Source organism: Astatotilapia calliptera, chromosome 11, assembly GCF_900246225.1.
Source record: "Astatotilapia calliptera chromosome 11, fAstCal1.2, whole genome shotgun sequence".
Classification (NCBI taxonomy): domain Eukaryota; kingdom Metazoa; phylum Chordata; class Actinopteri; order Cichliformes; family Cichlidae; genus Astatotilapia; species Astatotilapia calliptera.
The window spans coordinates 28,282,288-28,425,798 of NC_039312.1; the positions used below are offsets into that span (position 1 = coordinate 28,282,288).

At 38.4% G+C, this 143,511-nt stretch overlaps 10 protein-coding genes across 13 annotated transcripts in view; 5 read left to right on the forward strand and 5 right to left on the reverse strand.

The window, feature by feature from the left end:
* The window catches only part of LOC113032690 (CD83 antigen), a 3,738-nt gene extending 560 nt beyond the window's left edge, over positions 1-3,178 (reverse strand). The window contains exons 1-5 of the mRNA XM_026185723.1: positions 3,087-3,178; positions 2,787-2,923; positions 1,769-1,997; positions 1,040-1,143; positions 1-821 (exon numbers count right to left, since the gene is read on the reverse strand). The exon at positions 1-821 is cut by the window's left edge and continues 560 nt beyond it. Coding sequence (XP_026041508.1) covers positions 660-821; positions 1,040-1,143; positions 1,769-1,997; positions 2,787-2,923; positions 3,087-3,132 — 678 coding nt within the window. The 5' untranslated portion in view covers positions 3,133-3,178 and the 3' untranslated portion in view covers positions 1-659. The remainder of the gene's footprint in view (positions 822-1,039; positions 1,144-1,768; positions 1,998-2,786; positions 2,924-3,086) is intronic.
* Positions 3,179-12,496: 9,318 nt separating this feature from the next.
* LOC113031335 (collagen alpha-1(XI) chain) lies at positions 12,497-44,839 on the reverse strand. The gene is made up of 26 exons (XM_026183315.1): positions 44,578-44,839; positions 41,121-41,205; positions 40,365-40,433; positions 40,046-40,218; positions 37,776-37,904; positions 37,561-37,614; positions 37,379-37,432; positions 36,674-36,727; positions 36,392-36,445; positions 35,592-35,645; positions 33,125-33,178; positions 32,576-32,629; positions 32,266-32,319; positions 31,302-31,346; positions 25,748-25,801; positions 25,612-25,665; positions 22,975-23,028; positions 19,350-19,421; positions 18,755-18,790; positions 16,452-16,496; positions 16,289-16,321; positions 15,064-15,210; positions 13,995-14,171; positions 13,753-13,843; positions 13,365-13,442; positions 12,497-13,083 (listed from the first exon to the last, which is right to left on the reverse strand). The coding sequence occupies exons 1-26, from the start codon at positions 44,596-44,598 to the stop codon at positions 12,887-12,889; spliced, it is 1,992 nt and encodes a 663-aa protein (XP_026039100.1). The 5' UTR covers positions 44,599-44,839; the 3' UTR covers positions 12,497-12,886.
* A 961-nt stretch (positions 44,840-45,800) lies between these two features.
* snrnp48 (small nuclear ribonucleoprotein 48 (U11/U12)) lies at positions 45,801-54,271 on the reverse strand. Its single transcript, XM_026185638.1, has 9 exons — positions 54,015-54,271; positions 52,746-52,859; positions 52,469-52,529; positions 51,860-51,940; positions 49,967-50,146; positions 49,728-49,849; positions 48,424-48,527; positions 48,188-48,310; positions 45,801-46,030 (listed from the first exon to the last, which is right to left on the reverse strand). Exons 1-9 carry the CDS (start codon positions 54,159-54,161, stop codon positions 45,934-45,936), a joined length of 1,029 nt encoding a protein of 342 aa, XP_026041423.1. The 5' UTR covers positions 54,162-54,271; the 3' UTR covers positions 45,801-45,933.
* Positions 54,272-58,431: 4,160 nt separating this feature from the next.
* LOC113032369 (sorcin-like) lies at positions 58,432-67,893 on the forward strand. The gene is made up of 9 exons (XM_026185269.1): positions 58,432-58,543; positions 58,704-58,758; positions 63,897-63,941; positions 64,106-64,175; positions 64,842-64,885; positions 65,049-65,196; positions 65,667-65,780; positions 66,077-66,135; positions 67,530-67,893. The coding sequence occupies exons 2-9, from the start codon at positions 58,711-58,713 to the stop codon at positions 67,554-67,556; spliced, it is 555 nt and encodes a 184-aa protein (XP_026041054.1). The 5' UTR covers positions 58,432-58,543; positions 58,704-58,710; the 3' UTR covers positions 67,557-67,893.
* Positions 59,694-62,437, forward strand: LOC113032368 (zinc finger BED domain-containing protein 1-like). Its single transcript, XM_026185268.1, has 3 exons — positions 59,694-61,091; positions 61,389-61,539; positions 61,645-62,437. Exons 1-3 carry the CDS (start codon positions 59,821-59,823, stop codon positions 62,089-62,091), a joined length of 1,869 nt encoding a protein of 622 aa, XP_026041053.1. The 5' UTR covers positions 59,694-59,820; the 3' UTR covers positions 62,092-62,437.
* Positions 67,894-88,180: 20,287 nt separating the features above from the next.
* Positions 88,181-106,062, forward strand: LOC113031908 (NACHT, LRR and PYD domains-containing protein 3-like). Its single transcript, XM_026184434.1, has 12 exons — positions 88,181-88,271; positions 89,698-89,788; positions 91,182-91,289; positions 92,919-93,026; positions 93,653-93,716; positions 94,662-94,890; positions 95,373-97,170; positions 97,260-97,433; positions 97,784-97,957; positions 99,698-99,871; positions 100,063-100,109; positions 104,580-106,062. Exons 2-12 carry the CDS (start codon positions 89,712-89,714, stop codon positions 105,104-105,106), a joined length of 3,480 nt encoding a protein of 1,159 aa, XP_026040219.1. The 5' UTR covers positions 88,181-88,271; positions 89,698-89,711; the 3' UTR covers positions 105,107-106,062.
* Positions 106,058-113,424, reverse strand: LOC113031909 (atrial natriuretic peptide-converting enzyme-like). The gene is made up of 11 exons (XM_026184435.1): positions 112,915-113,424; positions 111,891-112,250; positions 110,710-111,066; positions 109,501-109,854; positions 109,355-109,372; positions 108,323-108,386; positions 108,189-108,232; positions 107,704-107,854; positions 107,255-107,368; positions 106,892-106,959; positions 106,058-106,209 (listed from the first exon to the last, which is right to left on the reverse strand). Exons 1-11 carry the CDS (start codon positions 113,302-113,304, stop codon positions 106,186-106,188), a joined length of 1,944 nt encoding a protein of 647 aa, XP_026040220.1. The 5' UTR covers positions 113,305-113,424; the 3' UTR covers positions 106,058-106,185.
* An 8,081-nt stretch (positions 113,425-121,505) lies between these two features.
* s100a1 (S100 calcium binding protein A1) lies at positions 121,506-122,681 on the forward strand. Of its 2 annotated transcripts, none has more exons than XM_026185414.1 (3): positions 121,506-121,585; positions 122,080-122,233; positions 122,342-122,681. In XM_026185414.1, exons 2-3 carry the CDS (start codon positions 122,093-122,095, stop codon positions 122,441-122,443), a joined length of 243 nt encoding a protein of 80 aa, XP_026041199.1. In that variant the 5' UTR covers positions 121,506-121,585; positions 122,080-122,092; the 3' UTR covers positions 122,444-122,681. The 2 variants fall into 2 exon arrangements, with proteins under 2 accessions (XP_026041199.1, XP_026041200.1); XM_026185415.1 differs by having other exon boundaries at positions 121,523-121,585; positions 122,083-122,233.
* Positions 122,682-132,283: 9,602 nt separating this feature from the next.
* mettl25b (methyltransferase like 25B) lies at positions 132,284-138,089 on the reverse strand. The gene is made up of 8 exons (XM_026184872.1): positions 137,766-138,089; positions 136,480-136,598; positions 135,979-136,195; positions 135,832-135,894; positions 135,480-135,617; positions 133,780-134,594; positions 132,734-132,918; positions 132,284-132,646 (listed from the first exon to the last, which is right to left on the reverse strand). Exons 1-8 carry the CDS (start codon positions 137,865-137,867, stop codon positions 132,558-132,560), a joined length of 1,728 nt encoding a protein of 575 aa, XP_026040657.1. The 5' UTR covers positions 137,868-138,089; the 3' UTR covers positions 132,284-132,557.
* isg20l2 (interferon stimulated exonuclease gene 20-like 2) overlaps positions 137,831-143,511 on the forward strand; it is a 7,365-nt gene continuing 1,684 nt past the window's right edge. Inside the window, exons 1-4 of one of the 3 annotated variants that reach the window (XM_026184876.1) lie at positions 137,831-137,882; positions 139,753-140,480; positions 142,865-143,065; positions 143,467-143,511. The exon at positions 143,467-143,511 is cut by the window's right edge and continues 1,684 nt beyond it. In XM_026184876.1, coding sequence (XP_026040661.1) covers positions 139,875-140,480; positions 142,865-143,065; positions 143,467-143,511 — 852 coding nt within the window. In that variant the 5' untranslated portion in view covers positions 137,831-137,882; positions 139,753-139,874. The other 2 variants (XM_026184873.1, XM_026184874.1) reach the window with 2 other exon arrangements.

Here is a 143,511-nt window from a genome sequence, read left to right on the forward strand (position 1 = left end):
CAGTGTGGACACTTTAAACTTGTAGGAATGCATCCATCCTCTGTGTAAACATTAGAATTCTTGACAAACACATAAAAATACAGATCCTCTTACTACGGTGGGACATTTCAGTCTCATGAATAACATCAGTGCCTTTTACTCCTGATACTCACACATCTTCCACTACATGACTACATGTGCACAAACAACGCAACTGTGAACCTTCTTGGCTCCATCCTGCACAGTCACTGTTTGCCTGACTTGACAGTACAGTTTTTATATGTTTGTGTTTGTCTGCCTGCAGAAAAACGTCATTTTCTTAATAAAACTTTTAGCTATGGGGCGCAATTAAAGTAATATCACCTGAAAAATTCAGGTTTTTACAAAATAAATGTGAATCTTTGACTGACTGCTCATGCAAACTCACTGTCTTTCTGTCTTAACCAGTGGCTCTTTTATATTTAACCCACAGACTGACCAACCGACGTCTGATTACTGGACCTGCTCTTTGAACCAGATCACCAGTTTCTCCAGCATCTTGGCATCTGTGGAGATCCAGCTCTATATCTGACTTTTCTGATGATTTTTGAAAGGTTGTCGCATAATCTTCCGATTTCCATCAGTTTCCACATGTCAGGGCAGAGTGTACTTATTCTATTGGCCAACGTTAGTCCTCATCTTTACACACAGAGTATAGTTTTTGTGGATGGTTTTGGACCCAAAGTGTAGATCAACTTCAAGTCTTTTGGTTCCACTGGTTTGTTCAGGAAAAAATCTTCTTTTGTTATTTGTTCTTGCTGTTGTTGTTTGTTTCTTTCTCTCAATCCATTCGTCAAACAAACCTGTGGTGGAGATATGGGAAATACATTTAGATTAAGAATGACCAGCATATGCATATTGTTTGAGTATGTTTAAAGATGATCATTACAATCTTTTGGTAGTACAACAAAATGATTATTAGGTAAGTTGGGTTCTAAGTGGATGCACATAATAGAAATCTCTTGTGGAAAATCTGTTTAAATATTAGTGTGTTTATATATAATTATCCTCCATTACTTACGTAGCTTATGAAAGACAGCAGAAGTGCTATCATTATCACTACGGAGGCGAAAAGAATCAAGTAATCATCTCTCTCCAGACTTTCTGTGGGAGCAGCTGGACAATCTGAAAATGAAAACACAAATTAAAGTTACTCAAGTTTGAACTCACTTGAACTGTACCACACTGTGCTAGCTCAGGTTGTGAACCTAGTCAGGCTATTCTGCATACAGGAAACTCCTGTGTGGCTGGATTTTGTACATTTTTCAAACTTTCATATCAGAAAACTCGAGGTGCACTTTGCTGTAGATATCTAAGGAAACATTCCCTCTTGTTTGGTATCCCAATAAATCTGCTCAGACTTTACCAATGAGTTTTTCTTTGTCTTTCTTTGCTAAAATATAGAACATGGTAAAAGCTGAACATCAGCATTAGCCACCGTAAAAGCCTTTAAAAGCTTTTCCAAAATAAGCTTCTTCTGAACCAGCTTTTGATGGAAATCTAATGCTCTTGATGTTTTCCAAATCATGTGCTTGACAGATGATTCCCACACTCTATGCCTTGGGCCAAAGAGTGATAGTTTTGAAAAGCTGATGCTCAAAATATAACAGTTGATTCAAGTTTGGAAGTTCTCCCTGAGTCAAATTTCAGTCATGGATGCCTCAGGGAACTTGGGAAAGTTTGGGAAACCTGTATGTTGAATTTGCATGAGCACCTAAAGAACCCAGAGACAACTGGGACAAACGTTTACCTGCCAGCACCAGGTGAACGTAGCCGTCCTGGTTTTGCTCTCCCACAGGTGCTGCCAGGTGACACATGTACACGCCGGCGTCACTGCACGTTGTGTCGGCCAGGAGGATGTCGTGGGTCTCGTTGACCAGCGCCACATCTCTCTCCACGCCATCGTACCATCTCGTCGTACCATCTGGGAGGTCTCTGGTCAAAAGGCCATTACGAGCAGACGATGGGCTCTCTGAAACCTGAAAAAGCATCAGTCCAGTGTTAGAGTCATGTGCCTGATGAATGACCAAACAGGATCTGAGACTAGACAGCCAAACCAAACACGCCTGATGTCAGTGTCATTATCACTTCTGTTAATGGAAAAAAATGCCACTACTATAAATAGCACTTCTTCTTTTTAACTTTTAACCCATTAACCACAGTTACTGCACACCCCATATTTGAGTTGAACCTTGTAGTTTTAAGCAAAAGCCTAAATATTTAACCAGTTCATAAAAACAAGGATTAAAATAATCACCAGACATGTTTATACTGCCATTCTGACCTTTATACACCACGGCTGAGCAGTGTCTTGTGACCAGCAATAATCTTTATGACAGTATAAGAAATAAATGAATAAACCTTTACTGTTACTTTCACTGCTGCTTTTTACTTTACCCCTACTACTTTTAACATTACTGAAATAGAAGAAAAAGTACATTTTGAGTCGCAGGTAATTCTACTTTAACATTCCTAATTAGACTTTATAGACTAAAGAATTAAGTTGTAAGTATGGCTGCTCTTGTTATTACTGCAGCATACTCATAATGTTACCCAGTTGTAGTGCTGTACTTTGTGTTTTCATTGTTATAACCTTTTCATTATGTGATTGACTACAAATATTTTGACTTTCGAAAGAAACGAAAGTGATATTACTTTGCAGTAATCTGCCAAGGAGAGCCTGACATGTTTTTTTCTTCTTAAATGTGCAGCATGACAATAAAAATAAATTGTATTTGTATTTATTTGGTTATTTAATTGATTTTTACCTTGTACCATCTCACTGCAAGGTACTGGACTCCGGGCTTGAATTTCGCTTTGCACGGAAGGATAGAGTCTTCACCCGAAAGGACCACGACTTCTGGTGTGTCCTCCTTGACAGCTGCACCCACAGCGAGGCACACGCCTGAGGAATACAAGAATAAGATGTTTCTCAGTACACGTATTTATTTTTCTTTCAATACATATAAACATGCAGCTCTTGGTTACAAACTATACCATACAGCTATTCGAATGTACAAACTCTAATAATATAACGTTCGACTAAAGTAAACTGAAAAGACACTCACCCTGCGAGAAGAGCAGAAGACAGCCAAGGAAATCTGCAGATATCATCTTGTTGACTGAATGTTTAGAAATCGAGAGTGAGGAGAACTGTGCCCTCAGCCTTAAATGGGGTTGTAGTGAGAAGGAAGTGGGGAAGGGAAGGGGCGGGGCGGATGAGCGCGAGGTCTCATTCAACTGCTACTCTCACTTAGTGTAAAGCTAAAAACAATGAACGCTGTTCTTATCGTCCTGCTATGTAAGTATATTAGAAATGGTCTTGTAATGCATTTTACTGTACGTTTAAGCCAACCCAAGCTCTCAGTACGTTGCGGTGAGGTACCGGTATGTAATATCATTTTTTTAATAAAGCGACTTTTTATTCAGATGATTTTGCAACATCGGCATAACAACAACTTCGATTTCGATTAGCATAACCAAGTAAACAACATCCTATGTCTCCAAATCTTATGTTTCGCTTCACCGGAGAAAAAGTAGAGAAAGTTTGTGAAAGTCATTTTAGCATCAGCAGACTTAAAGACCCTAAAGATCGAACACACGTTTGTCTTTCGTGTAAAATGGCAGCGATAAATCAATCGATGGGAGTTTGAATCGAGTTTTGTATTATTTTCTGAGAGTTGGCAAAATTGAAGTGTTTTTTGTTCATAACTTATGGTTTGAAATGTTTTGTAGTGTAAATACTGCATGAAGAAATAGCACAACACTTGCCCTGAAAGCTTATTCAACGTTATGCATTACCGTTTATATGCCTTGTTTGCGAGAATAGCCCGTTAGGCTATAGCTGACACGTATTTTTGTAATTGTATTCTGCAAGAAAGTTCTTACCATTTTGAATACGTAATGTTGTTTTTTTAATCATCTGATTAATTTTTCGGTCACTGCAACGAAAGCGCAAGCATCCAGGGATTCCCCTTCCTTTCCCCTGAGGTGCTTTCCAGTGCGTATGGCGAAATAAAGAGTATGTCATTGAAGTAGGAAATTCCCATCTTTGAGTCACGTAATTTCTTTTTACTACCACTATTACACGTGGAAGTATCAGAAACAAAACAAGAGACACGTCCCATATAACAGGTTGTTCTTTGATGTGCGCTGGATTTTATGTCGTGTACATGCGAAGCTAATGTTTTTATTTGTGCTTTGGGGTTCATTACTATTGTCAGAATGTTTAAATAAAAATAAAGATACAAACATATTGTATATCCTAGAGATTAATAATGGGTGAAATGGAGAGAGATTAACAATCACTGTCCAGGTCTTTGATTAATGATAAGAAGATGAAACCAAAACCGGTGAATCACAAAAGTGTTCATAGTCTAATGCATTTCTTTTCTTCTTTTTTTTATTAAGTTGCTGCTGTGGGGTCGGCCATAAGCAGCTCAGAGGTGATGCAGAAAAACATTCCTTACTCCTGCTGCCAAAGTAAAGCACTGGAGTTTGACCAAAACTGTGAGAACACCTGGAGTGTTAATGGCAAGGTATAAATATTCCTGCAAGTTCACACAAAAATCTGTGTTACAAAAATCTAATAAAGTGTCAACTCCTGGTTCTGTTCTTTCACACATCAGCTGAAGTCGGCTAGTAATTAAAAAGGCATGGTTAGAGATACTTCAATTGTTGAAAGCAGTTTTTCAACTATGACAAGAATGTACAGTCAACAAGCTTATTTCAGAGGATCAATGAGTCCAATATAAAAGAAATAAGAACTCTTTTGAACATTAAGCCATGTAAAGCCACTTTAGAGCCCAAGAATACAATTCTAAAGCGAGCAACTGGTATAAAACCCCCAAAACAACCTACTAACTCTGCTTTTGGGTTTGTTCCTTTCTGCAGACCTTTGCCCACTCCAAACGTGTGAAAAAAAGCTGTGTACATCCATGCCAGAAAATTGAAGGTGGAACAATTGTCATGGATGAATGCGTGGATCTAAATGTTACCACAGTTTGTCATATGGTACGTTATCCACTCGCCTCTGTCAGTGCGCCCCAGGGTGGCTGTGGCTACACTGTAGCTTGCCATCACCAGTGTGTGAATGTGTGTGTGAATGGGTGGATGACTGGATATGTAAAGCGCTTTGGGGTCCTTAGGGACTAGTAAAAAGCGCTATATAAATACAGGCCATTTACCATTTACCATATTTGTTTTAACTTAGGCCCTTTCTAGAGGGAAAAACATTATGTAAAGTCATGTATGATGCAGTTAAAACCCCTAAAAAGGGGTTTGTTTGAAAGCATGGTTTCTTGGAGTCATTTCTAACTAAGTACAGACTCCATAAGTCAATTCAGACAACTGTACATAATTACAAGTTATTGGGATGTATCATGACTTTGCCAAGGTCTGGAAGAATACCCAAACAGTCATGCTCAAATAGGAGGAAATTGATTAAGATGTTCAAGGTTCTTTCTTGGTGCCAACCAAGAGAAGTGTGTGCTCCAAAATTAGCACCTTCAGGCTCAACTAAAACTTGTATCTGTCTACATGGACAACCAAAATGACTTCTGCCTTCACTTTGTGGGTGTACAAGAACCACTGGCAGCAAAGCAGTACCATGAAAACATGATGCTACCACCATCATGCTTTACAGTTGTTACAGAGCTCTTAGGTTTGGAAGCCTCACCTTTACCTCTACAAGCATACCTTTTGTCACTGTGGCCATCATCTGACCATAAATCTTTAAGGAAATGAACTGAGGAGGGAGCCTAATAGTACATCTTTCACCATTTTGCATTATTGTGATTGCAGCCATTCCTTAGCTCTCTATGACTGGTGCTTATGGCCACTGAGAAGTAGTCATGGCAGTTTACATATTAACAATCATGAAACTCTGGTTTGGCCATTATGCAAATGTACTGTTAGGGAAAACTGCAGTTAGATGAGACTTAGATGAGAAACATCTCTCAGGTCTCTTCTGAAAACACTATGTCCAGATAAACAGATTGCTGATGGCTACCAACAGCATCTGCTTGAGGTGCCATTTGAGAGATGTTTAGAGATGTTTAAACAAATTTTAGTGGGGCTGTATGTATAACTTTGACCCTGTAATGATTAGAGGAAAGCAACGCTGAGAGGAGATACATATCCAGTGCTGGTCCCATGCACAGGTACATGGGAGCATAGGAGGTGAATCTGGTGTCAAATCTGTGCCAGATATAAATATATAGATCTCTGTGCTGTGGTGACCCAAAGGCATGGCAGTCAAAAGTATCCATTTAAAGTCATGTCAACACAATAAAGAAAGAACTCTTCAGGTTTATTTTCACTTTATCTGTTACAGCGCTTTGGTATTGTTAAAGAGGAGTGCATCCACTACCAGAGCCAGCCCTGCTCCCAGACTGTTCCTAAGGATTTTAATGGGTCGTGTAGGCATCAGAGTAAGTCTTGTTTTATACAATGACAGACAAATTTTTGACTGTGTTTTTAAACTCCATTTTTGAGATACATAAACATAGACCTAGATTCCACTCTCCAAACAATGTTTAAGCTTATTTTTATTTCTCTCTTCAAGAAGATGATACAATTTTGAATTGGTGTAGTCAAAGTAGGCCATGATTTTTTTCAGTGAACAAAAACAGGATTAAAAAAAACCACTCCCGTGCATGACATGAATCACAGTCTCACAGTCTTCTGAGTGACAGTAAAATTATTTGTTTTCTGCAATGTTTTGATGTTATTGATGTTAAAACACAAGCAATATCAAAACATCAGCAGCTGTTGAAGATGTTGAACAGCACATGTTCAATACAGGACTAAAGTAGATGGTCTAGTAGAATGAGGCAGTCTTAAAATACTCTTTAAACTCTCCATCATGTGTCTAACATGACACATATTTACATAGGAGTGCAATGCTACTAACCAGACACGAATGTCCCAGGTAACAATCTTGTTATAAGGGTGGAAATGTTCCCGTTTGCTTGCAAACAGTGCTCAGCTTATTAGCACACAGTACAAGTCATTTAATCAAATCAATGGAGAATCCAAAACTTTGTGTTATGGCATCTATTCAGTAAGCTGAAAAATATTTAATTCCACAATAGAGACAAAGGATGCACACATTAAAACTAGTGAATGCTATATTAGCACCTATCTGAATAGTGGTTTATTATAAGCATGAAAATCTAACCTGCTAACCAATTTTCTTTCTGCTGCAGGCACCATTGGATTGGCACTACTGACAGCCGGATGGATTGTGAAGCAGATGATCTCCTGAGTCGTCTGCTTTTGCCAGAAAGAAAAGATGCTTTTAATATCAGGGGTGGAAGGTATTTCTGCTAAGGGAACAGCTATGCTTTTGCTTCCTGTCAGCTTGAATCAGTTTGCACTGTCTCGCCATGCAGTGCCGTGCAGACAGTGTTTACCATGAAGGCAATTTTATACTTTCATACTTTATACAGCTATAAGCTCAAAAATATTATATTTACACTTCTTCTTACAGCACTGAAACACTTTATCATTCTTCAGGCACATCGGTTTCCATCCTTTACTGTTAAATGACAAAATGAAAGTGATTTAGAGAGCATTGGAATATATCCTACAACCTAAAAACCTCACTTTTTTTTTTTTTTTTTGAGTCGTGTTTCTCTCAGGGGTGTATTTACCAAGAAAGACCCTTTTAAAAATTTCATGGATTTCTTCCACAAGCCAAAATAATAATGATCACCAGTCAATTTTTTCGCTTTTGTCTCCTTGCCCCTTTTGGTAAGATTTTTAAGTTTAGTGTTAAATGATGACAAAATATTTAAAAAGTGTAACATTTTCCTTATTAATGAGACAATTTGCTGCTACCATTTATTTATTGACACTGAATGTGTATGGACATGACCTGCTGCTATTTAAATGACAAATTTATTGATGAAGATAAACATTCAATTTATTTGAAACACACTAAACTACAGTACAGAGGTGTACTTAGCTGCTACACTTGGTAAATACAACTCCCAGAGTTCACTGAACAAAGCTGCTCACAGAAACCTTTCAGAAATTGTGACTAGTGTATTATGAAGGGAAGAAGGTTTCTGTTGTGTCATAGGACTGGAAGAGGTTTAAAAAATGTGTACATGCCAATTTGATGTTTACAAACCAGTGATGGTAAAAATCCAGGTACTAATTTTAACAAACTGAAAGTATAAACAGGTCCCACTTGTCACTTTACTGTTATAATCTCAGGAAACAAAAATACAGTGAAGTGCTGACAAATTTATTATTTATTTATTTAAAAGAATACCCTGAATGCACTTGAAAGAAGGTCAGAGATTGTCGAAGCAGAAAAGAGCATCTTATGTTTGTTTGGTTTACTTGAATTGCACCAGCGACCTCAAAGCTGTATTTTACTACTGTAGGACTAAACCAAGCACAGAACACAGCTTGTTTTAGTGTTTCATACATTTTCAAGCATCTCTAAACAAACTGCTCAAAACTAACTAAACTAATCTAAACTGGTCAAAACAATTACCACTGACACTATCCAAAGTAACAAAGCAAATATTCAGGTAATATCTGTTTTGAAACCACTTACTGACATTAACTGAGCTGCTAATAAATAAGCTACTTTCTTTGAACAATTTTATTTTTGAATAAATATGCTCCATATAAACATTTCAAGTTATGACAAAATAAGCTATTTAAACTATGTGATTGGTGCCTTGGGAAACTGAGATTAGGCGTTTTTAAAAACTTTTATTTTTAATTTCATAATGGGAAATTGACATTTCTTTTTTTACAAAAAAATATCTGCTGCTTTTATTCATTTTAAGTGGCTAACAATAAGGTATTTACAGCTTTTTTGACAGGCTAAAGTAAACTCTTTTTAGCTGAGATTTAATAAAGAATCAGTCAATATTCAAGACAATACTCATAGATTATAGAATTTTATTTATGTTGTGATCCATTCTTATTCTGCAAAATGCCAAATTTATGTGTGGCTCATCTTATTAAAAGATGACATAAATACAGTTATGTGGCACATAGTTAAATAGCTGAAGGACAACACCAGCAGTGGAAGGAGTAACATTCCCTAAACACACAGTTCTCATGTACAGCTCTTCCTCCAGAACTCTTAGTGCAATGGCAGCTATGAATGTTTACAATATGTATTTGAATAGTAACTGTAACGGTTTTACTACATTTAAATGACAGCTACAACTAGTAAAGCAGAATCAAAGCCATTCTCTGTATAGATGGAGTGGAAATGAGATAAACTGCCAGTATTTCTTTACCAATGTTTTCCACTCCATTTCTCTCCTCCCTACAATAACTGTTTCGCCCAAATGTGGCCCATATCTGCAGTTTTCTCTACAGGCACTTTGGCCTTGACTAATGGTACTGTACTGGTACTGGTGGAGTAAGTTTAATACCAGGCTACATCTGACCCAACACTAGCTGTGACCAACGTTAGGACCACTCTGTGCCTTTTATCCATGTTTGGCAGATGCACCATTTGCCAGTTGCCATAAAATAGCCAGATTAAACCCAGATGTGTCTTCTTTCTGGAATACATTATTTTCTTTTTTGTTTTTTTTATTGACCTCTCATGTGTTTTACAAATATTCGACACTTCCACTCCAACTAGGGAAACTATTTTACATTTTATTACCAACTTAAAGTGTAAAGTATTAAAAAATAAAATATTAACAGTGTTTTCATTTGGACCAGATGAATATGTAATAAATTGTCCTACACATCTGCTACATTATATATAAGGCATTAACTTTAAACTCTTTCTGCCCATTAAAAAATGCATTAAAAAAATGTGAAAAAACACACAAACTTTAGATTTTCTCTAATTTTTTTTATCATCAAGACAGTCCATGTACTTTCAATACAACGTGTTTTAATTGTGATTTTTTTAATCAGTTTCTTAATCATATCATTAGCTTTTGATTAAATAAAATAAAATCAATACATTTGTTTTAATTAACAAACAATTATGCTCTTTTTTGCTTCCCGATTATCTCTTATCTTTTGAAAATGATTATTTCATTAAAATTGGGCATTAAGTTAATAATAGAAACATTCCAATAAAAGCACTAAAAAGCTGTCCCACTGAAATACAAAAAGGACATATCAAACGTAACAGCTGAGTATTTAAAAACTATGCAGCCAATTAAGTGGTGCTTTTGTTTGTTTGTTGTGTGTGTTTGTGTGTCTGTGTGTGAGAGAGAGATATGGGGTGGGGGACTTTTAGTATTATTGTTTTTATTAGAGACTTCATTAGAGACTGGAAAAAAATGTGAAATAATCAAAAACAAAAAACAAAAACTGAGCCAAATAGAATTACCGGTAATAAAAAAAAAATAAAAAAAATTGCTGTGTTTGAAAATCCTACTGCCGAATAGGTGTTTATTTATTTGTTTGTTTGTTTGTTTGTTTGTTTGTTTTAACCACACTGTTGTAATATGATCTATTGAAGCACCAAACATTAGAATGTAAAATTCCATATTTTTACAGTCATGTGTCATTTCATGCAGTAGGGTGTAGGGTACTTATGTGCTTTCCTTCTTGTGTTGCTGCTATCATATGTTAATCAATGCATCAGTGCTGTCCATGCTGGTAGTATAATATTATTGCACAGCTATGAAATAAAACAAAACAAAACACAATTATCGTGTGTGCTGAGTGCTTTCTTAATGAAGAGGTAACAGATGTAGTTTTATACAAAAAGTCCATGTCACTGATAATCATAGTTTTTAAGTTGGGTTTTTGTTGTGCACAAAATTGTCCTGTACTACTCATTCTGCCATTTTATTTTGTTGAAATGTTAGTTTGAAACTATAACATTGCTTAGGTCACACAGCGGACATGTCTCAGCCTCCACCACTCTCAGCACTGGAGCCCCCCAGGGGTGTGTTCTGAGCCCCCTGCTGTACTCTTTGTACACATATGACTGTGTGGCCACTACCAGCTCCACCACCATCATCAAGTTTGCTGACGACACCGTCGTGGTGGGCCTGATCTCTGATAACAACGAGACGGCCTACCTGAAGGAGATTAGGAATCTGGAGAACTGGTGCCAGAGGAACAACCTCCTTCTAAACGTCAGTAAGACAAAGGAGCTGATAGTGGACTTCAGCACTAAGCAGGAGAGGAACTACCAGACCCCCGTCATCAACGAGTGCCCAGTGGAGAGAGTGGACAGCTTCAAATACCTCTGAGTTCACATCACGCAGGACCTGTCATGGGCCTGTCACATCAACACCGTGGTGAAAAAGGCCCGACAGCGTCTCTACCACCTCAGACACTTGAGAGACTTCCAACTGCCCTCCAAGGTGCTCAGGAACTTTTACTCGTGCACCATAGAGAGCATCCTGACGGGAAACATCTTAACCTGGTTCGGGAACAGCACCATGCAGGACAGACGAGCTCTACAGAGGGTTGTGCGGTCAGCTGAGCGCACCATCCGCTCCGAGCTCCCTGACCTGCACTCAATCTACAGCAGGCGGTGCTGGACCAAGGCCAGGAAGATCGTGAAGGACCTCAGCCATCCCAACAACAGACTGTTCTCTCTGCTGAGGTCAGGAAAGCGATTCCGCTCCCTGAAGACCAACACAGAGAGACTGAGGAGGAGCTTCTTCCCGCAGGCGATACGGTCTCTCAATCACACCACCACACAGTACTGACCCACACATATGGTTCTTACACACACACTGGACTTTCTGGACTTTGGTTTTGCACAACACTGGTCACTATATTCTTCATTTCCGGTTAATACTTGTACAGCTGCTGTTATTGTGTATATATTTATTTATATTTAGATTTCTTCATACATTCTTATATAGTTCTATATTGTGTATTGTGTATTTTGTTGTACAGTTATTTTATTTTCAACTTTAATTTATATATTTATCTTTATCTTATTCTTCCCAGTTAAATTTACCCTTCATTCTAATTTGTGTTGTACAGTTATTTCATTTTTAACCGTAATTTATATTTTATTCCTTCCTAGTTAAATTTACCCTTTTTAATTTTTCATATTTATTTCCTATCTCATTCATAGCCTTTTCCTTTTTTGTTTTCTTTAGGTCACGAGCAGTTGTCCAAGCATTTCACTGCATATCGTACTGTGTATGACTGTGTACGTGACAAATAAAATTCGAATTTGAATTTGAATTTAGTAAATGTGTATTTTTAAGCCACACATTACCATAAGTGTACTTTTCATATACTTGAAAGAAATCCAGTGAAAAAAACCTGATAATAAGAGTGTAATATGCTATTTTTCTTTTTCATTTTTTTTTGAATCACTGAAAAAAAGATGTTTATGACGTCGTGGAAGATCCAGGAAATTGAAACCAGGCCATTTCTGGGGTCATTGACTGCAAAAACTTTGCAAAAAGTAAAATAAAATAAAAATGCACCCAGTCAGAAAAACTGAAGACTCAGACTGACTAAAGAACACATCTGTTTATTTGTTTCAGAGCGCAGCACATGTACTTTAGAGTCTTTACAAAATATTTACATAGATTTATCTATTTATTCTTTGGGTACCAGAGAAATTAAAAAACTAAAATGAAGAAATAAGGAATCAGCTTGGGATAATTTATCATTTTCTAAAATCACAACATACACAGCAGTAAAAACTGCTGCAGAGTTTGAACATGTATGAAATATAATCCCTGTGTGGTATCAGATGTTGACTAGAGGCATGAGATTTCTGCACAAGTCAAGTGCATCATGACACTACACTTTATCCACTGACATTTATATCACAGCTTTTGACAGACTATTGTCACAATATTGTATGTAAAATATTTCAATGTTAACACCAAGTTATTCCTATAAGCACCATAATATCTGATGTTAAGTTTCAGATTTTTTAACTCACTGGCCCTTTCACCAGACCCTGCTCTTTGCGCATCACTGGTGCATAAATGCTGCAGTCTCGTGCCTCGCAAAATCCCGGTACACCTGCAAATCCAACCATGCCGGGTGGACCCACGGGACCAGGGAAGCCACGAGCCCCACGGGGACCCTCCATGCCATCTTTTGGTTCTGCCGGGTTACCTGGTGAACCTGTAAAAAGCAAAATTTGAAAAAAGAAAACATGGTGCAAACATTCATTACGCTATATCAAGACAGTACTGAGTTTTTGGATAATTACGGACTAAATAAATAAATTAGTATGTTTTTTATTTTTTATTTTAAAAAAAATTCAGGCTTTACTACTTGTTTATTACAGATACACTGTTATCTTTCACTGTTATCTAATTCAAGATAAAAAACAAAAAAAAAAAAACAGTCCTGAAGTAATGTTTACAGGATGTTTGACAGTGTGGATGCGACCAGTGTCCGACCTCTGAGTCCCTGTGGTCCGTTGAGTCCTGGCAGCCCTATACCCGGATCTCCTACAACGCCTTTGGGTCCCTTTCGACCTTTTAAAAAAGATAAAAGATGCAACTCACAAAGCTGCACAACTATGTTTTCAAACGTTTTTTTCCCTTTTGATGAAATACTGACACTGTGAGTAAAAACCATGGCAAGAATACTATTCTAAATGATTTTAAATTGTTTAATTTACACTAGTGCCGTTCTTTAGCTATCCAACTTTTTCCCCACTATGTGCCCTTATATGTCCATCTTAACCTTTCAACAGTTCTTAAACTCTAAAACCTTCAATAAAAAGCATAAATATAAAAAAATAACATAGGTATTTAATTGGTCAAGGGAGTAGGAAACTCTTGCCTCTGTCGCCGGGTGTTCCCTTTTGTCCCTCCAGTCCTCTGTCACCTTGAACACCTCTGGCTCCTTTTGCTCCGGGTTTTCCTACTTTACCCTGGTAGATGAAGGCAGAAATTATATTAATATACTAATAGGTATAAGGGCAGGACATCCAAGAGTTTATATCACATCCCTAGTTTATCTCACAGCAGCTATTAAAATGACAAATAAATAATAAATAATAAAAAGACTGAAGAGGGACTTGCAGCTTTGCCTGGTGGCCCTGGTGGCCCTTGAGCTCCTAGGGGCCCAATGAGTGTCCGGTTGTTGATGGGACAGCCCTGAGAGCACTTGGCTCTGATGGAGGAAGCATACTGAGAGATCTGAGCTGTAACAACACCTCTGCAGAGCTGCAAGACCTGCTCATCAGTAAGCCCAGGACCCTGCAGGACAACAAACAATTCAAATTCTCTGCATCAATGCTGCAAAACTCCAGCGTTACAGTAAGAAGCTATCATCTTACTCTTTAAGTGTGAACGAAATAATAAACTGGTCAGGTTCAGACAAAATCAGACATCTGATGCTGATCACTAGAGGTGTTGGAAGTTTCTCTGACGTCTAAGATACAAAATGAATGATAAGTTAGTCACGAAAATATTGTGCACATTAATTAATAATGGGAATTCATTCTAATTATTAATGATTTTAGTAGACTGAGGCCCAGCTCTTAAGAAGACACGTTATTGTGATTTATCCAACAGTAATTTTTTCTGTGATATTATCAGCCTTCTGTTTGTGAGATGTATAAAAGCTAAAATAATATAAGCCAATAATATTTTCATATAACATTTGGACTTTTCAAAATGACTAACTGAAGTGAAAATAATGGAACCAGGAAGGAAATGACGTCAGGGAAATAAGTTTCAGCGATACTTTTAGTTCCTCTTTTAAATAAGGCAGTAGATATTATTTAGAACACACTGAGTGTGTTTCAAGTTTAACTTAAGTTGAAAACAGGGATTTTTCAGTTTAATCAGAATCAGAATACTTTATTGATCCCTGGGGGAAATTATTTTTTTGTTACAGTGCTCCATTATAAACAACATTAACAAGACAGACCAGCATGTCATGGAGTGGGTGGGAGGTGTTATCCAACATTGTCTTTATTTTGGACAATTTATTTTATTTATTTAGTGGTGAAAAACAGCAAACATGAACCTTCAAGTATTAACACTGATGAACTGGTGTTCACAATGGTTCCAAATGAATATTGTTTCAATGTTCAATTTGGTTAATTCAAAAATCCATGCATTCTCCCATGCAGATGTTACTCACAGATGGACCTTGCACTCCTTTAGGTCCAGCTCGACCCTTAAGACCTGGGTCCCCGGCTGGACCACGTTGTCCTCTGACCCCTGGGATGCCAGGAGGTCCAACCGGGCCTGGAGCCCCAATGGGACCAACAGCTCCCTTAGGCCCACGCTGTCAAAAGAAGATGTTTCAAATGAAGAAGAAAGAGGCATGTGAGTACTTTTACACTACAACAGATTACTGTTTATACCCCAAAAAGCGTAATTAGTATGACTAATTTTTAGTTAGTTGTCTGAGTTTTTGCAAATTATATGTTTACACAGATTACAGCATGGGCAACGGGGAAGTGAAGTGAAGGGATTTTGAAAATGTGTGATGATGATAAAAAAATTTGAATGTTTTGTCTTGAAATCCCATCATAATAACATAAGCTTCGGGTCAACTGTCAGCAGTTAACCTGGCAGACAATGTGGAGAAATCATAAACAGTTCTGCCAGCTACGAAGAACAGATGCTAATGTAGATACCTCTGCTTTGAGACAAGTGATAAAGCTGCAGCATCAGAATGTCTTTTGAAACAATGTTACACTGGATGCCTGTTTGTATGTTTATTCTGAAAGTTGTTGTTTCATAGTTTAGAACAAACTTCATGCTGCACTGAAGCAAAGGACAATACTGGAGCAGGGCTGGACTGTCAGTTTTCCCAAAGGGCCATGTGACTAACTGGGGCTGTTGTGGATGACTGAACCAACAAACTTAACTCAGTTGTACTCAGTATTAACTTTATCTCCTTCTAAGCTTATTGGTGCAGTACTCCACACCAGTCCCTGTATAACTTTGCCTTTTTCAGCTTTAACATGACAATACCCTTGTGTATAAAGCCTGTTCCCTAAAAAGTGGGTTTTCTGATGTTAGTGTGGGAAAGAAATGACTGGCCTGACCTGAGTTCAATGACATGCAACTCCTTTAGGATGACCTTAAAACTCTGAAGGCTATCCAGACCGATTAGCCCTGTTTAATGTTCATGGTTTTAAATTATTTATATATTTCTTTTACATATGGAGTAATGTGTTCTGATTTTTGCCTGATATATGTAGGATATTCTACTAAAACCGATAACAACTTGGAATCAGTATAATAAGGAAAGGCATGAAATGGTTTTTTTATGGATTCAGAAACTCACGCTGCATCATGTGCATGTATTTCTATGACATTAGAGTAAAAACAAGAAATGTAAATCAAGTATGCACCTGTCCTCTGTCTCCACGGTCTCCTACGCTTCCCTGAAAGGTAAAACGAAAAAGGAACAAACTCAGTGAGTAAATCCCAGCGGGGGTGGAAAGAGGAAATGAAATGGAGAGTACGGTTTGTAGGAAGATGTTTCTTTATCTAACTGTAAACAGGTAAAATCACCTTCTGTCCTTTCTCGCCTTTCATGCCCTTCTTCCCTGCTGCACCCTGCAGGGGAAAGTAATTATGATGAAAGAGGAAGTTGTTATGATTGGCAGAGGATATAAAATATAACCAGCAGCAGGTGCTTTATTTCTTGAGTCACCGATAACAGAACTAACAGGACAAGCAGGAATAACAAAACACCACTCAATGGTGGGTAATTCCCTTCTGCGTTTAATCAGGTCAGGAGACATTTTCAGAAACAATGTCTTTACCCACATCCTACTGACAGGGGTCCTCGCAGACTCCTGCAGAATAACTTTTTTCCTGTTGTTCCCATTTTTTTAAGACTTCAGTCAATTTGTTCCAAATGATGTGACACCATTATTTTCTATTTTGAGTAGTACTTTCTAAAAATACTAATGTTTTAGAGACCCAGTTCAGTGGTGTCAGGATATCATCTCTGCTTTCTGCAGGTGGTAACCTTCAGCTTGCACTGGGGTGGTTTGCATCTGACTATAAAACATTGAGAATTATCATCTCCAAGTCTGAGGCCATGGTTCTCCACAAGAAAAGTGTGGAGTGAAATTTGTCTGGGTTTAAGGATAAGTTGCTGCCCAAAGAGTTTATGTATCTGCTTCATGAGTGAGGGAAGAAAAGAGCAAGAGACTGGGAGACTGATTGGTGAGGCATCTGCTGTAACACAGATACTGCACTGTTCTGCTGTGGTGAAGAGAGAGCTGGGGTTGAAAGTGAAGCTTTCAGTTTATGGCTCATTCTACATCTCCACCCTCATCTGAGCCACCACCTCAGTGTAGTAACTGAAAGAATAAGACTGCAGCACAACTTTGTCCAAAGCATGTTTATGCTCATGCTCAGAGTGAGGGTTCTGAGCTTGGCCATTCGGGAGGAACTCAAAGTACAGCTGGTATTCCTTCACATCAAAAGAAGCCAGCTGAAGTGGTTAGGGCAGGAAGCCTACTGGATGTCTCCGAAGGCATGTCCTGGAGGAGGTCTCAGGACAGATCTTGGACATCAAGGTTCAAGGTTACTTTATTTATACCTGTAGGTAAATTTGCTTTACAGAAAAATGATAGCATTAGTTTGCTATTATTTTTGCTTCTTGCAGTAAATTACTCTTTAGTCTGTATTCTGTTTATGTTTAATATGCTGGTAACATGAAGGATAAAAATGATTAAGATGGACTGATAGGCCCCATGCTGATACGTCTGTGCCCCCCTTCCCCGACCTTCTTTATGCTGCTGCCAACTTAATACCAAATATTAAATAAAGAAATAAAAAGTGCCAACTAAGAAATTTTGATCATGTTTCTACAACCATCACAAGATGTCAGCAGTTAAGCAGAGAAGCCCAGACCTCCCTCTCCCCAGCCACCTCCTCTAGCTTATCTGAGGGAACACCAAGGCGTTCCCAGGCCAGCCGAGAGATATAATCTCTCCAGTGTGTCCTTGGTCTGCCTCGGGGCATCCTCCCGGTGGGACATGCCCAGAAGACCTCACCCAGGAGGCATCCTAGTCAGATGCCCGAACCACCTCAACTGGCTCCTTTTAATCTGGAGGAGCAGCAGCTCTACTCTGAGGACATCATGGTGGTGCTATAGTTGCTGCCTCATAGGAAGAGGGTGTTAATCTGGTGGGGGACTGAGTAGTTTGCAGATGTGTTGAAAAGGAAAAGTATTTTTAACTTTCAGCCAAATTTACGAGTGGAGCGACAACCTTCCAACTTTCATTTTGAATTAGATCTCAACAATATTAAGACATGTGGTTTTACTGCTATGGTAGTTTTTTCCTCCGTTTATTCTACTCCAACATAAATGAGAGACCGCTACACCCATGAGATAAAAGAAAGCCTTAAGCCTTAAGCACACACACAAACACTAGCAGCCCCTGAGCCTTGACACTAAATAATACCCAACAAAGTTCATGTCAAACACAACAAAACTCTGACAACACAGACAAGGGAACTCCCCAACTTAGCTATTCAAACCGCACCTCCGTCCACACACAGACACATGAAAGCGATTGTAAATAGGAAAGTATTTAACTAGCTACTTATTCTGACCATACAACTGACAAAAGATTGTTTGTCTGTTTTCACTGACTCAGAGTTTTCATCAAAGCCTGAACTGAATTTGAATTTTGAGTCAGCACTCTCTGGTAGCTAATGTGTTATTTTTTGTTTTGTTTACAAGTGAAAGTGTGTCTGGTCTTTTAGGCATACAAAAGGTCACAAGTTACAGTCGCTATACCTTTATTTTATTTTACTTTTGTAATGCAGTTTGACTGTATAGTTAAAGAACTCACCTTCTCCCCATCAGGTCCCGTCTCACCTTTTGGCCCCTGTTAAAAAAAGATCAATTAAACACACAACTAAATAATATATCTTGATATTAAAGGTCTGTTGGTCAGTTCTGAAAATTATCAAAATGTGTGGAAGACATTTGGAAGAATGACTAAACACTAAACTAACACAAATAGAATGATTAGCACAATACTTAAGTTAATATTTAAACTATAACTGCTTTTATTAGTTTATTACAAGTTGCTAATACAGTAATCCTGACTGCAAAACCGCCTGGTAACCACCCATTGTTTTGGTCACTAGGAGACTGCGTGGAAGACACAGAACTGTCTGCAAAAACTCACTATTTGCTGACTTTTGGTGGCACTTTTTTCAAGTTTCACTACTGCTCTTTTGAGTAGTTGGCAAGTGTTTGCAGACAGGTTGGTGTCTTCAAAACAAACTACTGGCAACTGTGGTAATTTGCTGACAAAATCAAGTGTAAGGAGGTTTTTGGTGCAGCAAAAACAATGCAATGTTTAATATTTCTTAAAAGACTGAAAGATAGAAGAGAGAAATCCTTGAAGATGTTGAACACAGAGTATTGCGTGCACACACTTTTGGGCCTTGGAGGCCCTTTGCTCCTGGTTTTCCTGGTATTCCAGCATCTCCTTGTTCTCCTTGGGCTCCCTGTTGAACAAATAAAAAAAGCAACTGAAAATTAAATAGGCTTGCGCTGAGCAAATATTTTATCTTTCATTTCTGCTGTTTTTACAATTATATTAAAAACAGCTAAAGAAATCTTAAGCTATTGCCTATACGGTAACTTTGAATAGACGATGATGAGATATGAAAATCAAACAATTGGTCACTTAACGATATTATTTACATTACAATAATCAGTCAAAAGACTTTCATCAGAATAATCAACAGTCTTACTGAAACTGACTCAGTCATTTTGAAATCACATTCATGTCAAGACTAAAACAAGTAATGGGGGAAAAAATCTGCATTTCTCTGAATAAATATCTTGTGGAGTGCCACAAGGGTCTATGCTGGGGTTACTTGTTGTTTTCTCTGAATTTGAAGGAAATCCATCAACCACTTACATTTCTATATGCCAAAGTATATATCAGGTATGCTGCGCTTAAAGCAATGTTTGGTTTTGAAAAGTTCTCTGAACACCAACTTTGAAATAATTACTCAGGATTTAACTGATAGAATCCACTGTAATGAAAAAATGTAAAAGCACTGTATGGTCAGTCACCAGTTTACTGAGCTTCTCATCTCTCTGTCAACCTCTTCTCCAGATGTTCCAGATATGTAACTCTGGATTAAAGTATATTAGAGACACATAAAAATACATTAAGTTTGCCTGTTGGATCTATTAGCTATAATCCAAACTAACAGTGTGTTTGTTATTTGTTTTTTTTTACTATTAGCGATATCCTCTTTTCATAGTTTCACTGTTAAGGTCACATGGGTTTCATTGACTGGATTCATGCCAAAATAATCTGCTGATTTGAGCTTTGGGAAAATTCTTTACTTATTCAGTAGAACAGCTGCTAAAAGTTGTACAGTGTTATGTTTTAATGAAAACCGCTATCTTCACTTCCACTTCTGGATTTTCCCTGACTTGCAATTCACTGATCTATGGACAGTTTCCATAACTTAGATCAGCTGAACTGAGAAAGAATTAAAAAAAAAAAAAAAAAAAAAAAATCAGTCCACTGCTAAGTATCTATTCTGTGCATCCAGTAAATAGCTTGAATGTACTCAGATTCAATATATTTTTGTAAATAATTTGTTAGGTTTGATATTTCCCAGGATTATAAATAATCTCACCGCATTCATCTGTAACTGTTTGACGTTTTCTGCTTTCAATTTCTATTTCTTAAATAAAATGCAGCCCTATTATTCATATTATCTTCATGGATAAAAACAGATATGAATTTGTTTATGTCTAGCAATATGTTTCACTTCCCTTTGGTATCTCCCAGAAAATTAAAAAGAAAAAAAAAAACACTGGCATATAAAGGCTAAATGCAACTGCTAAAGTTCCCCTAAGCCTACAGAGACCATAGATTTCACACAACATTAGTTTGACATTTACATGGGACTGGCCAAAGAGTGGTAAGACAATGAATAACAACGAAGCAGCAGATGTCGCGATAACCAAAGGGTCTGTCCCTATTACTCAATTTAAACCCATGTGTAACTTTTTGGCTTCTCAGACCAGATAACCCAGGTGGTCATAGGGTTCTTTCTCAGTAATTTGTTTCTGTTATTGGGAAAACTACTTTTACAAACTGGCTATGAAGATTTGTGTTTTGTTTTTGATGAAAGGTTATATGTATTTAGTTTACTGATTGTCAGTGTAGGTTCTTAGTCATCCAGGACATGGTAGTCTCGAGTGCCTAAAAAGAAACCAAGTGGACTTTTTTAGGTTTGTGAAGATGTTTCTCCTCTCATCCAAGAGGCTGTTTTAAAGTTCCAGGGATTTATGCTGCATTCCAGATTCCAGATATCTTGGAAGTCGGGAGTGGCATCACTCCAGAGTTAGAGCGCTCCAAGAAAAACAGAATTTCTTTTGACTGTCAGCAAGCTAGAGCCATTCAGGTATCACTAGAAATAAAGCATAATATTTATTCTTTATGCTTAAAAAAACACATTTGTGGATAGAACCTGATCACTGCTCTGCATAGGACTTATTTAATGAGTGAAAAATACACAAGAGTTGGAGTACAGAATAAAAGTTTGCAGTTTTACTATTGTTTACATTCAGTGCTGCCATGTTGGTATGCTCCATCTTTTCAATTGGGAACTTTGTTCCACAATTCTAACCCGACTTCCAAGTTATTCAGGAGCGGGTTAGAATTAACACAGTATGCAGTATTAACCTCCAGTGGGAACTGGAAGTGGTCTTCAGGGTTGTTGACACATTAATAATCATCTGAGATGTCACATGAGTCAAGGAGTGAAAAAAGCATTGGGTCATTCGGTCACTGAGTTGTGTGAAAGTGTGAAATCTTTGTAAGATGTTGCCCAACTCCATCATCGAGCTCAAGAGCTCATAGTTTGAGCTCTTGAGGTCACCCAGACAAGGTACGAGTTGCGGTTGATACACCTGGGGAGGGATCTCGAGACTGGACTGTAGGTGAATGACAGCTGGTGTCGTAAGTCATCACCTCTGTTAAGTGATTGTCACCCACCTTCCCAAATGAAAACTTTGGCACTGGCAACATGACATTCTAAAAATAATAAGTTGTTCTTAAGACAATGTTGCCAATGTTCTTATAATTCTTACCTGTTGTATTTCACTAACATTACATGGACAAAAGCACTGGGGCAGCTGCATAATAGATGTACAGGAACTGCTTGGCCATCGAAGTCCGTATCATGAAGCTCAGTTTTTGTGCTACTGTTTAAGCCAGAGGGGGTTTGGAACTCTTACTTTAATTTATCGCACAATGCACCTCAGTATTCAGAAACCCTGCTCTGTAATTTGAACAGTGATCTTCCACTCCATGTCTGAATTGCTGCCGTTCTTAAGCAATAACAACACTTAAAATTTATCACTGAATATCAAGAAGGTAAGATTTTCGCAAAATGGCTTCTTTTTTAACCATTACTGCATGGCTTGGTGCTACATTTTGTGCACCCTGTGGAAATGGGGCTAAAAATACCTGAATTCAGAGGTGGTCTTTTTTGTCCATATAGCGTACATTTTGGATCCTTTTTTACATTTAATGATTGATAAAAAATTGTGGGGCATTGGGAATAAACTGTATTTCAGCTCCTGCAGCGGGGCATTCCAGAAAAAGTCTGAGAACCACTTGTGACAGGCAGGGACCTGAGATCACTGGACTAGAAAGACTGGACTGGCCTGTAAGTAAAACACATGTGCAAAAGTAACTCTTTTGCTCATGGGAAAATCCTCCAGTTTAAGGGAACAAAAGAAGAACTGGAATGGGCGTGATTTATTGTGGGAATTGTCACAAGAGCTGTTGTATGTTTGTAAATAAGGAAAAGAACCAAACACGGAAATGGACTGTGGGAGAAAAAAGGAAAAACTGAAAGTGAGTTTTTGAGTTAATTGACTGGGCTTTCCTAAGTGTGATCAACTGAAAATTTATGTGTTTTTCATGATTGGTGTTTCAAGACATTTAAGTGGTTATGGGTATCTAAATTTTGCAATTTGTCTTTCCCACATTGTATTATAACTGTGACGCCACTCACTCACCCCAGCGCCCACTCTGCCTTGAGGTCCTCTGATGCCACCATCGCCTTTACTCCCCTGCCAAGGAAGAGCAGGTAATAACAGGTTAAAGGAAGAAAACACAAAATAGACACTAGAGCCCAGTTTGTGTCTGGATGACAATAACCTATAAAGTTTTATGACTGTAACTTCCACAGTTCACATTTCAGTATCATGTTAACAACAACCTGTCCTGACATTTAAGCACCATTCAGTGTATAGAAACCACCTTTGGGGCTAATTCCTGGTACAGTAGGTGGCTTTAGGATCTATTTTTCCAATGACTTTTACAAAAGGAGTCATATGGTGAAAGAAACATTGGTGGTCCAGGGTATATGCTACAGCTGTGTGTTGCTGTTAAGGCCACAGTATTGCAGAACTACAGTAAAAAAAAAGAAGAAAAAAAAAGAAGGTTTTCACTGGAATTTTACAGTCCTTTGAAAAAAGGTACACATTTACTGCTTCCATAGGAATTAACTACGGAAATCCAAATCAAATCCACTTGATTAGCTGATCATCAGCAAGTGTGAACATTTATAAAAAGCATAAATTTTTTCTGGAGCATTTAGGTGTGCATTAACACAATACCATGCAGTGCTCAAAGAAACTGCAAAAAACCCAAGAGCTACATCTGAGATCCTAAAGTCCTCAGCAAACTGTCAAAGTTGACGACAGTCCAATAAGAAAAAAAAAAGGGGTGATGATTTGAGCTTGTTTTCGAGCCTGGGCACTTCAAAATTATTGAATTGAACATGATTTCCTGTGTATGCCAAAGTATTCTAGAGTCAGAACCAGAATACATTAGTTATTGTTCTTATAAAATAAACTAAATAAATAATACCATATATGAAAGTCGTAAAATACAACAAAATGACTCTAATAGATATAAATAGCCCTAATTATAAATATTCCAGTATATTACACAAATTAAACATATATGGTTGACATTTAGGTGCCCATCTTATCACACTGTACTTTGTTTTGTTTTTTGTAGAGAATGTACAATGGGTGTACAATTATTGCAGTGTGTACTTGTGCTTTACATGGATGAGTTGTACAGAGATGCACAGGCAGGAATGATTTCCTGCGTCGTTCAGTAGTGCATTGGGGTAATCTCCGTGTCTCTCTTGTTACTGGCCAAGATTTCATGGAGTGTATGGGCGGTACTGTCCAGCATTGTCCTTGTCTTGTACAGCCGCCTCTCTGAAACCACCTCAAGAGAGTCCATCCCCACAACGGTACTTGCCCTGTGGACCAGTTTATCCGGTCTTTAAGTCTGACGTCATTAGCCGTGTCTGTGCCCAAACTCTGCCGCAGGTCCCTAAGTCAAACGATCACTGCGGCATCACTGAGAGTTGAAAAACTGTCTAAATTCTTTCATCTGTAATAATATGATCCGTGTGGCTGCTTTACCAGGTGTAACAATGAAGTTTAACATCCAGGCATCCATGAAAACAGAATTTATTAAATTCAACAGCGTTAGAAGTTAGCTTGCTAGTTTCCGTCTAAATATAATATACCATGTTCTGACTTAGAGATTTCTGAAAAAAAAATTAAGACGTACACCTCTGCTATCACGTCCAACATAAATGAAGACAAAATACTAAACAGCAGTGATGTTTGTAGGGTTGCTGAAGTTGGGCTAGCTGGTATATAATGATGTGCTATGACACTAGCGACACAGCTATGTTAGCATAATATAAACACAGTGAAGCTGGAGGATGAACGCTAACTTTTTTCCACTCAATAGTGAGGGATCCTGATTGTTAGGGACAAATGCAATTGCATGGCAGGATGATGTAAACGGACCAAACTTCAGTCAAGAGAAAAACTGAGATAATCCATCCATAATGCGAGGTTAGTCATTAATTTATTGCTCTGCAGGTGGGGGAGAGACATAAGAGAGGTAGAGAATAAACTTAACCTGGGTGTCTGTTGTCTTGTGTAGTCTGGGAGACCCTCAATCCCAACCATGTGAGACCATCTGTCTGGCAGCTAAAGCTTGGTCAAATGTCAATCATGAAACAGGACAATGCTGCCTAGCACAGCAGTAACTCTACAACACAATGAACGAAAAAGAAAAGAATTGAGGTGCTGCAATGGTGCAGTCAAAGTCCGGACTTGAAACTGACTGAAATGATGTGGACCTTAAGAATGCTGTACATAAACACAACGATATGAGAGACTTCTAGTCATACAGAAAACCATTAATTCTGGTTATTTGTGCTAAAGGTAGCTCTAAAATCTGTTGACATGTGTTTAGTTTTTCACGAAATTGCGTAGTACTTCATCAGGAAAATGAGTCATGTCATGAGTCATTTTGAGGAATAATCAGAGACCCTGCAACATGTTTTGTAAGTTATACAACACTGAATAGTCCAGACTCGTTTTATGACTCACAAAAAATTCTGCTATTTATGCAATTAGTATAAAACAAAGAGACACTGACTCAGAAAATACCAGGAAGTAAAGACTAACTTATAACTATGATGTCTACTCCAAACAGTGGGGCACAGACAAAATGAGAAGTGTTTTGAAATGAAATTACTACTGAGATTCATGCAATTTCTTAGAAACATGAACTGGATGTTTACAACAAAGCCTTGTTCTGCCTGTGGTTACCTTGGCACCAAATGGCCCCGGTTCTCCCATAAACCCTGGGACTCCTATAGGACCCTGTGAAAACAAAAGGTAGGAGTCAATGGTTGTAGACATAGAAACAGGTGCACAGTTTTTCTTTTACTTCTAATCTACTCACATCTTCTCCAGGGTCACCACCTCGTCCTGGCAAGCCACTGTAACCTTTAGTCCCCTGAAAGAGACCGAAGGAGAGAAGGATATAATCAGACAAAAAGCAAAGATTGTCTATAACTTTTTTGAATATATTGCAAAACGTCATCCAAAATGAAAAGTTTTAATGACTGCTAAAACTACAAAACTCAAAAGGCATATTGAAAGGATGATAAATGTGAAATGGACTGGTTCTTATATAGCACTTTTTATACTATACTATTTATAAGAAGAAGCATAGAAGAAAAACAAAGAAACACTACTGGTGAAGATGCACATACAGGGAGTGCAGAATTATTAGGCAAATGAGTATTTTGTCCACATCATCCTCTTCATGCATGTTGTCTTACTCCAAGCTGTATAGGCTCGAAAGCCTACTACCAATTAAGCATATTAGGTGATGTGCATCTCTGTAATGAGAAGGGGTGTGGTCTAATGACATCAACACCCTATATCAGGTGTGCATAATTATTAGGCAACGTCCTTTCCTTTGGCAAAATGGGTCAAAAGAAGGACTTGACAGGCTCAGAAATGTCAAAAATAGTGAGATATCTTGCAGAGGGATGCAGCAGTCTCAAAATTGCAAAGCTTCTGAAGCGTGATCATCGAACAATCAAGCGTTTCATTCAAAATAGTCAACAGGGTCGCAAGAAGCGTGTGGAAAAACCAAGGCGCAAAATAACTGCCCATGAACTGAGAAAAGTCAAGCGTGCAGCTGCCAAGATGCCACTTGCCACCAGTTTGGCCATATTTCAGAGCTGCAACATCACTGGAGTGCCCAAAAGCACAAGGTGTGCAATACTCAGAGACATGGCCAAGGTAAGACAGGCTGAAAGACGACCACCACTGAACAAGACACACAAGCTGAAACGTCAAGACTGGGCCAAGAAATATCTCAAGACTGGTTTTTCTAAGGTTTTATGGACTGATGAAATGAGAGTGAGTCTTGATGGGCCAGATGGATGGGCCCGTGGCTGGATTGGTAAAGGGCAGAGAGCTCCAGTCCGACTCAGACGCCAGCAAGGTGGAGGTGGAGTACTGGTTTGGGCTGGTATCATCAAAGATGAGCTTGTGGGGCCTTTTCAGGTTGAGGATGGAGTCAAGCTCAACTCCCAGTCCTACTGCCAGTTTCTGGAAGACACCTTCTTCAAGCAGTGGTACAGGAAGAAGTCTGCATCCTTCAAGAAAAACATGATTTTCATGCAGGACAATGCTCCATCACACGCGTCCAAGTACTCCACAGCGTGGCTGGCAAGAAAGGGTATAAAAGAAGAAAAACTAATGACATGGCCTCCTTGTTCACCTGATCTGAACCCCATTGAGAACCTGTGGTCCATCATCAAATGTGAGATTTACAAGGAGGGAAAACAGTACACCTCTCTGGACAGTGTCTGGGAGGCTGTGGTTGCTGCTGCACGCAATGTTGATGGTGAACAGATCAAAACACTGACAGAATCCATGGATGGCAGGCTTTTGAGTGTCCTTGCAAAGAAAGGTGGCTGTATTGGTCGCTGATTTGTTTTTGTTTTGTTTTTGAATGTCAGAAATGTATATTTGTGAATGTGGAGATGTTATATTGGTCTCACTGGTAAAAATAAATGATTGAAATGGGTATATATTTGTTTTTTGTTAAGTTGCCTAATAATTATGCACAGTAATAGTCACCTGCACACACAGATATCCCCCTAAAATAGCTAAAACAAAAAACAAACTAAAAACTACTTCCAAAAACATTCAGCTTTGATATTAATGAGTTTTTTGGGTTCATTGAGAACATGGTTGTTGTTCAATAATAAAATTATTCCTCAAAAATACAACTTTCCTAATAATTCTGCACTCCCTGTATCACACAATAAAAAAAAAATCACTGAAAGCACAAAGTGTATGAACAGCAATAATATTACATAATGTGCTTTTAAAAACTTTGTGAGCAACAAACTTAATTGAATCTGAACAGTCTGAACACAGTTTTATTCCCATTCTGTTCACACACAGACTTCAAGGAAACTATGTGTGAGTCAAAACGCTACAAAAATGTTCCCAAAGAGTAAAAGATGTATCTTTGATCTACTTCTACACTTTATCTTAGGATAGGATTAGGATTCAAGGATCAAGATGCAATCAGAAAGAAATTAGGTAAAATGACTCAGGAAAAAAGTAAAATAAAAAGGAGTGGTAAGAATAACGGGCTCCAGAAAATGTAACTAGCTAATCTACTTTTTAACGACTCAGTGAATCAACTGATAATCATATAATGATCAGAACCGCTTCAGCTTCAGGAAATCCTAAGAGAAAACCGATTAATGAAGTTTTGAGTTGTTTGTTCCTGTCAGTGAATCACACTGACGTGCTGCTGTGTGTGAAACTAGTTAAACAAAAACTTGGGTTGTTCATTACATTACACATTATAAATAACTTTGGCAGCAGCACACTGTTAAATGTTTGTGAACTGGTTAAACAGGTTAAATAGATTTTCTGGGAACCAAGTCAAATTAAGATAACTCCTGTACTCACTTTTACTCTTTACTTTCACTTTTACTTACTACCCTTCAACTACAGCTCTTCAAAGAACCTTAGCCTCAGTTTTGTTATACTGGCACTCTTATTAGACACCGGTGTTCATGCATTTCTCAGTTTGACTCAGTATTTTAGTGAGAATTTTGTACAGAAACTTTTCAGTAAACATCTCTGTAAGTGTAAAAATATTTAACAAAAAGTCAGATGGCTGAGATCAAAGTAATAGAGAACTCTTTGGGAAAGTTCAGAAACTACTCTGTGTTTTTGATTCTCTGCCAAAACAGCTAATACAGTCATTTAATCCATTGCTTCCAGTTTCTACTTTACTTTGATTACATCACTGAAACTTTTCATTTTTATACTTTCTTTTTGGCTTCTATAGCTCACTTACATATAGACAGAAAAGGTAAAGGTAAACATATACTTTTTTAAAACCCTATAGCAATAAGTGTAATATATGGTATTTTTTTTCCTCTCTGAACTTAAAGTTTCAGGGAGACCTAAAGTTATAAGAGCTAGAAATGACTCACAAGAAAATTACTTTCTTTCCTACTGAGAGAAAAACAGCTTATGGGGATTTTGCCTGCCACCAATGAGAATCTACATTGATTTATTGAATCTTCTTATCATCAGTTATATCAGATCAAATATATTTCCCGTTTTTCAGTGTCACATTTAGATTACAAAGGTCATATGAAGCACAGGAAGAAATGATCTTTTTCTGCTTGTGACTGATTGACAAACATGATCGTCTGTCATAAGTTTAGTTTGTTGCAATAAAAAAATATTGTGAAAACTAAGGGTTGCCAAAGAGTTTCTTATTTAGTAAGTAGGTGGTTTTGCTGTCTAAACCACACAAGTTCTTTTCCCTCCATTTCCAGTCTGTATGCTAAGATAAGCTAAGCACACTCCTGATTTCTACTCGTTAAACAGATTTTTAGGTATCTTCATCCTTTCATCTCGTGTGTGTGTGTGTGTCATCTTTAGTTAATTAGTGTAATTGCTTTATATAGCACATTTTCTGGCTCCGTGTTGCCTAATAACCCAACTTGTCACATGATCCACTTAGTTAATAGCTGACACACATTAAATATTTGGAATTTTGTTACTGGAAACTGTGCATCCTCTTCTTTTATTATGTATTTTCCCAAATTTTCTTATATATTTCCACACTTTTCTCAATATGATAGAATTTTTAATATACATACACATTTTTCAGTCAGTGATTTCCATTGATAGAGATCTCCAAAAGTTGATTCTGTTCATCTGGATATGAAAAGTGGCAGGTTAGCCTTGTTAGACTGTGAGATTTCCATCTGTAATGGGGGACAGCTAAAAGCTGATGTGTACCATAAACCTACGCATACGGATCAGTATTTAAGGTTCGACTCTCATCATCCACTGGAGTATAAACTGGGTGTCATCAGGACACTACAACACAGAGCGAACACCATCCCCACAGACACAGCAGCCAGGGAAGCAGAAGAACATCACATCATCACATCAAGAAGGCCCTGAGTAAATGTGGTTATCCCAGCTGGACTTTTGTCATTTACACCTACAGGCCAGTGGACACTCTTTCAATGATGAGGATGTACACATCCTGGACAGGGAGGAATGCTGGTTTGAGTCAAGGAGGCCATTTACGTGAAAAGGGAAAGACCATCTCTGAATCGAGGAGGGGGCCTAAGGGTACATCTTTCGCCATCGTACAATGCTGTGATTGCAGCCATTCCCCAACTCTCTGTGAATGGTACTCATGGCCATTGATCAATGGGCTTTGATCAGTGGTTGTTGATCAATGGTCATGAGAATTTGCATAATCATGATGAAGGAACTGACCTCCCAGGCCATTGTTCCTTCAGTGGGCTGGTTTCAGTCATTATGCAAATATGCTGTTTACCTGCATGAATGACGAAACGTTTCTCCCACTGAAAACGTTACGTCCAGATGAACAGAATCAACTTTTTGGAGATTTACTTACCTGGATGATTGAGCATGCATTAAGATAGAAATCTTGTTGTTTTTTTTTGATTTTCTGATAAAACTGAGCAAAAAGATTATTAAGATCTCCTACAAATCATCTTGTTTTATTCTTGTTGTGGTTAATTTTATTTTAATTTTATTTTTAATACGATAAAAATGTTTCTGTTTCTTGTTAATCATTTATTTAAAAGGTTTTCCTGAAGGAGGCTTTTGAAAGCCTTCAGTCAACATGAAGTTTTTCTGACTACTACTCTGAAGTCTCAGTAGGACCACTGGTGAGGTGCCAGCAAACAGGTGAAAAATATAAAGTTAAACAAATGAATAAATTACAATACAATATTTGGGGGGGAAGGCAAGGAAACATACATGTGCTTGTGCTGGCACATTTAAGTAAAATTCAACTTCAACCATTTTTATTCTTTTTGTTTTTTTATTGTGTGTTGCTATAACTTATTTTGGCTTCTAGGCTGAAATAGGTTAGAAAAAGTTTGAGAGCCAGTGATGGATACTGTTATACAAAAGTGTTTTTGTCATTTATTCAGCTTAATAAAGTGTGTACTTAGAGTCAACTAACACTGCATATGTTTGTGTGTTACATTAATACTAAATTCTTTAATTGCCCATATTTACATCATTCCCTTTATTTTAGCTTATTTGTAGGGAGTTTTACCAGCTCTTAACAGTGTGCCTTGGCTTTAGACAGTTTTGCTATTTTTATGGCTGATTCATTAGTTTGTGATGTGGGTCTCGCAAAAGGGCAGAAATGAGATATCCAAACTGGAAAAACAAAAGAAGTACCCTCTGGGCAGTAATAATATTTATGTGAGATTCCTGTGAAATGTGGCCAGGAGCCAGAGTGACTCTCAGACTCATAAAATGCAAAGGTTTTCTTCCCAGGCTGAATCATGAAGGCCATAATCTGGAAACTGAAAGGATGACTGGGTGAACTTAAATACAGACACTTGGGCATGAAAAAAAAGATTTGAGCAGAATAAAAGTGCCTCAGTTTATTTGTGTACCTTCGGACCGCTCTTTCCGATTGGGCCTTGCTGTCCAGGATAACCCTGAGGAGGATAAACAAGAAATATTGTTCTCAGATTTTTTTAAATCAAAGGAGAAAAAAGAGAAATGAGTTCAAATATGACGTGAAGAAGAAAATTATATAAAACAGTGAATTCGGGAAATTTTAGAAATGAAAACACTAAATAAGCCGCTTTGTACTAGAGCCTGAAGCTTAGGCGCTTGTGTCACTTTAAAAGGAGGAGTCTGAGTGATATCATCTGTTGCTACGTAGATGGAACACAATTAAATAAAGGAAGATTAAACCACAAGGCAACCCTTGACAGAGTCACATGTGTACCGCTATAGTATGCGTCAGTATTTGTTGTAATGGAAACCCGAAGAAAAGAGAAACGTGAATCTCCTCAACCCAGGAAAGGTTTATGGAATTATATCTGTGACTCTGTTCTGTGTAATGGGACAGTTTGAAAAGCGTGTTTGGAGGACTTAGGAAAAAAAAGTTGTACGTTCTGCCTTTCGTGTAGATTTAATCAAATTCACAGCTCACAGCTAATGAAATTTCCTCCTGCTCATTTGCTAATAGAGGTAAAACTAACTACTGTGCGTCTCAGATTGAGCAAACTTGGGACTGCACAGACAGAGAAGTTATTAATACACTTTTATGCTGATTAAAACAAGCATGCCGAGATATTTGAAGATATTTTGTCTATTGCATAACATAACTAATGCATAATTGAATAGAGTCCCAGATATATATTAATACACCAGAGAAACTGCATCATCAGATGTCTTAAAAACCTTTGATACAATGTTTTGAATCGGTTTTTTGATTTTAAAAAAAATTGCCAAGAAAGGAAAGGTTATGGAAGTCAAATGAGATTAAAATTCAAATCAAATGATGACACATAGAGTAAATGTTAAGATGTTTAGGTAGTTTCCATGACCAGTAATGATGTGTCTTACAGTGTAGCCTCTCTCGCCAACATCACCTGGAAACCCAGGTGCTCCTGTTTGACCCTGTTGACGAAGAACCAACATGTTTAGATCGACACCAAGACAGCTGTGACTTGAACCGGCACTGCTGGTTATCAAAAAACTGTGCAATAAACAGCTAGACATAATGCAGAAGAATAAAAATAATTATTTTCTTTTAAGCAAAGAAACTGTGTCAGTTTTTGATCATAGACATTTTAAACCACCTTCAGTTGTGTGCCAGGGGAAATCACCAAACATTTTCTTTTTTGAAGAATTTAAGTATGTGATACTTATATACCTTTGGTCCGTCTCTTCCCTGAGGACCTTGTCTGCCTTTGTCACCAGGAGCGCCCTAAAAAAGAAAAAACACATCCATCCAAAGTGCCAAAAACTAATAAACCACCAGAGCATTCAAAACACATGGTTAAAAACTTTATTATATTATTCAGTGTAAATAAATTCATAAAATACAGAAACTTAAAATAAAAAAAAATCATATACACACTGTATACACTTTAGTAACAAGTACTGATTGTTACTGTTATTACTTGTTAAACCAGTATTTTATTCAATAATTTATTAAGAAAAAACCAAAACAATAAAAATCAGTTTATTTCCATGTCTTTATGGGCCTATTGACTTTGCCAAATAAATAAATAAAGATAAAAATTGAAAAGAACCACTAATATTTGAGTTTATAAATACTGATACTAATAAATGATTAATAAAATAATTTCAGCATTTGCCTCATCAAAATGTTACTGAACATAAAACACAGCTGCGTTGTTGTATTCCAGTCGTGTAATTATCATGAGGACATAGTTATCACTCTTTTTTTTTCTTTTACCTTGATACCTTTAGTCCCTCTTCCTCCAGCAGGCCCAGCATCACCACGACGACCCTGAAATAACCAAAAAACTCAATTACCACCTTTTCCAGTTGTGTGGCTCCATCAGCTCATCAAGTTCTAGGGTCTATAATATATAATCCATGTCTATAATATTAATCTCCCCAATCCAGGGTCTAGCCAAAGGTAAAATGTGGTGATTTATGGTGAATTGTGGCACTGAAACATTAACTGGAAAATGCTGTCTCATCCATTCGTTAAAAATTGCATCATCACTTTATAATTTTAGTTAATTGTGTCATTTATTCATTTATTTTTTGTCCTAATTTGAACATCAAAATTTATGTTCTTTCCTGAGTCAAAGTGAAACTTTGTGCCTAATATGAAGAACGACTCTAGAGGTTTGAAAGAAATTGTTGTGTTCACAAGAGCAGGATTCTTTTGCAGGCAAAAACTCTTCAGTGATTTACCATGTCACTACCCGATCCGTACCGGAAACCCGATCCGTACCACGCATGTGCGAAAGGCATCTACTTCCACTCGAAGCATTTTATTATAGTTACGGGTCAGCGTATCTGTTAAGATGTTAACAATAATAAGTATCTGTTAAAATGTTTGCAATAATGAAACATTTCAATACAATGTAGACCAAAAAAAAAAAAGTTACGGATCAGGCCTCCCCAATCCTTACTCACATGTTCAAAAGTCAGACCGTACAGATCCGGTCTACCCGATCTTACCGCCTACGTGCAGATGTTCTCTTCTTCTTCTGTTTCGTTGTGTATGCGTGTTAAATTTGATTTAGTAATAGTCGAGTGTGTTTATGTTTGTCTATGTGGAGAGGATTGATTGGAATTGTGACGATGATGTCCGCTATCACTGACAATTGTCAGTAAACACTTAATTTGGCTAATGAATCTTCACGTGACTCATTACAAATGTTTATTTTTAGACACAATAGGCTTCTATACGGAGGTATCCATTGTTTAAATGTCCCGGGCAGTCGAAAAGGAAATATGTCCAGAAATACTAGGAGCTTACTTGGCGCTAACCATGTCATTGAAATACATTAACTGTCACAATGTTGGCAAAGAGAGGAAGTGACGAAAGATTCTCGCGTGCGTGGTACAGATCGGGTAGCGACAAGCATCATAACAGATGAAGTAATCATCTTGGCCATCATGTGAGATGGGCTGTGATAAAGTGATAATAACTCCTTTCATACATGAGCAGGGAACTATATTATTTAACTATGGTAGTAATAATATTTTACAATTCTTCAGCCAGTACGGAGTGGCTCTTTGGATCTCATAATACACATAATGTTTGGAAGTCAAAAGGCACTGCATATCACCCTAAAACACCAGAGCAACATTAAAGTTTGGAGGTGGGAATTTCATGGTTTCAAATATACCAGGATGGAACAAGGGTGGAAAATTTCAGCAAGACAGTGATCCCAAACACACAGGCAAGGAAACTCAGTTGGTGTCAGAGAGAGAAAATAAAGCTGCTAGAATGGCTCAGACCTGACCTGAACCCAATGGAAAATCTATGTAAAGAACTAAAGCTCAGAGTTCATAGAAGGAACTCACAGAACATCTGAATTTGAAAACTATGTAATGGAGAGGGCCAAAATCACACCTGAGTAATGCTTGTGACTAGTTTCTCCACACAGGAGACATCTTGTCACCGACAAAGGCTTCTTTACGAAGTATTACATACATTTCGTTCAGCGTGTTCAATATTATTTTCCTGTGCCATTTCTCATTATTACAGATAACTTTGAACATCTATGGTTTGTTTTCTTAGCATGTGTGGATTGAATGGGTTGTTTTTGTGCATGTGTGTGTGTGTGTGTGTGTGTGTGTGTGTGTGTGTGTGTGTGTGTGTGTGTGTGTAACTGCAGTTAGGGGTCATAAAGTTTATTATCAGGAACTGCCAGAAAAATCCCCAAAACCCCAATCTGCTATTTAAATGTGTCGTTTGTTTGTTGATACTCTGGGTGATTTCCAGGATAATGACACAACCTCTGTTGTCTCAGTCTGCAGTGGGAGGTGGTTTCAGTTTCATTTCCTGAATGTGTCAGTGCATGTCAGTGAAATACCTTAAATTAATCTAATTTAATCTTTTTTTTAAAAATGTGCCTGCATAATTTGCTTGCTATGCTTACATAGCATCTACAACAGTTGAAATCCAATTATTAAAGCTTTTCTGCGTAACTTTTGCACTGTTTTTTTTTTCCAACACGGAAACCCATTGATTCAGTGTAGACTAAATAACATCTGCCAGTTTAAAAATAGTGTGAAGTCACGACTTCCTTACTTTCACTTTTATCAGAATTAGTCTGATTTAGTTGAGCTGAAGCAAATGTTTCACTAAAAACCTGTTCTTATTCAGCTTATTGAAGTTTAGCTTAGATGTTAAATTTTCCACCACAGAGAGGCTGAGAGGTAGCTGTGTTCCTTACAGTCTCACCAGGAGGTCCGACTCCTCCACGGGGTCCCTCCAATCCCATGTCACCCTGTCAACAAGAAGAGGCACTGCAATTATTGGCTACTTGAGCTGCTAATAACACATAATAACTGCTGGGCTAAACAAATGCAAAACAGTATAAAAATACAATGGTTCAATGTAAATCTGTAATTTAAAACCATAATGTTTTTAAATTAATTATATATTTATAATAAATCATATAAACAGCAATAGATAGATCTAATAATTATGACGTCTACCACAAACTAATATTATGAAGCCCTGAACTGTAATTCTTTCAGCATAAAATCACATAATTTCAGGTCAAATGAGCTTTCTTTAAATTATTATTATATTACATGTCACTTCAGTGAATTTTAAACTTACTGATGGGGTTGATGCAATTGATAATTACACTTCATATAGTTCTCTAAATGTAGCTGTTGCAGGTATTGCAGTCTGCTTAGGTATTGTCTGTCTATCATTATGCAAATATTTTGCTTATTTATTGACAGGAGCATAGAAGACATTTAAACAAACAAAAATATTGTAAATAATGCACAGAAAAAAATAATGCTCCAAAGGGAAGAGATGCTGTAACTTGTAGATAAATACCTGACACTGTGAAAACATTATGTCAGGTATGACATTGTGGAAATACTAAATGTATACTGTAATCAGTGCATTAACTCAACAGTGATGCATCTATCAACATCCCTCCAACCACATGACTGAGGCGAGAGGGGTGGGAGGGATAGAGTGTGTGTGTGTGTGTGTGTGTTTGTGTGTGTTTACCTTTAGACCCACATCTCCAGGCTCACCTGGCTCTCCTGGAAGTCCAGTTTCTCCCTGACAGATTCAATGAATAAGCTTAGGAAAGTTTTAAAAATCCTCACAGATGAAGCTGCAGCTTTACGGAGCTTAACTCTTTGGTGAAAAAAAAATTTCAGTTATTACTTTAAAAGGTTTTAAATGAAACTTAACAGCTCACACTCTGCACTTATATCTTTTAATAGTCACAATAAAATGTAAACGTAGCCAGTTAACTTTCACTTCAGGATGGACTGGTTAACTCACTGTGGCTCCAGAAAAACCAGAAGCTCCTTCATCTCCCTCAGGACCATGGTCACCCTGCAAAATGAGGTCAAAGGTTACAACAGACAAGGGCAAAAACATTTCCAAAGCTTATACACAACACTCACTCTCCTTACACAACAAAGCAGTTTCATAGTCTTAAAAATTGCAACAGCTGAAAGTTATAAACAGTGAATTTTTGATATATGGTGAAATCAATTTAAAAAATAAAAATAATGAAATTATTGGAATGACTGATTATATCTTAATCCTTGCTTTAGTTGGGGCACCTCGAGGTGTTGTGTAAAATAACACTAAAACAGCAGAAAACACTTTTTTCCCTTTTCCTGTCATAGACAAGATTTTTTTTCTGCTTTAGTCTTTAATTACTTAAATTACCCAAATTACTTTAAATTTAATTAAGTTTCAAATGAAGAGCTTTCACTTTCAGTTTGGCTTCAGGTTTTTAACAAACTTTCCTTCACTGCTTATACCTCTTTTACTTTCTGTTTAGCTGACTGGCTTTTATGGTCGTTAAAACTCAGTATTTTCAGTTTCATTTTATTTTTTCTTTAGTTTTTACTTTCACTCTATGTTACAACACCAATGCTGTCATTACTTTCACAGTGTTATGGGAGCTACAAATGTAAATACAAGCTATTTTGCATGGTAATATCAACTGTGACTGCTGTAGCATGATTTACTCACCACTGGTCCAGTATCTCCTCTCCTTCCCTGAACACCTTTGGTCCCTTTATAGCCCTAAAACACAAAACGGATAAATAACCAGTAATTAAACTACTTGAATATGCAGCTGCTGCTTTAGTATCACTTTAATCAGGCATTCTTGTCATAAACAAACATCCATTATTCATGTTTAAGACTTTTACCTCTCTCCCTTGAGACCCTGGTTTACCGGTTTTACCCTGCAGGCCTCTGGATCCCTGAGAGAAAGAGAAAAGGAATCAGACTGTGGAAAACAAAAACTACAACATAAACAAACCTACATTTGACCCTAGTTTTGGATCAGGCCATGCAGTGTAAGAATGAAACAAAGGGGCCATTGACTGCATTTAGCCAGTGATGTGATGCAATGTGGCTGTACCTTCGGTCCTGTGAAGCCAGCAAATCCAGGCTCTCCGGGCTCACAGTCACACTCTGTTGGCCCCACCTGCCCAAGCTCTGCATCGCCCCCTGACTCTTCTGAGGAGCCAGTGTCAGGCTCATATGGCACCTAAAACACAACATTAACAAATATTATCACACCTATGGTGTCCTTCAAATTTAGCTTCACTACACCCAATGCCCTGCACCCGCATAGACATGGTTTTGTAGACATTCCTGATTCCATTTTCCTTGTTTTAAAGAAACAGTTACCAAATCAACCTCATAGTAAGATTTGCTTGACTTAAACTAAAATGGACACATTAAATTAATTTTGAATCTCATTATTGGTGAGGAATATTCAATAATACTAATTTTATATTACTCGTAACAATCTTTTTTTTTAATCGCTTATTGGCCTTGTGCAGTGCTTCAGATTAGCTATGCTCTGGAACAAGTATGTCATTTTCATCATGAAGAACCACAAGTTGCAGAAGAGGCTTGATGGTGTAGGGTTATGATTCTTGTAGGTTCAAATCCTGGATGCGCCCTTACTTTGGAGCAATTACTGACCGATAGTTCTGGCAGGCAGTTTGCTTTCAGCATCACTAAACAAAAATTGTAGAAAATCTAGCCCATTACAGAAGACTGCCGGTAATAATACTTAAGTGCCTCCAGGGGGCAGCCACCCGCCTGTGACCTGAAGTGGACACTCCACCCGATTCTAGCTGAGAACCATGACCTCAGACCTGGAAATGCGGACATTCATCTGCCAATCACCTCACTTAAAGCTGGAGGCTCCCACCTGAGGGAGCCAACAGAACCACATCATCTGCAAAAAAGCATAGATGAGATCCTGAAACCACCAAAGTCCAAACCTTCTGCCACTTGCCAAAGTCCAAAACCCATAAGTAGGGATGGGTATCGTTTAGGTTTTATCTGATACCGGTGCCAAACCGGTACTTTTGAAACGGTGCCGGTGCTTAAACGGTACTCAAACCGGTGCTTAAAGAATGGAGAACACCAACTTTGTCCAAAAACCTCTCATGTTCAGCTGTTTTTTTGTAAAAAGATAACAATGTTAGCCTTTTCTGCAGCTATGGGGCATATATGGTATCACTCTTGGCTGGAAGCAGTGCTTAAACAATGGAAAAAACACAAACTTTGTCCAAAAACCTCTCATGTTTAACTGTTTTCCACTTTTTCTTTGGTCATTTTAGCCTTTTTGGCCAGGGTGAAGGGAGTATCTGCCATCAAACAAGAAGACAGCCACATGTAGCTATGATGATGTTTGCTAGTTCACCTTACATGCATTAATGTAATAACGTGGTGAGCCTACTCAACGTAAATTACACACGAACAACATTAAGCTACTCACGCAGAGAAGAACGGCTGCTGCTGCCATCATCATCCGTCATCATTTCTGCTACACTGGCAGGGCTAGGGGCCAGGACTCTATTCTTCGGGTTTTTGGGGGATGTTGCTCCGGGTCCGATAACTGGCAACCCACCCGCAGTAGATGTGCACGGAGTGAGGTCTCGCAGCAAGCTATCAAATACGGCGCATTTCTCGGCTTTTAAAAAAAACGCTATGCGTCGCCAGGTGTTTCATCGGATTTGAGGTGTTACCTCCTTTGACAGTATCACAGTATCAGCTTAAAGCACTTGTTGCAGGCTGCTGAGTTTGCATATTTTGCTGTGAAGTACAGCCATACATTTGACCGGTCCTCCTTGGGCATTTTTAATCTAGCTCTGCTCTAAAAGAACGTGCGTACCGGGACCCGCTTACTATCCTCAGAAACATAAAATGATTGGCTAGAATCTAAAGTGTATCACAGCTCAGGGAAAAAAAAGCACCGAAATAAAGCACCGAAATGTGCGCTGCTTTTCGGTCTGGTTACTACCGTTTATGTCAGAACCAATACCGGTACCCATCCCTACCCATAAGGAATAAATCCGACTTATTGCCAACAATGCAGACCAAGCTTTCACTTGGCTGTACAGGGACTGAATGACCCTTAACAATGGGCTGAATGCCCTTTAATAGGAAGATTTTTATGCGTGAGAGAGGTCAGGTTTTTATGAATGCTATATGAAACTAAAACTCAGTTCCTAGTTATGTTTAGCAGATATGAAATTGTTGAGGGGCTTGGAACAAAGAGAGACTGAAAGAGGCTTGTTGTTTTTTAAAGCTCTCTCTGCATTTCTTCCTGCTGCAGTTTAATATTGTTGTTGAGCTACCCCTGACACTCCCAGCACACGGCTGTCCCACCTGCACGATCTCAGTGTCCTCTTTGGCATAGTGGGACTCAGTGGTGGTGATGTAGGGAAAGGTGTCCTCAGTGATCATGGTGATTTGGGTGGGGATTGGGCCATAAGTGTCATAATCCTCCTCCTTGAATATCTGGTCCACATCATAGCTATGAGTCGGCTCTGGTGGATATTCTAAGGAAATATTAAGACGTTTAGTTTTGTTTGGACTTTGTGGTGCATTGTTACAGTCAGCAGTCCTGGTCTGGAGCCCCGAGGACTTCAAACAGTCAGAGAGTGTCCTCTGGTACAGTTTACACTAACTGTGTTACTGATCTCACCTGGCTGAGGAGCAGCTAAGTTGTCATAGTGGTCAACTGCAGAAGACTCTTCATAGGTGTGTTCCTCACCTGAATAGACATGCAAAATACATGAGGTAAGAATTCAGTATGAGACACATGGGGAAATGTGACTCATTTTAGGGGTATGATTCCTGTTTTGAGTGTGCACGATCCCGGGTTCAATTCCCTGATGAGCCCTTAACTTACAGCAAATGTGGGAGAATAAAAATTGCATCATACTGTACATACAGATCAACAACTTCCAAAAACATCTCTCCTCTCTTGCAAAACTGTGATTTAAGTCAGTGCATTAAAGTTAACAAATAAAGTGAAGCTAAGATCGGAAGGGATTTTTGGTTGAAAAAACAAAGAAACAAACAATAATTTGTGGTAATAATTGAATAAATATGAGTTTGTAATGAATATGTGATAAATTTTGTGCTCGCCTAACAATGCAATTCATTTAAAGTTGTTACTTTTTTTCTCCACATAAGCCTTTACTTGACTACGATATTAAACAAGAAAGTTACTAATGAGTTGTAAAGGTACTTTTTACTACTTAAAAATAATTAAGCAGTGTTTATCATAATTAACTGTCGATTAGTTACCTAGAAGAAACCAGTTTACAATATTCCTCAGCTGGATTCTATAATTGCGTTATCTGTCACCTGTTGTTCTTTAGTAAAACAAGGCTAAACAGCTATTGTTTCACCTGAGGTTAAAGTTAAATCAGTGTCAGCATGAGGAAGCCCTGACCTGAGTGGTATCCAGAAAATTCCTCCTGGCAGTGAGAAGAGACGGCAAACAGCATGAACACGAGCAGCCCCGAGAGGAGCGACGCCTGCAGGGTACACATCAAATACAGCAGATAGACTCATGCAACACAATTCACCATTTCACACAACCTGAATGAATATTAAACTGTAAACTAAGATGTCACTGCTGGATGAGTTTGTTTTCTGACCCACTGTTCCTACTACAAGTGCTGTCAGCTGTATTTAAATAAATCCCTCCATTTGACTCTATTAATTAAATTAAATTAATTAAATTAAATTAGGTTTAATTAAATAATTAAACCAACTAACTTTTGATTGGCTGCTTCTTGCACACTAAGAATTTGAACGGCAGGTGGGTGGGGCTCCTGTATTCACAAACAGTTAAGTGCATTTAATGACCACCAGAGATGGGCAGTAACGTGTTATTGTAATCTGATTACTACAAAAAGTAATTAGATTACTCTTACTTTCCCGTAAGCACGCTGCATTACTGCGTTACTAAACCGTGATTTGTGTGTGAGAGTGTCTGATGACAATGACGTAAGCGCGTGCGACGTCAGTGGCAGCAACAGATGTGTAAATCAACATCTGAGCAAGCACCTGGCCTTCTGCCATGGGAATGTGAAATTCACAGAGAAAGCGCCGGATCCCCCCACTGACAACTGCAAGAAACACTCGTCTGCTTGACTTCTGCATTTCTGTCATTGCAGGTGCTCATTGGTCTATCCTTTGAGGGATAGGTCCCCGTTTTAAATCGTAGACAAGCCCTAACTACACAAAGACTGTTGCAAACTATTCTACTTTGAAGAGTGCCCATGCTGAACCTCATGTTTTTAGATTTGAGTCCCTTGTTGGTATTTTTTTTTTTAATGTTATGCACAAAAAGGGTATCAATTAGCTGTCTGTGAGGTAGCTCATCCATCTCGTGATCCATCATATTTCACAGGCTAAAAACAAACTAATTATTCTACAGGGACTGCAGCAGTGCTTCTTTCTCTGTGAAGTGAAACTGTAAACAAACAAGGTTTAAAAAAAAAAAAAAAAAAAAAAGATTGCAATCATGCTGATGTAGTTTTGCACCACTTTGACTTAGCAAAGACTTGTTTGACCTCGTTTTTTACACTGGGAGTATTTTGACCGCTTTATAGGGGCTTTTTAGTTCCAGGAGACTTGATAAGTCAGATTCTTTCTTCCATTTACTCAGTGCATCATGTAAAGTGTTTTTACATTGTAAACTTTTATATAGGATCCAACCAACTTTATTTTATTTCAGAAAAAGAAAAAGTTTAAAGTAATCATGAGCTGCATAAACAGCCTAAAGGGAGTGTTAAGTATATTGATCAACAGAAATTCAGCATAATTCAGCTCTAATTCCAGTCTTCAGTCTTGTTGCCTCAGCTCAGGTGACTGATTACTGTCAGGTTTTATGGCTCTGCTTAGACCAGTGACAGGTGTTATACTGCCCTCTGGAGGTAGCATAGTAAACTACTGGTAGGATACTGACAGAATACAATCCTATGGCAGTTTTTGTATTAGCCAAACAAATTTTTAATAGAAAAACAAAACTCCTTAATTCTAAAGGCCTTTGTTTATTTCCATGTTATTTTTTCCAGCACTGTAAACGCTATGTGCAAATATTGATTTAACCCACACGGTCAGTCTGATTGAATGAATAATAGGCAGGTTATCTGTGAAGCCTTTCCTGACTCACAGTGGTTTTTCATTCATTCACCTCTAGGCTGCATTCCTGAAATGCTCTTTTTGAAGGACTTCCTAAAAGGACCATCATTGGCTTCAGCTTAATAACCTTTCAACAGAAATTTGAATAACTAAAACTAATAACCATGTTAACCAGTTTTAGCAGAGCTGCACTGGCATAAGAAATTTTTTGCACAAGTGATTTTAAAATACTCCTTCTTGTATTTAAAGTCTTTTTTTTTTTTAATTTAAAAGTTTACTTTAAGTTCTAACTCACAGTCATAGATCTTACACTGTCACTTGTTGGACAACCAATGACAAGTATCAAAAACATCAGAAGTGAAGCAACCGCTTTCACTGATGAACCTCCTGACCTCAGAGCAGAACTTGATGCATCAAATATGATCAGAGAAGTGTTTGGGTGGGCTATACCAACAAAGGAGAATGCTGTTTGCCTGAGAATTAAACAGACTGAGGTTTCTTTGTCAGGAGGAAGACTGCTGAGCACTTCTCAGACTCATCTGACATTCCTGAAGCCTCACTGTGAGGCTGCAGACCAGCACAGGAAAAACCTGCTCTGTACCTGGAAGGCTGTGTATTAGATTTTAACACAAGGTCACTGAACTGGATAAAAGGAGGATAAAAATGACCACAACCACATTTTTGTAATCATTTCCGAAACCTCAGATCAAACCTTTTGAAAAAGAATTTTGGGAAGATTCAAACCTTGAAAAGGTCAAATGAGCTCAGCTTCTCTGGTGTTAAAGAATCCCTCACTCTTATATTGTTTCTTTATTCAAGTAACAATTTATTCATATAATATTGCCCTGAATAAAGTAGCAAAAAGAGCTCATTATCCAATAATTTAACAAGAACATTTGCCACATTTCTGCTAGACAAATGTTGCCTTGTTAACCTTTATTAGAGGCTAGTTTGTGCATGAATTTAAACAACCCAAGAGAACAGCTGTAACAGACCATACAAGCAAATTCAAACCCAATTAACTCTGCCCTGTTGGACCTCTGGGGCAGTGAGGTAGTGAATACTCTCACATTTCATATTTAACTTTTTTGTTCATATTTGTGGATTGCTATAAAGAAACAAAGGCTGCTCCAACATTCCCAATGTGTGCAAAATCTATTTGGTCACATGGCCAAACATTACACCATGTACAAATTTCCCTTTGGCTTTGTTGTGAATTCTAGAGAAAAATCCAAAGTCAGCAAAGAATCTAAACAAAGCCTGCTCTGTGAATTAAAAAGCTTCCCCAGAACCTAAAAATTACCCACAAACATTCATCAGAAATGTCTGCTCAGCAAAATGACTCCCACACAGATGACTTACTGAACAGCTGAATACAGAATTAGTTTATGATGTATTGCACCAAAATGACTTTAAAAATGAAAATAAATTACCACAAGTTATACTTCAGTAAACAACAACAAAAAAGTTTTTTAGATAAATTCTGTCTGCAGATTTTGCAGATTTAGACGCTAACACAAACAAAAAGAGAAGATCTGCATTTTTAATATGGAAGTTAAATTAATTATATCGAAATTTTTAAGGCCTATATCAACATTTTAAGGTCCTGCTAACAGCCTGAGAGGCACTTTATAGACTGTCCAGTGGACTAAGGATAAACTAAAACCTTCCCCTGATTATTTTACCATAAGCAACATTTAACAGTTCCCTCAAAATGTGCAGGGCCAAATCCACATATGATGATAATCTCATCTTACCTTATCACAGGAGGCCCCCATGGTGCTGCACAGTGATTCCCTCTAGACCAGACCTGCTAAAGGATTCTTTGGGGATATATGGATGAGAACAAAAACAGCCAGATTTTACGTTCCCTGAGGAGTTTCCCTTACACTATTATCACCCCAACGGTTCCCCTGTACTCTCGTCTCTCCAGGATCCGTCAGGTTCCCAGGCACGGACGGGATCCTGTTCGACTTTTTTTTGTTCCTCTCGTCCTCTATCTGTGCTTCTCAAAAGGGTGAGAAATACCAGATCCAGAATCCAGCATGAGCAGAGAAAAACCAGGACAGAAGGAAGATGAATAGATTTTGGGGTTTTGTGTCTTCACATTAATGTCTAGATCACATTTCCATGTGCTGCTGTCTGGAGTTGCAAAACAGTTTTAACATCTGATTAAAAAAAAAACTGTTTTGAGGATTGTAATCATCTAGACCACAATTTGCACCCATAATCATGCCTTGTATTTCCTCTCATGAGCTAAATAAAAAATGCATTCAAAATAAACTATCATTTAACGATTTTTCAAGCTTCAGCGAAACTTTTTCAAATTAGTTTAGTGAGGAACACATTTTACCCTCAGAACAAGATTTCTTAAATCAAAAGACCGAATGTTTTGCTGTGTTGCAATTTCAAACAATGATGTCATTTATGCCAACACAAATAGATTGTGTGACTATAGAGACAATTAATGATAATGATAATAATAATTTGTTATATAAACTGGTCATTTTTATATTCTTCAACCTAGGAACAAGAATCACAGGTGCATAGTTTTGCAACTATTCTTCAGTGAACAGTCAGATTTAGTTTTTATGTTCTTCCTGAAAGTCTGAACTCTTTATCAGACTATTAATTTAAATATCTGTAAAATGATCACCCTACATTTACTTGCAGTGTTTTTTGTTTTTTTTATAAACAGACCGCACAAACCCCCTTTACTCCATTTTCTTAATGACTTTCCAGGTAAACACACCCAAACTTACAGCAAAGACTAAAGGCCAAAAAATAACCTTTGAACTTATGGTGAAAGTAGGACAGTTAAGACACTCCTGTCTGAGATTCCAAGTTATCATTAAAAAAGAAAAAAAAAAAAACCCAGCCAATCACGCAGAGGGAGGTAAGATGTGGCTGTGTTGTAAAACGCCAAAGTGCTGATTGAAAATGGTGTCAGTGAAGCAAAATAAAACTCAACCAGTGAATGTTCAGTTTAAAGACTTTATTGCGTTTAAATCTTTACATCAGTAAAATGCATCAGTGTGTAAACCTATTTTTAGTCTCGCCTTGTGAACACTGCGACTTCAGAGTCGACTTCAGTCACTGCAGATTCAGCACTCTCACTTCTCCTTCTCCCTGTCTCTCTCATCTTTCTTCTTCTTCTTTTTCTTCTTTTTATCGTGGTGGTGGTGGTGGTCATCTGGGGAATGGGAATCCCTGTGAAGATCCAAAAAGTCCAAGTTAACTCTGCAGTATGCAAAATACATTTTGGTGTTACAAAACAAGATATTTTCAATCATTAACCCTTTAAGACCTACCATAGAACCAAGTCCGCCAGAGCTTATAGTATATTTTTACATGCTGTGGAGCCATTTTTGGGAGCATTTCAAGTTGCTATACATCAATACAACCATTATAGCCCAAATTTTAATAATATGCATGCATTAAGTGCATAGTAATTACATAAATTGCAAAAAAGTGCAATAAACTACAAAAAGATTGAAAATTGTTTTTGATTTTTTTAACATATATTTCTAGTTAGAGAAATTTAAGAGGCTTATCCCTCAAAACTGTAAATACAAAAATGTTGCACAAACTAGTTTCCCACCAAAGGAAATTTATTTTAAGTGTCTTCATAATTTTATTTTTGAGATACACCAATTTTCATATACTGCAGGAAAAACGAAAAAATATATTATAGTGCAAATTTGCAAAAAAGCAGCATATGCATCAAAATAAAATATTTCCAGCAGTGCAATATGAGTCCTCAGCATCCCAGAAACGTCACAGAAAGTCATAAAGTCAAACATAACTTTTAAAAACACAAGTATAGGCTCATAAGGCCACAATGGTAAAAACTACATTTCTGCAAAATGACGTCACTTCCGGTTTCGGGCAGGTCATGCGGTCATGTGACAGTTCACGCTGATGGACATAGGAAGTGTTACAAACAGCTGATCGGATCGGCAAAGCGTGTTTCTGGAATATTATGTTTTTGTTGCTGCAAGTGCTTTTTATGCAGTTTTTGCAAAGCTTTATGTGGAAGGAAACTGTGACCGAGGACAAGCTGATGGCATAAGATGTGAGTACAACTCCTCCGGTTTCATATGCAAAAAAAATTATTGCGCTAGCTTACGTGGTTGCAGAGCTACCGGGATTTAAAAATAGTTACGCAAAATGGAGCGTGCCCGCTCCGACCGGCTTTAAAGGGTTAAGCTGTGAAGATGATGCAAATTATGTCATGTGGTTGTTTCTGTAATTGGTGTGTGGTATACAAGAGCTAGAACAGAAGATAGAACTTCCCATACACATCCACAGTAGGGCTGCCACAAACGATTATTTTGATAGTCGACTAGTCACCGATTATTTATGCGATTAGTCGACTAATCAGATCATCATCCACTGGACATAAAACTACAGCTTATTGCACCAGCAGCATCTGCTCTTATATAACTATCATTAGCTTACAGCTTTAAGCTTTTAAGGTGCTAACTAAAAATAAAGACAAGATGATAGTTTATTAAATTTTAATGAAATTTGCAGATTGTTTCGGTGAAGTTTAATAAACTCCTTGCTATCTAAAATATAACAGGACAACGGAGTATATTCTCCAGCATCTCACACTTCTGATAATCAGCTGTCTGCTTGACGTTTATTCAGCTGTGTAAAAACTATAACTTTAATCTCAGACAAACCGATTTACTCAGGAACAAATAAAATACAAAAAAAAAAAAAAGCCAAACAACAACATTTTTAATTTATCTAAGTGACTCATATATTTAACCTGAGTCGTGAAAGACGGCGGTGGGTTTGAAAACAATTTGCCGGGAGTCCGGTGTTCTCACCGCGCTAGTGACCTAGCCCCCGGCTAGCTATCGAGCTAGTGGGTAACAGACGTCTCCGAAAACGTCGGAGCGCTTTTGAAAATATGTGGTGTCCTGATAAACTGAGCCGATATTTGAGGTTTACACAGCTACATTCTCGGCTGAAAATATGTTAAACGTTTATTTTGTAACCCAGAAAGAATAATAAGAGTAATATTAAAACTAACTAGCTACCGCCATTGTTGGAAACTGAGCTGGGCCGCGCTATGAATTCTGGGACACAGCTGCTTCTTCTTCTTCTTCTTCTTCTTCGGGGTTTAACGGCAGCTGGCATCCTTGTACATGCAGTGCTGCCATCTTCTGTTTCAGTCCGTTATTACACTCTTAAATCCTGCTACTTATTCCTGCGTCTTTTGGGATCTTACAAAGCTTCAAACGACGCGTCGACTATTAAATCAGTCGTCGACGATTTTGATAGTCGACGTAATCGTGACTAGTCGACAAATCGTGGCAGCCCTAATCCACAACCCTTAGATAAGTCCTTTCTCACCTGTCCCTCCTACTCTTCTTCTTCTTGCTCTCCCTTTCGTGGCTTCGCTCCCGGCTGCGGTGGCGTTTACTGTGGGAGTGGTGAGACTCTGAGGATGGTGAGCGTCTTTCATCCACCTGCCGCCTGAAAAACAAAACAATTTAAAAAAAAATTGTCTTTAACCTATAAACTCCTCTGATGCAATATCTTAATCGTCAATGAAGCATAAAAGTGATCATGAGGAGTGCTTCGTGTACCCGTGGGAAGACTGTTCCACTCTCATCGACTCCTCTTCATCTTCCTCCTCTTTCCACTGTCTGGCAAGTTCCTCAGAATGGACGTTGATCACCTCTCTGATCACCTGCAGGGCGATAATAGAGACCACATTACTGTTTCCTAACCTTGGTTCAAACAGGAGGACCGACACGCTGAGCTTAGCATCAGATTTTCAGTTCGGAGATTCCCAGGCAGGGTTTATTTAGTATTCCAGTCAGAGTTATCATAGTTTAGCATTTTCTAATTAGTTTCTTTTTTTATTTCATTTTGACTTAAAAAATAAAAATAAAAATCTGTAGTTTCCAGTTGACTCTCTTATTTCAGTTTAGTTTTTAATGTTCAAAAATGTTTCGTTTTATTTCTTCCAGTCTTGTTATTGCTACAGTGTGAAGGGAATATATTAGAGCCAAGACTCTGGAAAATCAGTGCAGATATTATATTGAAAAACACACTGAAAGCAGTTAAAATCCCGAGTTTCAATAAACGTGTCTATTAATGCCACATTAAACAAGATCTCATCTGCCGCGACCGGTTATGGTGAGAGAAGGAAGACAAGAAAACTACTTATAAAACAAACTTTGCCTTGCTTCCCATAAATGTTTACCCTGCTCAACAGAATAAGCTAACATGTCTTTCAAAACTATACTGCTCCCACCGAAAATTCTCTGCCTGTGTGAAACAGACACACGTATTGTTGAGATCTGGGCAGTCAGTCAACAGTCAGATGACCAGCATCTTGCTCAGTAGAATCGAAACTGAATTCTTCGCCCTCTTGTCCATCAAGATAAAGCCTGTTTTGTCTCTGGGCCTTTTGAGAAACTGTCCAAATTGGAGTTGGGTAGGGTGATGTAGCAGAAAAACTGATAGTGGAGCAGAGGCTGAGAGTTTTCTGAGGAAAAGAACTACTCAACAATTTATCAGACAGTCCGTTCTTTTGCTGCTTTGTGGAAGTCAAATGATATAAATTTTAAAAAAGCGTGTCCAGCTTCATGAACACTATATGTTGAAACTCAAGAGCACAATAATAGCTCCAGTAACTGGATTTCCAAATCAGGCTCACCAAATCCACTGGTCATTTATACTGTGCTGTCTTTCGTTTTCACCATTTTAAAGTACTGTTACTTTTGACATTTCCAACTAAAGATGGGAAAAGCGGTTCTTGTGATTCACAACACCCTTCATAATTTAAAGAAAAAGTTATTTCACCTTCATCATGGATTATATATAAATGAAGTAAATGATTAGAATCAGGACAACACTTATTGTTCTTTATCAACTCATCTACCTCAGTGTAGGATTTCTTGGTGATGTGAACATTTTTGGCTCTGTAGGACTGACGCCGCCTCTTGTAGTCCCTCATTTCTGCCATCAGCTCCAGTTTAGTCTTTGGTTCATTTTGTTCTTCACCTGAACAAAAACACACACAATTTTTATGTGGACTGCACCAGAGAAAGCCAAAAAAGGTTTTCCTTCACTAAAATTACAGCAACTCTAAGTGTAGAGTTAAACTTAGTTAAATCTCACCTTTTTGGAGTTTGGACACCAAATCTACGTAGAGATCGTCGTTGGAGGACGATGCTTCCTTCTGTTCATTGATGACGCCGACCACATGATTGTACAGAGCCAATCGGTCGGCAACAGTGAGATCACACACGGCTCGCTTGTGGTTCTGAGGCACGTCGACTGGCTCACCGGAGTACTGACCTGATAAAGGATCAGACAAGTTTTACAAGCTAAGTGAGAAAACACAAACTAAACTGACAAGATTTTAGTTAATTTATCTAATTTCAAATCCTGGACTTCAACCTCAAAACAACCACCTGATCACTCAGAGTCAGAGGTTTGGGATAAGTTAAAGTTTTGCTTGTTTGGAATCCTGAAAAACAAAAAATTCAATCTTTCTGGTTTCTCTAAATTTCTAATTTTCTCTGCAGGAAACCCAACTCTAACCCCAGATGAGTCGCCAATAACCTGTTTGCTCTTAAGACATTAATGAGGTTAAAAAAAAAACCAAAAACACGTCCACATAACGCAAGTCAAATGGTTAATTATTCCTAAGATCACTTCTCAAAGTAGCTCTGTATTCAGCCAAAATTGGATTCTACATAAAAGTAATTTGGTTTTAAGTGTTAAAGTAGAAAATCATAAAAGGCGAATTTACACCATGGACCCTGTTCTCAAAAAGTGACATAGATTTAACACTGACAGGAAATAAGTGCTTAAAGTTTTTTGGGGGTTTTTTTATGCTTAGCGCCATCTTGTGCCAGCACAGAGCATGACATCATTGGGTCGGTTGGCTGCAGTCAATAGACTTACATTAGTTTATGTTAGCTAACTAGTAACAGGACCAATAACTGAGGGGAAAACATGGGGACTTAACTAAAAATCGGTTTAAGGGGGTCACGTTTGTGCTGCCCCCGGCTGTAACAATGAGTTTTATGTTAAAATCAAGGAATAAACAGTAATTGGTTGTTTTGCTAGCTGCACTAATAAGAGGAAATTCACCTGTTAGCTCTAATGTTAGGGTGAGGAACAAAGACAGAAGTTACTTTAAAGTTTAGTCCCTAGTTATTACCTAACATCAATGACTGATAACTTAGCATCAGTAAGGAACTGTGGCCTTCTACTGGAATACTTTTAGATGAAGATTTGACAGAAAGCAGAAACTACATAAGTATTTTAAACATTCAGTCTAAATATGACTGATGAGTCTACATGTATGGACTTTCCCCATCACATAAAGGGAAAAGTATTTGTATGTTCAAGGATGCAGATGTGACTGATAAGCTTCCCGCACCCAAACCCCTGTGGTTTGAAAGGATATGACAGTAAAGGATATGAGGCATGAAACCAGTGGCAGACCTCTCTAGAGCCCATCTCCTCTAATACTCACCCCAATCGCTGCAAACAGAACAAACAACACATGGATGTTAGGAGCAAAACTAGAAAAGACGTGCCGATCCTAAATTGATATTGTAAAAGCTCCTCTTTTACTAATTACTAGTACTAATTACTAGTTACTATTTGGTGAGGGTGAGAGCCAAAAAAGTGAACAATGAATTTACAATGAGTTTAGTGAGGACTTTAAAACTAATGGCATTTTTCTTGGTGTATAAAATTAAACATCTGAATATTCAAGAATAACCCTGTAAAGCATGTTTATCACTGGAGAGGCATGACCCTAATCCTAACCATTCTATCTGACCATGTCAAAGGGGGGAAAAAAAACAAACTTTTTTCTTTTTCCAACATCTAACAACAGGTCTGGATTCTGAATGTAGGTCTGGTGGCGGGGTTGAGTCATCGCCAATGATGAGTTGGCGATGACAGAGTTAACTTTGTACCTTTGCTTCTAGTAAATGTACGTTGGTGTGTTGTACTTAGAAAAATAACGCACAGAATAAAATGAGCCGCTACCTTGCCAGAAGACTCCTTCCATCCTCATCATTGGTGCAGCAGATCTCGCCTGTAGGATCACCTGATGCTGGGTGGTTTTGTCTGCATGATGAATGAGAACAGAAAAAACATTACTAAAACATTCCTGACCGAAAAATTCCATCCTTACCTTCCTTTCTACTACAAATGAGTTCCACTACGCGCCAAGACAAAAGCATTATTACTTAACGTTCAAAGAACATTTAGTAAACAATGAAATGAAGGAGACATATGTTCTTTTTCCAAGAAATAAAAAAAACAGTAATATTCAAAATGATTTATATAATTAACTAGATAAAAATGGCTTTCAACAGGGCACATAACAATATACATCTTTTTTACTGCACTACAAACTTTTTAAAGTACATTTAAAAAGAACGAAGAAAACTAAATTGAGTGTTTCTTGTTGAGATTGTTTTATTTCATTTTTTTCAAAAATGAATTGTCTCTTCCTTCTTTTAGCAACACAAGTTGCAAAACTTCAAAAGAAAACAGGTGGTCTTCTAAAAAGATCTAATCTCACTAGGGTGAACTTTGGTTATACTAAAGAAAGGTGATAATTTCCAGAGAAAGTCCTCTGTGATGACTTACCCATTGTAAAGCTTCTGACGCTGGTGTTCTCATAGCTCACGGAGGGGTCGTACATCTCCGCCTGCAAAGTAGTGATAAGCTTTACAGCTCTTTCAATTATTAAACACAACTTTACATTAACACTGGAGGTTAGGAGGTTTTCAGTAGTCTGTTGCACAATAACAAGAAGCTTTTGTAGTCTACTTTACTGCTTTTGCCCTGCTGTCTCTGGTCCAATTGCCAGGTTACAGCAGCAGATTCCAGCACCAACACATTAATCTGTAACTAACTGTGTTACCTGCTCCTCGGCAGAGTAGCCCATCTTTTTTAGCTTGCAGGAGGCTTTGTGCTTCTCCATGGTCCTGACCGGGACCCTGTGGTGAGGGTCATAGGGACACTGCTCCATTGGTTCCTGAGAATGCAAGCATATTACATTAGCAAATAATGAATTTAAATTAACATCAGGTATGAATTACACAGAAGCATTATTAATATACCATTGCTGTAACACAATTACCTTCTGAAAGGTTTTATTCTGCAGTGTTTATTAAAACTGTTTTATAAGGACTAAACAACCTCATGGCCAGAATTCAATACAATCTGAATTGTGTAAATATGTATGAAAGCTAATAATAAGCATATTTTCCTATGATGTAACAACTAGCACCACAAATTAACCCCATAGCAAAACTCGTTAAAATAGGTCTAATTCAAGCTGAGAATTAAATGTCTTTGTAAAAATTGGATTTAGATGTCATTAACTTTTGTCTGCTCTCTCCCTTTGCGTTTTGCCGTTGTTTTTGTATGTCCTTCTTTCCTTGCCAAGTTCTATTGAATGCTGTTCCTAATGTAAAGTTTAAAGGGAGTTTTTCCTTTCAGTCATTGACAAATGCTGCTCAGAGCGGGAATTATGACTTGAAATGTCACTATTTTGAATCTTCAGTACCAGAAAATGATCGCCAAGAAGATACAAATGTATATGTGGTAATCAAAAGAAGGAAAACTTGTACTATTTCATGTAAACAAAGACATTTAAACCAAAGTGTAGCTTCAAAAGCATCCTCGTTGAAACTTTTGAGAAGAGCACATTAAAGAAATAAATAACAAAAAACTCAGGAAAAGAAAAGCGGCCTTAAAAAAATCCGGTAAATATTATAAGATGCAAGCATAAAAACACTATTAGAAGACACATGACATATTAATTATAGTTTTTTTTTATTACATCAGACGTAGACCACTAAAAAAGCCAAAATAGAACCACATTACAGCAAATAAAAGTGCCAATTGGGCGAGAGCAACCAGCAAATCTACCACCAAGCTTGAGTGACTTCAGAAAAAAAAAATATTAGAAACTCACCGAAAACGCCCCAAACTTAGCTTAGCTTAGGCAGCAGAGAAAAACTCCATTATAGTCACTTAAGCAAATCTCTCTGGACTCAAACTTAGTTAAACGCTTAAATCTGATGCTGCTCTATTGCTGCTACGGAAAACAAAACATTCCGAGAAGATTTTCTGCTGTTTTGACTGAACAATAAATGCTAACATTAGCCAAACAAACGCTAGCTACCTGGTTGGAGTTCTTGTAGTCTAGCGACCATCCCAGCGTTTCAAATATGTCGTTTATCTGTTTTTTGCACTTTTCAGTAAATTCCGTCAGCTCCTGAAGACGCTCCATGCGGTCCTGGAGAGTTAGCGGCGGTAATGAATCCGACATGATGGGTTTTTATATCAAAATGAACAAAGATTTTCCCTTGAAATCATCACAAGGATCGTTCACTGTACTGGAGAGCGGAACATCCTGCGCGCAGTGATGACGGAAGAACAATAGCGATGCATGCTGGTAGTTGAAGTCCAATAGTTGCTATATTATATTATATTATATTATATTATATTATATTATATTATATTATATTATATTATATTATATTATATTATATTATATTATATTATAAAAAATAATAGCAATTCAGAAATTAGTTGTAACTTTTTTATTTGTATACATAAGTATCAAAGACAAGGACTCATGTAGAATACAAACATATCTGATAAATACATAACTCTAAACCATACAGTCATAACGCAGTGGATTTTAGAACTGTGCAGCATAGTTTGATTCTTCTTGTCCCCTTGAGTATACTCAATTCACACTGATGGAAAATTGTTCTCCAAGTGCTCATTTTGGTATGATATAATATTTCTGTCCCATTGGTGATCGTTGTAACAGGTTAGTGCTTTGTAGGACTTTAATTGGGTGTGAGGTGTCACTCTGTCACTGTACAGTTTAATAAACATAAGAATTACTTCGGTCATATGATGTGAGTGGTGAAAAGTGATGAAATTTTAACCCAAATCAAACACCTATGGGACATCTTCTATTGGATTTTTTACTATCATCGTATAACACCAAATGATGGCATTTCTTAGAAGAGTGGCATTGACTCCCTAAGCTTTGGAGACATGTTAACACCAGGTAAGCTTTTCAGCCCTGCGTCTTCATAATACATACAAATGCATTTCATTTAAATTTGTCGTCTGACTGTGAATTAAATTTTATTTACAGAGCGTACAGTGAAACTGAGAAACACTGAAAGGCACTTCATGTGGGGTACGGCTGGTTTTCTTGTGATGTATCTGGATCCAGCAGATCATCTGCATAAATATCCTCTGTTCTGGGAAGAGATACACAAGCAACAAACTTTTTCAACCATATGTAGTATGTTTGTATGAACTGCGGTGTATTTATGTGTTCGACAAAAAAAGGTTATGAGGTGTACAAGTGTTAGTTGTGCAAAATAATGTTTAAACAGTTACTTTATTTGCTGTAATGATTTTGGTATATGATATAATAATTCTTAAATACTTACATTACTTCCAGAGTGTCTTCAACTGCAACCTCCTCTACAACCTCCACTCCAATGATCACGTTCCTCCTCACTGCTTAAATCAAATACAAGAACATTTTGATATGTCTCAAATGGATGCCTGCATAAATATATGTGTGTGTTGGCTGAATGACAACAGTAATCTCAGCTTTAAACACTCCGATGGAACATCTTAGTTCAGTACATTGAATATCACAATTGCTAAGGTAAAGGGAAAGGATATCATTAAGGAAAAGACCCTAGAAACTAGGTGTAATCTCACCTCCACAGTAGATAAATGGAGATCCTGATGAGCAGTGACCCAAAACAGCTTGTTCCCTCTGTCTATAAACACATCTCTGGGTTTCCATCCCTGGACCTCCACAGCACTGACAACCCATGAAATGCTGGAATACATCTCCTTGCTCAGCTTCAACCACTGTTATTTGCTGCAAAGGAGCACCCGCGTCATGCTGACACAGCCCTGTGCTGTTGGGAATCCCTGAGTGGACCTGAGGCTCATAGATGGACCACTGACCATCAGCAGACTGACTGATAATGTCACCACATCCTGAAGAAAGATATGTGAGATACAAAGTTAACTTGACCAATCAGTGGCTGAGGTCGAGCTATACATTACACTAAACAACAACCAAAATATACATGGCTTATTAATGCAGAGGGTGGCTTAGAGTTACACGTCATGGCTGAATCATATGTCTGAACCATCTGTTTCCTCCACCTGCTGATTAGACCTGCTGGGTTTGGACTAAAACCGTGGTCAGCAGTCAGCAGTATACTGGTACACATTCCCACGCACACATACACACACAACAAATATACAGAAATAGCAGGGAGTGTGGGGTTTCACAAACAAAAAAAACAACATTAAATAGGATTAGATTTGTTAAGATTTGTAATTTATACCATTTACTCCAGTGGTGAAAGCAGTCATGCTACCAACAGTAAGTCTTTGCAAACTCATTCTTCAGCAATAAGAGATACTTGGATTTGAATGTGACTTTTGTTACACAATGTGGCAGCTAAGGAGAGAAAAAATTGAGCATGTGTACTTGTTTAGCTCTCCTCTTGGGAAATCAACCTACACTTTCATTTTATCCACAATGATGACTTGGATCCTTATTGATATTTCTATTATTTTATTATCAGTTAATATAACTAAATACAACAGCACATCCTTTTTATTAGTCTAGGCCAGATAGTATGTGTGATATCGTTCAGTTTTTTAAATGACATTGTGATCAACTGAACACACATGCATTTTCTTTTTTTTCTTTAAAAAAATGTTATGTTTGTCATACGTTCCATGTAGATTTGCTCTCAATGAGTAAGGTTCTGTATGATGTCATTTAATAATTAGATATGCTTTTTATGCATTTTTAGTGCCTACTTTTTGTTATGTTTCCCATTTTTTAACCTGTCCTTCTGCATTTACAGCTGCAAAAACCTGACATCTCAGACCTACCTGTATTATAGCAACATACAGCTGGAAGTTCTCCTGTTTCTTCACCCTCCTCCTCTTCTTCTCGGTGGCTCACCATGACAGAAACAAGGCTCCCTGAGTGCTGAGGATGAAGACACAGAGAAGGTCTGGGTGACCAATTCCAGCATTCATGACTAAGTCTGTACATCCCAGCGCCAACTTCAGCACCGTCCACTGACGCGTGTGGTTAAAGCGGTGAAACAGATTGCCTTTCTGTCTCCTAAACAAACGATGGAGCCTCTGATTGGGTTTTCTCTGGACTGGAGGTGGAAGCAGAGGAAATGACTGTATGAGCCACTTGAGAGAAGAAGCTGATTGGGCTGTTTGTTTCTGCCTCTGATGTAATGTCTTACATTAAAGGATCTGTCCTGTATTTTAATCACAAAACATAAATAAATAAATAAATAAATAAAATCAACTTCTTAGTTTTGTACCTAGCTTTCAGCAATAAAATTATTTCTTTTTGGCAAATCCAGTCATTTTTTAAATAGTAACATCTGAGAATTTATTTTTACTTAAGTGGTTATCTTTAAGGAAGGGCCAACATAAGGAAAGATTATAAGGATTTATCACAGAAAAACTATAAGTAAAAAAAACAAACAAACCATTCTGTATGTCTTAAGCAATTTAAAGTGGAATTTAAAATCTCCAGGGCATTATCATGGTAGCTTTATACTTTATAAACCACTGACAACTTTTTCTATCAATACATTTCTCCTGATTCATTTTTTGGTCTTGAGGATACTTACTGATGCAAACACTTCAATCTCATGAACAAAGTACTGCAAAACAAACAGACAAAAACAAATCATGTCAACTAAGCTAAAAGATAAATCCAGAAAACAAAGAAAGCAAACACACTAGGAGGGCAGGGGGATAAACTAAACTTAATTTCTCTCATTCCCATTTTTCCCGTTTAATATCTCTTCCTGCTCCTCTGTCCTCGAGATGCATTTAAGTAATCGAGATTTTGGTGAACAGACCTCAATGATTGATTCTGGGTCATGAGCACGAGACCAGAGGAGACAAAAAAAGAGAAACGAGAAAACCCTTAGGGAGGGTGGGAACAAAACATGGGATTAATAATAACACAAAAAACCACATGACGATTTAAGCTTTAAAATGAAACAATATGTGAACTGAATGAGGGTCCAGAATGAAACTAACACATACAAAGAGTTGCAGACAGAGACGAACATAGGAGTCAGTCACATAGAGAAAACCACTGGCAAAACAGGAAGTGTGAATAACAACGAAAACCCAGCAATCAATATTCAAAAACAGACAAAAGAAGAAAGAGAATAATAACAACATAACCAGAAATAATACAAAGATCACGACACTTTGCATTATAAAATGTGCAATATGATCTTGTTATCACACGTATGTACGTAAAAGCTTTGTACAGCAGCTCATAGATAGTAAAATGTCACTAAAGGCTTTTACCGTAAAAATTATGATTAGAAATAATTCGACTGTGGTGGTTAACCACTTTAAAACTGAAGTATTGACTGATATTTATGATGTACATTTTTAATCCATTAATTTACTGCAGAGTGGTTTCACTTTTACAGCCAGCCCTCTTGATCATATTGGTCAATTAGAGGTCACATGTCCTCTCCCTTCCAATCAGAACTTAATGTGGTGGCTCGCACTGAGGAAAGTGGACATTGCCCCTCTGAGGCTTCACAGTTGTCTGTTTCTTCTCTGAGGTCGTACTTTTTATATCAGGTAAGTTCACATTTAGATCTGTGCGTCATTGTACTTCACGGCACTTTATAACCTCACTTCTCGGTGTTTTCCTGCGTACATCACCAGACACGCCCTCAGTCGCTAGATTTGTTTTGCTCTGAGTCGTTACTATTCTTATGTTTATTTCGTTTTGTAACAGGAATAAGATGGCTTTTCCCGGATACGGCGCTGGCCCCGGTGGATTTCCAGGAATGGTAAGAAACCGTTAAATTGTGATGAAACGGTTTTACAGCCATCAGCCGACCTTCGTCCCGGGATGGGCGTCTTTTCCAACCAGTCCGGAAGTTGGACGGTCTGACAGAAATTCCGCGTTTAGATCCGTTACATACAGGTTTCCATTTGAAATAACATGCAAACATTTTGACAATATATTTGGTTTCAAAGTATCTTAAAGAATTTTTCGGCTTTAAAATGAAACTCGAGCAGTATTTGTGTGTTTTAGATTCGTACTAACTAATGACTGTATAAAGGATGCATTCCGCAATCGAGCAAAAGTGGTGTTTTTACTTAAAAGGTACTCAGAGTATAAGATGATGTAGGCATTTGTGTTGCAAACACACAGCCATCTATTCTCTTCCGCTTATCCTTATGAGGGTCGCGGGGGGCTGGGGCCTATCCCAGGTACCAAAGGCGAGAGGCGGGCTACTACCCGGACAGGTCGGCAGCCTGATGCAGGGCATTCGCACTCACATTCACACCTATTAGCAAATTTATATTAACCATTTGACTTAACCCCACTAACTGGATGTCTTTGGGTTGTGGGGAGGAAGTCGGAAAGAAACCATGCAAACACGGGGAGAACATGTAAACCCCACACAGAAAGCCCCTCACCAGGTGGTGGAGTCAAACTCAGGATCTTCTTGTTGTGAGGGAACAATTTTAATCACACAAATACCCATGATTCTTATATTATCACATTTTACTTTAAGTAGCATCAAGTAGGATTTAATAAGCTCATAGTGGATCATATTTCTAACCTAATTGTTTCTAAAATCCTAACCATAGCACATCTGAAGCTGCCACACCTCATCAGAGCAGATAGCAGTTTGTTCACAGTGTAGTCTAAAGTAGGGGTGGGTTTAAAAAATCGATTCATCGATTAAAATCGATTCTAACTGGAATAAAACGATATCGATTCATTAAATCCGGAAATCGATTTTTTTTTATACATATGTAGTTTGCCGCGTATGAAATTTGCAAGCGGTTAACATGAGGAAGTCACGCGAGAGTTAAGTGACCTGGACGCATGAACCATCATGGCTACTCCCGGGAATGTGCCACCGAGCCTAAAGGCAGATGTCTGGCAACACTTTGGATTTAAGAACTGTGAAGACAGTGAAGAGCCGGACAAAAGCAAAGCCGTATGTAAGATGTGCAAAATGGAGGTAAAGCACTGTGGAAATACCACAAATCTCAGAAATCATTTAACGAGGCATCATCCAGATATCCTGCTAGCAAAAACGGCCGACACCAAGCAACGCTCACTCGAAAAGGCATTTGCAGTGAAGTTTGAATCCACTTCTCCACGTGCCCAAAAAATAACCCAGTCTGTGGCAACTTTCATATGTAAAGATATACGTCCGTACAGCGTTGTTGAAAATGATGGCTTCCAAAACCTCATTAATACGCTAGAACCACGCTATGTTTTACCATCACGCAAACATTTGAGTGAAGTGGTAATCCCAAACATGTATGAAAAAGTGAAACACGATGTTACAGCCTCACTCAAGTCAGCAGAGAGAGTCGCTATAACCTGTGACAGCTGGACATCCAGAGCAACAGATAACTACCTGACTATCACCTCACACCATATCGACCAGGAGTGGAGACTCGTGTCTCATGTCTTACAGACAAGAACCACCGAAGCAAGCCACACAGCAGCTAATTTATCTGAAATTATGTTCAAAGCAATCGAAGAATGGGAGCTTACAAACAAAAATCCAGTCATCGTAACTGACAATGCTGCAAATATGGTGCGAGCTGTAGAAATAACGGGCTGGTTGCACATTGGTTGTTTTGCCCACACACTCAATTTAGCTTCACAAGCAGGACTGAAAGTTCCAGCTGTTGCTCAGCTGCTTGGCCGAGTGAGACGCATAGCATCCTTTTTTCATCGCAGCACTGTTGCAAGTCGCAAGCTTAAAGAGAAGCAAAAGATACTGAATCTACCTGCCCATAAGCTGGTGAATGATGGGGTGACCAGATGGAACAGCACATTGGAGATGCTGGAACGCTTCCTAGAGCAACAACCAGCAATCTCTGCAGCTCTACTCTCACCTGAAGTGAGGAGAAATGACAGTAATCTCTGTAGTCTTACAGAGGCTGACATAACTGATGGAGAAGATATAGTGAAAGCTCTGAAGCCGCTGAAAGCAGCCACACTGGTTATGTCTGAAGAAAAGTCCCCGACCCTTTCCATCATTGCACCTCTGCATGCACAGCTGCTGGAGAAGATGATCAGTGTCTCTCATGACTCCTCACTGATTAAAGACCTCAAGACTGCTGTATACGACAACTTGAAGTCAAGGTATGTTTATGAATTGTGTGTATATGCCATGAATGAGTGTAACTGTATGGATGCATGTATTACATGAAAATTCTTATTATAGTGAAAAAATCTATATATTATAAAAATGTTAGTTAAGCCCTCTTGTCTAGTAATAGGCCTTTTGATTTTATATCTATCTATCTATAGATGTTTATATATAAATTATGGAAACAAAGTCGTATATTAATGTTTCTGATCTTGCATGAGTGTATGTAACCATGCACATGTATATCCAACATAATAAACTGAGTTAAATGTGCAAAATCTCTTTTCAAGATATGTGGCCCTAAAGGACAAGCTCTACATTGCATCAGCATTAGATCCTCGCTTTAAGGCCCTGCCATTCTTGTCCAAAGAGACCTGTAACAACACATTCTCTCAGTTGGTGTTGGAAGCAGCAGGTTTGGAGAACGTGGACACAGCTATTGTGAGTTACAGAAACAAAAACAAAAAATTATTGGTTTTTTTGCACTACTCGAGTTAGAATATAAATAGTAATTTCTTTATTAATTAAGTTTTCATTTTTCTACAGCGACAGTCTGATGGTGACACATCTGAGGAAACTGTCCCTGACATCTCTCTTGGTGGTGTTGATGAAGTGGATTATGCCCCTCCAATTAAGAGGTCAAAGGACTCTGCATTAATTTTTCTCCTTGGGCCAGCCTACTCAACAAAAACCACAGCACCACAGAAAACACCAACTCAGAAGGCAAAGGAAGAAGTGAATCGATACAGGGGCGTTGAGCCTGTTGCACTTTCTGAGGATCCTTTGATCTGGTGGAGGGACCATGAAAGGGAGTATCCTCTCTTGGCTCTACAAGCAAAGCAGTATCTTTCCATACCTGGGACCAGTGTTCCTTCTGAACGAGTGTTTTCAACTGCTGGTGACATTGTTACCGCACAAAGGAGCTGCCTGACTCCACAACATGTAGACCAGCTTCTCTTCTTGCAGAAAAACCTTACAGTCTCAAAGAAGTGAGAGGGTAGTTATAAATAAGGCTAAATTGCATTAGTTTCACAGAGGTTTTACAATACTGTTCAATATGTTTTCATTTTTTGAAGTATTTTAAAAGGCAGTTTTTCATTTTCTGATCGGTCAGTTTCTGTCAGTTCACTTGTACATGCTGTGTTATACTGTGTGTCTCCAAAACACAATAGTGGATTTCAGAAAAGCTGTGTGAGACACTAACAGCAAAACTATTTCTCTGAGGTTTTACTGATGTTTACAAAAGATGTGTTCTATTTGCACTGGATCCCTGATCCACTTGAAATGTATGTATGAAAAAATATATATACTAATGTTAATTAAAAATTACATTATTTAACTGCTTTAGTATCTGTTCTTAATTTTGAAATTTATGTAATTCATTCACAAGGCTTAGAGGGTTCTTTTGACAGTACATATACAAGGTGAATTATCATAATTTTATATATATTATGGTTCATATAATAATATTTCGGACTGATTCAAAATCGAATCGAATCGAATTGAATCGAATCGTGGATCGAATCGATTCGGGACCTTGTGAATCGGAATCGAATCGATTCTAGAAATCAGTGACGATTCCCAGCCCTAGTCTAAAGCAGTTAGATTTATGCTAATAATTATACTAATTATATAACAAATTTGGACTTCAAACATTTGACAGTCTCTTGTAATGATTGTATCCAGATGTGTTGTGCAGCTTTTATTTATCTATATATCTGTTATTTAAATTACAGTGTCCATTAATGACAGAAATAATGGTGTTGGAGAAGGATGGCACATCTTCTTCAATGAGGCCTCAGAAAGCAGCCACGCAAATTAGAAAATACACTGAATCATTTCAAGCCTTTTAAGTGGCAAACAGGATTGTGAAATGATCAGCAAGATGGGTTTTGGTTTATAAATCCTGTGGTTACATTTTAGTTTCTCTCAGGAGACCTGATAGAAAGTTTTTCACCCAGTCATGATTGATTTTGCCTGCTGATTTAAAATGACTGAAACTGGAGGTTGGTAACCTACATAACCTAACTATTGTTAGTGTGTGTCACTTTTACAGCTGAAGTAATTAGATGATTGAACTGTTGGTTGACAGACACACATTCATATTGCGCTTTTATCTAACACAGTCACACTACAATGGATTGAGGGCATTTCGGGGTATTACCCCAAGATTTTTCAACACATGGACTAGAGGAGCCAGGAACAATCCTACAACCTTCCGATCGTTAGACCATCCACTTCACCTGAGCCACACCTGCCTTTATGCTAAAATTCCTTTGCTAAAAACATTTTAGTCCATTGTTAGGCAACATGATGATGTCATACTAATTGATAAAGCCCTTTATATATAACCTAAATGCTAAAGGCTAAAAAGTGTCATATTTGGTTCCGTAACTAATAACTTAAAATAAATAAGTGTTTAGGAGGAGTTGGGTGGTAAAAAAGCCCCCATGAACAGACAGATAATGTCTATTATATGTGTATTATTATACACGAGTATAGTATACTATTATTAGTATATTATATTGATATCCTTCAAGATCCTGTTGTTTTTGTGAAATATCTAAATCATCTATTTTCATTTAAAGGTTTTCATTTAAAAGCATTTAAGAAATTCAAAAATAATATGTTTATTTATATTGAGATTTTTTTATAATAAAGTTTGTATAAAGTATAGTTTGTTATTTTCATAGCAGGACATTGAGTTCTATGGAACTCAAGTATATCTACAAATACAGAATAATATGAAGAATCAGCTAAATCTCGCTGATTTTGATTTCTTTCGTTCTAACTTTCAGCAACAAGATCCTCTCTATGGTTATTTTTCAGCTGTTGCTGGTCAGGTAAGAGACAAAAGTCAAAGTCTCAAATCACTTCACTGATTTTGGACCTGATGAACTGTTGATGTAATGACCATTCATGCTTCTTTAAACCTTTGTAAAGTAGCTGATAGTTACTTAACCGTGTTGTGTATCCCACTTTGCCGTGTTTTCATAAACCCCGACAGGATGGACAGATCTCAGCAGATGAGCTGCAGCGCTGCCTCACGCAATCTGGCATCTCTGGCTCATACCAACGTAAGAGCAAAGGCTGTTTAGAATTTAAAAAGCACCTCAAACACAATACTGATTTTGGTCATTTCATTTTATATCTAAATTATATCTGTACCTCTTGTTAAATAGTACTGTGGTGTGACTTTTGGTCATAGTTATAAAAACCTTTGCTCTAAAAATCATTTAGCATTAAGGGGAACTCTCTTGTTGGCAAGCAGCAGTTTAAGTGCTAACCAGTTTCACTGGTATTGTATTCAGTGCCTCGAGACCTCGAGAACTGTTTTGCACTGTTAATGAATTCAATGAGATAGCTTTAAAAACACAGAACAGCCCATAATAGTTCTGCTTTTGAAGTCTTTTTGTATGTGACAGTTGATGCAGACAGGAAACATGGGGGGACAGGTGTTGGGTTAAGAGAACGTGGTTTGTTGTAGTTAGTCAACGTTCGTTCACATTTCTTTCTGCGTGACTTCACAACTGTGGTTACATATGAGAGCAGTTAGTGTTTGTTTTTGTTCAATCTTTAAACCACCTTGTATACAGATTAAAATCAGTGTTTGTATCGGTCTGTCATACCTGTTAATAACGGTGATCTCCTTATTACACAGTTAATGTTATTTGTACATTTGCCCAGATGAATCCAAACATAGTTATCAGTTGTATCTTTATGAGCTTTGTTTCTTTCCACAGCCTTTAGCCTTGAGACATGCAGACTGATGATCAATATGTTGGACGTATCCTTCAGCTAATCATCCAAAAGACATGTTTAGTGGATTAACTGATATGATGACAGTTGCTAATGGAAAAACACTATGTGACACAGTGCGCTATAGGAAGGAAAGGAAACCATAACTTGGGTGATGTATTAAGGGTCCTTGACTGACTCTGCTATCTCAGAGGGATCTGTCCTGCACTATGGGCTTTAATGAGTTCAAGGACCTGTGGCAGGCTCTGAATGGCTGGAGGGGGACCTTCGCATCCTTTGACCGGGACCAGAGTGGGACAATAGAGGGCCGTGAGTTGCAGCAGGCCATCAACTCCATGGGTAAGAGAAAATTAAAATTAAGTTATGACTTTGACAACAGTCAGGTGTCCACTGGAGCATTGCAGCATGTTTTGCTTGCTTGAGTTATTCCCACTTTTCTTACCAATCCCAAAGAGGTGCTGTATATGTACAAGTCAGTTTAGCTGTGATGAGGGATAGAATCCAGCATCCTTGTTCGATGTAAAAATACATGTCAAAGTTTTTCTAAACCTTATACATCAAATAGAAAGGATGTTATCTAAAGTTAAAATATTTTAGTGCAAAATTCTCCAAAAGTTCATACTGACCCTTCTCTGGACAGTAGAGACTGCCTAGAAGGTCTCTAAGGGAAAAGGACTTTGAACTTTGTCCCGCATATTTCTGTGTATATGGACTATACATGCACAGACTGCCTTGGGTTTTAGAGTGGCAATAAAGTAGATGTTAGCCAAGTGCTATGACCATTAGATAATGTATGTGTGTTCATTCAGGTTACAGTCTGAGCCCTCAGGCTATGAACTGCATCATGAAGCGCTACAGTCTGAACGGCAGAATCCCCTTTGATGAGTTTGTGAGCTGCGCTGTGAGGCTCCGCGCCCTCACCGGTGAGTCGGTCAAGAAATGCATTAAACTGGACATAGCAGTAAATATTCTTGACAGAGGACCTTTCTTAGGCTCCTTGAATATTGCTTGATCCTTTTTTTTAACGTGTATTTAAGTTGTAAACAGGATTAAGAGGACAACATAAAATTATGTTCTTTCATGAGGTTTTTATAGATAGTCATACAGCTTTGTTAAAACAATAAAAGAAAAGAATACCCACAATGACAGAAAAGCAAAAGAAATAAATTGTGTAATAAAACTCATGTGGCTTTTTTTTTAATGTGTCTTTGTTTTTCAGATCAATTTCGAAGGAGGGACACAACCCAAACTGGCAACGCCTCATTTCAGTATGACGATGTAAGTTTTTTACAGCTGACGTGTTTCTTCTTTGTCTGAAGAGTTTGTTTTAATGCCGTGTTTTCTTGTGTCAAAATAAACACAGTTTATAATTTTGTCACCAAATGCTGGAAGGTATTTAATTTGAAATTTGTGTAGAGTTTGTATTAACAGATGTGATGCTGTTAGTTTGAAAGGCAGACAAAAAACAAGCCCTCTTACAAAAACAGAGCTCCTGGGTTGGAAACAAGACTCATGAACTGTTGTACCCAATTATACAAAGAGAATTAGAAATGAAGACTCCGAGACTCGAGACTAATTTCAGATAAAGGCTTTGGTCACTGTTTAAGGAATAAGATGTTCATTATATAGTAAATATGTTCATTAAACCTAAATATGCTTTTTTTTTTTTAACCATAATACAGCTTTTATTCAGACAGATTACTTAAAAACACTTGAAATAATTACAAAAATCTGATAACTATTTTTTTCAAACAATGTAAAACTGTGTTTTGATGACATCACAGAACTTTAGTTTGCCAGCCGAAACACTCGAGTTGGAAGTTGCATTAAAGTTGAACAAGTGAGACTAAAGTATGTTGGAAATGAACACTGCCACCCTGTGCTTGGAAATAGTATTCCATGTGAATTCCCTCTTGCCACAATCCTGACTGTACTGTTGTTGACACCTGTTATACACTCAGCCTTTCCTTCTTGAATGGAAATTATTAATAACTTCTTGCTGTGTTGTTTTAGCAACATATCAGCTATTTCTTCACTACAGATGGGTTTAGCTCCTAGTTTGGTTCGAGGGGCTGGGCTGGACGTGGGACCTCAGTACCGTGTGTCGATCCCACAGAACTGTTCTGCATAATCTGGTTCCAAAACAGGATGTCAGTGCCTGTTTCTGAGATGTCTTGGCATCCTTTCTACAGATTTGTGATGCTGATTGTCTTTATATTTAGTATGTTTTAGAAATATATAGACATCTTGGCACATTTTAAGGTTATAAAGAAAACCTGTAAGCAACAGTGTTTTATTTGCTACAGAAAAAAAAATCTCCTAAAGACTACAAAGACTACGGGGTAGCTGTAGCTCAGGTGGTAGAGCAGGTCATCTACTGATCGGAGGGTTGGTGGTTCATTTCCTGGCTTCCCCTAGTCTGCATGCCAAATATCCTTGGGCAAGATACTAACACCAAATATGAATTGATTGATTTCTTGTTTCTTACAGTGGCAGCAGGAAGCTGCAAACATGCCTTAACCAAATAGAAACAGTTGCCTGGAAAACTGAAACAATTGGATACATTATTAAAGTTATTACACATCCTAATAAAAATGTGATGTAGTAAAGAAAAGAATTGCTGGAGAACTGTGTAAGAGTTGTAGAGTAACATATTATCTTTGTCTCCGTAGTTTATCCAGGTCACCATGAGCATTTGAAGAGGACAGCACGAAACAGAGGGACACCCACCACCTTTTAAAATCTTATATTAATGGCATTTCTTCATATGTATTTTTACACACATTATTGTACAAAATGTCACTGAAACATTCCATTTTACCAAAAACCTTTTGTAAAGTAATGCATAGTGTTAAACTTAAGAACAAGTAACCTCGGTGTGTGCTAGTGTCATTTGAGTGCCTGTATACTGGAGCTTATTAGTGTCACTCTTACATATGCATGGGCTCTTACCACTAGTAACGATGTAAACCCGCAGGCTGGTCAGTGGCATGTGAACTTTAATGGAATTAATAAAGAAATATATGAATTTACTTATACTTTGCTTCTATTTACTTCTGTTACCTTTGGTTTAAGTTTCTGTCCTTTTAAAGCTATCTTTTCTGTCCTTTAAATGCATGCAAGACATGCAATTAAAGGACAAAAAGGTGCTTATAAATTCAGTGAAGCGTCAGGTTAATTACACTGTTTGTTATATTATTAGCTTGTGAGTTATTTTATTGGGATTTATTTCATTTGAACATTTAACATTTATATGTAAACTAGTTTTAGTGACTGTAAATATGTATCTAGAAAAACAAATGATTGCAACATGTCTGCTTAAACTTATGCACAAAACCACAAAGTAGTCCCAGAGTATAGGCTATTTAACCCCCCCCTTAAATAACATTTTAGCTTTTAGTCTACAGTAGTGAACTATATGGCATTGGGGGAAAGAGCAAAGGACCACATAGTAAGTAACAGTCTGTGTTGGGTCCACGTTTATGAGACAAATAAGAACTGCATGGAAGCGCTTCAATTTGACACAATCAAAACAGAATCTTGCTCATTGTTTTATTTCCAATGAAGACTTCATGTAATCTTCAGGAGTTTATATTTTCCACAGTTTTCCTCAGCTTTCATGACTTCGATGTGTTTAATTATGTCAGCTTGACGTGATGGTGTCAACTTGTTATCCAGATCATTTTCGTTTTTTATGTTCTTCCTCATTTGTGAGAGAATCGAAAGCACAGTATTTACCGTCAATGGGCTTATCTGTAATGATTAGAAGAAACTGTTAGAAATACGTTATAATAATTTGACAGCAAGCCTGTTACCATGTCTTATTTGTTTCATTAGCTTTTTTGTTTTTCTTCATATTTCCATTTGTAGCATAAATGTAACTGCTATTTCTGTATTTCTACACCAGGGGTGTCCAAACTTTTTGCAAAGAGGGCCAGATTGGGAAGGTGAGATGTGTGGGGGCCAACCATTCAGCCTGAAATATTTTGAACCATTAACATTAAATGCAAATGAAAGATTTTACAATATTTTTTTTCCTTTTTTCAAACACAAATTTTTATTATGATCGATTTATTATTAAACGTTTTCACCAAAATCATGTATTTGAAGAACACATAAAATGAAGAAAAAATAAACATCTGAATTCAAAACACGTGAACAGGAAAATAACATTAAGAGTCAACTTATTCAAAAGTACAAAACATTATGGCCCATATAAATCCGTACATCACTCGTTTATTAGTTTTTTAATTGACCATCAAAAGTCCTCAAAAAACTACAATATGTTATTTTATTTTGAGTCAGATATCAAAAACAAAAATGGATGTGTTTTCAATTTTAAACCAACAACCAGGATAAACAACGAGTATTCCGACTGCGATGCTCGGTGTCATCAGGGTCCACGGACAAAGGAGAGGAAAAAAACATGATCTCCTCAGCCAGAGAAGAGATGTCTGCTACATACCTCCTCATTTGTGTACTGATATTGGTTTGTGGAAAACTGGTCATTATTTCCTGCAGTGATGGGAAATGTGTGGTATTGGGCTGCGTTTGTGAGAGCTGTCTTTGGAAAAGTAGCAGTTTGATGTGTGAATACAGTTGGCTTACCACAGCATTTAGCCCCTGAAGGCTCGTGTTCAGCGCGTTATGTCAACTAAAAATCCAAAATCAGCCAGCCAAACATGATCAGGTAGTTGGTTGGTTGTAATTCGTATTAGTTAATAATTTAGAATATGATGACATGCATTCACAAAGAATTTTTACAATATCTTAACATTTATGTGTTTCAGTATCAACTGATTACTGTACTTCTCATATAGTTTCAGCTCAAATAATACATATACATATGTGGTGAAATATGTCCTTGTCTTCTCCTTGGCCAAATAAATTCTTTGTACCCACATAAACAGCAAAGTGTTTGTAAGCTTTTTTCACTCTGGAACATCCCTTTGGAAATGAAATTATATCTCCAAATGTGTACTGAAAATAGTCAGATACTGACTGCATAACAAGAAAAATAGCAATATTTTCTCTACAAATAATAAAAGATTTGAATGAATGTTTTAATAATAATACATTTTTTATACATCCAGTAAAATACAATAACAACAGCACTGCAACAATAGTGTGGGTTAGGTTTACATTTATTTGTTGTTATTCCAGTAAAGTAAACTGAAAGATTAGGGGTCAGGATGTACCACAAAGCTTTTGTGGAACATCGCTGATAAAATGGCAGGTGTCCAGATCTGGTACTTTCTTCATACTTACAAAATCATAGTATGAAGACTTCTCAAATGTAAACAGTAACTTCTAAAAGTATTTAGACATTTGCATTGTTATCCAAGGTCAGATGTCACCATTATCCCTACTGCCAAACGCACCTCAACAGATGATGCTACTCTTAATTTTTAAAATCGTGGATTTACAACATCCTTAAGGGACACTGAATGCACACTGAAGGGAATTGTTTTGAATGAAATCTAAACACAGTGAAGTTTGTAAAAGTAAAACTGTGAATACTTTCTACTCATGCAGCTTGCAAAAGTATTACTTTTTTTTGTTCCATCAGAAGTTTTCTGTCAGTCTTTAAAAAAAAGCATTTTACATGTTACACTGGCAGTCTTACACAAATAAATATGGTTTCTATGTGACATATAATTCAGATTATACAAAACAGAAATAAAAAAAGTAAGAAGTAACATCACCGTTAATCTCTACTACTGTGACCACCAGAAGGTGAAATGTCAAAGCAACCAGGATACAATTCCTCATTTTTGTAACATTAAAGAATTAAGAATAAAGAATAAGCAGAGGGGGTCACATACGTTTCCAGAAGCTTCAAAATAATCCCATATAAGGCAAACACTTGACTGGTTATACAGTATCTTTTTCAAGCAGTACGTGACTTCTTCAGCATATTCTGTTCTTGCAGAACATGTCTTTGTGGTGAGATGACAGGAACTGGCAAATGCGGTCGCGATTTCAGTTTCACTTTCTTGCAGAACTCTGTAAGTTTAAAAGGTTACAACATGAAACAATCTGGCAGGTTCAATAGGTCGTGTGTTAACAGTTTATAAGCACTTGTTTTAAATTTTTATTCTTTACACATAAATCGTTCTCATTAATGACAATTACTATCTCCAAAACTGTCAGCTGTATCATAATCTGCCCACACATATGTGTGTGTGTGTGTATATATATATATATATATACTTTTACACCCAGCACGCCCCTGCGGGCGGTTTATCCTTCAAGCTCGGGTCCTCTACCAGAGGCCTGGGAGCTTGAGGGTCCTGCGCAGTACCTTAGCTGTTCCCAGGACTGCGCTCTTCTGGACAGAGATCTCCGATGTTGTTCCCGGGATCTGCTGGAGCCACTCGCCTAGCTTGGGAGTCACCGCACCTAGTGCTCCGATTACCACGGGGACCACCGTTACCTTCACCCTCCACATCCTCTCGAGCTCTTCTCTGAGCCCTTGGTATTTCTCCAGCTTCTCGTGTTCCTTCTTCCTGATATTGCTGTCATTCGGAACCGCTACATCAATCACTACGGCCGTCTTCTTCTGTTTGTCTACCACCACTATGTCCGGTTGGTTAGCCACCACCATTTTGTCTGTCTGTATCTGGAAGTCCCACAGGATCTTAGCTCGGTCATTCTCCACCACCCTTGGGGGCATCTCCCATTTTGACCTCGGGACTTCCAGGTTATACTCGGCACAGATGTTCCTGTACACTATGCCGGCCACTTGGTTATGGCGTTCCATGTATGCCTTGCCTGCTAGCATCTTGCACCCTGCTGTTATGTGCTGGATTGTCTCTGGGGCATCTTTACACAGCCTACACCTGAGGTCTTGCCTGGTGTGATAGACCCCAGCCTCTATGGATCTTGTGCTCAGAACTTGTTCTTGTGCTGCCATGATTAGTGCCTCTGTGCTGTCTTTCAGTCCAGCTTTGTCCAGCCACTGGTAGGATTTCTGGATATCAGCCACCTCCTCTATCTGCCGGTGGTACATACCGTGCAGGGGCCTGTCCTTCCATGATGGTTCCTCGTCTCCCTCCTCTTTCTTGGGTTTCTGCTGCCTGAGGTATTCACTGAGCACTCTGTCAGTTGGGGCCATCTTCCCAATGTATTCTTGGATGTTCGTTGTCTCATCCTGGACTGTGGTGCTGACACTCACCAGTCCCCGGCCCCCTTCCTTCCGCTTAGCGTACAGCCTCAGGGTGCTGGACTTGGGGTGAAACCCTCCATGCATGGTAAGGAGCTTTCTTGTCTTTATGTCAGTGGCTTCTATCTCCTCCTTTGGCCAGCCTATTACCCCAGCAGGGTACCTGATCACGGGCAGGGCGTACGTGTTGATGGCCCGGATCTTGTTCTTACCATTCAGCTGACTCCTCAGGACTTGCCTGACCCTCTGCAGGTACTTGGTGGTTGCAGCTTTTCTAGCGGCCTCTTCATGGTTCCCATTTGCCTGCGGGATCCCCAGGTACTTGTAACTGTCCTCTATGTCTGCAATGTTGCCTTCTGGTAGTTCAATCCCCTCAGTTCTGACTACCTTCCCTCTCTTTGTTACCATCCGACTACACTTCTCCAGTCCGAACGACATTCCAATGTCATTGCTGTATAGCCTGGTAGTGTGGATCAGTGAATCGATGTCTCGTTCACTCTTGGCATACAGCTTGATGTCATCCATGTACAGGAGGTGGCTGACAACTGCTCCGTTCCGTAGTCGGTATCCATAGCCAGTCTTGTTAATGATCTCACTGAGGGGGTTCAGGCCTATGCAGAACAGCAGTGGGGACAGAGCATCTCCTTGGTAGATCCCGCACTTGATGGTGACTTGTGCTATGGGCTTGGAGTTGGCCTCTAGTGTTGTACGCCACATCCCCATTGAGTTCCTGATGAAGGCTCTTAGGGTCCCATTGATCTTGTACAATTCTAGGCATTCCAGTATCCAGCTGTGGGGCATTGAGTCATAGGCCTTCTTGTAATCAATCCAGGCAGTGCACAGGTTGGTCAGTCTGGTCTTGCAGTCTCAGCTGATTGTTCTGTCTACCAGTAGCTGGTGTTTTGCGCCTCTGATATTCTTGCCAATTCCTTTCTGTGTCCCGCTCATGTATTGACCCATGTGCCTGTTCATCTTAGCCGATATGATGCCTGACAGGAGCTTCCATGTAGTACTGAGGCAGGTTATTGGTCGGTAGTTGGAGGGGACCGGTCCCTTCTTGGGGTCCTTGGGGATCAGGACCGTCCGGCCTTCGGTTAGCCATTCCGGGTGTCTCTCGTTAACTAGCATCTGGTTCATTTGTGCTGCCAGACGCTCGTGGAGTGCAGTCAGCTTCTTCAGCCAGTAGGCGTGAACCATGTCGGGCCCTGGTGCTGTCCAACTCTTCATACTGGAGACCCTTTCTTGGATATCTGCCACTGTGATGGTTACTGGATCCTGTTCAGGGAGGTCGCTGTGGTCTGCCCTCAGATCCCCTAGCCACTGAGCATTGCCGTTATGGGTTGCGTCCTTCTCCCATATGCTCTTCCAGTATTGCTCCATCTCCAGCCTTGGTGGTGCTGTTCTCTTATTGTTCCCTTGCCACTGAGAGTACACCTTTGCTGGTTCTGTGGAGAACAGCTGGTTTATTCTCCTGCCTTCTATCTCTCTGGTGTACCTCCTCAAGCGGCTGGCCAAGGCTGTGAGTCTTTGCTTGGCAGTTTCCAAGGCCTCAGGTATGGACAACTTGCTGTATTTCTTAGGCACCTCATTTGTCGCACCTTTCTGCAACTCCGTTAGTTGGCTAACCTCCCTCCGTGCTACTTTGATCTTGCCCTCTAGCCTCCTTCTCCATGGGGGGTACTGCACCGTGTGGCTGTTCAACTTGTAGCCAAGCATCTCACTGATCACTGCTGCCGTATTGTAGATCAGCTTGTTAGTGTCGGTAATCGTGGTTGTAGGTATTGCCCGTAGTGCTGCATTAACATTATCTAGCAGACCTTCTTCACGTACGTACTTCACGTAATCTTGGTAACCGGCTACGGGGGATCAAGGTTTCAAGCTTGGCCATGATCCTATTTTTCAGGTCAGTTCCTTTCGCACTCAACGATCCTTCTCCTATCGCACTTGGGGCTGTGTACCCAATCTCGGGTGGGGGTGATGATATCTCCCCCCTGACCTGGTGTCCTGACTCCTTCTTGCCGTAGCATTTGTGTTGTACCTCGTCAATCTCTAGCTGTGAGAGCAGTCCCTTCTTTTGAATGTTGGAACATTGAGCTACTAGTTGTTTCGCCGTCATTGTGGATGTTGGGTATCGAAGAATCCATAGGTCCCTCATCCTATTCATGTAGCCCCTTCCGCCGGGGTTACTTGCGTAGTAGCATTCCAACAACGCCCTGTTTTCGTCTCTTGCCCACCGATGCCTTCTTGTTCCAGTAGCCCACTTTTCGTCAGGGTGCCCTGGTTCCTCAACACCTGACGCGGACCTTGTTGATCCGGGCGACGTCCGAGCCGGCATGCCTTCATATTTATCTGTCTCGCTCATGTCTGCGGTAGGCTTGCTTAGCATAGGGGGTCTAGCCTTAGGACCCTTACTGGATACAGACGCCCCAGGCAGGAATCGAACTTGCGATCCTCTGTATATATATATACAGTGGGGCAAAAAAGTATTTAGTCAGCCACCGATTGTGCAAGTTCCCCCACTTAAAATGATGACAGAGGTCAGTAATTTGCACCAGAGATACACTTCAACTGTGAGAGACAGAATGTGAAAAAAAAATCCATGAATTCACATGGTAGGATTTGTAAAGAATTTATTCGTAAATTAGGGTGGAAAATAAGTATTTGGTCACCTCAAACAAGGAAAATCTCTGGCTCTCACAGACCTGTAACGTCTTCTGTAAGAAGCTTTTCTGTCCCCCACTCGTTACCTGTATGGATGGCACCTGTTTGAACTCAATATCTGTATAAAAGACACCTGTCCACAGCCTCAAACAGTCAGACTCCAAACTCTGCCATGGCCAAGACCAAAGAGCTTTCGAAGGACACCAGGAAAAGTATTGTAGACCTGCACCAGACTGGGAAGAGTGAATCTACAATAGGCAAGCAGCTTGGTGTGAAAAAATCAACTGTGGGAGCAATCATCAGAAAATGGAAGACATACAAGACCACTGATAATCTCCCTCGATCTGGGGCTCCACGCTAGATCTCATCCCGTGGGGTCAAAATGATCATGAGAACGGTGAGCAAAGATCCCAGAACCACACGGGGGGACCTGGTGAATGACCTGCAGAGAGCTGGGACCAAAGTAACAAAGGTCACCATCAATAACACACTACAACGGCAGGGAATCAAATCCCGCAGTGCCAGACGTGTTCCGCTGCTGAAGCCAGTGCATGTCCAGGCCCGTCTGAAGTTTGCCAGAGAGCACATGGATGATACAGCAGAGGATTGGGAGAATGTCATGTGGTCAGATGAAACCAAAGTAGAACTTTTTGGTATAAACTCAACTCGTCGTGTTTGGAGGAAGAAGAATACTGAGTTGCATCCCAAGAACACCATACCTACTGTGAAGCATGGGGGTGGAAACATCATGCTATGGGGCTGTTTTTCTGCCAAGGGGACAGGACGACTGATCCGAGTTAAGGACAGAATGAATGGGGCCATGTATCGTGAGATTTTGAGCCAAGACCTCCTTCCATCAGTGAGAACTTTGAAGATGAAACGAGGCTGGGTCTTCCAACATGACAATGATCCAAAACACACCGCCCGGGCAACAAAGGAGTGGCTCCGTAAGAAGCATTTGAAAGTCCTGGAGTGGCCTAGCCAGTCTCCAGACCTCAACCCCATAGAAAATCTGTGGCGGGAGTTTAAAGTCCGTGTTGCTCGGCGACAGCCCCAAAACATCACTGCTCTCGAGAAGATCTGTATGGAGGAATGGGCCAAAATACCAGCTACTGTGTGTGCAAACCTGGTAAAGACCTATAGTAAATGTTTGACCTCTGTTATTGCCAACAAAGGTTATGTTACAAAGTATTGAGTTGTATTTTTGTTATTGACCAAATACTTATTTTCCACCCTGATTTACGAATAAATTCTTTAAAAATCCTACCATGTGGATTCATGGATTTTTTTTTTTCACATTCTGTCTCTCACAGTTGAAGTGTACCTCTGGTGCAAATTACTGACCTCTGTCATCATTTTAAGTGGGGGAACTTGCACAATCGGTGGCTGACTAAATACTTTTTTGCCCCACTGTATATATATATATATATATACACATTAAATATAAATTAAATTTATCAGTTCAATTTTGTTTTTTATAAATAAAACAAAATTGAACTGATAAAAGCTAAAGTTAAAATGCAAACAGTCTATGCTGGTGATTACCACCACAAGAGTGACAATGATCAAGCTGCCTTCGCTGCCAATCATAATTAGTACGTATGAACATATAAATACGTATTTTTGTAAAGCTGTAACAGAATTTTTGGGGTAGAGCTTTATCAGAATATCTTTTGATACAAAGCCCAGTCGTTCTCGTTGATGCCGAAATTGATTAGATGACTAAGTTTACACGAATTCAGCTTTTAACAACTATAAAATGTTGAAATAGAGTATGAAATACTGAGCAACAACACAAACTACTCACCCATCAGAACATCATCTTTCAGGTCTTGCACTTGGCAAAGTCAGTAACAACGGCTCAGTCCCAAAGGCCTGGCACTGTACTTATTCTGCTCTCTTTTCACCTCCCCCTTTTGAGCATCACGATTATTTGCAATCATATATATATCTCAGTCATAGTTGTCTATCTTAATCAGATGATGGTGGAATGAAACGTATTAATTCAAACTGTATTCAAACAGTCGCAACAATGACGACTTTGACTGGCAAATAATATTGATTCCAGCAGCTGGCAGTTCAGTAAAGCCAGATTATTAGAAGGAATTAAATAAAGAATTGATCAGACTCCGATGGCTCATCACAGAGTGAAATCTCAGCGGTGATAGGAATCAAGTTTCAAGTTTTATTGTCATGTACAGATAAACAGTGTAGCCACATTTACCCATAATGAAATTCTTTGGCTCGTAAATCGAGGCAGGTCCCTCTGGTACCCTCTGGTGGTGGTGAAAATAAGATGGAGGCTTGGATGAAGTGACTTGCATGAGGTGGGTTGCACATAGGTTTCTGCAAGGGAAAATCAAAGATGAGCGGTGTGATTTTAAAGTATGGTGCGTGGAGGGTAATTGGCAGAGGTGTGGACTCGAGTCACATGACTTGGACTCGAGTCAGACTCGAGTCATTAATTTTATGACTTTAGACTTGACTTGAAAAAATGTTGTAAGACTTGTGACTTGACTTGGACTTTTACACCAATGACTTGGGACTTGAATTGGACTTGAACCGGTTTACTTGAAAAGACTTGATATTTCACCCCAAATATAAAACTTAACATGCATATTATATAGAGATTGAAAATGTGACGTCATTCACGGGTAGAACCGCAAAGGATTCTGGGAACTCGTGGCAAGCGGTACTAGCGCACGCAGGCTTTCAATTGAAATCAGTCACACAGCGATAAAAAGAAACACAAAAATGTCAAGAAGCTGTTGTATTATTAACTGCAATAGCCGGTCGCATGACAGCCACGGGAAGCCGACGGGTAAAGAGATCGGTTGTTATCGGATTACGTCGTTGAAGAGAAATTGTTCGAGCCATGTTTCCGAAGTAACAAAGACGCGACGGATGGTCTGGATTGCAGCCATTCAAAGATCAAATATAACATCCCAGAACACTCCAGCTCACAGGTTAGTCTGCTCCAAGCATTTACACGAAGGTCAGTGTCTTTTAGTAGTTAATACGTCATTTTCATAACATAATTGGTGATATAGGTTACAAGCTGAACAGAAATTGTCGCGCTATGCTCCTTTGTTTATTGTGCATGAATAGTGAATTGTCCTGACACAATATTGCGTTTCGCTTCTGTTATTATGGTACATTGACAAAAACATATACTTTTATTCACAGGATAAAACAGGTTTTTTGTATCACTAATTGCCCAGTACGATTACAGCATACAGTATTGTTGTCACTGCTACATTTCTGTGATGGGTACTGTTAGGTATTTTAGTACCATGGGAGCATTTACTGGATATTGTTTTATAGTGACATTATACAGGAAAACTCTGTCATTCAATAAGGCCCCTTTGTTTTAGTTATTTTTCTCTTTGACCCAAGAATTGATGTGTGAGAATCACAGGCTGGTACAAGGTTGAAATACCACAGAGATCACTCCCTCAGCTACATTAGTTTCTTAATCTTTTAGACGCCTGTTGAAGGCCAAATGGTTTGTTTCAGATTTCACTAATGAAAGAACTCTTCGTTTTGTGCCTTGAAAATATGTCGCTGAGATAATCACAATTGTAGCTGAACTGATACACTACACAAAGGATGCTTCTTCACCCAAGGGCAGGAAGACGCTGCCTTATCTTGGTCTGTACTGGTTTAAACTGATAAATCTGCTGTCTCATGAATTTTACCCTCTATATAAACTGTTGTACTTGTGAATAAAGTTGAGTCACTTTGGGAAGACAATCTAAAGCAGTCTCTGTTTTCTTGTTCTCCCAAGCTGCTCCCGAGCTGCTCGTACTAACACGCTGAATGGCATGCTTGAATATTACTTGAGAATATATTTGACTGTGTTACAGACTAAGGGACATTCTCTGCTGATAGGTGAAGGTACATTCTCTGCTGATAGACGTCCACGCCTCGAAGGAAGTCGATCCACGGATTAGGCCCTGGAAACCGTTTCCTTCAGGTACCAGCAATTATTTCCACTACTAATTAATTACCGTTGAGCTCAAAGGTCCTATTAATAAACGGTTAACGAATGTGTATTTATGACGACGATTTGTGAGACTGGTAAACTTATGATACGTACGATGGTCTTTCGTTCTACACGGTGCATTTCAAGGTCCTGTACCCATCCGTCGGTAAACTGTACCTGGGCTTGTTGCAGTGACCGGAAGTTACTAAACTTCATGAGTGTATGCACTCACTCCAAGAACCGTATGATTATAAATATGCATATAAATATGCTACGATGAGATAGCTGACTTCATCTAACTAGCAAATGTTTTCCAGGCTACGTTGGTGATTCAGTTTTTTTTAATATGTATGATATTTTTGTCATGCGATTTTAAAGCCTGTCCTACAACCGCATCCAAGAATAACATGCAGCTTATCTCAGAACTGTGAAAATTATTCTTGGAGCTAGGTTTAATTGAGCTGCATTTTAAAGAGGTGCAATTTCACAATTTGTGTATATTTTCTAAGTTCACTATTTTGTCATGTGTTGAGAAAAACACAGATTAAAAAATTACATGGTCTAATATTTACATTTAGCATAACTGCAACATGCTTTTTTTCGGGGGTTTTTTAAAGACTCGAAAGGACTTGAAATTCAAAGTTTCAGACTTGTGACTTGACTCGGACTTTTACACCAGTGACTTGAGACTCGACTCTGACTTGCCTGACATTACTTGAGACTTGACTTGAGACTTGAGGATAAAGACTTGAGACTTACTTGAGACTTGCAAAACAATGACTTGGTCCCACCTCTGGTAATTGGTTTGAAGAAGGTGGGCAGAAAGATGACTGGACTACAGCATTGAGGTTTACAGTGTGGGAAAGTGGAAGTGATGAAATGAAAAAGAGAATGTCAGATTAATTCCTGTATTCTCCTAAAAAGTCCTAAAGCCAGGTATGATCTCATTGTGGTCCAGGAAACACACACTCACACTAGCTTAGCACATCAAACGCCACTCACTGTATTCCCTGATGATCAGTTTACTGAGTTTATTCATTACTGAAGGCACATAGGCGTAACAAAACAAATACAAGGTGTTCAAGAAGAAAACAATTAATAAAAAGCAGTGCACAAATGTGTGATTATGTAATAGCACTTTCATATTTAAGAGTTAATGTATGTGTTTTGTCATGTGTTCATGCATGTTTATTGAACTGTCTTATAACGGAAAAAAAAATTCATTTGTCAGTTGGTACGAGATGTGTGAATCCTGCATCTCCTGCTAGAAGCTGGAAGAACAGGCTGTTGTGTGACTATGTCATTTAAACATTACTTCATTATGAATCTCCTTAAATTATTTAACAACCCTGTTATGAGCAAGTCCTGATAATAATGGAGCATGTTGGGTTTGGTTTTTTTGTAAAGGTATCAACTGTCCTATGAGTCAGTCTGAGGAAAAAGATGAGGGACTGCTCCATCAAATGAGTAACATGGCAGCCAGGCAGAACGCGAGAGGTAAGGTGGAAATCTCTTTCAACTCCAAATCCTCTGATTTAAAGTTTTGGAAAATGTTTTGTTAGGTTTTCAAGCCAGGAGTGTCCCCCAAGGTATGTGTGTGTGTTTGTGTGTGTGTGACCCACCCCCTTTTTCACATCTTGTGCTCTTAGAACTGAAGAAGCTTCTCGGATGAGAGGTGAAACGTCTTCAAGAAACTTAGAGAAGTCCAGACGCTTTTCTTTCCCAGCTTCTTGGACTTCTTTGACTTAATGTTAATTGCACAGTCCGAGAAACTGCAAGCTTTGGGATCAACTGTAGGGATCAACTGTGTTTGCAAATATTGAGAAAACTATCAAATTATTATTTTTTTGCATGTGAGGAAAAAAAATACAATCCAAGGAAAATATTTAACCTCACATGCACAATTAAATAGCTTGAGAACAAATTCAACAACCTGCAAGCACAGAACTTAGCACCCACATGCATAAAGTAGAGCATTTCCATTCACTTTAATGGAATGTTTTTTTTTTTTTTTTTTTTTTTACAGCAGTAGCAGATCATGGAGCAGCACAGAAGTTTGAGATTTTGACTCTGATGGACTCAAGTCAGAGTCACCGTTTGCACTGGAAGGTGGTGGCTTCCTCCTCTTCACATTTGTTGCTCCCTTGCAGGACTCCAGGCAAAGATGAAAAGTTTCTGGAAACTGTTCATTGTAACTTTTCGTCTACCATTTGTAAATACAGGAAGGAACTGCTGGATCATGCTGGCAACCCTGTTAACCACAGATCATGTTGTCATTTCATTTGATTTCTAATCACACTGCAATACACTTTCAGATAAAAAGGTTCATTCTGTTCATTTAGACACCGTCTTGAGTAACTGCAATAGAGATTAGATTAGATTAGATTAGATTAGATTAGATTAGATTAGATCCCTCGGGTGGGTTCCTCCGGGAAATTCGGTTTCCAATAGCACAGCACCGACAGAAGTTACAGAATGTGAGCAGAAATATATCATATGTACACATATATAAATACAGAGATATATATAAATACAGAGTATACAAAAGGGATAAATAGAATAAATAGGATAAGAATACAAGGGAATTGCACATTTCAAGTATTGTGAGTCTATTGCACCGTTGGATATTAACAAAAAGTATTGCACAGTGAAAAGGCACTACAGCTTAGTTGTCCCGCCCCCTTTGTCCTGTTTCCCCTCCCTATGCCCTCAAGAGAGGAGTTAAACAGTTTGATGGTGTGTGGGACAAAGGAGTTTTTAAGTCTGCTGGTTCTTGTCTTTGGGAAAAGCAACCTATCACTGAACAGACTCCTCTGGTTGTTTATGGCCATGTGGAGAGGATGCCCAGCATTGTCCATAATGTCCAGCAGTTTCTTTAGTGTCCTTTTCTCTGCCACTGTCCCAACAGTGTCCTGCTTCATGCCAACCACAGAGCCAGCCTTCCTGATCATTTTTGCCAGATATATCAGTTCATTTGCATTTAAGTGTGCTTATACTACATATTTGTGTTTACAACTTTCATGAATTAAACTATGTGTTATTATGTGTTCCTTGAAATGGTAGTGACACCTCAACTTGCCCATGCAACTTTACCTTTTCAATGTTGTATCTAACAACATTGTATGAAGGCTTATACATCAAGGCTTCCAAAGCGCAGCCTCAATTCATGCTCACATCATCTGCCATGAGGATGTGGTCCCAGCTAGTGAAAAAAATAATTGTGAAAGTTTTAATGTGGAACATCACGTAATTATGTGTGAATATCTTTGCATCATAAGTCAAGTACTTAAATGTGCTGTTTGGGGTTGTTATAAGTTACTTTTAAAGTTTTTTTCATTTTTTGTTTCACTTTATCCATATGTCACTGTATGCAGACGAGACAGACAATGCCTTGGATGAACTTATGCAGAACATTGTGGCTGGCATGAACAGAGCATGAACTGTTTTGAAAAGAGCTACATAAATAAATAAAGTTATTATTACAGGGCATTTGATCTTTTGACATAATCATATTGAAACAAATAAATAGTCTGGTCACTGATTGTTGTGCTAAAAGATCAGCTGTTATCCAAGATGCTACGCTCTGCAGTTGGTTTGCCTCTAGATCTTTCTGTATATGCATCGATCCTTCCCCTAATTCTGGCAAGTTTCTGCTGCCTAGCAGTGCCCCCTACTTCTCACCCAAACTGTTTTGTCTCTAACATTTCATTTTTGTATCTCCAGACATTAACTTTTCACACAATCACCCCATTGTACTTGTTTGAAACACTTATCCTCAGCTTCTGAATTCTTATAAGCTCTAATATCTTTGGGAGTTTGTTATGTTTTTCACTGCTTTACCTGCTTCAGAGCACGACCTCTCTCCACAAATCAATTCAAATTTCCTCTGAATCGGTTCCAGACTACAAACAACAGCAACAGGAGGAAAATTGTTGACACACCGCGAAGAGCAAAGAGGCCAAGCTGTTACCGAGACAGTGAGCTCAGGAAGAGTGAAAGCAAACATGTTTCCAGCGTCCAAAACAGCAGGACTCTTCCTGTGATCATCATTAAAACATTTACTGGGAAAAAGCTAGCGAGAGTCCTGTATCAAAGCACCTGATCAACAAACGCTGACATTAAAAAAAGAAAACTTTGTGTCATTTGACCCAGCGTTTTGAGTTTTAATATATTTGAATGTTTATGGTTTATGTTTTAGTTCATGTAGTTATTTTTAGTGCATCTATTTTGTCTAGGCTGCCCAGTTATAGTTTATTATCTATTAGACTCCCCTTGTGTCTTCTCCCCTTGTGTTTATGTCTCCCGCACCCTTCATGTGTTTCAGTAATGTCATTGTCTCCCATCTTCTCCTCTTGTTTACATTTTGTGTCCCTTGTGTCTCAATTCTTTCATGGTTGATTTTCAGCAGCCATCATATTCTGTTTGTGCTTGGTTATGTCTATGTCGCCTCTCCAGTTCCCTTTTTTTTCTGTGTGTATTTATAGTGCGCGTGTTCCTTGTCACTTCGTCATGTTAAGTCCACTTGTCTCAGTCTGTCACGTGTTTCATGTCTGCGTGTTCCATGTTGTCAAGCTTGTGTCATGTCTGCGTCCGGTTATGTTTCCTGTTTTATTTTGAAGAGGTCTGGTGTTCCATGTTCATTGTGTTTATTTTTACTTCCTCTGTAGCATCATTATGTTGATTCATATCAGCTGCTTCCCCGTGTGTTTCCACTTCCCCTGATCACCTCCTTTGTGCATTTAGTCTGTGTGTTTCCATTCATTTCTCGTCCAGTTGTCTGTTATCCTGCCTTGTTTCCACGTCATGCCATGTTTCTAGGGTTTTGATTTTATGCTAGGACTTCATGTCAGGTTTTTATGTTCTTGTTAATGTTTATGTTCCATGGTTTTATATGTTTAGCCTAAATTCAACTAGTTTTGGTTTTAGTTTTCTCCCTTTGCCTTTGTATTATTTTTGCCAGCCTTATTGAATGGCTGTTGTTTTATTACGTCAAGTTTTGTCTCTTTGTGTGTCTGCACTTGGGTCCACCTCCTCACTCCACATAGTCAGCTTCTCAGCCAGACTGCGACACTTACTAAATAAATAAAATTGAACTGAATATCCCCTTGAAAGTCTACAAGAAAATGTGAATGCAGTATGACAACCATCATTAGAAGGAGGAGCAGGAGCAGTACACTCCATGGAGAAGGTAACTAGGACTAAGATCAACCCTATTCCTTAACCTTACACTAAAAAAAAAGTCATAATGCGACTGTTGTTGCGATTTGACACTATATAAATAAAACAAAACTGAATTGATAAAAACTAAAGTAAAATGCAGACTTTCTACACTAGTGATTACCACCACAAGAGTGACAATGATCTTGCAGGGAAAGTTTGATAGAAGCGATAATATTCATAATTTATTAATAAATTTATAATTATTTGTTTTTTTTTTCTATAATCATATTTCCTAATGACATGTATTATTCTTTAAAATTTAAGTAAAAGACCACTGGTATTTAAGCCAGTTATTGATGTGATCAATTGATGTGAAAGTGTCCTTGTAGATTCATTAGGGAATTGAACTTAATCTAGTGGACTTATGTGTTGATTTCTTTATTTAGTTATTTTTTTAAAGAATCGTCAGATTGGTTGAAAGTTGTATACAGTTATATATAGGGAGTGCAGAATTATTAGGCAAATGAGTATTTTGTCCACATCATCCTCTTCATGCATGTTGTCTTACTCCAAGCTGTATAGGCTCGAAAGCCTACTACCAATTAAGCATATTAGGTGATGTGCATCTCTGTAATGAGAAGGGGTGTGGTCTAATGACATCAACACCCTATATCAGGTGTGCATAATTATTAGGCAACGTCCTTTCCTTTGGCAAAATGGGTCAAAAGAAGGACTTGACAGGCTCAGAAAAGTCAAAAATAGTGAGATATCTTGCAGAGGGATGCAGCAGTCTCAAAATTGCAAAGCTTCTGAAGCGTGATCATCGAACAATCAAGCGTTTCATTCAAAATAGTCAACAGGGTCGCAAGAAGCGTGTGGAAAAACCAAGGCGCCAAATAACTGCCCATGAACTGAGAAAAGTCAAGCGTGCAGCTGCCAAGATGCCACTTGCCACCAGTTTGGCCATATTCCAGAGCTGCAACATCACTGGAGTGCCCAAAAGCACAAGGTGTGCAATACTCAGAGACATGGCCAAGGTGAGAAAGGCTGAAAGACGACCACCACTGAACAAGACACACAAGCTGAAACGTCAAGACTGAGCCAAGAAATATCTCAAGACTGGTTTTTCTAAGGTTTTATGGACTGATGAAATGAGAGTGAGCCTTGATGGGCCAGATGGATGGGCCCGTGGCTGGATTGGTAAAGGGCAGAGAGCTCCAGTCCGACTCAGACGCCAGCAAGGTGGAGGTGGAGTACTGGTTTGGGCTGGTATCATCAAAGATGAGCTTGTGGGGCCTGTTCGAGTTGAGGATGGAGTCAAGCTCAACTCCCAGTCCTACTGCCAGTTTCTGGAAGACACCTTCTTCAAGCAGTGGTACAGGAAGAAGTCTGCATCCTTCAAGAAAAACATGATTTTCATGCAGGACAATGCTCCATCACACGCGTCCAAGTACTCCACAGCGTGGCTGGCAAGAAAGGGTATAAAAGAAGAAAAACTAATGACATGGCCTCCTTGTTCACCTGATCTGAACCCCATTGAGAACCTGTGGTCCATCATCAAATGTGAGATTTACAAGGAGGGAAAACAGTACACCTCTCTGGACAGTGTCTGGGAGGCTGTGGTTGCTGCTGCACGCAATGTTGATGGTGAACAGATCAAAACACTGACAGAATCCATGGATGGCAGGCTTTTGAGTGTCCTTGCAAAGAAAGGTGGCTATATTGGTCGCTGATTTGTTTTTGTTTTGTTTTTGAATGTCAGAAATGTATATTTGTGAATGTGGAGATGTTATATTGGTTTCACTGGTAAAAATAAATAATTGAAATGGGTATATATTTGTTTTTTGTTAAGTTGCCTAATAATTATGCACAGTAATAGTCACCTGCACACACAGATATCCCCCTAAAATAGCTAAAACTAAAAACAAACTAAAAACTACTTCCAAAAACATTCAGCTTTGATATTAATGAGTTTTTTGGGTTCATTGAGAACATGGTTGTTGTTCAATAGTGTGTGTGTGTGTGTGTGTGTGTGTGTGTGTACACTGCTCAAAAAAATAAATAAACAAATAAAGGGAACACAAAAATAAGACATCCCAGATCTGAATGAATAAAATATTCTTATTAAATACTTTGTTCTTTAGTTTAATGTGCTGACAAAAAAATAACACAAAAATTATTAATGGAAATTAAATTTAGTAACCCATGGAGGTCTGGATTTGGAGTCACACTCAAAATTAAAGTGGAAGAACACACTACAGGCTGATCCAACTTTAATGTAATGGTCTTAAAACAAGTCAAAATGAGGCCCAGTAGTGTGTGTGTGTGTGGCCTCCACATGCCTGTATGACCTCCCTATAATGCCTGGGCATGCTCCTGATGAGGTGGTGGATGGTCTCCTGAGGGATGTCCTTCCAGACCTGGATTAAACATTTGCCAACTCCTGGACAGCCTGTGATATAACGTGGCATTGGTGGATGGAGCGAGACATGATGTCCCACAGTGCTCAGTTGGATTCAGGTCTAGGGAATTGGCCAGTCCATAGCATCGATGCCTTCTTGCAGGAACTGTTGACACACCCCAACCACATGAGGTGTAGCATCTGCTTGCATGAGGAGGAACTCAGGGTCAACCGCACCAGCATATGATCTCACAAGGGATCGGAGGATCTCATTTTGGTACATAATGGCAGTCAGGCTACCTTTGGCGAGCACATGGAGGGCTGTGCGGGCCCCCAAAGAAATGCCACCCTACACCATTACTGACCAACTGCCAAACGGTCATGCTGGAGGATGCTGCAAGCAGCAGAACGTTCTCCACCTCATCTCCGGACTCTGTCACATGTGCTCGTTGTGAACCTGCTTTCATCTGTGAAGAACACAGAGCGCCAGTGGCGAGGTTGCCAATCCTTATGTTCTCTGGCAAATGCCCAACATCCTGCATAGTGTTGGACTGTAAGAACAACCCCCACCTGTGGATGTCGAGCCCTCATGGAGTTTGTTTCTGACTGTTTGAGCAGACACACGCACGTTTGTGGCCTGCTGGAGGTCATTTGGGCTCTGGCAGTGCTCCTCCTGTTCCTCCTTGCGCAAAGGTGCAGGTAATGGTCCTGCTGCTGGGTTGTTGCTCTCCTACGGCCTCCTCCACATCTCCTGATGTACTTGCCTGTCTCCTGGTAGCACCTCCATGCTCTGGACACTACGCTGACAGACACAGCAAACCTTCTTGCCACAGCTTGCATTGATCTGCCATCCTGGATGAGCTGCCCTACCTGAGCCACTGGTGTGGGTTGTAAACGCCATCTCAAGTGATTTCCACTAGAGTGAAATCACAGCCAGCATTCAAAAGTGTCCAAAACATCAGCCAGAAAGCATAGGTACTGAGAAGTGGTCTGTGGTCACCTGCAGAACCACTCCTTTATTGGACATGTCTTGCTAATACCTATAATTTCCACCTGTTGTCTATTCCATTTGTAAAGCACCATGTGAAATTGATTGTCAATCAGTGTTGCTTCCTATGTAGACAGTTTGATTTCACAAAAGTGCGACTGACTTGGAGTTACATTGTGTTGTTTAAGTGTTCCCTTTATTTTTTGAGCAGTGTATATGCCAAGCACTGATCACTGCTGCCTGTTGTGCCAAAAAGTGATTGCCTGCCAAAAACTGATTTCCAATGTCACTTTTTGGCACAACACCGTACTGTAGATCAGTAGGACGTGGAAACGTGACGTGGAAACGTGACGTGAAAGTGACGTGGAGGATAAAAGACGATTGGACGAGGAATGAATGGAAACACACAGACTGATCTAAACACAAAACATTATGCCATTAAAACTAGCAAAATCGGGAGTTTTAATGTTTCAAATAAGAAGCGGTGTCGTGGTATTTTTAAATTCTGTTTTTCATTTCTGCTTTAAGATGAAGCTTAAGCTTGTATGCAGCTATATATATATGTACCCGCTTCTATGCTCGTGCTGCCTTCACTGCCAATCGTAATTAGCAGTTATCAACATATAAATACGTATTTTTGTATAGCTGTAACTGAATTTTCAGGGTAAAGCTTTATCAGAATATATTTTGATACCAAGCCTAGTTATTCTCGTTGATGCCGAAATCGATTAGATGACTAAGTTTACACGAATTCAGCTTTTAACAATAATACAATGTTGAAATAGAGTATGAAATACTGAGCAGCTTCCCCGCCTGAAAATGATTTATTTGTAGCCCATATTATTCTCCTTCTTCTAAAGGGTTATATTAGTCTGCATTTTTCTGTAAAACTCTACGAACGTTTCAATCATTGGATATAGAGGGAATAACTCTTTAAACAGCACGTAGGCTAATCAGCTGACTTCAACAGCACGTAATCAGCTGACTTCAACAGAACTTCACACTTTCGCTTCTCCTTTTTCGCCACAACAGATAACTCGGTAACATATAAAAGGTAGGTCAGCAGAACTGCTGTTCAAGTCTGAGGTTACGTCTCATTTCTACTGTATCGAAGTGTACGGCGTCGTTTAGCGAGTATATACAAAATACGGAAATATCTCTAATAGTCTGTCTTTATTATCCAAGCAAACTGAAAACCATTTCGACTACATAGCCGAAAGGACGTAATTAGAAAGCTTTATCGGGAAAATTTTATTATTTACGTGATGAAACTGGTAATAAAAAGCAGACAAACACCGTGTGAACATCAGTATGAACCTAAGAACTGATCGGGGCCCGCTGTTGTTTTCCCGTCGGACTAACTCTACCCTGGTGATCATAGTACTTAGATAACACGTCATACAATTTAGTGCTATGAGGAAGTGAAACTAGCTGGGTTAAAAAGGACTACTGGAAGCATACAAGGCTGACAGGCACAGGCATCTCCTTTCCGGGGTGTCGGGGGGAGGTACTTAAAATATGAGCACATATTTTCAGCATATAACTATTTCAGTTTGCTTTCAGGAAAGAACACAAACTACTCACCCATCAGAACATCATCTTTTAGGTTTTGCACTTAGCAAAGTCAGTGACAACACTGCTCGAATCCAAAGCCCTGGCACTGTACTTATCCTGCTCTCTTTTCACCTCCCTCTTTTGAGCACCAGTGTTATTTACAATCATCCATCTCAGTCATAGCTAGCTATCTTAATCAGATGATGGTGGAATGTATCGATTCAAACTGTATTCAAACAGTAGCAACAATGACGACTTTGACTGGCAAATAATATTGATTACAGCCGCTGGCAGTTCAATAAGGCCAGATTATTAGAAGGAATTAAATAAAGATTTGATTAGACTCCGATGGCTCCTCACAGAGTGAAATCTCAGTGGTGATAGGAATTGAGACAGGGCCCTCTGGTAGATGCTGGTGGTGGTGAAAATAAGATGGAGGCTTGGATGAAATGACATGTGTGAGGTGGGTTGCACATAGGTTTCTGCAAGGGAAAATCAAAGATGAGCAGTGTGATTTAAAATATGGTGCTTGGAGGGTAATTGGTTTGAAGAAGGTGGGCAGAAAGATGAACCTAATAATAATAATAATGGATTGGATTTATATAGCGCTTTTCAAGGCACCCAAAGCGTTTTACAATACCACTATTCATTCACTCTCACATTCATACACTGGTGGAGGCAGCTACAGTTGTAGCCACAGCTGCCCTGGGGCAGATTGACAGAAGCGAGGCTGCCATATCGCACCATCGGCCCCTCTGGCCAACACCAGTAGGCAAGTAGGGCAAAGTGTCTTGCCCAGGGACACAACGACCAGGACAGAGAGCCCAGGGATCGAACCTAATGAACCTCCTTAAATTATTTAACAACCCTGTTATGAGCAAGTCCTGATAATAATGGAACATGTTGGGTTTGTTTTTTTTGTAAAGGTAAAAACTGTCCTATGAGTCAGTCTGAGGAAAAAGATGAGGGACTGCTGCCCTCAAATGAGGAACATGGCAGCCAGGCAGACCTCGAGAGGTAAGATGGAAATCTCTTTCAACTCAAAATCCTCCGATTTAAAGTTTTGGATAATGTTTTGCTAGGTTGGGATTGGGTATTTTTGTTCTGTCCCTTGTTCTAAAAAAGCACATCCTTTACCTCTCAACTGGGCTCTTTTGGACATTTTAGAGACTGAGTATAGATAATGTATATACTATTATGAATTTGATCATTCAGGGAACTATAGAAGGGATATTTGTACTTAGAAATGTAGGAAATAGTCAAAGCCAAATACTTGAAGTGTCCTTTTTTTTTTTTTTTTTTTTTTTAGCAGAGTCCAATCTAGCCTTTCTATTCTTAAGGCTTATAAGTGGCTTGCACCTTGGAGTTGAACCCTCTGTATTCACTTTCACGTAGTCTTCTCTTTATGGTAGACTTTGATATTGATACACCTTCCTCACTTGTTCACTTGGTTGGTTGTTGTGAAAGGATTTCTCTTCACCATGGAAATGTGGTCTTCTGTAGATATCCAGGTCTTTTTGTGTTGCTGAGTTCACCCGTGTTTTATTTCTTTCTCAGCATGTACCAAACTGAAGACTCCTAATATTGTAGCAATTTCTTGGATGTCTCCAAAAGTTGATTCTGTTCATTTGGATATAGCTTTGTCAGCTACGTCCAGATGAACAGAATCAGCTTTTGGAGATTTACTTACCTGGATGATTGAGCATGCATCAAGGAATTTCTCAGATGGGTTTTTTCTGTTCTTAACTGGAATATGTTTCAGTAAACAGAAAACAAAACTTGAGTCAGTATCACAATATATATGAACCTAATTATATATAATGAATATTTCTGAAAGCCGGTGAATGGAATAAAATTTATTAAAAAAATGTTTATTTATATCATGAAAGATAAGAATGCAGTAAATCAACAGAGTTATATATTGTTTGATACTCCATGTCCAATATGCTCTAAAAATAATTCATTTTTTTCAGTAAAACTCTTCACATGGATGTTAAAGACATTACATTGGTTAGCAGTTAAACATGTTGGTAGCATTCTTGGACAGATGTATATAACCTCGACTTGCAAACTAGCTTTCTGTTGTCACATCTTGACATTTTCAGAGCACACACAAACCAGAGTACAAAAGTATAACCATAAACTGAATTAAAACATGAAGCATGTTGAAAAATAATATTCAAAGTAATATATATAACAAAATATGAGTAGTAAGTAATAAATCACTTGGTGATCATGAAGTAAAACATCAAATCTCCAACATCCTAAACAGTATAAGGTATGAGGTCAGTACCTTTCCTCTAATATGTCTGGCTATGTATGGTAACTAGTACCACTTACCATTTTCCTGTCAGTGACTGAAGTCTATAGAACTCCCGTGCGACTTTTTTGTATGGTACATTTCTTTCAGGACTAAGCAGGAACATTCAAACTCAACTTCACAAAGCTGTGTATCCATGGAGAGCCAGAGATCCAGGGATTACCCGATTAGTTTCAACCAGCAAGAATCAGCTACAGAGTAAGTCAGCAAAGCAGTTTTAGCATAACTATGAAATTATTATTAAAAGATCTATGTTGTTTGCTTCTCTTGCCATCAACTGTGTCAGTCAGTAAGCACAGACTTCCTGAGGCAAGTGCCATGGGCTCCATTTAATGCTTTTTTTAAAAAAATGCATATTTGTTTTAATGTGTTCTGTCCCAAACTGAATATGTTGTGTTGTTCTGTTATGTATACAAATATGTCTCCTCTTTGTATGTAGAATAAATTTGTTCTATTATTCCTTTTTCTTTGTTTTAAACACTTTACAAAGCCAAAATCTAAACTTGCCTCTGTCTCAATATGTAATGACTTTTTGTTTTAATTTTCATGACTGTGGCTTACGGCTCATTCAAATCAGAAATCCATTATTTCGGAATATTTACTTGGATCAATCAAAAAATCAAATCAAGAAATAATGTATGGTACTCAATGTCTGAAAAGTATGTTCATTAATATTCCATACTGATTTTGACCTCCTATATCACAAATTACTGCATCAATACAGTGTGACCTGGAGGTGATTAGTGAGTGGCATTACTGATGTGTTATTTGACTCCTTAGCACTATAAGAGGGACATGATTTAGTAATCATCAATAATGAGTCATGTTGTGCCCACAGGGGTCACCAGACAGTGTCAGAGGGGTCCACCTATCATCAGACAGACCTGGACTCCATATTTTTGTACCAAACTGTAGATTTTGTCACTCCTAATCTTGTAGCAATTTCTCGGATGGCTTTTTTTTTTTTTTTAATCAGTTTTCACTCCTTAAAGATGGTTTGTTAACCTGAATGGAGAATTCCTTTGACAGCATGTTCTGTTCACAGCAAAATCTTCCAAATGCAAGCGCTACGGCTCAAATCAACTCCAGGCCTTTTATCTCCCTAACTGATCCTACATGACATAACGAAGGAATTGCCCATCCATGCCCATGAAATAGCCTTTGAGTCAATTGTCCAATTATTTTTGTTCCTTTTAAAAAGAATGTGGCACATGGTAAGGAGCTGAAACTCCTAAATCCTTCTTCCAATTTGAATGTGGATACCCTCAAATGAAAGCTGAGAGTCTACACTTTCTGTTCATGTTTATTATATAACTACAACTGGGATATGTTTCAGTAAACAGAAAACAAAACTTGTGCCAGTATCCAAATAAATATTGGCCTAACTGTATATGGTGAATATTTCTGAAAGCCATTGAATGGAATTAAATTGATTAAAAATTTTAAAAACATTGTTTATTTATATTGTGATGGACTGAGTTGAAAAAGCAGGAGTCGTCACAGGAATTATTAGAAAAATAGGGTTTCCGTTTATTTAACCCAAAAAAATCATATTTACAAAAGTAATAAATGTTGAGCTCATAAAAGACAACAGGGTTGCAACACTCACTTGTTGAAGGTTGGATGATTCCAAGAGACAGCATGAGGTCCACCTCCTCCTTTAGCTCCACCAGGAAGTGTTCTGGTATCCTGTAACTCAAACGCTTCACAGCTGCATCAGGTCTTAAAACAATGTCATGCTCCACAAGTCTGGTGGAGCATGACATTGCTGGAGCATAACTAGTAACACTTATCCTTTGAATTTTTTGTGTTGTCCATTTCTTTCAGGACTAAGCAGGAACAATTAAACTCAACTTCACAAAGCTGTGTATCCATGGAGAGTCAGAGATCCAGGGATTACCCGATTAGTTTCAACCAACAAGAATCAGCTACAGAGTAAGTCAGCAGAGCAGTTTTTAGCATAACTGTGAGATCGGTATTAAGATCTATGTTGTTTGCTTCTCTTGCCATCAAGTGTGTCAGTCAGTAAGCACAGACTTCCTGAGGCAAGTACCATGGGCTCCATTTAATGTAGCTTCTATTATTTTTTTTTAAATGCACATTTGTTTTAATGTGTTTTGTCCCAAACCAAAAATGTTGTGTTGTTATGTAACGTATACAAATATGTCTCCTCTTTGTATACAGAATAATTTTGTTCTCTTATTCCTTTTTCTTTGTTTTAAATACTTTATCTAATCTAAACTTACGTAATGACCTTTTTGTTTTAATTTTCATGACTGTGGCTTACGGCTCATTCAAATCAGAAATCTATTATTCCGGAATATTTACTTGGATCAATCAAAAAATTCAAATCAAGACATAACGTATATTACTTAACATCTGAAAAGTATGTTCATTAACATTCCATACGGATTTCCATCTTCTTTACCACAAAATACTGCATCAATACAGTGTGACCTGGAGGTGATTAGTGAGTGGCATTACTGATGTGTTATTTGACTCCCTAGCAGTAAACCTGATGCAGTTCCCTAGCAATAATTTTAGTCATGTTTTGCCCACAGAGGTCACCAGACGGTGTCAGAGGGGTCCACCCATCATCAGACAGACCTGGACTCCATATTTCTGGTTAGTAACTGTATAAGCAACCCTCTGTAAATAAATAAAAGAAACAGAGTACTTTAACTGGTCTAGTTCACCAAAACATATTTTGAGTGTATTCTGAGAGTGTGTGGTGGAGGTCCTGATCCAGGAAATCTTCAACTTCCGCATTTTGCAGAACACTGAGAAAAACTGGGGACATTCAGTCCATATGAACTATCTTCCACGCTTCTACTGCTGAGTCAGCAGTAGGAAACTGGCTGTGGCCTATTGTGGTGGCACTTACACAACCAGATGGTTGACACTTCATGTAATGTAATGTGGGCTCCTTCTGGGGGGGGGGGGACTGAATGAGTTTAACCCTGAGTTCCTGAAGTCTTAGGATGTTGTTGGGCCATCTTGATTGACATAGCTGAACCTTTCAGGATCACATCTTTTTTTTTGATGTTGCCCTTTTGGTGTCATCAAGTATTGACCTCTACTTGAAACTCATTATGAAATGGCTGGAATCAGAATTTGCACCAAGTCTAAAGCAGTGTTTCTTATTAAGGGTTTAAGGGGGAAAGTGTCCACTCCAAATTGGGGAGGAGCTGTTTCCCCAAGTGGTGGAATTCAGGTATCTTGGGTTTTGTTTATGGGGGGAAAAGTACAGAGTGGGATTGACAAATGGCTTGGCACAGGGTCTGCAGTGTTTTGCACCAGTCTGTTGTGGTAAAGAAAGAACTGAGGTGAAACTATTTAGCATTTTATACAACAACTTTACAAACAAACTAAAAGAATAAAAGAATATTTACATGTGGGTGGAATGAGTTTGTATACATGGCTCTTCCCTAGATTTAGAAAGAAGATAGAAAGGAGTCAACTGAAGGTACATAATAATACATTTTGGACAGTGGTCTGTGAAATGAAGAATCAAAGCTTTTGACAGAGATACATTTCTGCTTTTGAAACTGAAATTTTATTGTATTACAGGTTGTTGAGGAGAACATTGTTACTTTTGTGAAAAATGAGCTGAAGACATTCCGTAAATTGCTGAGTCCAGATTACCCAAAATGCTTGGAGAGTCAAGCTAAGGAGGAGGAGATAAATAATAGTGAAGATGAAGACCAGATATGGAGGAGCAGAGAGGCTTTTCTGAAAATCACACTGCAGGTCATGAGACGAATGAAACATGGAGAGCTGGCTGACTCTCTGCAAAACAGTAAGAGGTTTTTAATACAGTAGATGAAGCAAAACAAACATACAAGCCAAAACAATTAAAATCTGAGGTGCTGAAAATCTTCTATACAAAACATTACATCTTTAAAGGTCTTCTTAGCTATGCATACTATCCAAGAGTATATCAAGAGTTTCTGTCTGGGTAGTAGAAATCACATTTTTTTCTATTAGTAAAATTCTTTACTGAATCACCCAGTGAGTGATTCAGTAGTGACAATAAGTTGATTATTTTGCTTATAAAATTTTGGATTATTTCAATATCACATGTGCATAAAATTAACATGTGGACCAAAACCCCCCAAAAGAAATGATTTTCTACCATCACATTAAGAGATAAATGTGGCTTTGTTTGTGTCAGCTTTTTATTATTTTTCTGTCACCTAATTTGTCTTTGGTTTAAAGTAGGGAAATTGAGATATCTGTACCATGATCTAATTTAATACAATTTATCATTTTTCTTGTTAGGAGCTTCTGGGGCCATGTGTCCATATAAACTCAAATCAAGTCTAAAGAAGAAGTTTCAGTGTGTGTTTGAGGGGATTGCCAAAGCAGGAAATCCAACTCTTCTGAATCAGATCTACACAGAGCTCTATATCACAGAGGGGAGATTTACAGAGGTCAACTCTGAGCATGAAGTCAGACAGATTGAAGCAGCATCCAGGAAATCAGATGGAACTGAACCAAAAATCAAACAAGAAGACATATTTAAACTCTCTACTGAAATAGATGAACCAATTAGAACAGTCATGACAACAGGAGTGGCTGGCATGGGGAAAACAGTTTTAACGCAGAAGTTTGCTTTGGACTGGGCTGAAGGCAAAGTCAACCAGCATATCCAATTCATATTTCTATTTTCCTTCAGAGAGCTGAATGTGCTGAGAGAGGAAAGGTTTAGTTTGGTGGAACTTGTTAATCACTTCTTTCCTGAAATGAAAGAAGAAGGAATCTGCAGGTTCCAGGATTTTAGGGTTTTGTTTATCTTTGATGGTTTGGATGAGTCTCGACTTTCACTGGACTTCCACAAAACTGATATCCTGACTGATGTTACAGAGTCCACCTCATTGGATGTGCTACTGACAAACATCATAAGTGGAAAATTGCTTTCCTCTGCTCGTGTCTGGATAACCACACGACCTGCAGCAGCCAATCAGATCCCACCTGAGTACGTAGACATGGTGACAGAGGTTAGAGGTTTCAACGACATGGAGAAGGAGGAATATTTCCACAAGAGATTTAGTGAAGAAGAGCAGAGAAGCAGAATTATTTCCCATATCAAAAGGTCACGAAGCCTTCACATCATGTGCCACATCCCTGTCTTCTGCTGGATCTCTGCTACAGTTCTGGAGAAGGTATTAAAAACAAAAGAAGGAGGAGAGCTGCCCAAGACCCTAACTGAGATGTATATTCACTTCCTGGTGGTTCAGTGCAAACTGAAGAACATCAAGTATGATGGAGGAGTTGTGACAGATTCACACTGGACTCCAGAGACCAGAAAGATGGTCGAGTCATTGGCAGAACTGGCATATAAGGAGCTGCACAAAGGAAACCTGATCTTTTATGAATCAGATCTGACAGAGGGTGGCATTGATATCAGAGCAGCCTCTTGGTACTCAGGAGTATTCACACAAGTTTTTCAAGAGGAAAGTGGATTGTACCGAGACAAGATGTTCTCCTTTGTTCATCTGAGTGTTCAGGAGTTTCTTGCTGCTCTTCATGTTTATCTGACATTTTTCAATTCTGGAGTCAATTTGATGTCAGAAGGAACTTCAGTGTGGTCCAGACTGTTTAAAGCCAAACCTGATTCACTATCTCTCTACCAGAGTGCTGTAGACCAGGCCTTACAGAGTCCAAATGGACACCTGGACCTATTCCTGCGCTTCCTCCTTGGTTTATCTTTGGAGAACAATCAGAGACTGCTACATGGTTTAGTGAAAGAGACAGAAAGCAGCTCACTGACCAATCACAAAACAGTCCAGTACATCAAGAGTAAGATCAGTTCCACTTCCTGTCCAGAGAAGAGCATCAACCTGTTTCATTGTCTGAATGAGCTAAATGATCATTCTCTAACAGAAGAAATACAACAACACTTGAGCTCAGGACGTTTGCCCATAGATAAACTGTCTACTTCTCATTGGTCAGCTTTGGTCTTCATCTTACTGTCATCAGAAGAAGAGCTGAATGTGTTTGACTTAAATAAATACTCCACTTCAGAGGAGGTTCTTCTGAGGCTGCTGCCAGTGATCAAAGCATTTACTAAAGCTGTGTAGGTTAAAATACCTGTATAAATCAAATGTATAAAGGTGTATAAAAAGATCTGTCAGTTCAAATACTTTTTGTTGCAAATACTTTTAGGGTGAGTTGCCATGACCTGTCAGAGAGAAGTTTGAAGCCTCTGGCCTCAGTTCTTAGCTCCCAGTCTTCCAGTCTGAGAAAACTAGACCTGAATTACAACAACGTACAGGATTCCGGAGTGAAGCTGCTCTGTGAAGGATTACAGAGTCCACACTGCAAACTGGAAACACTCAGGTTAGGATTAAAAGAATCAAATAGTTATTTAAAACCTGCTTTAGCATTAATACATGTCATCAAATGTGAAATCAGTAATGTAATTTCTTTATTATAACGGACTATTATCAGATTAAAACATGTATGTATGTATGTATGTATTTATTTGCAATAACTGGCTCTTTAACAGGGTCCACTGTTGTTAATGGTGCTAATGTAATAATAAGTGTGATTCTATAATAACTGTAACTTAACAAAATATCTTTGAAATGCTTATCTTTTTTTTTTTGGCAGTAGTGGAAAACGGCTGCATATTAAGGACAATGAGTTGTTGTCATCACACTATTTTGTTACTTGTTCCTTTTTTTTAGTCTTTGTTGCTGCAACTTGTCAGGAAAAAGCTGTGAGGCACTGGCTTCTGTTCTCTGCTCCAAGCCCTCCAGTCTGAGAGAGCTGGACCTGAGTAACAATAACTTGGAGGATTCAGCTGTGATGCTGCTCTGTGAAGGACTAAAAAGCCCAGAATGCAGACTGGAAACTCTCAGGTCAGGATACAGCCATTTGTTCAGCCTCTTTAAAAATGATCTAGGCAGAAAAAAAAAAAATCATATTTTCATATGTCCCCCCCCCCCCCCCCTTTTTTTTTTTTTTTTTCATCAAACCTTTCAGGCCAGTATCAAGGGGTCACCTTTTCAGTTATTGCAGGAAAAATTCAGGAAAAGATAGTGAATGCACAGGTTCATAGACACCTCACTGGTAATAACTTGTATGAACAGTTTCAGTCTGGCTTCCATTCATTTCATAGTACAGAAACAACTCTAGTAAAAATAACAAATTATCTTCTGTTTGCAGCTGACTGGAGTCACAGTGAGACAGCAGCTTTTGATACTGTCTCTCACCACATCCTTCTTCATAGATTAGCATCTATTAGGATCAGTGGTACAGCACTCGCCTGGTTTACCTTTATACTTTCATGCTTTTTAAAAAAAAAAAAAAAAATTTTTCATTTACCTTGTGTTTTTTGTACTATTGTAAGGTGACCTTGAGGGTCTTTAAAGGCGCCTATAAATAAAATGTATTATTATTACTACTACTACTACTACTACTACTAATATTATTATTATTATGCCCTGACTAGGGGGCCAGAACACAACACGAGATAGGCGTCCACTTACCAAACCCAAGCAGCCACAACAAACAAGTTATCTGCATAAACCAATGTTGTATTTATTATTCAGCAAATTAACAGGAATTATGTCAGGATGATTAAATCCTCACAGTGAGTTAAGGACAAAACAACAAAACAGAACACAAGCTCAGAAAACCTGTAAGTATCAAATCAACAACATAGTCTTAACTCCAGAAGGTTAAAAGTTAACAAAAATAAATGGTGGCTCAACCCTACCCACTCCTTCCCATATGGAAAAGATATATATAAATCTTATAAAGTTTGTATCTGTCTTGTGTGAAACTTGTATGAAAAGCATACAAGAGTGAAAACAGATGTAAGATCCCTTGAAAAATTATATAAATGAAACTTGTATGTTTTGGATACTTACTAAAACAATATATGAAAGTAATGAGAAAGTGGCCACTTTCATGAGTAAATCATATAAGCCTTATATGATTCACTATATGAAGTAGGCCACATCTTATGCAAGTCTTTTATAAGTTTTTACTATTTCTTTTCCATATGGGTTATCAGTCTTACATAAGAGATTTTCTCACTCACTACGTGCTTATACACCTCTCTGCATTTAGTTATTAGTTATTGTTAATCTCTGGCTTTCTTCGTGTCTTTTGTCCTGTCTTCCTCCCCCCTCACACCAGCAGATGGCCCTGCCCCTCCCTGAGCCTGGTTCTGGTGGAGGTTTCTTCCTGTTAAAAGGGAGTTTTTCCTTCCCACTGTCACCAAAGCACTTGCTCATATCACTTAGTCATGATTGTTTGGGTTTTCTCTGTTGTATTATTGTAGGGTCTACCTTACAATATAAACCGTTGTGATTTGGCATTGTATAATTAAAATTCAGTTGAATTGAAATGAAGTCAAATAAAGAGACTGATTAAGTGCAATTGGAAATCAATATTTGGTGTGACCACCTTTTTTTGTTTAAAATAGCCTGAACTGTCTTTTGCAGGCTTTCTTATAATTTCTTTAAGTAGTTTTAAGGAATAGTTCCTCTGGCTTCTTGAAGAACATTCAAAGCTCTTCCTTGTGTTAGTCTTGACACTTTTTTGCTGTTTAGGCTTCAGAAATCTCTGTTTGTGTGTTTTTGTGTGTGTAGGCTGTCAGGATGTCTGATCACAAAGAAAGGCTGTGCTTCGGTGGCTTCTGCTCTAAATTCTAACCCAGCTCACCTGAAATTGTTGGATCTGAGTTACAATCATCCAGGAGAATCTGGAGTTAAGCTGCTCTCTGCTGGAAGAGAGAATTCAAACTGGGCACTGAATGATCTCAGGTATGAATAGACCAAGGTGTAAATTGATTTTCTTTAAAATATTTCAGAAAAAACAAACATAAAAATGAAACCAGACTAATTTCTAAGCAACTAAAATTAATTTCTCTTAATGTTATGATTACAAAAAACAACAACTTTGTCCACATCAAACCTTGTTAATTGCTGTTAATTGCTTTTTCAATACCTACCAGGATTGAACCCCGTGGATCACAGTTCATAAAACCTGTTCTGCAGAAGTGTAAGTATGCTCTTTTTTTTTTTTTCTTTTTTTTTCATTAAATAAAATTACAGCACTGGTTGTTAGTGTTAAGTGTTAACAGTCTTCAGGTCATTTCATTTATGTAATTTTGTGGTATTCAACCTACTATCATGGAACTAATTTCTAACCAAAGACACAGTGAGTTTATTTCTATAATGTACCACTGCAGTTTACCAGCATCACAAACAACCAGGGCAAAAACTCAGAGCTTTTTGCCCTGATTTGATATGATATACTAAGGAACAAGTTTTTCAAGCCAACATCATATATCTTTTTTTTTTTAATATATATTTTTATATACAGTGGAACCCCGACTTACGAATACCCTATTTAACGAAAAATTCAAGTTAGGAAGGCACTGAATGGCAGTATTTCTGCCCGTGTTACGGCAAAATGCCCGAGTAATGAAAGCCACTGGCTCTGATTGGCTGAGCCTACAATGCCCACAATGCCTTCTGAATCATGTGACAACCCCTTGGCTTTTGTACTTGTGCTTCGCTGTTCCACTTGAATGACATATTGTTGTTCTAGCTAGCAATTAGCCTATAGCCTGTCAATCAGCATTGCCTCACTCAAAAGACACGATAGGTGCTTCGACTTACGAAAATTTTAGACTTACGAAAGACCCTCGGGAACGAATTAATTTCGTAAGTCGGGGTTCCACTGTATATTTTTTTTATATTTTTTTCCATTTTCACAAATAGTACATAATTACATAACATAATAAAGTGTACAGTTCAGAGCCAAAAAAACAAACAAACACCCCCCCCCAAAAAAAACAACAACAAATCAATAAACAAACAACCCCAAAACAAAGCAAAAACAAAAACAAACAGACTGAGAACTAAGCACAAAACAAAACGCCAGCTCAGATCCATCTAAAAGATAAATAAAGTATACAATACAGTACCTGTGGTCCCAGTAGAACGCTGCCGTTTGAATATTCAAGAGAATCCTTGTAGCATAATATTAGAGACATCAGGTTCCACACCTTGAAGAATTGGTCTGTTTTTGACTGCAGTACACATGTAAGATATTCCAATGGCACTAGGTCCAAAACTACTCTTTGCCAACCTTTAATAGCTGGTGTTTTTTCATTAATCCTTTGGAGTAGAATATTCTTCCTCGTCGCATAGGTGAGAATACAATACAACCTCCTATTATTCTTTGATATTAAACGCCGGCTGGGGAGGCCCAGTATGAGCGACAGAGGGTCCATCTCCAATTCACAGCCCAAAATCTTCTCCATTTCAGATAACACATTAGACCAATATTCTTGCAATTTCAAACATGACCAGAAGCTGTGAGTTATACCAATTTCTGTCTTGCATTTGAGGCACATGGGTGAAAGGGTAGGATTATATTGATGTCTGCGAAATATGGATATATATACATTCTGTGTATGATTTTTAACTGTATTGCTTTGGTACAATTACAAACTGAGATTGATTTGGCATAACTCCAGACATCTTTCCACTCTTCATCATCAATTGTTATACCTAACTCCTTTTTCTATGTGCCTTTAAGCCTCTGTGACATCACTGAAGGTACAGAATATAAAGCCTTATAAAATATCTTCACAGGTACCTCTTTATCTGTTCAAACTAATAATTTCTCAACAGGAGAACTTTCATGGTTCTCACTGAAATTAGTACTGTGCAAGATATAATGCCTTATCTGTAAATAACAGAAGAAGTCATGTTTGGGGAGAGAATATTTCTCCACCATTTGGTCAAATGGCATAACCACATTGTCGGAGAATAAGTCCCTCAGTCTGTGAATTCCTTTGTTCTTCCATTCGTTAAAACCTATATCGAACATCCCCGGTTGAAAGTCAAGATTATTCGCAATAGGGGTAAACATAATGTTAATTTCAACCTTCCCTCAATTCAACATACTAACCGCCAGGCCTTAAGTGTATTAAGTGTGATTGGATTATCACAGCTCGATCTAATATCTTTAAAGTTCTTAAAGAACAGTAAGTCCCTTAATGGATACTTTGAAATAGAGGTTTCAATCTCCAACCAGATAGAGTATGAATTATTTGTAACCCAGTCATGAATATAGCACATGTGAGTACTCAATTGATATATTCTAATTTTTGGTCAATCTAGACCCCTTACTGAATCTGGGAGCTGTACTGTAGCCATCTTAAGTTTTGGTCTGCGTTTGCTCCATATAAAAGAGCTATAACTGGAATCCTTTGAACAGGATAATAACAGTCGAGGCAAAATATTAATCTTAACCAAAGCTATACGTCCTAGCCAGGAAACAGGTAGGTAGTTCCATCTCTCCAAATCCTGCTTTACTTTCTCGAACAGAGGGACAAAATTTGCTTTATACATTTGTTTAAATTTTGGAGTTATAAATATCCCTAAGTATACAAAACCTGTGGTGGACCGCTTGAAGGGGAAAGAAAACAGTCCAGTTGGCACTGAATTAGGGCTCCCAATTGGCATAGCCTTAAGTAAAACCAGTATTGATGTCCCTGGATCAGAAATAAATATTAAAACATCATCTGCATATAAACTGATCTTATGCTCATAATCGATTCGCAGGCCCCATACATCAGGTGCTGTCCTTATCGCCTCGGCTAACGGTTCGATGGCAATGGCAATAGCAAACAAAAGAGGTGACAGTGGGCAGCCTTGCCTCGTTCCTCTAAACAATGGGAAACTATCTGATTTCAGTCCATTAGACAAAATGGGCGTTGGGCATCTTTCTTTGCCTTTAGACAATAATTCTGATGGCAAAAGAGCCAAACGGGACAGGCAAAAAAAAAAAAAAAAAAAAAAGACAAAATGGACACCTGAGGATTATCATCCAAAATTTTTACCCACTTAATGAAATTATCACCAAGACTGAATTTATTTAAAGTGTAAAATAACTAAGTCCATTCTATCTGGTCAAAAGCTTTTTCAGCATCCAGAGAAAGCACCAAACCACCCATGTTCCTTTGCTGAGCAGCTTATTTAGATTGAGAAGGCACCTGACATTATTACAGGAATTACGGCCTTTTATAAAGCCTGTTTGATCTTCTTTAATAATTACAGGCAGGATAATTTCGAGTCGGGTAGCTAATATTTTAGAAAGTATCTTCCGGTCCACATTTAGAAGAGCTATCAGTCTATAAGGTGAACAAGACTTTGCACACTTCCCCTTCTTCAAAATAAGACAGATATTAGCTTCCCTTAAAGTCTGAGGTAATCTATTATGCAATAACGAATAATTAAACATATTAAGTAATGGGTATTAACAGCTTACTAAATTAATATAAATAAAATAAAATATAAAATTCCCTACTAAAACCATCAGGTCCTGGGGTTTTTCCGTTCTTTAAAGTTTTTACAGCGTTTAGTACTTCCTTTCTAGAAATGGGAGCATTAAGGGTGGTCTGTTGTTTTGTTGCTATGGTAGGCAGATTGAGCCTGAAGAAGAAAAACTTGTGTTTCTCACAGAAAATCATTAATCTAATAAACTTAAGAGATGTATTTCAACAGACATTTATGGTATGTGAGAGAGGCAAAGCTAGAGGGAAGAGAGGAAAAAAATATATAAATATAATAAATGTTTATGAATGTGAATAAAAGCCTGAGACTCTGCAAATCCATTGTAAAAAGTAACTTCTTTGTTGGCAATACCCAAAATAAGATGCATCCTTATGTGGGCTGTATTAAGCTTATTCTGATAAAATCTCCACCTTATACAGCAAAAGTATTAACCCTGGAAGCAGAAACATTCTTAACCACATGAGATATACTTCTTTATGTTGTTAAACAGAGAACAATTAACAGTAAACCTTTCCACATCTTAGCAAACCTTTTTTTTTGTGATTTATGCAAGGAACTGTTTTTAAATGTTTCTTCAATCAATTTGGGAATATTGACAGTTATATCTAAAATCGGACCAGCAATATATCCAGATGTGTGTCAATCTGTTCTCTCCATCTGTTTGTGTATGACCAACTTAAAAATTTGGGATCTGAAGTTTGACACTATGTGGTTGGTTCTAATATTTTAGCTAATAGTTGCTTTCTGTTCATAACGTTTCATAACAATCCCAACGAATGCATGCGTTATAGTTTTCATGTCTGCCCGTGTTTGATTGGGTTTATGCAAATGCAGACATTCACATGCTTGATCATTTTTTGTAACTGCATGGACTCATCCTCTGAGTTCAAGGAACAACTCTGTATTCAAACCCATGACAAAGTATAATTACCACTTGAATTGTGAAAATCTTACGCTAGCCCTTAATTGAAAGTAATTTCAGCTTTTTCCTAAAACCAAGTCTTAACCTTCAAACAGGCCTTTGACTCCCTGGAGATGATTTAAAAGTAAATCTGTAAAGTGCACCTAAAAAAGCACGTGTTGCAATCTCCCCAAATTGAAACAGCATCTAAGTTAGAGTAAGACAATAAACTGCTGTTCTGCTTTATCTTTCCTTCAGATGCCCGTAAACTCACACTGGACCCAAACACTGCAAACAAAAACCTTGTAATGTCAAACAACAACAGAAAAGTGGCAATGGGTAGACAGAAGCAGTCATATCCTGATCACCCAGAGAGGTTTGACTACTGGAAACAAGTGCTGTGTACAGAGGGTCTGTCTGGTTGTTGTTATTGGGAGGTTGAATGGGAAGGACATATTTACTTAGGAGTGACGTACAAAGGAATCCGGAGGAAGGGGCAAGGGGATGACAGCTGTCTTGGATGCAATGATCAGTCCTGGACCCTGATGTGCTCTAATGGTGGTTACTCTTGCCAACATGGTAACAAAAGAAGATCCATCCGTACAACTGCTACCAGCAGAACAGGGGTATACCTGGACTGGCATGCCGGCACTCTGTCCTTCTTTAATGTCTCCTCTGGCAAACTGATCCACCTCCAGACCTTCCATACTGAATTCAAGGAGCCAGTCTACCCTGCTTTCAGGGTCAGGACTGATCCATTTAACTCATCGCTGGCTTTGTGTTAGATAAATCTTTAAATCTGTTTGGAACTCATCTTAGATGCAGTAGGGTGACAGATGAGGGCCTTAGTTTAAAGTCACCAATGCTTTTCCAGTAGCTGACCATTCAGCAAGTCTGAGTAATTAATCAAAGAGGCCTGCTCTGGCACAGAAGTCTCAAGCAGTTGAGTCTAGCTAGGGTTAGGTCACACTAGTTCAAGTTAGCTGGCCCACCATTCACAATTCACAGCTTGAAGTTTAGCTGGCTTGTGGGAACATTCATGAAGTGAATGTTCGGCTTGGAGCTGGCTGCGGTGCAGGACCTTCGAGAGGCTGGACAACAGCATCTTCATCACTCAGTACAGTGGCGATGAGGTTAGAGCACTGGGCAGCTTGACTTTGGCTGGCTGTGCAAGTGTGGAACTTGCTGGCTCCAGCAGCGAAGATGTGGAGCTCGACTCTTGAGGTGTGGGTATGAAATTTACAAAGTCAGCCATTTATTCAATGACGTTTCCTTGTATATTTTGCAAAATTATCAGAATTCTGAACTTCAAAAAAGTAATAAATAAATTGAGGAAAAAAAAATCTGAATTGTGAGATTATTCACTCAACCATAGCAAGACTGTAAATTTTGTACAAGTTGCACGAAGTTTCTGTAAATATACTGTAACTGTTACAATGTAAACCTCTTTTAATTTCATTAGTTGTATGGAAAGTAAAAAAGGCAGTAGGCTTTGTTTTATTTAACCTATTATGACTTCCAAATGTAATTTCATTATTTTCTTGTCAACAAAGAATGTTCAGAAAAAGTTTCTTGAACATTTTTCACAATATTTTATTGTGAGCATGTAAAGATTTAGCAAAATGATAATGTGTATGTGATTCAGAAGTACATTTAAAACTAACACTGAAATCAGACTTCAGGCATTGAAAACTGTTTCTTTTCTGTGTTTATTGTCACTTTAATATTGCTGTGATTTAAAAATAAATGTTTTTCATTAAAGAAAATTTCAGTCATATATATATTTGCAGAGTTCTGCATCACTAAATTGATATGCAGCTATTTCCTACGTACAGTCCTCTTGTGGTCAGTTCAGCTCTGCTCCTCACACAATGGCTGTCTTCATAAACTGAAAAGAAAACAAGTCTTTAAAATGCAACTGTAAAAATAAATAGGCACAGTAAAATGTAGATATTTTTTATTATTTAACTCTTATTAGGCTAAGTAGCAAAGAAGACAGAAAACAGTCTATTTTTACTACTTACATCAAACAGATAAATATTTACTTCACCTCTTTAAAAAAAGAAAGAAAGAAAGTAAATGCATGTATTTTCCTCTGAATGAAAGCCCAAATTACCTTATGTAACAAAGTGCAGATTTTTACACCTTAATCACCCAATGACCTCAGAATAAATCTCTCTGTTGCTATTTTTTCTGTTTGTATTTGTCCTCGCTACCTAGCCTGACCTGTCTCCCCAATGTGATGTTTGTGTATTGTATGTACGGTCGGCAAGGTCTGTCATCTCGGTTGTGGGCAAAAGACCTGCAACTGACAAATAAAAGCTCTCATCTCATCTCATTACCTCCCATAATTTCCTTTGCTTGCAAACAACTACAGCCTAATGTATTTTAGTCTATATATTTAGTCTTTTTGCCTTTTTTGGATTTATACACATGCATAATCTATACTAACACACTTTTTAGTCATTATTAATATTGTCTACACTTTTCTGTAATTTTCCATATAGGTGAACATGTAAAAACTTGCTAGATTAAATTACACAGGTTTTATTTAAAACATGAAAACTCACCTGGTTCATGGTGAAGCTGGCCACTTGACAGTCACAGGGCAAGTTCAGCAGATGGGCTTTGAAACGATCTGAGACAGGAGGCATATATTTAAAACTTTGAAATACCATTTCAAGCTTGTAGAAGGATCAAAACTACAAAAATGATTGCAACTAAATTAATAACAATTCAAAGGTTATTGGGGAATAGATACAAATTAATTTAAGGTTTGCACTCAGTGACTTTTAATTCATCACATTCCCCCCCCCATTAATACTTAAAAAAAATAGTTCTAGACATCATATCTGGTGTAGTAGACACATTGTGTAATATTGAGCTGGAGTATATCCTTAAAGTCAGTGTCAATGTGTTACAGTTGCAGTTACCTTTGAGGATCTGAAGTTTTGCCAGGGCAGCCACATATTTATCATAGTTGATCCCACCCTCTGAGCGATATTCCTGCCACAGAACTCTGAAGGTTTCGTCATCCAAATGAAATTCTGCAATAATCAGTGAATTTTCCCCGATTATTTATTTTATTTTTACAAATAAATGACTGCTTCTTAAATGTTTTGAATCTTTCTAATGACACATCCAAACCTTTTGTACTGCATCAAGAATATAATATACAGTACAGTTTGGTTTTCTGTGACTTTGCAGCTTATGTCTGTATAATGTGTCCAGTGTGTACTGTAAGCTGAACACAGCTGAGTGCGCAACTATGATATCAGAAATATCTGTATATTTTCTTGATTTATCAGCAAAGTTATGAAGGAGAAATGATGGATGTCAATGGATGTATTTTTACTGTACTTTTAAAGAAATAATGTCATACCACGGGCAACCAAAGCCTTTTTCATTTGGTTCTCAGTAACAGAGGGTTGATTCCTGCTCCCATAGCTCTCCACGTATTCTCTCCTGATAGCGCCCACAAAACGCTCCAGTTTGAAGAACTCCACCACATCCAGGTCTCCAGACTGGTCTGCCTGAAAGTGCTGGTTAAAGAGCATGAAGCATGCAATATACATAGCTAAACACATAATTGCAATAAATGGAAACATATGCCAAATGGATAATTTTATAACACGGGAGGTTTCCATATTAATGTTTTCTATGCATCATGTTGGCATGGCTTTAACTATTACACTACCCACAAGCCTTTACTTCCTTTGCTATTAAAAAAAAGAAGTCATTAAGTGTAAAATCAGTCACATGAAGGTTCCCCCTCCCCAAATTATTTACTTCTTATTTCTTTAAGTGTTAAACTGTTGGCTAGAATTTGTAGTTCTGGTTCTACTAACTGCCACAAAAAAAGGATACATCCATGAGAGTCAGCAGCAGACGAGCAGTACTGAGAGTAAGAGCTAAATTTCGAAAAATAAATAAAAAAACATGAATTTAAATATTGTTCTTCAATTATTATTGAAAATGTTGGTGTTGGAAATGAAACAAACCTTTTCCATGAACAGAATAGCCACCAGCCTCCAGTTTAGCAGCGACATCTTCAGCGTTCAACATCTGCAAACAAGGACAAAAGTGGTCGTGTAATGGAAATTTTGCAGTATTATACCATTACCATTACCATTATACCATTATTGAATAATTACATCCCAAAGATGCGGTATGTGTATGCACACCACAACCTCAGTTATAAAGCAACTTTCAGTTCATTTTAGTGTCAGTTGAATGTACTACATGGATTTGTTTTTAACTTTTTTTGTCTTTAAACCACTATGATCTACATAATCAGTCATAGTTTGATTGTATTAGTCATACACACTAAACCACAAGTCTCCTTTTGATGGGTGGAAATCATTTAGAGACACCCTGTAAAGCTGTACTGTAAACATCTGTTATTATTCAGAAATACCAAAACATTTAACATGTGGAAATAATTTCCCTTCATCATAAAACATTCTGTATCAGAGATTACTTAAAAGATTGAATCCTGTGTACTTTTCAATTCAATAAAACTTTATTGATCCTGAAGGTTGACCCCAAAGGAAATTGGGTTTTATGTTTGGTCATTATTATTATTATTTTTTTACTATCAACTGCTGGACAAATCCTGCTAGACTACAAACAGATGTATTCATCGACACCAGAGACCCTTAAAGTTTTTATTTTTTATTTGTTTTATGATTTTTTTTGTTGTAATTTATCAAAGTTTATTTATTATTAATTTATTTCCTATCCACTGTCACATTTATGTCTCTTTTGACTCAAATTAAGGAAGCAAAGAGTATTAATGCCTTTGGTGATGGTGATGAGCTCCCTTCAGCCACTAGGCGTCACTAAAGCAGCACTGATGACATCATTGGATTCCCACCTATCTGTTTTTGCTGAGATGGACAACCAAATTGAAATCAGCACTGGCAGGTTAAAACTTTGTTATCAGCCCCACACCCCCTGAGTTGTCCACTTACAAAAGAAGCAATAAGTAAAAGTTATCAAATTTACTTTAAATTTCTGAAGAACTGAAATACCTTAGACCTTTTTTCTTCCTGTGAAAGAAAAAAAAGGAAGATGTCAAGTAAAGATAAATAACTGAAAAAGAAAAATAACTCATTTTACTTCATTAAATTACATTTTTAATGTTTCTTTGGTCATCAACAAATTGTCGATTACTTACTGATATGCACATTTCCTCTGGGAATGAGCTGCATTGCAGTTCTTCTGGCCAGGAAATGCCAAAATTGGACATCAGTCCCTCACAGTCCCGTCTGGCTTTCTCACAGAATGACCTGCAGGGCCACTGCGCTTGCCCTGCCTCACACTGAGGGGCATAAACCCGACACAGGAAGATGCGTATGTCCACCGAGCACACGGTTTGCACCATGGAGTTGAAGAAGGACATCTTCGTGAATGCTTCTCTTTGGCTTGTGTGTCCCAGAAGATTTGGAATGAGGGTCTGGTTGTAGGACAGACCCTGGCACATTGGTATGGTGATTGGCTCACAGACCCCACCGCTGCTGCTCACGCCATACTGGAGACACAAGTACACAGTGTCATTCCAGCTCTGGTTACCTTCAGCATGTGATACATTTCTTTAATAATTTTATAGTGAAACATGGTCTTTACGTAAATATGTGCCACAAAAATCCAGCTAAAGCCTGAAAAAATTTTAAATACCAAATTATACATAGACTTGCAAATATGAGGGGAATATCAGTATGGTGACAGAAAAAAATGGACACATCAGCAGAACAAGACACCACGAAAGGTAATCTTGTGCTGTTGTAACTCACTTCTGCTTGTATTGTTAAAAACTGTCTTTGAAGTCCAAATAAATCTGTTTTTGTTGTATGTCACTCTGAATCCTGGACTCATTAGTTTTGACATTTTCTGGTTTGTACAAATCTACAATCAAAACGTTTTTTACACCCTGTGGCCTTAAAGATGTTTTTTTAAGTATGAAAAGTATTTAAAAAAATTTAATCTCAGTAGATTGGTTGAGCCATAAAAATGGACAAATACTACTATGAATACTTTTACATAATAAATGGGGACAAATGAGATAATCTGTTGAATTTGCACTTTTTTTCTTAAGGCATCTAAGGGCTGCACATCATCTGTTATGTAAACTTATTAAACGAGAAATAATTTCACAGGAAATAGTAGATTCTGTTGTCTTGCAAATGATTAACAATGTAAGGTATTGGGTGTCTTATTGCTCTTATGGTTTCAGCTTTTTAAAAAATCTCGGCTGTTCGTCAGATTAATGATCTCAGAATGTATTCCAATACAGTGCATTGGTTTTACTGGTCTAAACTGGGTCATAGGTCGCCCATGACTAAATTGAGTTTGACACAAAAGTGTTAGAGTGTTGTGTCAGACTTACATGCTCACAGGACTCTGTAGTAAATGCTGTACACTTCAGTTCTTCAGGCCATGGTATGCCAAACTTGTTCATCAGTGGCTCACAGCCGGACTTTGCTTTCTCACAGAGAGTTCTGCAGGGAGGACGAGGTTTCCCTGACACACACTCAGGAACGAAAATAGAGCACAATAGCGGCTTTAAGTGGGAGGAGCACTCCACTTTAACTAGTGGATAAAACTGATTTATCTTCAGGCTTATAACATCTTGGGTTTCTTTCTCAGGCAGCACGGTTTCTGTGTAATGCAGGTCTTTGCAGAGAGGAACAGTGATTGGCTGACATGCTGCAGAGGGTGCTTGACTAACACTGATGACTGGAACCTGGATGAACAGAAACAGAAATTAGTTAAATGTCAACAATGCTGGGAAGCACAGTAGTGCAGTGGCTAACAGTATCACAGTAAGAGGATTTCAGGTTTGAAGTGTGTAGCTGTGTTGCCCACCCACAAACCTGAACTGGTAAATAATAATAATAATAATAATAATAATAATAATAATAATAATAATAATAATAATAGACAGGTAATGAAGTGGATGATTAGAAGAATGAATGAACAATGCCATTGCTAATTAGCTACAAATCTGCATGCTCATTTTAACTCTTATTGCCAAAGAGAGTATATCCAAACTGTCCATCCTGTGATACTTGTCTGTCTTATTCTATCAGGTCTAAGGGTTTGTGAGCTGCCAAAGTTTCCCTTGGCCAAAACTTGGCTAACTAGAGAGCATGCTGGAAGAGTGACTTCACTATGTCTTCATTCTAAGGCAATTGAAAAGCTGACTGTTGTAAAGGGGGAATGTAATGGTTGATCAGTTATTCTAAACTGGCCAAAGGTGTCAATGTGACTGTGACTGGATGTCTGTCTCTTTGTGGAAGCCCTGCGACAACCTGTCCAGGGTCTACTCCCCCCCTGCCACATTGAAGAAGTGGAAGAAAATGGATGAATAAATGTACTATCATTTATTGTCATTAACCAGCACTTACTATTTGATAGAGTTACAAGTACAAAAAAGCATATTCCCAAACATATGCAGAGCTGAAACAGATTTGAGCTACTCAGCCAGAAAGGCAAGTGAAAGAGTCAGAGCTTTCATCACAGTGTATAAGCGTCTTTGTGAATATTGTTTATCTTCATATTACTTACATGTTCACAGGACTCTGTGGTAAATGCTTCACACTTGAGAGCTTCGGGCCACTCCAAACTTAAACTTCTCATCTGTGCTCCACAGTGGGACCTTGCATGCTCACAGAGCGTTCTGCAAGGTGGACGAGGTTTTCCTGACACACACTCGGGAACGTAGACGGAGCATAAGAATGGCTTCAGATGAGGGGAGCATCCTGATGTCACAAGTGGATTAAACCGGTTTATTGTTAAGGCTATATTGTCTTGGGTTTCCTGCCCGGGCAGCACAGTTTCTGTGTAAGTCGTGTCTTTGCAGAAAGGAACCGTGATTGGCTGACATGCTGAAGGGGGTGTCTGAATAACACTGACGACTGATGACGCCTGGATGAACACAAACATAAACCTTTTAGTTTATATTTTTAATATTAATGGGAGTATAAAAGCATGCATTCTCTTCTGGTATTGGTGCATTTGGTTTTATACATGAAATCTGATGAAATGAAGAGTCTTAAAGAGGCATTGCATTTTCATTTCTACATACTTGTGGAATGACTGCATGAATTGACAAATTGTGAAAAACACAAACAGATGAGCTGAATATTAGCCAGGAGATGAGGACAATACCATGAAGTGTTACAATAACTGGATGTTCCCATTTAAAGTTTGTTAATGTCAGTGAAAGGGCTATGCCAAAGCTGAACAGACAATGCAACAATAAATTGTGAAACAATCCATTAATTAATTGGGTGAAAATGAGACCTTTCATATGCTTTAACTTGTGCTCTATTCCACATGTGAGGTGATGCATGAAACATTAAACAAAAAGCACTTTTTTCCAGTTAATAATCAGGAAAAAAAACATAAAAAATCCACAGTAGCAAAGACTGTGCAGTTTTAATATTGAATATCCCGTGATATTGATGCTAAAAGCTGAATAATAAAAAAAACAAACATTCATGATTATGACTGTTGAGTTCAGTCAGCTATATTGCGTTACGTTTGCCAGACAGCGTAAGACATTACATTCTTATTATTTTATACTCACCCCTACACAGTTGCTCTCAGGTAAAGTCTCACATCGGAGCCTTAGAGGCCAGGACAACCACTTTGCTCTGAGGGTGGATTCACAGTCTGCCTTGACTTGTACACAGAGAGCTCGGCATGGTTTCAACCTGCTATCGTCCTCTGAGCTGCATTCAGGCACAACAATGCGACACATAAGTTTGGCAACATGCGGTGAGCAAGCAGTCTCCACAATCTGACCAATTTGCTGCAGGTTGTAGCCTTGAACTCCCGTTGGATGAAGGGTAGTGGTGTACCCCACACCTTGACAAAAGCTGGCTGTAAATGGCTTGCAGTTTGTCCTGTCATCGCTCCTGCTGTGTACCCACTGAAGAGACAGCAAACCCAAAACCGCCAAAAACAAATGCTTCATGGCTCGTAGTAAGCTCGAAAACTGTCCTGGATAGATTAGCAAAGCTTTAGGAGGTTTGAGATGAGTGTGTCTCCAATGTGGAGGTGGAGTATGAGTCCACAAATGGAGTTTCTACAAACAAGGCACTGATTTAGGACCACTGTTAAGGTCACATTTAAACAGGTTGCCCAACACAAATAAGAACCAAACTGATCTCAGAGCAGGAGACTGATTCTGAGCTTAGTTGCAAGAAAAACATCTGCTTGTGCTTATGTGCTTTCACGCCTAGGGGTGAGAGTGTATTGGCAAACGCTGGCACAATAACCCTGACATCTGGTCAGAAAGTTACAAAGTGAATGTGAACACTTTACTGTACTCTACTGTCATTGTGACTCCAGGTTTTGATTTTACCAGATAAATAACAGAATACTTCATCACACAGCCTACAATATAAAATCCGATGTCACTGAATAGCCTAAGAATCAAATTTGTATTAGTTCTAGTACTTGAAGGAAAACGGTAAGAAAACAAATGTTAAAACCAGCGTGTCTCTTACTGTAAGCCTTAGAGGTGGAGTACGACTCCACCAATGGAGTTTGTACGAGCAAAACTGATTTAGGAGCAAAGCTAAGACCACATGTGAATACAAACCTCATCACTAAATGAGAGCCAGACTGGTCTCAGAGCAGCAGTCTTACATCATAGAGATTAAGAGCTTTATAGAAGAACAACACGTGGTTATGATTATGTGCTTTATGGGTGTCTTGCGGGGGCTGAGAATGTGCTGTATAAAACTGTTGTAATAAATTTGACTTTGACCTAAACATGTCCTCAGAATGTTTTAGAAAATGATAACTGCTTTACAAAAACAGCTGTGAACACGTGACATTTCTGGAATTTTTATTTCGAGAAGAGCGCACTGCTTTACCGGTAAGACAATTAGTTGATAGTCTCGTGCAATATGACCTAGAAAAAGACATCAGTGCAAAATATGGATGGGTTTCTTGATGAAACAACCTGTCAGGTTATTGTCTGTCTTTAAAGATCATCAATTTCGCTCAATCAACGGAAGTCTGAGAAGTTGTCCAGATGTGTTGTTAGCATTTTGTTTGTATTTTGTTTGCGTTGGGGGTCACTGCCCCAAGTGTTCAGATTACCACGGGGACCATTGAGGCCTTCACCCTCCACATCTTTTCTCTTCTCCTCTCTCAGCCCTGGTATTTTTCCAGCTTCTCGTGTTCCTTTTCCCTGATGTTACTATCACTTGGTGTAGCTACATTTATCACTACGGCCTTCTTCCTCTGCTTGTCCATGACTGCCATGGGCGGTTTGTTAGCTATCATGAATTTTTCCGTGTGTATTTCGAAATCCCACAGGATCTTTGATTGGTGATTCTCAACAACGCATGTCCCATTTTAACTTCGGGATTTCCGGGTCCCGAAGTTAAAAAGGGACATGCATCCTGTATACTATGTCAGCAAATTCTAACAACATTGTGTGTTTTTTCTTTTCCTTGGTTTTATTTTTAGAACCTCCTTTTTTTCCTTTGAAAAGAGTAATTGCACTATTCCCCCCCCCAAGTTTCTGTATTACCCGAGAGCTGACTAATGGTTGCATGCTAATTTTGCAAATGTGACAAAGGTATTAATCATATCTAAGTTCCCTAAAACAGCGGTCCCCAACCTTTTTTGCGCCACGGATCTGTTTATGTCCGACACTATTTTCACAGACCGGCCTTTAAGGTGTCGCGGATAAATACAACTAAACCAAGTACTAGTACCAAAAAAGACAATTTATTAATAACACACGGGAAAAGACCCAGGGAAACAGAGTTAACAATAAAAACGATTTTAAAAAATTACGCTAAAGAACATTAAAAGCCCTGAAAACCATAAATTTCACACCCGATCCTCAACTCTCGCGGCCCGGGGGTCGGGGACCCCTGCCCTAAAATGTCTTTTTATGTTTAGGTTTACATCACATTTGATAAGCTTCCTTAAACTTTGAGGAATCACAATGAAATACTTCTTACTCCCTCTCACAAACACTAGAATTGTTGCCAGCTGATGAATGGGTGTCCAGTGGAAGGTGAACAGCTGAGCCAGTTCTAAGAAGAATCAGAATCAGAAGGGGTTTTATTGCCAAATGTTGAGCAGGTTTACAACATTAGGAAATTGCTGTGGTACTTAGTGCAAAGATACTGTCAGACAATGCTTAAATAAACACAAAAATTAAAATTAAAAGTGATAAGCAGGTAGATATATACATGAATGCAGGTGGTGATCAGTGCAAAAATAGAATGATGCAGTGAGCACAGTATAGGGTCATGTGTTTGTGGTGCGAACAGAAAGAAATGTATGTATATATATTTAGTTATGTTTATGTCATTTATGGATAGAGGCGAGCATCAAATAATGAACATATTATATTAACACTTATATTAACACTTAGTGCTAGAGTAGCGCTGGACTTCAACCCACCTTTAACTTTCTCTATACTGCAGACTGACAGCGTGGAAGAGTTCAGCCAATCACAGACCTTTTTCTGCTTCTTCTTCTCCATCTGCAAGTCCCACGAGGAGCTGTCCAGAAAACTTAGGCACCATAATAACTACAGTTTGACCAGCTTCAGTAGCAGTCACTGAGTGAAATGAAAAGTCAGAAAGCAGAAAGCGAGTCAGATGACCCTGTTTAGAGTGTTTTCTGTGAGATTATTTACTTCTTCATATCATTCAATGGACAACCAATAATTAACACAGTCATTAGACCACCTGGAATAAAAGGAAGAAAACACAAATAATTTAGAAGTATGCCATATTAGGCAAATAACTGAATTCTGAATTCACATTTTTATACCCATTTTTTTTTCTAAACACACTTGACCTCCCTGAGAAGTTAGAAGTAAATCAAGTATAACACTTAACCACTAAAACTGATTTTTCTTTTCAAGAAAGTAAATAACTGTAATTTGGCATATTAATCAAAAATAATGAAATGCATTACCATGCATTAACAATACATTTGAAAATGTATAGTACAACAATAATACAACAATAACTAGATTTTATTATTTAAAATATTGTTTTAATCTTGGGCATACTGATGAATTAACCACTACAGAAATGTAAAAAATTATTGATTATTGATAATGACCAATTATGTTAGTTTAGGGCAGGTTTGACATAAACCTTTTATTAGGTGGTGGACTAATAAATTACTTATTTCTAATTTACATATTCTGGTCTTTTCCTTTCTCTGTTTGTTTGTGACTGTTTGTGATACTAATTGTGGACAGAATTTAAAATTTTGCTTCCTGCCAGTAAAGGCTGCTATTCATGCCCTTTCATGCCCTTTTCGCCGCTTTCTCGCCCATAGAGAGTGAGCAAGTAAAAATGGAACAGTTTGCCTTCATATTTTGATTTAGCAGCAGCTTTTACTGAAAACCAGTGTGTTCTGGTAACCTGAAAGGGCTAACCTGTATGATAGAGAGAAGACAGAGTGTGAAAAACTAGTTAATAACTTTTTCAGTACATTAGCAAGGAAAGCTGATGATAGAGAGAGAGAGAGACTGCTCTGAATGAAATGGCCTTTCTAATAGATAATGCAAGTATATTAAAGTACGGGTTTGGAACAGCCTGAAGACAATCTCAGGACAAAATCCAACCCCCCAGGCTTCAGGAGACTTGGGGTGGGTGAATGACCTAAATAAATATTTTAATAGGTTTGATCAACCACCCACCCCTCCCACAGCATCGTCCCCCCTGCTGCAATCTCCTTCATCTTCAGGGACTGCCTGTCCTTCATCTCAGGACTTCACACCTCTCAGCTTCACACCTCCCAGCTCCCAGTCATTACACCCACCCCCGGCTCCTGTGGACTCCAACATACACACCCCTCCCCCAAAATCCACTCTTTCTATCTCAGCACTTCAAGTGAGGAACGAGCTTCGCAAGATCAAGGTGCGGTAGGCTGCAGGTCCAGATGGCATCAGCTCCAGGCTCCTGGGATGCTGCGCAGATGAACTGTGTGGCATCCTAGGTTATCTGTTCAACCTGAGCCTGTCACTGGGGAAAGTACCACAGCTGTGGAAGACCTCCTGTGTGGTACTGGTACCAAAGACCTCCCATACCAAGGACCTCAGCAGCTACAGGCCGGTAGCCCTGACATCGCATCTGATGAAGACCCTCGAGATGTTGGTTCTAAACCATCTGCGCCCCCTGGTGAAGTCTTCATTGGATCCGCTGCAGTTTGCTTACCAGCCTGGCATTGGGGTGGAGGACGCCATCATCTACCTCCTGCACCGAGCTCTGACTCACCTGGAGAAGCCTGGAAGCACTGTGAGGATCATGTTCTTTGATTTCTCCAGTGCTTTTAACACCATCCAGCCACGACTTCTGAGAGACAAGCTGGAGCTATCGGGAGTGGACCACCACATGTCCCAGTGGATACTGGACTACCTCACAGAACGTCCACAGTATGTGAGGTCACAGGGCTGTGTCTCTGACACGCTGGTCTGCAGTACGGGGGCCCCACAGGGAACTGTGCTGGCACCGTTCCTCTTCACCCTCTACACTGCAGACTTCTCCATCAACTCCCCACGCTGCCACCTACAGAAGTTCTCTGACGACTCTGCCATAGTTGGCCTCATCACAGGTGAGGACGACTCAGAGTACAGACAGTGGACTCTGGACGCTGTTGACTGGTGTCAGCAGAACCACCTGCTGATCAACACCGGGAAAACTAAGGAGTTGGTGGATGACTTCCGGAGACGCAGACCCACCACACTGACACCGGTGAACATCCAGGGAGTGGACATTGAGATAGTGGACTCTTATAGGTACCTGGGTGTTCACCTGAATAATAAACTGGACTGGAGCCACAAGACTGATGCTCTTTACAGGAAGGGTCAGAGCAGACTCTACCTGCTGAGGCGGCTGAGGTCATTTGGAGTACAGGGAGCGCTTTTAAAGACCTTCTATGACTCTGTGGTGGCATCTGTCATTTTTTACAGTGTTGTATGTTGGAGCAGCGGTTTATAGGCAGCTGAGAGGAAGAGGTTGGATAAACTCATCAGGAAGGCCAGCTCTGTTCTGGGATGCACCCTTGACCCAGTGCAGGTGGTGGGAGACAGAAGGACTCTGGCCAAAATAACATCTCTGATGGACAGAGTCTCCCACCCCATGCATGTAAATGTTGCTGAACTGCAGAGCTCCTTCAGTGGCAGACTGCTGCATCCTAGATGCATGAAGGAGCGTTTCCGCAGGTCCTTCTTCCCTGCAACTGTCAGACTGTACAATCACAACTGCTCCCAACAAACATAGATGTTTACATCTGCGCTGTAACTGCAATAAGTTAATTAACCGATTCGCACTACAACCTGCTTTGCCTCTTATCTGTAGTTATTTTTATTTAATTTAATAACTGTACTGTACAGTACTCTGTTTATAGTAACCATTGTCCATACAGTGGGGCAAAAAAGTATTTAGTCAGCCACCGATTGTGCAAGTTCCCCCACTTAAAATGATGACAGAGGTCAGTAATTTGCACCAGAGGTACACTTCAACTGTGAGAGACAGAATGTGAAAAAAAAATCCATGAATTCACATGGTAGGATTTGTAAAGAATTTATTCGTAAATTAGGGTGGAAAATAAGTATTTGGTCACCTCAAACAAGGAAAATCTCTGGCTCTCACAGACCTGTAACGTCTTCTGTAAGAAGCTTTTCTGTCCCCCACTCGTTACCTGTATGAATGGCACCTGTTTGAACTCATCATCTGTATAAAAGACACCTGTCCACAGCCTCAAACAGTCAGACTCCAAACTCCGCCATGGCCAAGACCAAAGAGCTTTGAAGGACACCAGGAAAAGTATTGTAGACCTGCACCAGACTGGGAAGAGTGAATCTACAATAGGCAAGCAGCTTGGTGTGAAAAAATCAACTGTGGGAGCGATCATCAGAAAATGGAAGACATACAAGACCACTGATAATCTCCCTCGATCTGGGGCTCCACGCAAGATCTCATCCCGTGGGGTCAAAATGATCATGAGAACGGTGAGCAAAGATCCCAGAACCACACGGGGGGACCTGGTGAATGACCTGCAGAGAGCTGGGACCAAAGTAACAAAGGTCACCATCAGTAACACACTACAACGGCAGGGAATCAAATCCCGCAGTGCCAGACGTGTTCCGCTGCTGAAGCCAGTGCATGTCCAGGCCCGTCTGAAGTTTGCCAGAGAGCACATGGATGATACAGCAGAGGATTGGGAGAATGTCATGTGGTAAGATGAAACCAAAGTAGAACTTTTTGGTATAAACTCAACTCGTCGTGCTTGGAGGAAGAAGAATACTGAGTTGCATCCCAAGAACACCATACCTACTGTGAAGCATGGGGGTGGAAACATCATGCTATGGGGCTGTTTTTCTGCCAAGGGGACAGGACGACTGATCCGTGTTAAGGACAGAATGAATGGGGCCATGTATCGTGAGATTTTGAGCCAAAACCTCCTTCCATCAGTGAGAACTTTGAAGATGAAACGAGGCTGGGTCTTCCAACATGACAATGATCCAAAACACACCGCCCGGGCAACAAAGGAGTGGCTCCGTAAGAAGCATTTGAAAGTCCTGGAGTGGCCTAGCCAGTCTCCAGACCTCAACCCCATAGAAAATCTGTGGCGGGAGTTGAAAGTCCGTGTTGCTCGGCGACAGCCCCAAAACATCACTGCTCTCGAGAAGATCTGCATGGAGGAATGGGCCAAAATACCAGCTACTGTGTGTGCAAACCTGGTAAAGACCTATAGTAAACGTTTGACCTCTGTTATTGCCAACAAAGGTTATGTTACAAAGTATTGAGTTGTATTTTTGTTATTGACCAAATACTTATTTTCCACCCTGATTTACAAATAAATTCTTTACAAATCCTACCATGTGGATTCATGGATTTTATTTTTTCACATTCTGTCTCTCACAGTTGAAGTGTACCTCTGGTGCAAATTAGTGACCTCTGTCATCATTTTAGGTGGGGGAACTTGCACAATCGGTGGCTGACTAAATACTTTCTTGTATGTAAATATGTAAGAAAAATAGTGTATGTTTCTGTTCCGTGTCCTGTGTACTGTTTGTTTGTATATGTGTCTTTTTGGCTGCTGTTACAACCAAATTTCCCTTTGTGGGAAATTTGGTTGTAACAGCAGCTTGAGGGGTTTTTCAGAGGGATGTAATAAGTAATAAATGGAACTTATTTATAAAGAATGGGAAAGAAAGAGCAGGAAGTGGGTCAGATGATCCTGTTTAGAATAAAGTTGCGATTGCAACATAACCCTTAGTAATGCTGCAATAGACTTTGGCTGCTGGGGGTTTACTATGGTCCACTGAACATTTCCTCTTCTTTCACACATTATGTGTATATACACTACTCTGTATGAAATTATGAGTTATTATAGACCTTTAGCTCTCTTCCAGCAACCCTTCCACATCATGTATTTGGCTTGTCTCTCTCCCCCAACTCCCACATAGTCCCAAACAGTAGATGGCTGCACCTAACCTGAGACTTGTCCTGTTGGAGATTTCTTCCAATTAAAAGGTTTTTCCCTTCTCACTGTCATCTGATTGTTAGGGTTTCTCCCTCTTATTGTAAGCTCTTTACCTTACAATATTTAGCCACTATTGTGATTTGGCTCTATATAAATAAAACTGAATTGAAATTGAATATAATGTATAGAATATAATATAAAGAATTATTATAAAAAATATATTTTTATATTTTATGCACAATTTTCCTATAATACACTTTTATTTTTACCAAGATTTTTTTTTGTGTGTGTTTGAAAATAGATCGTCTCTTCTTGAGTTTTAATAAATGTCACTGCACATCACTGCAACATGGTATTTCTTTACTTATTTATAAGTAAAAGATAAATAAAAGATTAATAAAGTATAAACAAAGTATAAACAAAAAATATTTTATTATTGTTGAATTATTCTTTTATCAATCTGGCTTAGACGTCAATTCAAATTATCAATAAGTACGTTTAAGTAAAGTCCTAATAATCCTAATTATTATTATTACTTGATTATTTTAGATGTACAGCGCTTTGGGCAACAGCCCTTGTTTTAAATGTGTTATATGAATAAATTTAACTTTGCATTTGAAATATGACACTTACATCTGATGATGATGATGATGACACTTAGAGCAACACCCAAAAGGACGGCCCTCATTCTTATCTCCCTCTATAAAAACAGTGAGATGCCCTTGAACATTATATCTTCAAATCCTCAGATTTTCCTCAACATCTTTGCAGAGGTGAGTATATCATTTTGAGATAATATATGACACTTTAGATCACCAGATTACTAATTAAAAGTTTTAAAAGTTAACATTTAGTCATGTCCAGAAATGCTTATCACTGGGGATGAGGGTTATTTGTCTATTCAGCCAGTAAAATAAATTCAATGTGAAGAAAAGTTTACCGTCAACAATATTCAGAACAAAATTACAGACTCGTGTTTAGGTGTAAATGTTAATACTGAAACTATCGTTCACTCTCCTTGTGTTTTGCATTTCTTATTTTTTTTTGTTTTCACAATATTGTTGAATATATAATATTATTTATGTGCTGTGTGGATATCCTTTGAAAAAAATATGGCATAAATGGAGTTTAATGTAAATCATTTTTGTATTCAGTTACAAATAGAAGTGATACTTCAGGCATTGTAAAACTTTCAGTGTTCAGTGGATGAATTTAAACACAGGCACATTCAAATGTGTCTAACCTCACTTCCCTTGGACTTTCTCAGTAGGACATTTGCCATGGATACACAAATGAGCAAACTGGAAGAGGCAATGGAAGAAGTTCTTGGCATATTTAAACAGGAATGCACACGGAGCAAAACAATGATGAAAAAAGATCTGAAGAGAACCCTGAGAGCAGAGCTGGTTAATTGGCTGCAGGTACAACTCATTCTCTTTGTATATCCACCATAAATCCAAATCTAGTCATGATGTGAAAAATATACTTATCAGTCCTTGAGTCTTCATTGTTCCACCATTGTTTTTCAGAACTGCAAGGATAAGACAGAACGTGACAACATCTTGAGGGAGCTGGATGAAAACCCACACGACTGTGTGAACTTTGAGGAGTTTGTTTACTATGTGACTTGACTGATGATGTGCGGTCATTACTTCTTACAAAAATAGACTGTAACTCTCAGCTTGTTTCTAACACAGGAATTGGAATTGAAGATCTTAGCTTGACTGTGTTCAGTAGAAAATATCGTCCTCTCAACCCAGTTAATATCATTTTTTTGTCATTACAGCAACTCTTTCACCTTTGTACTGATTGATAACATAAATGTGAATTTATTAAAACTCTCAGAGTTTATATAGTTGTGTATTTAAACCTGGTCGGTGTGTCTTTTTTTTTTTTTTTTTTTAAATCATGTTGATGTAACGAGTCTCTGAAATGTTTTCTACTGTGTGTTTTTATAATAAATCAGTGCTGTTGCTGATCAAAAGAGGTGCTATGACACTGGATTAAGAAGAGGATTAGGGTAAAACCTCAAACAAATATTTAATAAATATTATAATATTGATAAAAGCTCTTCTAATGATCCTGAGACTGAAGGCTCAGTGGAACTTGGGCTTAAACTTGTTTCAAGTATATGCTCTGGCAATGCACTAATTGTTAATTTAAATGTAACTTTAAATTATTACAGTTTTTGTAGTTACCTTTAGGTTTTACCAAAACAGAAGTGTACTTGTAATGAATATGTTTATAATATATTTTGTTGCACTTAATAGAACTCTCTATACTTTCCATTTTATGAGCACAACCACATGCACTAAAAATGTCAATGCGGTCCAATTTAGCCCATAAGTAAAAGGGTATAAATAATGAATGAATTATATGTGGTTTGCCTCTCGATCTCATTGTGCTAAGCACAGATCATGGCTCTGTACGACTCCACCAATGGAGTTTCTACAAACAAAACTGATTTAGGAGCAATGCCAAGACCACATGTGAAACTTCAACACAAAATGAGAACCAAACTGGTCTCAGAGCAGCAGTCTTACATCGTAGAGGTTAAGAGCTATAGAAGAACAACATGTGGTTATGATTATGTGCTTTATTGGTCTCTTGGGGGGGCTGAGAATGTGCTGCATAAAAATGCTGTAATAAATTAGATTTTGAGCTGAAATATACATACACACAACATATAACTGTTGACATACTTTACAAAAACAGCTGGGTCTATGGGATTTTTATTTCGACAAGTGCACGCTGCTTTACCGTTAAGAGAATTAGTCGGATTGTCTCTTGCAATATGAACCAAAAAACGAGATCAGTGCAAAAAATTATGTGAAAAAATGATTTTGATGGAACGAATATAATTCTGTTATAACAAAAACAACAAAATAAAGAAACAAAATAAACCACATAGGTGATCATATTTGCCGTTTCACACACACCCTCACAAATTATAGCTTTAACTTCCATGACAGGTTTGGTGGGACAAAGCTTCTTAAAGTACTGAATGAAAATAACATATTTGATAATTAAGCATCCATCAAGACATATAAAAGCAGTGCTTTGATAGTTTGCGAGTCTGGAGCATTGATGTTTGTGTTGCAGTGCCAAGGAGGAAAAACCTCAACAACGACCTTGAATTGCATAAACCTCGAAAGTGTTATAGGGTTCATCGTTCTGCAGATTGTTCAGAAGAACAAGATTTTGTTCACCAAAACCTTCATGACAGTTTTCAGTCTTCCCAGGAGAATTCAAAACATAGGTCAAGTTGTACAGTGCTCAAAGAAGCGGCAAAAAACTCAAGAGCTACATCTCAGACAGGTTTTAGGAGACATGCTTAATGTTCACGACAGCACAATCAGAAAAAGACTGAACAATTATGGGTTGTTTGGTAGAGTTGCCAGAAAAAGACTGTTTCTCTCTGAAATATGGCAGCACAGTTTTGGTTTGCAAAGCTGCAACTTAGAACACCATAAGACCTCTGGAACAATGTCTTTTAGACAGACGAGACCAAAGTAGAGATGTTTGGCCAGTGCCATATTTGGAGAAAATCATTGCATATCAACGAAAACACCTCATACCTGCCCTCGTCTGCCACATAAAAACTATGCTTGCCCTCCTTCACAACATTAATTCCTGTCTAGGGATGGGTATTGATAAGATTTTAACGATTCCGATTCCATTTTCGATTCTGTTTAACGATTCGATTCCTTATCGATTCTCTTATCGATTCTTTTTTTTTTAAAAAGGAGAACACTAAGTTCGATTAGCTTAGAACTTTGTTTTATATCCTCTCTTTGAACAAGATAGAAATTTAGGAGTAACATGGCCTTACAAACCCAACAGTGAGATCTTAAGAGATCCACAGCCTACGGCTCTTCAATGGGGTGTCACAGGGTCCCCAGGAAAAAAAACGTATATGTAAAATAATAAAATTAATATTCTCCTGTAGCAATAACAAAGTTTAACATAAATTATTCTGTAGCAATTACACAAGAATATCCAGTAATGTCCTGCCTACAATGAAACACATTCACTTACCAAAGTGAAATCGGGGGCATCTGCTGTGGCAAATGGGTGCAAGCCTTTGACCACAAACTTAGACACTGCTGGGTGACATTCGTCTATCCTGGCCTGAAAGGAGACGCTACCGGTAGACTGCAGCGAGAACTGCCAGCATCTGAGCCAGCCAGACTCTGTCTCTCTCATCATGGTTATCTAAATGCAACGCACAGTAATAGCAGGTTTTGTAATAAGGTAAATCGCGCTAACATAATATGCAATGCTAATTGATTAGTTACCTGCAGTATTAACGGGAGAGGACGTGGAAACGCTACCGCTGCTGCTGGGTTGAGCTTCGCTAGTCCGGAGCGGATCAAAAACACGACATTCGTTGAAAGCAATCGCGTGTTTTTTGAGCAAATGCCTTTGCATATTCGTAGTGTTTCCTCCCTTTGATGAAATCTCTACTTTGCAAGTATTGCACGTTGCCCTGTTGTCATCCTTTCTCAGAAAGTGTAACCAAACTTTTGAGCGTTTGCGCCGCTCAGGCGCCGTGTTTCCTACTGGGTAAAAGACGCTACTCAACGTGATGACGTCATTCGGGGCGACTGGAATCGATAAGGGAATCGTTTTTAAAAGTGGCAAACGATTCCAAGGAATTGAAACAGTGGGAACCGGTTCTCAACAAGAACCGGTTTTCGATACCCATCCCTATTCCTGTCATGTGGGTTTTTTTTCTATTTTTCTTGCTGTTTGGTGGCTCCATCACTTGTCTCTCTACTTGTTTTGAATATGAAATCTACAACAGAATGTTAAAAAAAAAAAAAAGATAAAAAAAAAATCAAATAGTTGCAATCGTGGTTAAGTAAAAGTTTAGACCTGAACCTAAATGAAATGCTGTGGCAGAACCTAGAATGAATAAACCTCAGTGAAACAAATAAATGTTGTAAAGAACAGCAGGACAAAATTCCTCTACAATGATGTTGGAGATGGATAAAGCCATACAGAAAACCAGTACTTCCAGTTATTGCTGCTAAAGGTGGTTATGCAAGTGGTTGAAGCTAACACTGTGTTTTGTTGGCCTGTGATTGTGTCAGACTATAGTTACACGATAAAACAATGTACTGACATTACAGAATGTGTATTTTGAAAAGAAAAACACAATCGGTATGAATGATATGTCTAGTATATAAGACTGAAGTGAAGTAAAAAAAAAAAAAAAAGTCTTAATGTGTAATTTTACAAAAGCTGTACAAAAAAACCAACCAAACAGCTTTAGGATAGCACATGTTATATCTGTGAGGTTTGAGCACTTTAGTCAGTAAGGCTGGAAAGGATAGTCATAGTAGGGTTTTTTGAAGCCAATCCTTAGGAGGATATCTCTGTGGCTTCAACACAGGGGAATCTGAGAGATTCCAGCTGTCACTTCCGGTGGACAGCTGGAATGCTGCACAATATTATAACAACATTGTGTTTCTGTTGGACAGAGTAGAGTTACACAACTACAGAAAATAAATGAGTTTGTTCTGGAAGAGAAGGGGAGAGACTTTTGGAGATAACACAGCACTAGGAACACAGAAAGAATTTACCCCTGTGACCCGATTGTATTGAAAGACCTCAGTAAATCTCCAGAGTGCATCACTTTGTCATGACACATAAAATGAAGACTGACACCAGAGTTCTGGAAACATGGGTTATAGTTTCAATTATTAAATACTCTAGTTAAAAAACATCAGCAGGGAAAAGTTCTGAATGCCTTTAAGAAGACGTGTGGAAAGATGATTGGACTACACCAGTGATGTCGCAATGAGCTTGACAGCATGGGAAAGTGGAAGTGATGTGGCATAAATAAGCCACCAACACATGGGAAGCAGACAGATGTGTGACTACAAATCTTCCTTATTGAACTTAAAGATAAGCTTTATATAAATAAAATTGTTTTGAAATCAAATATAATAAATAGGATATAATATAAAGTATTACAGTGAACGCAATGTAAACATGTGCAGCAGTAATAGCCATTCAACAATGATGGGAAACATTTTTCTTTTTTTAATTAGTTTTACTTTTGGTATTATATGCACAATTTTCCAATAATACAGTTTGGCATTGTATCAACATTGCTTTTTTAATTAGCACACTTAATGTACTTCTAATAAAGCAAACTAAAAAATGATTAGTGCTATTTTCAGTTGGGTACTTTCACTGTGACTCTGAGCTGTGGGTAGTGAAAGCAGCAGCAGGAATGTGCTTCCTCTCAAATGTCCTATTTGCTTTCTGCTTTTCTGAACTGAGCTTAACTGCCAAGATTTCTTCTGCATGCTGTTTTCCAGGAGAGGGAAAAAATTGAATTCTTTCACCAGGTATCCAGTTGTCCTGTTTTGTAGTGTTGTGTGTTACTCCATCCTTGAGACAATAAAGAAACAGACTTCCAGTCGGTCCATGATGCTGTTACACGTGTGGGTTCTCATTTGCTAAAACACAGAATAAAGGCAAACTCTCCTGTCTAAACTTATACAGTTGCAGCTGTCACATACTATCTCACTTAAGGTGGCCCTATGGAAGAGAAGGCTCCCTTGTTCACCTAGTTTCAGTATACTGTATACACTTCTCTCTGTACCAACACCATATGCATTGGCTGACTTTGACAATATGTCCATATTTGAAAATCAGCAGATTTGCAGATGAGTCGACATTCTTATCTTCAGCTATGGTGGCCATGAGGACTGATCTGAAGGGCAGCTGGTCTCTCCCTTGTGAAGGACAGATCCACACAGGAAAAGCTTAGAAGCCAGTTGAAGTGGTTTGGGAGTCAGGCAAGGATGCCACGTAGATTTTATTGGGATTACAATCATTTATACTTTAAACTGCATTGCAATACAAAATTACATTCACACTGTTGAATAGAGGGTATTTTTCCACTGAACAAGGTCAAGCTAAGATCTTCCCCATTTTCAGTTTCTGTTCTCCCCTGATGTACCAGACTGTCTCTTAGCTTTGACCTAGGTCAAGCTTACACAAGCATAATCAGAGATTTCAGTTACCTATTCCAGTATGCAGGATATAACAACCAGTGATGGGAAAAATGGCGTTACTTTTTTCAGTAACTAAAGAGTAATCCAACTAATTACTATATCGTAACAACGCCGTTACAGTTACTAACAAGAAAATGCGGTCCGTTACTATTTTTCAGCAAACAAACGGTTGAAGCTGTGTTCAGCTGGTTCAGCATCTTATATCAGTTGCACGGAAGTAGCTGTAAGTAATCTGGATGCTACAGCTTTAAGCAGCTGCGCACGCTCCTGCGGATGGTAATCACTGTCTAGCACAACACCTGGAGCTAAGGGGGCAAAACAATGGCATGAGTGCTGCTGTTTGACTGAGGAAGAATTAAGTAGTCGTGGTAAGCCAATCACACGGCCACTAAAAGACAAAACAACAAGGTGATATATACCAGTTTTTAAACTGTGTTGATAGGCCACGTAAAACCAGAGTCATGATAAACAATATATACGTGTGTTTTTTCCTCAATAGTTTCGTCACGTTTACTGTCTAAGGACAGCGCTAGCAAGCACGCTCTGCTTATGAGCAAAACAAAAAACAAAAAACAAAACAGGGGACGTTTTAGGAGTGAGAGAGTGAGAGAGAGAGAGAGAGCAGAAAAAGAGAGAGAGAGGGAGTTTTGAGATGTGAGAGATTTGTGACGTTTAGCGTGTTTGGAGTGTGTAGTTAATGTGTTGTCTTGTGTAGTTAGTGTGTAGTGTTGTGGATAGTTTTGTGTTGTGTGTCAGAACAATGAGGAGACTGCTGTCTCCAGGTAGAAACAGGAGTGATACACCTGCTGCTGTCAGACCTGCAGGTATCAGGCTGTGATGTTCTCCTTTATAGTGGACAGAAATATTTGGAGTGGCACAAATAATTTGTGTGGCATCTTATTGAATGCAGAACAGCTGATTGTTCTGTAAATAGTTTGAAGTGGTTATAAAAAAAAAGAAGGGTAAAATGTAAATGGCTGCAAATAACTTTGTTGTTTGTAAAACTTGTGCATATGATTTTAAAATTGACAATTTATATTTGCATTTAAAGTTATGAAATATGATTCATTAAACATGTTTGTGGTTGTTACAGTAAAAAATATAACTTTTTCTACTGTGATTTTATGTTTTTTGTCTGATTTTAGATCAATTGTGTTAATACAGTATGTAAAAAATGAAAACATGATTGTAAATTCAGACACGTGAGGTTGTGCTGAAAAGGACGATACCAAACAAGGCAAAGTAAATCGTTTTTAAAGGTAAAATGTGGAGGGAAAATCAAAAGTAGTTAAAAATGGCCAATTATACCCTGGACCCCAGAGGGTGAACGTTTTTTTAAAGTAATGCAATAGTTACTTTTCAAGTAATTAATTACTTTTAGAATATTGTAACTCAGTTACTAACTCTTTTACTTACTTTACTTTTTTGAAGAAGTAACTAGTAACTATAATTAATTACTTTTTCAAAGTAACTTGCCCAACACTGGTAACAACATAGTGTTTTGTTTCTTTCCATGAACAGGTCCTGACGAGTGAATAGTTTTTCAAGTGAATACGGTCAAATTAAACTAATTTGTTCCGTCCTCATTTACAGTTGCTAAAAGGGGTTAAGGATTTGAAGTGCACCTTAAAATCCTTACATTAAAAAGTGCGTCTGAAAAATACGGTAATGGTTCCTTTAATGGTCTTAATGTGAAAAAGAATCACAAGTGGGTGAGGATGGCCAAATTAACAAAAGAAGGCCGGCATTGAAGGGAATAAGTGCACTTCACTGAAGATGCTCACGAAGGCCATCTTCAACCGTGACATTCAGGTAAGACGGAGTTCTCTGTTTGGTTGAGTAGAAAGTGGAAGATATGTACAGTTAGTGGAGCTAGTTTATTAGAAGTGGATCCTAAAATTAAAAGAAAGGCACTTGATTTTTTTCATTCGTCCTTCAGTTTTACTCAACATCGTGAACATTTAAGATTTTTCATTTTTTGCTCAGTCACATTTTCATTTTATAAATGTGAACGACGTAATGTTTAACATGTTCTCTCCTGTGTCCTCAGACTGGGAACAAAGGCCACTCCTCTGTGGAGGATGCTAGAGCCGCTATGGAGCTTTACAAAGTGGTAGAACATGAGTGGGAGACGCAACTTGCTGCCAACTCAATGGCCAGTGTGGAAATTTCTTCATTTTCTGAAATGATCACTTTAGTAATAGTAATATTACTTTTTTGTCACTTAGTTACATACATATAGGATAACATCACATATGTTTCGTGCTTTGTTCCACACACACAGTTAAGCCATTGTAAGTTGAAGACAATCAGGGGGCGATTAAGAGAGAGACCCCTCTCTGACATGCGCACATTTTGTATGGCAGCTAGACCACTTCTCTAGTAAGCCAGTTCCTGACACCTAAGTGCATTCGATCCTCATTACCCTAGTAAATATAGCAGCAACAGTTCTAAGTTCCTTTGACATTTCTACTAAATTCTGACACATTACCTGAAACCCTAAAAATAGGATTTTGGAGACATTCCACTTCATTAAGGAATTTTATTGGGCTTAGAACATGCTTTGAGGACCCAGAGAATGAACTTCTTCTTAAAGAGCTAAATGTGATTGATAAAGCAGCACAAAGGAGTGTGTGTGATATTTGGTGATGCATGTGTAACTCCATCCCTAACAATACTGCTGAAAATGGTTCTTTTACAGAAACAGTCACTAAATTACAAACATTGCCTGATGCATTTAATGATGAAGTTTGAGAAACATGTCTCAGACCAAATGGCTTCCTTATCTTAACAACAGTTTCTCATAAATGAACAACTTAATTTAACTAAAGTGATAAAGCTGAACAACTAATGCTATTTCATATTTCCATGTGTAATCTGATATTTTTGGAATTTTTGTATCATTACTGCTATTTTGCATACAAATTTTAGACTATAAGAACGATTATAAATGACCAAAGGGTCATAGTGAGAGTGGGATGAACATTAAGTGTAAAATTGTATCTGATACTGTAGAATGATGCACATCGCGAAACTTCTCTGAGTATGCAATGTTGTTGATATTGTATGATGTTAGACTAGAAATTACCTTTGTATGATTTAGTGTGATTGATCAAAAGGTTGGAAATGTAATGGAAAATTTGTTATTCTCATTCAAATTGCTTAAATGCTTGTGTTCATGCTCAGGTGTGGCATTGTAATGTAAACTTCCACTGAACAGTCTAGAACTACATGAACTTATTTCAGCCTCAATAGTTGAAGACAACAACTCCCTTTGCAGGTGCTGATAACGCCAAGGGCGCGAGTAGAGTATCAGCGCTACGATTAAGACATGGGAGAATCTGACAGATTAGACCTGCTTATTCCATTAAATTAATGGTTATATTTGTGTAAGACAGTTTCAAACTTTCAGCACTGAGCAAAAGTAAAGAATACATATAGAATTAATAAATATAAATTAAATTATAATTTAGTGCAAATCTAATATAAAGTTAAGTACGAACAGTAAGAACAGGTATTGCAGGTATTTTTTTTTTGTATATTAACTTCTACAGAAAAACAAAATTGTTTTAAAATTGCTTGCAGGAGGGAAAAAATCAACAAAGCTGTTCCAAAAAAATATCTATATTTCTTAGACGTTCAGTGGCCAGAATTGGCCTGGTAAAGACTTGATCAAGCCCACTGGAAATATTAAGGAGGACATAAACTTTGAAGTTTTTACTGTATTTTCACAAGCTTTACAACATAACTCATAAAGCCCTCTCCCATTCCTACTAATACACCAAAGTAATTACATAATAAATAAATAATAAATATGAGAAAAATTTCTATTTTTTCACTGTCTACTATAGAAAAACCCAACATTTCTTAGCATTGAGCTATTACAACTTTTTCTGTAATTTTAAACACTTTACAAACGTGACAGATTTGTTTTTGATTTATAGGCGCATTTCTTTTGTCATGTAGAAAAACTGAGATATACTGCTGAAATTGCTCTTTTTTAATATTACAATTTTTGCAGGGATTAAATGCATTATGTTTAACTTCTTTATACTTAAAGCAAGAAGAGTTTCTTTGGTTCGGCCTAATTCAGATCAAAGTGGGCTGTATGTTGCCCACAATGTAAAACCAGTTTAGTGTCCCTGCTTTATATGGTTGTAAAAATGTTTAGGTCATGTTACTATTTGGTCACCAAGATCAAAGTGATCTTCCAAGAATGGTGACTCTATTTTTGAGATGGTAAGAGGTGATTTTGCAACTTGTTGATCTTTTATCCTGAACATAACCTGCTCTAAAGCAGCTTATTGGCACAATTTCTAGGATTTAACATTTCTTGGTGATGACGATGCCCACATCTATCCTTAATCCCTCCCCATGACCCTGGATTAGATAAGCACAAGAAGATGGATGGATATATTGTTTACACACAGTAAAATATGATGTTCCCTTTCTCCTTTACTAAAAATGGCGCAAGAAATAAAATAAATAAAAACAAACCACAAACACAATGTCTGTCTATACAGAGAAAATTGATACCTAACACATGCATGTCTCTAAGCTGTCATAGAGGCTTTAAGTGATAAACAGTGGTACATGTATGTGTCAGGATCATGATGTTCAGATGGATTAAAAGCTTAAAACCTTTCTTAATATTTAATATTTAAAATTCCTAAAAACAAAGAGCGGTTAAGTGGGAATTCTCCTTTTGTTGTCATTGTCCAAAACGCTTCAGAGCCACCAGCACAAAGTTTCTTGGAGAGAAGTTTGGGTTGAAGAGAGGAACAAGCTGACTGTTCACACCTGTAGAGAGACAGTAGAGGTTTGAGATAAATGGCTACACCACGCAATCATAATATTTAAGTCATGTGACAGCATCAACTGTCCAACCATTCTCTTGGAGGTAGATCATCCTATCCAGCAGCACCATTGTCTCCACCACAGGGGCCAGCAGCAGGGACAAGCTGAAGTACACCACCACCCTGCCCTGTTCCTTCAACATGGCCTCCACTCGCCCCAGGTCCAGGGGCAACTCAGGAGGCAGTCCGACCCGAGCCAGACCCAAACGAGCATATCTGGGAGGGATAACAAATGTAGACAAAACAGGACAGGATACTTAAGTCAGAAACTAAAATGATTCTTACAGAACGCAAATTATACATGCAGAAATGACACCAAATCTCTGCCTGTCTTTGTCCAGTACTCCTCCAGGGTCAGAGCAACCAAACACATGTGCCTCTTAAGAGGTTTTTATCTATATCACATATTATGATATCATCCAGTTGCCTAGCAACTACTGAGCAAACAGGGCTAAATTACCAATTCATGGCCTGTATAACACCTTCATGTCACTTTAATTTCACAATAACATATAATTCACATCCACAAAAGTTGAACTATGCAAGATATATATGTCGCCATCATGTTCTCTGGCAACCATCTAGTAGCAGGCTAAAATTTTCTAGCCTTCACGGCTTTACTTTTCTTTTTCTTAACTTTTATAATGTCTTCCTATGTTTTTATTTTTCTTGATTATCTTAATTGTACAGCACCTTGGTCAACAGTTGTTTTAAATGTGCAGTATAAATAAATTTTACTTTGCCTTTACAAACCAATATGAGCACAATGTATTACTTACATTTCATGACTATAACATCTTATTTATATCCACAAAAGTGGATTTACACTTCATATAGTAAAACATTATAATCATGTTGCCTAGCAACCACCTAGCATTGGGCAAAAATGACCACATTTTAGCATTTACGCACTGAAAGGCCAAACAATACTATAACATGGGCATGCACTGTTATTATGAATTTAGTGACCCTCCTCCTGTTGTACCAATTATTGCTGCATTTTCAGACAACTGACAAACCATATCAGCTGAAATGAAAGACCTGTGTAAATACCTGATGGATGCAATTTTTACTCACTCTATAAAAGGTAATAGGTGGGATTTCTTGATGGTCTGGATTCCTGCCCTGCGCAGATCTGGCCTTGTGTCTCTGATGAAGGTCTCAAGCATCGCTCTGTAACAGTGCGACCTGAGCAACTCGCTTTCTTCCCTGAGTCGCCGCACATAGTCCTCAACAGCATGACACGCCCCCTCTCGGGCCTTATAGGACAACTGATGTCCCGACAGCCCTGACACCCAGGAGCTCATCGGGTAGCCAAACTCTGACTGAACTGACTCTTGATCCAGTGTTGGTGGAGCAGGCGGTATGACCAGTCCTGGAGGGGTGGGGTTTTCTTTGGTTGTGATTTTCATGTAACAGCATGCCACTGAGGTGATGCCGCGCACATGCGGGCATTTGACAAAATGGCGGAGGAGGGTCGCACTGAGGTCACCGCAGGCATGGAGACCAGTCAGGACAAAGTTTGGATAGCCTTGAAGGCTGTCTTCCTCAGAGTATACCCCCTCGTGACTGTCAGAGTGGATGCATGAGCAGCATTTTTCGTCAATGAATTCCACTCCGGACATCTTTTTTGACTTTTGTTGTTTTGACAGTTCAGACTCTTGAGAGTTAGAATCAGAACGAGCATAAGAAGTCTGAACTACATGGAGGCCTCCTTGTTGCACAGAGCCTCGCAGTTTCTTTTTGCTGGGTCCAGATGGAGTTGGGGGACCTTCACTGACATGATCTGCAGCTTTTAGCTGTCCGATGAAAGCCTCCCACGATGCCTTCGGGTTTACCCAACCGGCGATGTGGCGAGGAAAATTTTGTGCTGGAATGTGAGAGGAGCAGTTCTAGGAAGCAAAAGATGTTCATTAATATTTCTGTTGATATGCACTATAGTAGGAGGTAAAATGTCTATACAATGGATTCATTAAATATAATCATAATTAAAACTGTCACTGATTGGTAAATCACTAAATCATCACTATGTTATTCCCCTAGGCTTTAAAGAGCGTTTACGCAAATCTGAGGTCAACATTTCAAACTTAAAGCTTGATCATTAACTGTGTTTTTATCCAGTCTTACTTTTCAGTGAAAAAGCATCCAGAAACCACTACTGTTTGAGACTAGCTAGTGAAGAGGGTATCTAACAGGTAAAGAAGCTCATATTTTTCCAAGAGTTGATAGAGAGGAAACTACAACTTTAAAGAGTGAATAACTGTGCTTACATTTATCAGGTAGAAATAAACAAATTCCAGGTGAATGGCAATGTTGCCCTGCGTCTGCTAAAGGTGGAAAAGCCCACCGTTTGCTAAGAGGGTCAACAAATTATCCAGAAGGGTGATATGCCAGTGTTTACACTTTGTATTTGCTGCCCCCAAGTGGCAAAAATGGAAGTGTCAGGCTTAATCTTGCCTTTGAACAGACATCACGGAGGATGCCGACTTTAACTCACAGTGCTTTGTCAACTCAACACAGTTCAGTTCTTATTTATAGGTTTGGACTTTTTGGACCCAGAATGCTCTTCTTGACAACAAGCTTTTTATAAAGAGGAAAAACATGGAAAAACTATGTTTGAAAATAGTAAATAATAATTAATAAGGAAGAGTCAATGGTAGAGCATTACACAAAATACTTAAGTATTCTATTAACCTTACAGGACATTTAGAGTTCTCTGAGATCCAAACTTTATTTAGAAACTTATAGGTGTGCAATAATATTAGAAAATCACTAACCTTTTTCTGCTTCTCCTTCTCCAAGGCCCACACCAACTGTCCATCAAACTTGGATGCCATAGTAACCAGGGTTGGATCAGCTTCAATAGCAGTCACAGAAAGTCCAAGTCCAAAGGACAGGAAACGAGTCAGGTGACCCTGGTTAGGCAAAAATGGAACTCAGGGTTTACTGTGGCAAGATTTACTGCTTTATTTTTGATTTCAACTCTTAAAAATTTGCATGAAAATTGATTTTATAGACTTTTACTACAGAAGCATGAAATCTAATTCCATTCCCATTAACATTAAAGTGCTACCTTAAAAAATGTATTGATGTGCTTATGGGTTAAAATCATGCGACTATGAGTGATACCTGCCCAGAGCCCACATCGACCACTCTGTTGCAATCAGTCTGCTCACAAAGTTGCTTAACCAGCTGCAAATATAAAAATATATATTAAAAACATTCTAAGCAGAAAAGCCAAGACGTGCTAAAGCAGCCACCTGTAAGCATACATACTGTGCCGAGCTTGCGAATCTCATGCTGTTTCTTGGGTTTAACATGCTTCCTGAAAATGTGACCCAGGAGGGAGCTCTGACTGTGATTTTCCAGGAACTCCTTTGGCTTCACTGACCCACCTACTCTGCATCCCTCACTCCTGCTCTCCCTAGGAAATGCCAGGGCATGGGCTGTGGCACGGAAAGCCAAGAGAGTCAGAGGCCACACTGAAGGATATCTGTAATGAGAAAGTTTTTAGGCAATTAATTACCTAATAAGGGGATGTTTTTATTGATATGATATTATATGAAGAGCACAGGATGTCTAATTTATGCTTACTTTGCCTAAATAAACAAATGAATGTATGAATTAATTCAATTTTGTAAAACAAGGCAACCAAACCTTCTGGGCTTTGCTAAAATCAACTTTGCTTTTGATTCTTTAGTTTTTTTGAGTTTGATTTGGATATTTGCAACCTTGCTTTAAGGATATATAAAGGGCCTAATAACAATCCAGTAGTACCTCCTGTCTTCATGAGTGGCATCCAGCAATAGGTCTGCAATCTGTGGATATGACAGGTCCTGCAACACAGGCTGCCAGCTGCTGGGTAATGTGTGCCACAGATCTTCTGTGAAAAATTCCTGTAGAAGGGATAACAAACTGATAAGAATCCAGCTGTTGCACTGTGTAAATAAGGCTTGATTACAATTCATATACCATACTTTACAGTCATGTGAAAAACTAAGTAAACCCTTACTACGTCCACAGAAATTAGAAGGGTACACAACAGCCACTCAGTGCTAATTAAATGCACTTGATTAACTGATCATCAGCAAGCATGACCACCCTTAATAAAGCAGAGGTTTTGGCAATTTGCTCGTCTGGAGCATTTAGGTGTAATCTACATTCTTTCGAGGAGTGGACGTTCCAGCAAATTCACTTTGAGGTCGGTGCTTAGAGAAACTCCCAAGAAAACCCAAGAGCTACATCTTAGAGTGAGACTACGGGTCTCAGTTAAGATGTTAAATGTTAAAGCTCATGTCAGTATGACAAGAAAAAGACTGAACAAGTATTAACTTGTTTGAAAACAAGTAATTTTTTCACTTGTTTTGAAAATTAACAACTTAATTTTGCAGAATTTGATCTCTACAAAACTGGATCTCTACAAAATTCCTCAATGTCCTTTGGACATATGAATGAAACCAAAGTGGAGATAGCTGGCCCTAATGAACAGCACCACATTAGATTATCAGCACAACACACATCATACCAACTACTAAGCACCGTGCTGGAGGGATGATGATTTGGACTTGTTTTGCTGTCACAGGATCTGGGCAGTCATTAATCGAATATGAACTCTGTATACCAAAGTATTCTACAGCCAACTATCAGATCATCTGTCTGACGGCTGAAGCCTGGGTTAAACTAGGTTATGCGAGGGACTGATGATCTCAAGCCCTCAGCAAATCTACAATAGAATGGCAGAAAAAGAAAAGGATCAATGTGTTCCAATGGTCCAGTCAAAGTCCAGACCTCAACCTGAATGAAATGCTGTGATAGAGCCTTAAGAGAGTTTTGCATAAAGAAATTCTTGCAAACCCCAGTTTCACTGATCTACTTGTCTCGCAAAGGTAAACAATCACTCGTCACTAGCTGGCACTATTGGCTTTGACATATACAAAACAAGTAAATAAATGTGCACAATAACATTTAGTTTTAGAGACCTGGTTATTTACTTATTCCAAACGCAACAAAAAACAAAACCACTGGGCAAGCTGCATACTTCAGAAATATCTATCGATACGCACAATTATGTAGGAGTCGGAGAGGTGGCTGTACTGAGACAGAAAGGTGGCCAGTTGCTTGGCTAGTTCCCTCTGCTGCTCCGCTGTGAAACGTGTTGTAAACATCTCGACATCCTGAAGGTAATGCTAACAAGTTAGCTCGTTAACGTCGTTTTATTTTATTTTTCTAGTTAAGACCGAGTGTGTCTGAAATACCAAAACTATTACAACCATCTCTATAAAATACAATTTTAACGTTAAAAGTATTTCCTTTAAATGTCTGAACTGATAATTGCTTTTAGCCACTAGCTTGTTTCCGTCGCTACCTACAACTTTCACGTTTTTCAATAGAATCGTGATGCGTTTAGGTACTCGCCGTAATTTTAGACACAAGTGCACAAAAATTTTTTTAAAATTAGAATCTTAATTTTAAACTTTAGAAAACAGTCTTCTACTCGGTTCCTTATATGCATCTGATATGGGGTTTTATTAATAACTTATAATAAATCACTCCCTACTGTGAGCAAATAGTACATTATTTAGGAATTAGTGGAAAGGATACTACAAAAGACGTTTAAAGAGTTTTAGTTTAGTATATTACTCAAAGTTATTGTGCATGTCAGTTTTAAAATATTTTATGATTTCAAAGAAATATAATAGAGAGGCTTTGAGATACCAGAGATAAAAGTATTCAAACCAATCTGGAATTTTCAAGATGAACAAAGGGTATCCAAAGGCAACATGCCCCGGATGTAGATCATCTGTTCTGGGCAGGAGGATTCGTTCGGTTCACGTGTAGCAGGTCTGGTTTTATGTTTCTAAAAGTTAATTTTAGACATTTCCTTTGAGGGCATATATCGCTATCGACCGACCAAATGTTCACAAGCAGAAAGAGAAACTGTCCATTGAGAGAGACTGTCAATAAACAGTGTTTGGTGTCCAACGTTAGCGTTAGCGGGCTAACCTTAGCAGTTATTAGCTAATGTTAGTATTAGAAGATATAGCAGTATTAGCAGTAGTGGCATCCACCAAGTGCAGCTGATGAGGTTTCCTGATGCCTGCTCAGTCATCCAGGTAAGGAAATCAGGTTTCCTTACCTTCAGGTTTCCCCAACTTTATAAACAATACGGTTTGTAAAGTTTGAATCTGCGACACGATGGGACAGTTACTGTGCCTGCTCATTTACCAGTTGCTTATAAATCCCGTATAAAGTTAGCTTTAAGATTTTATATTTCCAGAATCCCTCAGGTTGCCATGTTAAGTTGGGAAAAGTGTTGACCCTTCCATCCACGACCACAAACTATCAGGTCGCAAAAAGTAAACAATTAAAACAGAAAACATCTATTGTGAAAGGATGGAACAGTACCAATGTTTACATTGTCAATCTGGCAACTTCAATGTTTTCTAGTTTCCCGGACAAGTCCAGATTGATGTTACGTCCCCAAATTGGTTAGATAATTAGATATATGGATACTTTATTCAATTTTACGAGCAAAATTATTGTGTTATAACAACAGGATAAAGAATAAAAATAGTACAGTCTACAGTTATAAGCAACATAGTTGAAGCCAAAATGCTACATGCTCATAGTGATGACTTTACAACTTGAGTGAAAAAAAGTGCACAAATTTTTATATATACTACAGGGATTAAAAACAGAGCATTTTAAGAAATGAAATGAGTTAAAAAGTAAAGATAAGACTTAGATTGTGCAAGAAATTAGTGAAAATTATATTAGTGAATGATATATACACTCCAAATCTAACAAACGACTGTATAGCAGTAAAATACTGAGATATATCTGTAAAATGTTGTGCCTGAGAAGTGTGTTCACCTCACAGAAAGAAGAGTTATTGGACAGTTCCACAGAGAACAGTAACAATGATTTCCTGAAGTGTTCTTTGCCTAGAAAAGTATCTGAAAATTTGCAGGCATTTTCAGGCACTCGGTCTGATTGGTTATAATTCTGCAAATCCAGGCACAGTTTGATAATATTGTGTTTGCCTTGCAGGATGAGACTTCTAAACTGGACTAAACCCAACAAGGACCTGTTGAAGGATTACAAATAAGCAGATCTATGAGATTGTTTTGTGGGAACGTGTGTGTTTTGAAATTATTTAATTTGATGTAAACATGTCAGACATTTGGATTAATTTATCTCATGATGAAACTGCACCGAAAAAAGCTCTAGCAGGCAAGGTAAACAGGAAAAAAGAGTGGCTGCGTAGAAAGAGGCACAACCGTGGAGCAAAGGGGTACAGGGAAGGTAAACAAAAGAACAACCAGTATAGGCAAGACTTCAGACAGAGCCAAACACCACTTCAGAATGGTGCGTCCATTAAATGCCCACCAGCTTCCACTTCCACACAAAGCAAAAGTTTATCGTATCTGGCCAGTGCACACAGTAGTTCCATGCCTCCATGTGGTGAAAAACCAAAGGAGCCCCTGAAATCATCAGCCAGCAGCCCTGGTTCCTCAGTATCAAGCACCTGTAAGCCCATCACCATGTCATCAGGGAACCCTTCGAAGTATGTCGCTATTGACTGTGAGATGGTTGGCACGGGACCAAAGAGCCTCAGTGAGCTTGCACGCTGCAGTATAGTTTCCTATGAAGGAGATGTGATTTACGATAAGTTTATCAAGCCCTCTGCACGAGTCACAGACTATCGCACTCGATGGAGCGGCATCCGACGCCGTGACCTCGTCAATGCCATGCCATTCACCAAGGCCAGGATGGAGGTGAGAAAAGTGTACTTTTTTTTAAACGATTTAGCATGTTCTTTTACATTGTAAAATGCTTGTCATCAGAGGAGTTAAGAGAGAGAGATTTGGGCAAAAATATTGAATTTAAATGTAAAGGAGAACTCAACAACTGCAAAGATGCTGGAAGATATGTAAGTACCAGTGTTATTATAGCTAATATATAATTTATATAGTTATAGTTAATATAGTTATTAATTTGACAGCTAACCAGCACTAAAATATATTGTCAGATAAAACACATTTTAATCCGGATGAACGCACAACATGTGTGAGGTACCATACAAGTTGCAGCTAGTGTAAAGACACAGTAAATAACAGCAATTAAAGACAACTGCAGGAATAATTTATCATCCTAATCCATTTTTGTCCGTTTATCCTGTTCTGGGTTACAGTTGGTCTGGAGCCTGTTGTAGCTGTCTAGCTGCTATCACAGGGTTATCACAGGGTTTTAAAAGGGCTAACAACAAAGAGCCTGACAACCATTTACACACAAAATACAATCTCCAATTGACCTAACATGTATGCGTTTGGAGTATGGACCCACTAATGAAAATTAAAAATACAAAAATAAAATTAAATGATAATTAAGTTTCCTAACACTTATGGTAGTTAAATGTATTTGTTGTTAGTTTTATAAAAAGCTGTTGTTAAAAAGGGAGCACACTTATGGTCAGGTAAGGTATCCTTGAAAGGAACTTCACAGTTTCATGCAGACCGGTGCTAATATTAATTAATTTGTTTAGGTAAACCAACTGTTAATTTATATATGTTTTACTGTTTAAATTTATTTACTGGTTCCTTTTAATGGTCTTAATTAGAGATGGACCGATCCGATATTACGTATCGGTATCGGTCCGATACTGACCTAAATTACTGGATCGGATATCGGAGAAAAATAAAAAATGTAATCCGATCCATTAAATATCACGAAAGCACCTCACAAAACTTGCAACACGCCGTAACTCACCTCAGAACGTCGGAGCAGTATGCATCACGTGATAGAGCGGCTGTGGCATGCGGGACCTGTCGGTGGTCTGGATAGCATGTGGAGCTTCGCTAGCAACCTGGCATTTCATCTCCGACAAAGTTATCCCGAGAGAAGTAAAGCAAGTGTGTAAGTCCATCTCTGAATGTTTGTAAAGCATTCCTGCGTTAAGCTTAACAAACGACTGCCTCTCTCTCTCTCTCTCCTGCTGCTACTTCAATCATGAAACTGCTTAACGATCAGCTGATCGGCTTTTCTGTCGCGAGTCCGTGTCTCTAGTTTGCTTTTGGCCCACTTTGCACCAGAAAGAGGAAACCAGCGGCTGAACAACAGCAGCACGTTTAAGCTTGATCAGCTGTTGTTAGAATTTATTTATTATTACTTTCTACTCGAGGATCTTTTTCTACGTAGCTGACGGCTGTAACTGTGCAGGGGCGGATCTAGCAAAGTTTAGCCAGGGGGGCCGATAGGGCATTAACAGGGAAAAGGGGGCACAAAGACATACTTTTCTTTCTTATTCTCATTTAAAATGTCTAGCTTTTAATAAATAATTATCTGACACCCAAAGTTTTAATTTGATGCAAAATGAATAGAAGTCCATTACTGTATATAGTAACTATTAAGTCTAATATATATACCCTAGTAAGCTATAGTACTTTTTACTTTGGGAAGGTACCATCTGTGCAGTCTGCAATTCTGTTGAAGAAAGATGTTGAATCTATTTAATATTTCTTGAAAAATAATTGATTTCTGTGCATTTTTTTTCACACTGCATCAAATTAAGGTTGATTACGGCGATTAAGCATCATGAGGTGGCGCGTGAGGGGTGGTTCCCTATTTTTATTTATTTATTTTTGTTGTTGCTGGGAGTTGGAACCCTATTAGTTAGGTTGCTTAATATTTATGCTAAGTACTCTTTAAAATACCAGAATAGGGAGGATGGTGTAGGTTTAAGTTTATTAGATTGATCAGTATTGCTGAACTATGAAATATTTTTTTTTGCATACAGGTATAACAGAATAGCTTTAGTGTAGTTGTTGTTTTAAACTTGAGTATGAACTTATACAAAATGCAGCAAGATATTTAAAAAACAGTTTTGTTGATTAAAAAACACTATATCGGATTCATATCGGTATCGGCAGATATCCAAATTTATGATATCGGTATCGGTATTGGACATAAAAAAGTGGTATCGTGCCATCTCTAGTCTTAATTTGAAAAAAGAATCACAACTGGGTTAAGATGTCCAAATTAACTCTAATTTAGACATTATTTCATTCCATTGTAGGATTTGATTTTTGCAGCGTCCATTACTCTGTATAAACCATATGAGTTTAGTAAATAAGATGGTTTTTTTTATCCGTTGGTACTACAGATACTGTCGCTGATTAAGGGTAAGGTGGTGGTTGGCCATGCCATCCACAATGACTTCAAGGTGATTGGTTACTGTCATCCCCCCGAGCTGACCAGGGACACTTCTCGAATTCCTCTCCTGAACCAGATGGCCGGCATTGAAGGGAATAAGTGCACTTCACTGAAGACGCTCACGAAGGCCATTTTCAACCGTGACATTCAGGTAAGACAGAGTTCTCTGTTTGGTTGAATACAAAATGGAAGATATGTACAGTTAGTGGAGCTAGTTTATTAGAAATTATAATAATTGACATTAATTACACACCAGGACACCAGTAATTTTTTTTATGTGAATCACTAACAGCAGTGTTTTTCTCACAGAATTATATCGAATTCAACACAAATATTTACCATAGAAGATTTTTGGTTTTGAATTATTTTCTTCTTCTTTTTTTTACCCTGGAATCCTCTTTCATGTAGTGGGCTGTTGTCAATGACAAATTTAAACTGAAACCTGGGTAGAAAACCAGTTTTTCAACTAAAAGGTTAATATCATGTAATGTCATCATGATTATATAAATGTGACCAACATAATGCTTAACATGTCCTCTCTTGTGTCCTCAGACTGGGAACAAAGGCCACTCCTCTGTGGAGGATGCTAGAGCCACT

Excerpts from the sequence above, each read along its gene's own strand:
- s100a1 (XM_026185414.1), top strand. The coding sequence starts at position 122,093 with ATGGATACACAAATGAGCAAACTGGAAGAGGCAATGGAAGAAGTTCTT. Across the intron at positions 122,234-122,341 it reads AGCTGGTTAATTGGCTGCAG|AACTGCAAGGATAAGACAGA; the intron begins GTACAACTCATT and ends ATTGTTTTTCAG.
- snrnp48 (XM_026185638.1), bottom strand. The coding sequence starts at position 54,161 with ATGTCGGATTCATTACCGCCGCTAACTCTCCAGGACCGCATGGAGCGT. Across the intron at positions 51,941-52,468 it reads CGTCAGAAGCTTTACAATGG|ACAAAACCACCCAGCATCAG; the intron begins GTAAGTCATCAC and ends TTCATCATGCAG. Across the intron at positions 46,031-48,187 it reads AAGAAGAGTAGGAGGGACAG|GGATTCCCATTCCCCAGATG; the intron begins GTGAGAAAGGAC and ends GGATCTTCACAG.
- LOC113031909 (XM_026184435.1), bottom strand. The coding sequence starts at position 113,304 with ATGAAGCATTTGTTTTTGGCGGTTTTGGGTTTGCTGTCTCTTCAGTGG. Across the intron at positions 108,233-108,322 it reads CTATTCTGTTCATGGAAAAG|CTCTTACTCTCAGTACTGCT; the intron begins GTTTGTTTCATT and ends TTCGAAATTTAG. Across the intron at positions 107,369-107,703 it reads AAAGGCTTTGGTTGCCCGTG|AATTTCATTTGGATGACGAA; the intron begins GTATGACATTAT and ends TGATTATTGCAG.
- mettl25b (XM_026184872.1), bottom strand. The coding sequence starts at position 137,867 with ATGTTTACAACACGTTTCACAGCGGAGCAGCAGAGGGAACTAGCCAAG. Across the intron at positions 135,895-135,978 it reads AGATTCGCAAGCTCGGCACA|CTGGTTAAGCAACTTTGTGA; the intron begins GTATGTATGCTT and ends TTATATTTGCAG. Across the intron at positions 135,618-135,831 it reads TCGATGTGGGCTCTGGGCAG|GGTCACCTGACTCGTTTCCT; the intron begins GTATCACTCATA and ends TTGCCTAACCAG.
- LOC113032368 (XM_026185268.1), top strand. The coding sequence starts at position 59,821 with ATGGCTACTCCCGGGAATGTGCCACCGAGCCTAAAGGCAGATGTCTGG. Across the intron at positions 61,092-61,388 it reads TACGACAACTTGAAGTCAAG|ATATGTGGCCCTAAAGGACA; the intron begins GTATGTTTATGA and ends TCTCTTTTCAAG. Across the intron at positions 61,540-61,644 it reads AGAACGTGGACACAGCTATT|CGACAGTCTGATGGTGACAC; the intron begins GTGAGTTACAGA and ends ATTTTTCTACAG.
- LOC113031335 (XM_026183315.1), bottom strand. The coding sequence starts at position 44,598 with ATGGGGGCCTCCTGTGATAAG. Across the intron at positions 41,206-44,577 it reads TGGGGGCCTCCTGTGATAAG|GCGTCGCTCCTCTCGGGGCT; the intron begins GTAAGATGAGAT and ends TGTACCCTGCAG. Across the intron at positions 19,422-22,974 it reads AAGGCAGAGTGGGCGCTGGG|GGAGCCCAAGGAGAACAAGG; the intron begins GTGAGTGAGTGG and ends TTTGTTCAACAG.
- LOC113032369 (XM_026185269.1), top strand. The coding sequence starts at position 58,711 with ATGGCTTTTCCCGGATACGGCGCTGGCCCCGGTGGATTTCCAGGAATG. Across the intron at positions 63,942-64,105 it reads TTTCAGCTGTTGCTGGTCAG|GATGGACAGATCTCAGCAGA; the intron begins GTAAGAGACAAA and ends AAACCCCGACAG. Across the intron at positions 66,136-67,529 it reads CCTCATTTCAGTATGACGAT|TTTATCCAGGTCACCATGAG; the intron begins GTAAGTTTTTTA and ends TTGTCTCCGTAG.
- LOC113031908 (XM_026184434.1), top strand. The coding sequence starts at position 89,712 with ATGAGTCAGTCTGAGGAAAAAGATGAGGGACTGCTGCCCTCAAATGAG. Across the intron at positions 93,717-94,661 it reads ACCTGGACTCCATATTTCTG|GTTGTTGAGGAGAACATTGT; the intron begins GTTAGTAACTGT and ends ATTGTATTACAG. Across the intron at positions 100,110-104,579 it reads AAAACCTGTTCTGCAGAAGT|ATGCCCGTAAACTCACACTG; the intron begins GTAAGTATGCTC and ends TCTTTCCTTCAG.